Raw genomic sequence first — 144,179 nt, forward strand, 5'->3', positions numbered from 1 at the left:
AAATGCTGAGAACATGGATCTAAGTGTGTTAAGTATAAATGCAAGAATAGTATACATATATATAAATTAAATATGAATATTTCTTGAAATGAAAAGTAGAAATGCAGTGTTGCGCGGTTGAATCATTGTACAATTTTTGCACGGTTTAATTCATATTACTCAAAAAAAATAATCAGAATAAATAAGAATAAGAAAATGATGGTGTGAAGGGTTTATTTATATTCAGCATTAATACACTCATGAAGTTATAATCTTGCATATAGTTGCTTTTTAGATTAGAAATTGCACAATCTCTGCTACATCCCACCTGACTGACAACTAAAGAGTCCAAAGAGGACATAACCTGTAACAAATAGAGAAGATAATAGTTATAATATTCTGTCATGTACTCATTCCAGCTAGGAGTAATCCTTCAGGGTATAACTGCTCCCACTGTTTCACTTGGCAAAGACATTTTTATTATTCTACTGCCACCTCTTGACTGAGAGTTGTTACTGCTGTAGTGGAACTGATCGTTGCAGGTCAGGTTGGTGTTGGCTGTTTGTGTGCACATTTGTGCTTCTAACTTGTCTACTTTATACTCAGTAGGCTACTCAACTTACTGCAGAGGGACTTGAATCTGACAGAGTTGTTTTTTTATGACAAGTTTAATCTGATAGTTCAAGTTAACTAATAATGTGGCTGTAGTTTTTATCTTCATGCAGCTTTCTGGAGTAGATGACACAAACTGTTACACCTCTGTGTATTTATACATATTTACTGCTTCTCTATACATACTACATCCTGTTTACACCTCTGTGTACAAATATTACTTCTCATCATGCATTTACATACTACATCCTGTTTACACCTCTGTGTACAAATATTACTTCTCATCATGCATTTACATACTACATCCTGTTTACATTCAGTTTCCCCATCTGAGATACCGTCATCAACTAAAATTTACATTTACAATTTTATATTTATTTTAACTTCACTATTTTATGCCTTAGATTATCATTTTTGCTTTTACTTTTACTTGTGTGATTTCCCCTTTTCTATATACCTATATTATAAGCATTTTTGAAGGAACCTGAGACCAAAGATTTCCATTGCCAATGACTGATTTGCTGGAATTGACAAATGACGAATAAAGAACCTTGAACAAGTAGAAAATAATAATTTAAGTACAATTTTGAGATTTTGTGTAGAAGGTAGATCTTGTAGATTTCTCTCATTGTATTTAACTGGTGGCTGTATTTTTTCCTATGCTAATAAAGACTCCCATGCATAAATTACCCAGCAGTAGTCAGACTAAGCATCTGGACCAGCTACTATATTTAAACAGTTGTTTATCTCTCTGGACCGTTCTTTAAAATCACTATATGACTACTTTTAATCAAGGCTTTTTAGTGGTTGAAGTCCTATTGGCTGCATATATACTGGACTATATCAATCCACATAAAGCACAGTTATGTACACTAGCCGAGGGTACTCACCGGGTCCCAACCTGAGGTTCCTGACCCCCACTAGGGGTCACCAACGCTTCATGAGGGGACGTGAGGCCTTCTTGATTTTAAGGGGTGTAAGACAACTTTTTATAGAAATACACAGACTATATTTCAGCATTTCATTCATTTCTGTGACAAAAACTAAATTAATTGTTATTTTTAAAGTTTGGATTATTATTTAAGATATAAACAGGATAAAATCACGGTGAATACCTGAACACAAGTTATATTCACAGAGTCTTCCGTCTCTGTTAAACAGCCTCGTCCTGCATTAGAAAAGTTAAAACAACCAAAGAGCTGACAGAACAACGGCCAAGCGTCAGGGAGAAGAAAACAGTGATTCTGTCAAAAAAAAGAATTAAGTATGAATGATTGTTAAAAATTAAAACAATACAAACAATACAAATAAATAATTATATTAAAAGTTCCTTAAAATAATAGGAAAACTCATCTCTGATTCATTTTTTCACAGGTAATAATCTGTTCAGAATTCATCCAAATCACTCGTTTTACACAAACTTCCTGCAGTTATTGCGTTCACTACTTGGGTTAATTGTACAATTTATCATTTGTTATCAGTTGTGTGTAGAGTAGCCAAAAACTGTACTCAAATAAAAGTACTGTTTGCAAAAAAAAGTACTCAAGTAGAAGTAAATGTAGTCATCAATAATAATTACTTGTGTAAGAGTACAAAAGTATTTACGGTAAAAAAAAAAAGTTACTTGAGTAGCGAGTAACTTAAAAAAAATTAAAATATTTTTTTTAAAACACCGGAACACTACTGTCTTTTGCCCTCAAGTCTTTTATTTGATGTGGAAATAACTGGAATTAGGGTAAAGTTAAAGAAGTGAACATACACCTGTATTTATATGTTTATATACTTATGAAGTCATCATCTCCTGATTAGATAACCCGCCACATAAACACCAGACAATATTTCCAGTCTGTATCTCTCAAGTGTGATCACAAAATATTACATGAATATTAAACTTTATTAAGTACATCCATAAGTAAAGAATTTTATAAAATTACATTTGCTTGTTGTCTCCTATATTATATAATGATTTGGCAAATAAATCAGCAAATCTGAAAATATCTTAAATGATGACTAATTTGGGCTAATTAGGAGATATTGTTGTGATGTTACATCCATTGTTATACATTAAATATAATATGAAATATCCATAAAATATGTCACTTAGTCAGGGGTCGTCAGTTTACTCAATGATAGAAAAGGGATCCCTTAAGGAAAAAGGTTGGGAACCAACTTTCTCATTTCAATTAATTGTAGTTTTTGTACTTACTGTATACTCTGCTGTACTTATTTTATATAGCTTTAATTACATTTTTATTAATTATGTGGCTCTCCTGATATTTTATTTCCTTTGCTCTAATTTGCATCGTTGCCTGGTCTGTCTCTTGTGCTGCTGGAAAACTTATTTTTTCCTTTGGAATCAATAAATCTTATCTTAGCTAATTTTATATCTAGTACACTTATGCTATATAGTATATAGGTATAGGTGTAGTAGCCTAATTACAGTACATTAACTAAGCTATATCTTCTTTTTAAAACACATTATGACTTTTTGTTTTAATTTTAGAAAATATAAGTACAATAACAATATATACATACAAGAACTGCTTATTAATAAAGTAAAAAATAAAATACATAAATAAATAAATCTATATAAATAAAAATAAATACAAAAATCTGAATAGATTCTCATCAGCCCATAAGAAATTTATCACACACATAATTGCTATTAAATGGATTTGGGATTTTTTTTAATTATTATTTTATAATTTGTTTCCCCAAAATAGAACATAATTATGACCTGGAGACAGCTGCAGAAGAAGCATATATAGGCCTTCTTCTCACAGTTCACATGACAATAACTTTAGACTGCAGTTATTAGTCTAAAAAAAAGTAAAGTAAAGTTGTTCATTAAATTAAAGTCTAGTCTGCTTACAGTACTTACGTGTTCTGATACAGGCGACTTATTGGCTGTTTGCTCTTCTTAACAAGACATTAATTTAATCTTCGAAATACATGTTTCCATGAAGCCAGCAGCATCTGTTCATTCGGCTGAACTCGGGCACCACTCGGACACACTCGGAGACGGCGATGGGCTCCAGTCGGCTCCACTCGGGCTCCATTCGGACACACTCGGAGACGACGATGGGCGTGCACGGTTGTGGTGCGTCTCAACCGGCGGTACAATCGGATGATCCCTGGCGGGCGGAGCCAAGCAGGAGGAGGAAATGGTCCTGTTGAGAGCTGACTGACTGACTGACGGACTGCTCCCAAGAAAACCCGGCGACCAGAGCATCCAGAGCATCCAGACATACCATCCTCACCATCCAGACCCGGCACAGTCAGACCCGGTTACACTCCTGCGACCAGCCAGATAAACAAGACAACACCATTGATCTGCTTTAACGGACTCTTTGTATGCTGCCGGACCTCCGTCTGTGAAGGAGTCTGAGATTACCGGTTAACGGTTAACGGATAACGGTTAACGGTTAACGGCTGCAGCAGCAGGATGGAGACGCAGATCCATGTGCCCGTCGGCTCGCCGGTCATCAGGAAGATCCCGGTTACCGTGGATGAGCACAACGTGACGGAGGGAGCGATGAAGCTCATCAAAGAGCTGAGACCCGCCTGGGACCAGAACCTCGTCCAGACCAAGGTACCGGCTAGGCTAGGCTAATGGTACTGGCTAGGCTAGGCTAATGGTACCGGCTAGGCTAGGCTAATGGCACCGGCTAGGCTAGGCTAATGGCACCGGCTAGGCTAATGGTACCGGGACCACTGTCCACCTAGCTGATGCTAAGCTAACCTAGCACACACCTAGCCTAGCATACAGCTAGCATACAGCTAGCATACAGCTAGCATACACCTAGCATACAGATAGCATACTGTTAGCATACAGCTAGCATACTGTTAGCATACAGCTAGCATACTGTTAGCATACAGCTAGCATACACCTAGCATACAGATAGCATACACCTGGCATACTGTTAGCATACAGATAGCATACACCTAGCATACACCTAGCATACAGATAGCATACACCTAGCATACTGTTAGCATACAGATAGCATACACCTAGCATACTGTTAGCATACAGCTAGCATACTGTTAGCATACAGCTAGCATACAGCTTAATGAGAGTAAGCTAAGCTAGCTGAATGCTAGGCTAGCTGTATGCTAGCTGAATGCTAGGCTAGCTGTATGCTAGGCTAATGAGACTTTTTTTTTTTTAACATTCAGATTTCCAGCATGGCTCATAGATCATTGCATTAGAGTAAAAGGACAAGGTGCAAACAGAACAAGAACAAATAAAATATGTAAAATGATACATGAAAGTAATAATAAATGAAAGTAAGGGCTGTACCTGTAACTCTGTAACTCATATTATTATTATACTAAGAAGTTTCAAAGCATTTTTATTTTCATGACTTTAAGAAAGAAACTCAAACAAAGTGAGACCTGGTCTAATGTGTGCAGGTAGATAAAGGAGGAGAAGGGCCGTGGAAACATCATCTCTACTGGCTTTTTAACAAACCACCTTCTATTCCTAATTCATGAATGAAGACTGGTGGTTTAGATTCTGTTGTAGTCTTGTTAGCTAAGCCATCTAGACTTAAACTCTAAGTAAGCAATAAGAAGTTACCTTAAAGGACAGTAGGGGAATATTCCAGTTAGCTTTATATGTCTAAAGTAGAAAATATATAGCTCTAAATATCGCATGAAAGCCAAGTCATAGCCTATGTTATTAATCCAGTGTGACTGAATGTTAATAACACAGTTATAGAAACATTAATATGCAGCTGGGCTCTGAATGGGCAAAATCATGCAGAGAGACCTCTCCAATCCAGTGTACTGTAACTAGCTCACAACTAGTAGGGGTGTAACAGTCAATTTAATAGCTAGGGCTGTCAATTGATTAAAATATTTAATCACGATTAATCGCATGATTGTCCATAGTTATTTTGTATCTGTTCAAAATGTACCTTAAAGGGAGATTTGTCAAGTATTTAATACTCTTATCAACATGGGAGTGGACAAATATGCTGCTTTATGCAAATGTATGTGTATATTTATTATTGGAAATCAATTAACAACACAATGACAGATATTGTCCAGAAACCCTCACAGGTACTGCGTTTAGCATAAAACAATATGCTCAAATCATAACGTGGCAAACTGCAGCCCAACAGGCAACAACAGCTGTCAGTGTGTCGGTGTGCTGACTTGACTATGACTTGCCCCAAACTGCATGTGATTATCATAAAGTGGGCATGTTTGTAAAGGGGAGACTCGTGGGTACCCATAGAACCCATTTAATTTAACATATCTGGAGTCAGAGGTCAAGGGACCCCTTTGAAAAGGGCCATTACAGTTTTGCCTAGAGCTAGTATGACATGATTGGTACCAATGGATTCTTTATGTTTTCTAGTTTCATATGGTACACCTAACCGAGCCCGCTACAACCTAAAAATCACAAGTTGTGTTCATTTGTTAAACAAATTGGTGGCGTTAAAACAAATTTGCGTTTGACAGCCCTATAATTTATTCACAACCTAGTTAAGGTACAAGTACATCATCATCATAAGACATAATGGAGATATGTGTGATTGGACACCCTGATAAGCTATCTGAGGCTTGAAAATAGGGCCTCAGACACTAAGCAGATAGTAAACATATATGTCAAATACTAACACGTTGTCTAGCGTTTACAGTTCGATACACTCACAGTATTTGGAGAAAAAAAACCCGGCTAAACCAGTTTTATTATTTGCAGTCTTTTATATGCAAAGGTGGCATGAATAATAAAGTCAAAAAAAAGGATAGGAACACAGAAGGCAAGCTGACAAATATGCAGATCTGTGCCTGTTCTACAAATAAAAGGTGAAGGTGTGTCGGCTAAAGTTTGAAACTTAACTTGAGAATATTTCAAGTTGTATTATTCATGAGTTCTCAGTGACAGGAGCAGAAAGAAAGGAGGGGGGTGTAATCATTGAAAGTGGAGTTAATATCAGAAAATCAGCATTTCTCTGCTTGTTGGCACAGCAAAAGGTCCCTTTGGGGAACTTACTTGCTTGATTTTAAAGGACACAAATTAGTGCTTGCTGTCAAAGTGAGCCAGAAATTGACTTCACTTATTTTAAGTGAACAGCTCTGTGGGATGGAGCTTTATCTGGGTCTGAGTGTCTTGTTTTGTCCAACCAGAAGTCAAAAACCCAAACATATTTCATATAATGGTTAAACATGGAAAAGCAGCTAGTATTATTTATTTATTTATTTATTTATTTATTTATTTATTTATTTATTTATTTATTTATTTATTTAAAAGGATCCCTAATGCCAAGGGCACCACCAGCTGGTCTTCCTGGGGTCCACAATACAGTGCATCATATTTATCATATGCTTTATACTTTATACAACATCACACTTGTGTTACGATAAGTTCAACTCATATTCACTTTTAACTGCGTTACATTAAGAAAGCAGTCATTCAAAATTTCCCCAACATTCATTAATTTTACATTCATTTACCTCATTTATAATTAATTAGCCACATAACATTTGAGAGGAGGCAACCATACTGTATTTTCTGTGTGTATACCTGTATAAGTAACCGTATATAAGCAACTAAAATATATTGTTTTATTCTATTTTATTAGTATTTGTATAACTTACATTTCACAGTGTAACCCTCTGTTGTAAAATTAACCTTAAAATAAGTGAATGTTACATATACTTATTGCTCAATTGATAAATGAATGCAGCGCTACTTAATATAATAATAATAGGAAATATTTAAACTAATAAAAAGGTCATAAATACACACTAGACACTTTACTCTTATATAAAAAAAGAGTACATTAAAAAAAAGAAGAAAAAAATAAAGATTTATAAATGTATTTATTTGTTTTTGCATTTTTATACTTTTTTTAAATGTATTTATTTATTTTTGAATTTATTTTTTAAATAAATACATTAATAAATAAAAGAGGAAATTAAACAGAAGAGTAGATAAATAAGGGAATTAATACAAAGATAAATAAATAAAGCAAATTAAAACAGAAATATCAATTTGTGTCACATTTTATCATAAAAGCAACATTAAAACAGTGAGTAAAAGGGAATATACAGAAGTTGGATCCCCTGATCACTGGTGCAAAACTATTTCCTCTTCTTTCCAAAATACTTCTTATTCTTTCAAGTATTATATTAACCCGGGGTCGGCTTTCTGCCATCAGAAACCTTCACCACTTATGTTGAACATTTTACTCTGTCAGTTTAATATTAAAGGGCGTGATGAGTGTGTGTCCAAGAAGTGACACGGCACCAGTACAGCAAAAAGTACTGACAGCTTTATTCGTCTATTCAAGTCATTTTCGTCTGCTCTTACAGGATATAAATGGACTCACTACTCCTCATATGAGCAAAGTGTGTTTTGTACATTTATGGAAGATTGTTAATAATGAGAGACAAGCAGCAACAGAACACTATTTAATTCTATAATGACCAGTTTGTATTTGTAACTTTATGCAGGACCTGAGTGCTTGTTTTAAAACCTTTTGAGACCTACAAACAGATTTATGGGTTTGTGTTGGGCAATAATTCAATTATCCTACACTCGTATTTGAGTTTAATTAATTTGCCAAAAAAAGAGACGAAATGCACAATTAACAAAGTTAAAGGTGAATTTGACTAATTATTATTTTTTAATTTTCTATAGATATCGCAAATTATCGTTATCACGAATTATTTTGGCCATGATAATCGTGTTGTGAAAATTTGATAGCCCTAATAGGATCCAAAGAAATCTATTCAGATTTGATATTCTGATGTATAATGATATTCTCAGCACATGGAAAGAGTTTTGTTTATTGGCCTTTTTGCATTTATTTGATAGAGGACAGTGTAGAAACGGGGGATAGAGAGAGATGGATTATGATATGCAACAGAGGTACCGCGGCTGGAATCGAACCCGGGACGTTGCGGTTATGTGGCATGTAGCGCTGTAACCACTCAGCTACCAAGGCGCTCCCAAGTCATAAAGAGTTATAAATGGAAACAAAACTACGTTTCTCTTTTATTCTCAGTGCATGGCTGCATCCCCAATGTCCCTTTTAGCTATTTATTTTTTATTAAAGTAAAAGCATTGTACAAGAAGACGAGGAATACATTTAGTTTTTTAATGAACTCTGATAAACAATCGATTAAACAAAGTAACAATTGATAGGGCTGCACAGTTAATTGAAATGTTATTGAAATCACAATATGGCCTAGTGTAAATTGCAGGAGGTGCAATATTTGTTAAAGGTGAAATATTGTCAAAATACCATTTTAAATTTAATATTGTGTTGCTGCAGAGATGTCCAGAGGTCTGTACTACGAAGCCAGTTCAACATACCCAGGGTATCTTCTCGTTATCTGGCTTCACTAACCCTAACAAACGAGATCCTGCTAAGCGGTCCTACGACGGTGGTTATCAACTCGGTAAATCAACCCAGGGTTTCTCAGTCTGGCTGTGAGCACGTTCACATGAACGGGCCGGTGTTTGTAGCATATGACCAATCACAGACATGGACAAGTCCGCAGACTTGCAGACAGACAGGCAGAGCGGCACATTTTACAAAGAAAGGAAGAGTAAACTATATTAGACAAAAACGAAGAAGTTAAACACATAATCCAGACTAAAAGTAACACAGTTGAAGCTGCCAAATGCAGGAAGGACAGCTGGATAGGCAGCTATTAATTTAACGGAACACTCAAAAGTCCAATATAGTCGTCTAGATATAAATAGCTTTTAGTAGCGTAGTGGATGAATGGGTTACTCCCTCATTATGCCCATTATTAAGTATGGGGCGTGTATAACGATTTCAACCTTCTTTCAGCTGCGTCCCGTCTCCGGCGGTGTGAAACAGACTCAAGAGGAAGTAAAAGAATAAGTATAAAAATATAATTCAAAGGGGTAAACACCCACAGCATAAATCCAGCTGTCCTTCCTGCATCTGTCAGTTTAAACTGTGTTGTCTGGATTATGACTTAAACTTCTTCATATGTGTGTAATATTATCATACGATCCGCGCACCGAGCTCTGATTGGTCAGTAGGCGGTGCTTTTATACGAGTTGATCTCTTCTCTGGAACATAACCTGCTCCGGAGCAGGTTAGCTGTTCAGCATCAGTTACCATGGAGATCTACCCCTGTACAAAGTGATCCACCTTCGTAGGACGGAAAACCCTGAAGTTACCTCGCTAACGCCAGATACTGCTTCTTAGTACGGGCCTCTGGTCTACACATCATATTCTAAAGACTAAAGAAAACATCTTTGGTACAGATCCCCACAAAAAAACCCACACCATAATGTTTACTTTTTTGTATGTTTTTCAATGAAAATGAGAATATTGATGTAAAAATGGTCACTCCCTCATATTGCAATTGCAAAATCAGTCAAAAATAATGTCAATTAGATATTGTTTTCAAAATCATTCAGCCCTAATAATCGACAGATTATCAAAATAGTCGTTAGTTGCAGCCCTAGTGTGCAGTCAATATAACGTCAGTATAAACACTCACAACACATCAATGAATTAAAATGAAAACATTGAGTGGGCACACACTACAAGTAATCGATTAATCCATTACTGTGTCCGTCTCTTGTATACATTTTGAGTTCCAATCACTATGAAACTAACAGATGCGATGTTATGCAAATATTTTTGAGTGTGTTGTTGAGCAATCTATTTCGGAGACGCACCCTGTCGGGGAAATGAATATGCATAATTGATTCCTTGTAAAATGATCCAGTGACTGACGTGTCGTGGTCAGGTCAAAGTCTTTGGATGAGCTCTGATAGTGGCCACGTTAACACTGCTGCTACTCTGAGTGGCACGGGTTGAACACGGCTACGCCAACCGTGTGTTTACATCCTGCTGGCTAATCCCTCAGGATACGACATCCCACGCATCCACACACACACCTGCAGCTGAGGATGTGACGGTGTTTGCCTTGACCTCTACAGGCCAGACCAGCACAGCTTTTCTCAGTGACCACCACCACCCAAACAGGCTTTTCAATTTGGAGTTTTACAGCTGCACAACTGCCAGTGTATTTATAAATACAGCAGAAAATAGAGTGAGGCGAGTGTGAGATTAATGTTAGAAAAAATAGTGTTAGAGTTTGGGAGGATGTTCTGGAGCAGCGGGACTTGTTTTGATGGGAGCGGGAAGCGCTAAATGTAGCGGAGAGCAGTGGGGCAGCACTGTTGACAGAAACACCTGATTAGCCCCCGCCACCTGGACAGGAAGACTTTTACTGTAAATACACACCGTCCATTTCCAAACATCACACACACACACACACACACACACACACACACACAGAGCGCCGGAAAACAGCAGAGTGTGCGCCAAGAGCAACAAAGCAACCGTCTCCTCTTACAACTTTCTCATGCTGAAGACCGAATGGTTCACCTCTGATGCAGTCAGACCACGGAGCGTAGACTCATTCATGGAGAGGGAACAAAAATAAAGCGTCAGGCGGTATATGGCCGAATGTTTACCTCTGTCTGGGTCCAAGCTTATCGCTGTCTGTCGATGTATTGATCGCCGGTCTTAGCGGTGCATTGTGTGGCGGGTAGAAGGGATCAGTCATGTGGTAGCAAAGGCGTGTATGCTTGTGTATGTTGGGTCATAACAGGGATGCCTGCGCGCCCATCTTTGTGGTCAGCCACGTGCGGAATGCCAGATATGTGTGAGTGAGCGTCTGGGCCGGGGGAGATGCAGGCACACAGTGTGTATGTTGTTATTGTGTTTGGCCGCAGTGGGACGGACCGGCCGGCCCACTGGTTTCCACAGGAGTGATGTTGTCACTCAGATATTTACGGCCTGGCTTTAGACACAGAAGTCTTTTTGCTTACTCTTCATTTTAGAAGAGACTTAACTTGTTGATACAACACCAACACCACCCTGCATATGAGTCAAGTAGTCCTGGCTGTGACCCGCGGGAAGGTGTGGTTAGACGTCCACGTCCAGTACATCGACCGTGCTTCGTTTATGTATTAATTTGCTGAATTTACGACACCTGCTGACTGTAGGATTTTGTTATAGCGTGCATTTCCAAGGTCTGCATTGCCGTGATATATGGCTGTGTAACGACAAGAATCTGTCGATACGATACATATCATGATACAGGGGTTTTTAAAATTGCATTTTAGGAAAACTGTTCTAGTATAAAGAACACACCAGTTTTTTTGCCCACAAACTGCATGTGATGATCATAAAGTGGGCATGTCTGTAAAGGGGAGACTCGTGGGTACCCATAGAACCCATTTTCATTCACATATCTGGAGGTCAGAGGTCAAAGGGACCCCTTTGAAAATGTCCATGCCTGTTTTTTCTCGCCAAAGTTTAGCGCAAGTTCGCGACAAACTAGTATGATATGGTTGGTACCAATGGATTCTTTAGGTTTTTCTAGTTTCATATGATGCCAGTATCTTCACTCTAGCTTTAAAACTGAGTTCTCTACAACCTAAAAATCGCAAGTTGGATTAATGCGTTAAAGAAATTAGTGGCGTTAACGCGTTATTATTGCATTAAGTTTGACAGCCCTAAAATACGCATCCTAAGGACTAAAAAAAGTGCTTGGCATTGATGCAGCTCTCTGTGGTCTTGAAGGCACATGTGCCAGGGATTCAGTTAAGAATGCTGCTGTATGATAACATTTATCTCATGTAGGTCAGAGCTGCATGATGTCTGCACTGTTTGTGCTGAACTGAAGACAGCTGATAGCTTCAGAAAACACTCAAATTCAAGATGATGTTTGGGAACCGACATGGTGCTGTACAGTCGGAGGTCGGGGGGGATTCCTCTGTATCTGTGTGAGAGGTTATATCATTTCTTTTCTTCTTCTTCTTCTTCTTCCAGCTCTTCACTGATGGAACCACCAACAAGCTGGTGGGCTGCTACGTGGAGGACAGTCCAGAGGACGTGGTCCTGGTCCGAGTATACGGGAACAAGACAGAGCTGATTGTGGACAGAGACAATGAGCTCAAAAGCTTTCAGGTATTGTAAAGGGTTGTGCTCTCCTGTCCATCTGCCTTCTTTTCCGGGGGTTTTCTAATGGAAACGCCCGCTCAGCCGTTAAGAAAAATCAGTGACGTAGGCTACCAAAGTAAGCTAATCAATAAGGTTATGAACCATGTGAGCGCTAGCACTAGCTGAGTTAGCTGTGCTAAGTTTGGAGATAACTGAAAGGCTTAGTTTGGATATTTTGAAGTGGGGTTGCATGCATCTAAAATGATTGTTTTTGTGAATGTCAGAGAGCCCTTTCTGACAGGGAACTGAAGCCGTTATATTGCGGTCTTCAAAGCCACCAGACTCCATTCACAAAAACAGTCATTGTGCCATGCAGAATACGGGAGTTGTTGCTCTACCGCTGCATCGGTCGGTTAGTTTGTTTGTGCTATTGTGTGACTTTCAGATCCAAACTAAGGTGGCGTCCACAGCAGTACATTGTTTAGCTTCGGTGCCGGTACTACAAACTGGGAGCATGCCGACCGCCATCTAAGTTACTGTATGTAATACACTTACTATAAGGTTGTATATACAGTGTATATATATATACAGTATTTATACAGTATGTATCAGCGTCATCATGCTGAAACCTACATCAGGTCACGTGGGGGAAAGTTTTTAGAAAGGCTTGAAGGGAAAATAGCATTTTGAAGCTAAAACATACACACTTCAAACTAAATTTGAATGTTTTGATTTGAATATTTAAGGAACGCCACTGTGAAGCTACAGATGATATAAAAACCTCCCTTTAAATGCATTAACATGTTTTTTTCCAATCTAATTCTTACGTATTGTTGTGTATTTTTGTGCCCCTCCTCTAGGTGCTACATGCTAATGGTTGTGCTCCTCGCCTCTACTGCACCTTCCAGAACGGCATCTGCTATGAGTTCATGCAGGGCGACGCTCTCGGGGTGCAGGATGTCAGGGATCCTTCCTTGCTCAGGTCGGGACATTGTAGAGTCATAGGACATAGGGCACTTAGCTCAGACATGGTAGCATTATAGAAATGGTAGAAATAGAGGTAGAAATGCCTCGAACACCTCACGGGAAAGAGGCAAATGAAGCAAAAACATGTGAGTCACATGCAAATAATAGATGGCAGACGGGTTTGGAAGCCGAGGAGTTGCTTATGCCACTACTGCAATAATTGTAATGTGCCCAGAGGGATCATTATTAATACTTTATCTGGTAACACACATTGTCCCTGGCTTTTAAACGCTCAGCTCAGCTCAGTGTGTGTTTCAGGAACTTCTTTATAACCGGAGACTAATACATGACAGTCAATAATGTACTGGTTCATGTTGAAATCTCGTCACAATGGTAAACCTTATTTATCTTTTTGTGTGTCTTTGTCTCCTCTCAGACTGATAAGCAGGGAGATGGCTCGTATCCACGCCATCCACGCACACAACGGCTGCATCCCCAAACCCAACCTCTGGATCAAGATGAGAAAATACTTCTCCCTCGTGGCCACCGAGTTCACCGACCAAGCGTCCAACGTTAGGTGAGATCTGGCTTCTCGGTAGTTCTTGGTTGGCGCTCTTGCTCCTGGCTCAAAACACACACACACACACACACGCTGATAATGATGCAAATAGCTCCTGAAGCACAGCCTGATTTGCCTGTAACACAAGTTATGAGGACAGAGTCAATCTGCCCTGAGCCTGATATCTGAGAGAACTCGGTGAAGTAGTTTTATCAAACATTTTTGCTCCAGGATGTTACGAGTTACCCTGTTTAGGAGGTAAAAGTGAGGTGAAAGTGCCTTAAAACGTTTTATGTGAAAATGAGTCCACACTAGTGTTTTTGGGTTGTTTTAGTTGAGAACTCTGTCCACAGTGACACACCTGAACAATAGACAAATGGCTCAAACTTTTCTTTTTGTCCTGTTTTCAGTTTGCAAACAATCAAGTCACAAAAAGTTCTTGCACATCAAAAAAAAATCTTAGTTACAGGTTTTTAGCATCAAAAACAGAACAAAGAATCCCACTTTGTCCATCACTTGTTGTCACTTTATCAACACCATTCTGACAAGAAGCGTGACTGACCGCCTGGCGGATCAGATCATTATTTCATGATGTTATTTTCGTCCTGCGCTGCATCATTTGGTCATACTAAACAATCACAGAGAAAGTTAAAGACGACAGAAAGTTGTTAACTTTGCTGTCACTCAGTCGACTGTGACTGGGCAGCCGGTTACTTTGCATGTCATAAATCCAGGTTAATGACAACACCACCTACAGTATACTGTTTATGTAGTTATGGCCAAGCATAGAATATAATAGCTGATGTGATTTAAAAATCAGACTGCTTCTGACCAGAGATGCTGTAAAACCTGAGAGTTAATAACTCCTAGAACTTATCCAAACGGAAACTTTTGACTCCTGGACTGACACACATACAGTATAAGTCATAAATGCCTTTTATGAAATTGCATTTTCATCTCTGGGAAAGGGGAAGGATTTTCCAAGAGTTCAGGCTGAAGATGGTTCGGTTTGCATCTTGGCACCGGACCCGCGGAGCCGACAAAGGTAGAGCGTTTCATAACCTGGCCAGCTGCCCGGGCACAGCTGATATCTTTGTTGTGATGGCTATTAGATTAAGTCCAGCATGTGGCTTATATAACTGTAACAATAATAGCCGACTGGATTAGGGAGTCTGAGGCATGCAGTGGGCCAGCAGATGTTTGCTCAGCTCGGTGTATCGGGTCACTTTACTCTTACTTCCTTGGTTACACAGACAGCCAGAGTGTCCTGGTCCTGGACGGCAGACACTTGTTGCTCTGAAGCAGATGTTAACGGGCATTATCAAAGAACTGGCAGAGGTCTGTGTAATGTTCCAGTGTGATTAAGGATGTCACGCGAAGTCATACTTTGGTACCAAGTCGATGCCAAAATACTGAAAACATGACGGTACTCGTTTTTCTATAGTACCGCAAAAGTCGTCACAGGGACGGTAAAAATGTGTTTGCATTCAGGGGATGCACCCTATTTTTTCCTTGATGACGCTACATTGCGAACAACAAATTTGCGTTGATATCGGCAGGACGAGAGCTAGTTAACGTTAGCTGTTAGCTCCGTACAGGACTGTGCTGTTTACCAGCTAACGTTAACTAGCTGTCGTCCTGCCGACTTCAACAGATCGCACCGCATTTCTAGTTCAACACGGAAGGTGCCATTGATTGACATTATGATGTGCTCTATTCAGTACAAATAATAATAAAAAAGAGTAAACGAGTATTGGTCGAAGGTAAATTCTAGCGTTATATCATGATGTGTTCAAATTAGGGCTGTCAATCAATTAAAATATTTAATCACGATTAATCGCAAGTGAATCACATTTTTTTATCAGTTCACTCTTATCAACATGGGAGTGGACAAATATGCTGCTTTTTGCAAACGTATGTATATACTTATTATTGGAAGTCAATTAACAACACAAAACAATGAGAGATATTGATCCAGAAACCCTCACAGGTACTGCATTTAGCATAAAACAATATGCTCCAATCATAACATGGCAAACTGCAGCCCAACAGGCAACAACAGCTGTCAGTGTGTCAGTGTGCTGACTTGACTATGACTTGCCCCAAACTGCATGTGATTATCATAAAGTGGGCATGTCTGTAAAGGGGAGACTCGTGGGTACCCATAGAACCCATTTACATTCACTGATCTGGAGGTCAGAGGTCAAGGGACCCCTTTGAAAATGGCCATGACAGGTTTTACTCGCCAAAATTTAGAGTAAGTTTGGAGCGTTATTTAACCTCCTTCACGACAAGCCAGTATGACATGGTTGGTATCAATGGATTCATCAGGTTTTTCTAGTTTCATATGATGTCAGTATCTTCACTGTAGCTTTAAAAGATTGAGATTTGAGATTTATTACAAATTGTAAAGCCCTTACGCACCACTGCTCTTTGTATGCTCGGGTCGGATGTTCTGCCTGTTCCACCCGTAGACTGAACCACTGGAGTGTTCTTATTTATAAGGCTATTCTTGGTCTGCTTCCATCTTACCTACGGACCTACATCCTTCAAAAAAGTACGGGAAGTTACCGTCTTCACTCACAGGACTTCATCCTACTAACCGTCCCCAAAGTCCGTAGTGAACTGGGAAACAGGGCGTTCCAGTATGCTGCTCCCTCTTCTTGGAATCAGCTTCAAAATGACCTGGAACTTGGAGAGCTGGTCTCACTGAATGTCTTTGAAGTGCTTCTAAAAGATTTGGAAACAAGCACGTCTGGTTGTAGATGTTTTGAATGCTGATGAATGATTTTTGATACCTTATGATTCTGTAATTTGCTCTTTGTCTTTGTTTTCAATTGTTATGTTTGTTTTTTGTCTGCAACCATGTAACTGTGCTGCTGCCTATCTTGGCCAGGACACTCTTGGAAAAGAGATTTTTTAATCTCAATGAGTTTTTACTCCTGGTTAAATAAAGGTTAAAGAAAAAATTGAATTAAAAAAACTGAGCCAGCTACAACCTAAAAATCAAAAGTTGCGACGACTTTGCATTAACGCGTTATTATCGGGTTAACGTTGACCGCCTGAGTTCAAATGTAATCTGGTAAAAATTTAGTTTTTGTCTAGAAACTTTAATAAATCCAGCTGTATGAAGGAGATGTAGTCACAGCAATATAAAATAGGTAATAGAGAGGGACTTATGAGCTGTTTAACTTCCTAACAGAAAACAGTATGCAAACGGTAATAAAGGAGTGGATGTTGAAGTACATTTTTACCGTGGTATCGAGAATCGTGGAATTTCGCTGGCGGTTGTAACTAAATTTCTGGTATAGAGATATCCTAAGTGTGATACAGAATTATTTCAGTAGAGATGACATAACAAACTGTCCTCCTCTCATGGATGAACGGTGTGATATAGCTTTGCTATACACCAGGCAGGGACTGAACTGTTGAGTCTCAGGTAGAGATCTCCAATGAGAGGGTGTGTGTATGTGTGTTTGTGTATGTATGTGCGTGCCTCCGTCTCTCATCTCCTGCTATCAGGCTGACTGGATTAAGGCCCATAAGCCCATTACAGTTAGCGCAGGGGTCTCTGCTCAGCACAGCAGTCTGGTTGGCTGTGACGTTAACTCAGCGACTTAACCCTTTCTCCACTAGCCAATAATACCAGTTTCAGACTGACGCAGATTGAAGCTGTCAAGTGGTAAATGTGCATCATGTGACCGGGGCTGATCACGGGTTGGATGTGTGAATGCTCAGTCGGCCTGTGTCCGTGATGTATAAATCACAAATCAAATGTTTCTAATGAGATCTGAGGAGATAGTAGTGTAGCCATAGTGACTCTGCTGCACCACGAGTGTCCACTGAGAGCTTGTTTCTCTGTAACTGAGCTCCCAGGAGACAGCAGGCCAGAGCCCCGCTGAGCCTGTTTGTGCATGTTGGTCTCAGTTGTTTTCACATATGTTCCCACTTTGTGATGGTGATCACAAGACAAGGAAAAGCTGTTTGTTTTAGTTGATCTTTCTCCTTTTTCCTCTGTGCTCCCGGTCCAGAATCCAGCAGGAGGTTCCCAGCAAGGCAGTGCTGGAGCAGGAGATGGTGTGGATGAAGGAGCATCTCTCCACTCTGGGCTCCCCTGTGGTGCTCTGCCACAATGACCTGCTCTGCAAGAACATCATCCACAACACTAAAGAGGGTGAGCACCTGAGGCCCTGTTCAGACCTGGCGTTAACATACATCCTGAGTGGACAGCTCCAAGTACGTCAGTTCAGACCTGGCGTTAACATACATCCTGAGTGGACAGCTCTAAGTACGTCAGTTCAGACCTGGCGTTAACATACATCCTGAGTGGACAGCTCTAAGTACGTCAGTTCAGACCTGGCGTTAACATACATCCTGAGTGGACAGCTCTAAGTACGTCAGTTCAGACCTGGCGTTAACATGCATCCTGAGTGGACAGCTCCAAGTACGTCAGTTCAGACCTGGCGTTAACATACATCCTGAGTGGACAGCTCTAAGTACGTCAGTTCAGACCTGGCATTAGAATGCGTCTCCAGTGGCCGCTTGTGATCTGATCTCACTTCCCCGCTCTATATGCAAATAAACACGTATAAACACACGACTAGTACAGCAGACGTTGTGACGTAATACTACAGGAATGTCAGTAGTAATATTCTACATATTCATGAATTCAGGTTTATTTTATTAACATCAAAATAAAAGGTTATTGTACCGGTAGTCCCCAGGAACCTCCATGCCACCGCCGCAGCTGCTTTTGCCAGACAACAGCGGGATACAGAACTTCAGAGAGCCGGGGATGAGAGCGAGCGAGCGAGCAGGCGGGCGGACGGGTGTCAGCTCCGTGTAGAGCACAGGAACAAAAACACTGACACATCTACGACAGTACGATAATAATGCACTTTGCGTCCCTAGTCTGATAGTCTGTAGATATGTAGCCTATAAATAAGATATATTTTAATAAAATACAGTTGTACCAACAGGATCCAGTAGAGCACAGAAGCCGTTTCCATACTGCGAGGCAGACAAGCGCGGTCAGAGTGGCAACCATTTTTATGTGTAATGTTGCCATTGTTACCGTTGCAGCAGGCGTGTAAAATTTACGGCCCCACTGACGTGTGTTGTCACCATGACAACTAACAACAATCAATCAAACAATAGACCAGGAGTCTGCAACCTGCGTCTCTTCAGCTCCTCTCCAGTGGCTCCTTGTGGATTTTTAAAAATGGAAATGAATAACTATTTTTTGTTTACATTTTCTTTTTTATTTATCATTGTTGTAGGTCTATGGTACGACGGTACGACGGAGTATTAGGGCCACATTGAGGGAAAAAAATACATCTGAGATTTCGAGAATAAAGTCATAATATAACGATAATAAAGTCAAAAAGTCAAAAAAAAAGTTGTAATATTATGAGAATAAAGTCATAATATCATAACGTGTAATATGCGTTATGTTCTTTTTCTTTTTATTCTCATAACATTCTGACTTTATTCTGTAAATCTCAGATGTTTTTTTCCCTCAATGTGGCCCTAATACTCCGTAGTACATTGTCTCTTTGTTCCTCACTGCATTAGACTTATATACTATATACTTAGACTATAAACTGGGTTACCTTCATCACAGTGATCAAATGTTTTGCGGCTCCAGACAGATTTTTATTTTTTATTTATTTTTTGCCTAAAATGTCTCTTTTGACAGTAACGGTTACACTAGTCAAATGACCACGGCAAACACTTCAACGTTCGTTCTACTCCTATTCTATATCTATGGGCACGCCATTATACACTTAACGTTTTCCTCTCGTTGTCTCTCAGGTCACGTTCGCTTCATAGACTACGAATACTCCAGCTACAACTACCAGGCCTTCGACATCGGCAACCACTTCAATGAATTTGCAGGTTTGTCGAACCCCAGTGTGATTTGTACGTTAAGAGTTAATGTTAAATCCACACGGCGTTGCGGCTTATTAACACTAAGTGTGTGTGTTCAGGGATGGCGGAGCTGGACTACGGGCTGTACCCCAGTAGGGAGATGCAGATGGACTGGCTCAAAGTCTACCTGAAGGCTTACAAACTCTTCACCAAGAAAACGGAGGAGGTCAGCCCGCGAGAGCTGGAGACGCTCTATGTGCAGGTCAACAAGTTTGCTCTGGTGAGGAGGAATATGTTGGCAACCACAACAACACACACACACACACAAACACACACACACACACACAAACACAAACACTACCTCTTACACGCTGTCTCACGTTACTTTACTCCAACTGATATCTGATTTGTCTCTCTCAAGGCTTCTCACTTCTTTTGGGGCTTCTGGGCGCTCATCCAGGCCAAATACTCCTCCATCGACTTTGACTTCCTCGGGTAAGTCGCCGTGTGAGTGAAAGATTTAGAGCTGTGTGTGGCGACCCCCCTCCACCCCCCCCACCGTGTAGGTCAGACTGTGTGTCTGAAAGGAATCTGTCTGTGTGGGTCAAACGGAGCATTATGAAAGACTGAAACCCAAAACCTAAAAGACAAGTCTCTCATTTCTTTTGTGAGCATCCGTACCACTTAACACTTCCTACCCACACACCTGTAACACACTCCCCTAGTGCTACTGGTTCACAGAGAGGAAGTAGACATGAGGAAGAATATGGATGGCAACCCAATCACTCCCGCCTCACTGGGAGAAAGGCAGTAGAGTTATACTGTCAAAAAGGGCTTTATTTAAAATAGTTAAAGCTGAAGTAGATTGGCGCAAATATGATTAACAAAAAATATTTGTAAAAAAACGTCGCTATATCGTGACAGTAGTACATTAAACTTGTAACCTGAAAAAAATCATGTTCCCCCCGTGTCCTCCGGTGCTCCTAACAGCATCTGCAAGATTTCACAGACCGGAGGAAAACAAGCAGTCAGAGCTGATCTGAGGTCTGCTGTCCAGCTGCCGTCTATGAGAGCCGGCTGTCAATCACTCTAAACTCCGACCAAACGGTCAAACTAGGCAGCGCTGATCAAATATGAATCAATATTCTGTTACGTTAATGCCTATTTCTCTCCTCACATGTTCTCAGAATCATCTTGTAGTGCACGGTTTAGCTGTAAAATGAGAAAGTTTGTGACGCCGCCACCATTGTAGAAATCTGGTGAAGGAACGCCAACTGGTCACATGACCGGAGCACAGCCAAGCACTGCACTTTGTGATTTCACTCCATTTCAACAGCTACACACGGGGCCTCCCACATGTTGAAATGAACAAATGAACAAATAAATCAGGAACAATATGTTTTGTATTAACATTTTGTCGGCTGTACATTTTCCATATTTTGTCTTCTTTTAAAAACATGCCCAATAGCTGCCCGATCATTCTAGTTTATATTCCCTCACAGAAAAAGGGAGGAGAATTCAAACTTGAGGCTGGATTCCTCCTCCTCCGGCGACATCACCACCTTATTTTGCTCCTCTGTCCGGCAGGTACGCTGTGCTCCGTTTCAACCAGTACTTTGAGACCAAACCTGCAGTGATGGCCCTGCAGATCCCAGAATGAGAGGAGATGGAGAGAGAGACGGACAGACTGCGGAGAGAAGACAGGATGCTGGGACTTCCTGTAAGGGTTGGGAACTCTTCTCTGTGAGCCAGCTGTTGACGGACCGCTGCTTGGTCTACCCGGCATCCTTTTATCTGCAACAAGCCCAATTACACTTTCATTAGCTCTCCACGTCTGTCCCCAACTCTAGCTCCAGAATGCTAAAACTTCCATGGGTTCTGTGTGTGTGTATGTGTGTACGCTTGTGTTGTCTAGATAAACTCCACGTCTTGCTTTCCCTCTTCGGGCAACTGAACAAGGCGTAGTGAGCACAGCAGTCTGAAGTTTAGACTGAAAAACCTGCTTTGTGTCCGTCGCTGTGGCGCCGAGATGTTCCACAACGCTGGTAATGAAGGTCAGAAGAGGGACAAGACTGATCGTTTGTCCTGCACTGTATGTATGGCTCGTTGCCATGTGGCCTCATTAGAGTTAGAAACTGACTACTGAGGCATTTCACCTGGGATTCCTCAGATTTTTGCATGTGGTGTGTGTGGTGAGACCATTCCTCCTCCTGTCTGCAGATACTTTAAGTTCGGATTTGTGCGATTTTTTTCCCTCCATCTTTGATGCTAACTGCTCGTAGCCGTGGGCGGTACTGTGTCCTCTTTCCTCTCATTTTATTGTTTGAGCTTCTGTCAGTTCCTCCTTGTAGTTACTCCGCAAACTGCTGCTGCTAGAAATGTAAAACAAAGTGTGCTATAGCGGACCGACCAGACACCGAGTGTGTGTGGAACAGCGAATGGAGCTTTTCATGGACTGGCTGTAGGTGGCATCACTAATTGTGTTATAGCAATCAGTGATAGAGAGTAGCTAAATGTGCATTTATTTATTTATGTGAAGACATTGTGGATTATTTAACATCTCAGGTGAAACAACTCTTCAGCTTGGGTTGCTTTAGTAAAGTGTTGCTTTGTGAAGGAGGAGAGAGAGAGAGATGAGGGGACCTGTGTAGACGTCACTCTGTGTGTGTTTTCCACCTTCTTGACTTTTATGGTTACAGCGAATCGCTCCGCTAAACTTTCCATTTAAACTTTTCCAGACCTCTCGGAAAATCACAGCCTCCGTCACCCCCTCCTCCTCCTCCTCCTCCTCCTCATCCTCCTCCTGTGTCTGCTCCCTCCTCACGTTACTATCTTTGCTCTCCTCCACCCACAGTTTAGTTTCATATCTCCCTCCATCTGCTGAGATTGAGGCAGTAGTACCTGTTCCATCTTAACATTAGAGACGGCTCTCAGCCTGTAATCTATTCACACTCACGTCTCAGATTTGTCCAATTTTGTTCCATAATCACTCCTTGCATAAGTTATATCTGAGGTCAAATCACGTCTAGCTCTCAGAAAGAGGCAGGGGATGGGTTACCTTTAGCGTCGTTTCTTCACGTAGATGGTTCATGCGTGGTTAATGTTGTGAAGTGGTCTCGGTTAGGTTTAGGGAACTACTTAGTTAGGGTTTGAAAAAAAAAAAGATCATGGTTTGGGTTCAAATTGGGGCTGTCAGTCGATTAAAATAATTAATCGCCATTAATCTCACATTTTTTTATCTGTTCAAAATGTTCCTTAAAGGGAGATTTGTCAAGTATTTAATACTCTTATCAACATGGGATGAAAATGTATGTATATATTTATTATTGTAAATCAATTAACACAAAACAATGACAGATATTATCCAGAAACCCTCACAGGTACTGCATTTAGCATAAAACAATATGCTCACATCATAACATGGCAAACTGCAGCCCAACAGACAACAACAGCTCACTCAGAGGGGACAGTTTTTCCTCACCAAATTTTAGCCCAGGTTTGGAGCGTTATTTAGTCTCCTTCACAACAAGCTAGTATGACATTCATCAGGTTTTCTAGTTTCATATGATACTAGTATCTTCCCTGTAGCTTTCAAACTGAGCCCTCTACAACCTAAAATCGAAAGTTGCGTTAAAGAAATTAGTGGCGTTAAAAGGAATTTACGTTTAGACAGCCCTAGTTAAAATAAGTGCGTCTGTTACGTAACTTAAGCTACAGATATAACGTCGTGTGACATAACATTGTCAGTAAAAAAAAATAACTCCTCAACTTTTGGTTTCACGCGAGACCGAACGCCGGCCCCCTGAGTCAAAGTCCTGTGTTTGTTTGACCCGTCCACCACCATCCCTCCCGCCCTCCCGCTCTCCCGCCCTGAACAAACTCTCACGCCATTAATACTACGTCACTTGCTCCGACTGTCGAGTAGTAGAGTGGGAGACTTGTAAACTTTTCAATTCATAATGAACTTGAGCACATGAGTCACTCATTGATGCAATCACTGATCTGATGAGTCATGACTGATAAAACGCAACAGCTGAGCTTCAGATCTTCTTCTGAAGCTCAGCTTCATTCCCGCCGGGCGTCAGTAAAGGTGTTCTCTGTGTCACCCACCCACTCTTCAGGACACCCAGCAGGGGGAGACACCGAGCCCTGACCTTTGTCCTCCTCTTCAGGTCTCGTGTAACCGATCGGTTTAATAATTTACCAAGTGAGCAGCAGCCCTTCAGACCAGCACACAACACACACTAACTGATGTTTAATGGTTTCCAGTCAGGCCAGTTAACCTGAGGAATGTTTTCAAGAGGGACCACATCTATATTTGAGATGTGTCTGGTTCTTATCCTTTAGACTTGATGATCAGAGCCGTCTGAATGTGAATACAACTCATTTTAGGGTTTAAGAGTTATTAGTGAAAGAGGTACTAGATATATATTTGGGAGCAAAAAAGCAGCGAGATTGTCTTGAAGCTCAAATCTCTCACATCACTCGTGCATTTTTCATTTGAGGATAATCAAGAGGTCCTTATTTTAGGGGACTAATAGTGGAGTAATCTGCTTAGCACATTTGCAGACAAAGGCCAAATTAGTGAGCTTGCTGCTTGAACGCACAATCCTAAAACCCCCGGGAGGAATTCAGCCGGGATAAAAAAAAAAAAAAGGCCATTTGCACAGAATGACACCGACCCTCGTCTGTTGACACAGTCTGGGATTTTAGAGGAGAAAAGTTGATTTGAAATGAAATCTAACACTCCTAGCAGTCAGTGATGAAGCTAAACTGAAAAACACATTCCAACCTGAACTGAGGTTCTCCTTAGAACTTGCGTGTGCTAATATTAGCAGCTGTTTGGCCCGTTTGTCACCTTACCCACCGTGTCGTACGGCATCAAAAGGTTCGGCACCAAAATCTTCTCGGTGTTACTGAAATAGTTTAGTCCAGTGTGTTTTCTGGTTAAAGTTGATAACGCCGTCCCGACCGACCAACGGCGCTGTTGTGGAAGATTAGCACTGTTAGCTCTGTCAGCACTGTTGCTGCTGTTTCACTTTTAGTGCTGTTAGCTGCGAGCCACCAACTCAGCTGTTGCCATGTTGAGAGCCGTGTGGAGGCAACAGAAATCTGGCATTTAGCACCTTTTAAAGAGACCTATGACGTATCTTTCTTCCTACTCGTCTTAAGGCCTTCGCACACCAAGTCCGTATTTTTCGTTTGCATATTTTGAATCCGTCATCCAATAAAAATCGTATTGCGTTTAGAAGAGCACAATCACTACCGTCTAATCTTTCCTCCATCCTTTTGGTTTGCAACCATCCTGGATTCCAAGATGTTCTTCCACAATCTATCTTTAAATTACGCATCTCTGTTTTCTTGTATTTCTTTAACGTAAAGATCTTTGTGCCGGGAGACGAAGTGGATCAGTTCATCAGATGCCATTTTGGATGATGACGTTTGCACGCCAGACGGTGGCTCTGAGTGGTCAAATAACCCTCTTAGGGCGCGTGACGGATGTGAAAAAAACACAGAAATCGAACCTATTCCGAACACTTTGATGACGGACAAAAGTTTGACACAACTTGAGGTCATATTTATTTTTAAACGTGCAACACTTTTGGACAAAAAATACGGACTTTAGTTGTTACTGATTTTGTTTGCCAAAAAAAGTTGGGTAAAAGTTTTGCACAGTCGACTGCTCTTACAATCAAGTTTGACGTTTTTGTTGCAGAAGTTGTGGCTCTACAGACACGAGAAGTATAGATGCTAAAAGCATCATTTTCATGCTTTTGAGTCATTTACATTTCTTGTAAACATTACTCGTCACTACGAATAATTTGTTGACGATTCTCATGATATGACACACTGGGCAAGGTGAGAAATTACACGATGGGTAAGGTGACTATGAGCCAAACGAGAAGCTGAAAACGATCCCTGTTTAAAGACCAATACGTACATTTGATCTGTTTTTGTGGCGACCTCCCAGACGACTGTCTGAATTTCCCGCTCCGTGCTCGCCGTCAAAGACTTCCCTCTCTTTATGTTAGGCCAGTTTTAAACAGGGTTTATTTATTGAGTGAATCTAACATCACATTTCACAACCTTTTCCTGTTCTTCTAATCATACCAAAATGGTTGGCTTCAGAGGGTTTGCATTGCAGTTCATTTGAGATTAACTATTTTTGTGTGTTTGAATGTACTAACTTAATTTTAAGAAACACTGTACAGATAACTGACTATTATTTTTGTTTTTTCCTTTGTATGCTGATGAATTACTTTTTTGTAAATTTGCTTGTAAAGCGCTGCGTAAAGGGAGCCGGCGTTTTAGCTTTGCAGACGTGACTTTGTAAATGTACTCATCCACTGCTAAAGGAGGCGCTGCCAGCGTCAGCGGAGACGGAGGATGTAAATACTGTAAGAAATACTGTGAAAAGCTTACTGTACAGTGATCCTTCGCACCTCTGTAGGAGTGGCAAGAAGAATTATTTAACAGTTGTCAGTAAATATTTCCATTAAAATGTATAAAATAATAAAACAAAAATTGTCTGTGGTCTTTTGATTGGTCTCAAAACTTGTGGGAATCCATAAAACTACAAAAACACTTTTCTTGTTTTGACCTCCTGTTTGTGTCTGAGTGCCAGCTGACCGGCTGCCTTGACCTCAACAGGAGGAAAGAAGGAAGGAAGGAAGGAGGAAACATCCTGTATGGTGATGACTCCTAACATCCTCGGCATCTCCGACATCTGTCGTGTTCTACTCCCTCTCCCTCCCTCTCACACCACGTGTTATGTGACAAATAAATCAACTTTGTCTTGTGGTTTCACACATGACAAGAACACCGTTCTCCTGGGTGAAAGTCCTGTGTTTTTTGACCCACCCATCCATAAGTAAGTAAATCAAGTTTATTTGTATAGCACCTTTCACAGATACAAAATCACAAAGTGCTATACATTAATAAAAATAATACATCAAGTCAAAATTAAGAGTAGCGATGACGAGCGAAGGGCTGACGAGCTAAAATCACATCAAAACAAACAATTACAATAATCTAAACGGGAAGAAATAAAAGCATGAATAATCATCTCCATCTCAGCCTCGGTCATCACAGATCCTAATTTAGTTCCTCAGTTGGAAGAAACGAGAGCGAACAAATTTAAATTTTGTGGCAGCTGCCAATTCTCTGGTGCTTGCTGTTGTTTCCTTTTCCCTGGTGTTTTTTTGGTTGAGTTGCTGAGTGATTAGAGGGTTATTCAGTTCACCTGTTGCGCAGGGTGTGGGGACTGGCTCTTAAATGATAGTTGAGAGCAGCTTGGTGCATTCCCCTCTTGGCCAATCAGGGTGTAACGACGCCCTTTCTGTAGGGCTTAAAAGAGGAGGGAAACTGCACACCCAGTGTCATTCTGATCTCTCCTTCACTCAATGCAACATGTGTTATCAGCTTTATCAGAAACTCTGGTCTGTTTTGGGCCCTTTTGGGATTCTGTGATCTTTGTGTTTTGTTTGTTGAGAGTGTTGACTCTCCTAGTTGGGGAAACAAGTTAAGTGCCAACCAATTGGGTTACCTGCACTGGGACGTTTAGGTACTATTTGTGCAACGATCTGGCTTGCCTTACAATAGCCTAACGCCTGCAGGCTGTATTTTTGTATTCTATTCGTTTGTTGATTTTCAATGAAACCCTTTATACCCATTTCTTTTAGTGTATTTTATTTGGGAAAACTTTAAAGGAGGGTAAAAGGAAAAACACAAACCAATATTTCAGTTTCCTTAATTGTTTGTTAATATAGAGGCATTTGTTCATTATTGAAGAGGCATTTGTTCATTATTATTATTAAGAAGGCATTTTATTTTATATTATTATGTGGATGGGAACTGTTTTTCAGTCTTCTGACTGAACAACTAAAGTCTGGGGAACTCAGTACCGCCACATAATTGGCAACCACGAAGGGACCCGTAACACAAAGCATAATCTTTCAATAAAGAGATTTAGTTTTGTGTCCCATCTTCTGATATCTATTTAGCAAGTGTATTTGAGTGTATATTTCTGAAATGTGTATTTGGAGTGTGGCTTGACTATTAGTCCAAATAATTACTAGTGACTATCCATCATGTCTTGGGAAGATCCAGACATTACAATGACCGCATTTGAACCGTCGCTTGCGGAATTGGAATCCGAGCTTTCTCTAAATGTTAGCTTGGATATGCCTGTAGTTGGGCAGGAGGTGCACTTACGGGATGATGATGATGATGATGATGATGATGATGATGATGATGAAGAAGGATGGGTAGATGCTCCAGTAGAACCACAATTGTCTGTGGACACTCATCCTCTTTTGGCTTTAGAGGGCTTATTACTTCCGCCTTCATCCCCAGTTCCTGTAGCTCCTCCCACCCAGGAACACTCAGATTCGGATTTAGTCATTTTTGCTAATGCTGTAGAGTCGATGAAACTTGTGTTTAAAAATACAGTGGATTGGCAGCGTGAGTGGCTGTCAAACATTTCAAAGGGCATACCCATCGATAAAGCTCTAAAAATGTGTACTACTCTCATAACAAATGTGGTGGAGAAAGCAAGTAACCATTTGCTCGCAGAAGTAAGGGATTTTGGTTCAAAGTGCATAAATGCCATTCAGTGGAATGCACAACAAACACAGTCTGAGTTCCAAGAGTCCCTGATTACTGACCGTCAAAACTTGATGACCTCCATTACATCCGCGGTCACTGAAAACAAGGATGTACAACTTCTGGTGACCGAGGTGCGTACATTGCAACAGCAGATGGGTTCAGTGCAGGCTACCCTTGAGTCTCTTGTGCGTCAACAGTGTGCACTCAATTCTCAGGTCAATTCAATACATAAGCGAGAGGAATGGGTCCTTAAAGAAGCAGTCACACCTGTTGCAGTTTCGTCTCAAGCACACACATATCCTGTTTCTCCAGTTGTTAAAAATGTGGTTTTGTTGCCTACCTCTGCACCTGTGGGAGTTCCTTCAGATTGCTCAGGAGCTGCTGCTCCTAAGGGTGAAATTTTCCAGGATGATGGTTGTAGAGTGACTGATGGCAAACTTCCAATTAAGATGTTTTTCCCTTGCTATGGCGGGCCTCAGGATGAGAAAGATCCTTTGGTGTATTTGCAAAGATGCAGTGACTTCCTGTCTCTGAAACCACTTACCCATGGTGAGATCCTAGCGACCATGAGAAGTGTATTGCATGGTTCTGCACGTGATTGGTGGGAGACTGTTAGGGAGAAAATCCATTCATGGGAGGAATTTCAGAGAGCTTTCCTATCATCTTTTCTTCCCGAGGACTATGTTGATGTTCTGGAAGAACAGATTCGAACCAGGGTGCAAGGAAGAAATGAGTCACTACGAGACTTTGTTTTCTCCTTTCAAGCACTTATCAAACGTTGGCACTCTTCGGCCACAGATGATGAGATTTTAAAAAGAATATTGAAGGCTATGAATCCCTTTCTGGCATGTCAGCTCCGTGGTCGGGTTACCTCCATAGATGAGATGATCCGCACTGGGAGTCAAATAGAAGTAGATTATGAAAACCAGAAAAGGTACAGGAGAACTCTGAACGAATCTCACAAAGCTAATGGTACAACTGAAAAGAAGGTTATAAAGAGACCTGAAATGGTTTTGTGTTGGCGTTGCCATGGTGAGCATGCACCAGGGTTCTGCCCTCAGTTTCATGTCTTCCCAGGTAGCTCAAAATACAGTAGACAGCAAAAGTCAGTCAAAACAGACTTCAGCGTCCAGTAAAAAAGGTTCCATGGCTACTGTTGCTAGTCAGCCTGCAGCCAAGAACTGCCAGAAGCAAAAGTCTACTAGTGTGGTGGGATCTCCATCTCACCCGCCCACTAGTCTAAAACAGTTGGTTGTGCCCATCACGGTACGTCGGCGTCATGGGAAAGCGCTTGTGGACACAGGTGCTACTTACACTTTATTGCATGTGAGTCTGTGGAATAAGATCAAAGGCCCCAATGAGTCCCTTGTATCATGGCAGGGTGGACCAATGTATCTTGCGAATGGCCAGCAAGCAAATCCTATTGGATGTAAAGTGCTGGAGTTCAGCATGCATGGTAACAGTTGGTTCGTACCTACCGCAGTACTGGATGCAGATGTGTTGGTGTATCCATTAGTTCTTGGTTTAGATTTTATGAGCATGAGTGGGCTCCAGGTCAACGTCCGGGACAAGGTATACTCTTTTGCTGGTGATGACACCACCAGGGTTTTCCCTTTCCAGCCTGCCCTGTGCCCTAGCGATGGTTGGGGTGTTCTGAGTGTGAGCAGTGTTGCTTTGTATACTACCTTACCACCTACATTACCGCTCTTGCCTGCCGTTAGTGATGACTGGTGTAACCTAGCTTGTATTCCTAAAGGTGATGACTTACCCAGTCTGCTCCATACTGCTGTTGCAGACAGTGGTTTAACAGGGAGGGAGGCTGAGAAATTGTACCAACTCTTGCTAAACAACCCGCGGGTCTGCACCACCACTTTAGGCCGTACCTCTGTGCTGAAACATAAAATCAAATTAAACAGTGATGTTGTGGTTACCCAGCGCCCCTATCGATTACCCCTACAAAAGCGGAAGATGGTTAAGGAGCAGATCGAAGAGATGCTTCAACAGGGTATCATTGTACCTTCCCATTCACCATGGGCATCCCCGATTGTAGTGGTGCCTAGAAAAGATGGTGGAACACCCCGATTTTGTGTTGATCTCCGCCGTGTTAATGAACGTAGCGAGGGAGATGCCTATCCTCTACCAACGATTTCTGAGATACTTGAATCTCTGGCAAGTTCAGCTGTGTTCACCACCTTAGATCTCAACAGTGGTTATTGGCAGGTAGAAATGGACCCGGAAAGCCAGTACCTCACGGCATTCGTCACATGTTTTGGATTATTCCATTTTCGGGTTATGCCTTTCGGCTTGAAGGGAGCTCCAACTACCTTCCAAAGGCTAATGACTCAAGTGCTGAGGAGCTGCCTAGGAGAGTGCTGTATGGTGTACTTGGATGACATCATAATCTATTCCAAAGACGTCCAGAATCACTTTCATGACGTCCAGCGAGTGTTTGATTGCCTCCAGCAGGCTGGCCTTACACTCAATATTAAGAAATGCCACTTCTGTTGTCCCGAGCTTAAATTCCTGGGTCATGTAGTGAGCAAGGAGGGAGTGCAGGCAGATCCAGCAAAGACAGAAGCACTTTGTGACTACCCTGTGCCTAGAAACCTCAAGGAAGTTCAAAGGTTTTTGGGTCTGGCTGGATGGTACCACCGTTATGTCCCTAACTTTTCAATGATTGCGGAGCCCCTGAATGCGCTGAAAAAGAAAGGAGTCGTGTTTAAGTGGTCAGAGGAGTGTCAGAAGGCATTTCAATGTCTTAAAGACCATCTGACCTCTCCTCCTGTCCTTGGTCACCCTGATATGTGTAACACATTTGTCGTCTACACCGATGCAAGTTCTACGGGTCTAGGGGCAGTTTTGGCTCAGAGATCGAACACTTCCTCTAGAGAAGAGGTTATCGCTTATGGCAGCCGCTCTCTAACAAGGTCAGAGCAAAATTACTCCACGACAGAACGGGAATGTCTGGCTGTGGTGTGGAGTCTGGAGAAATGGAGACACTATCTGGAAGGGAAACCTTTCGTTGTTGTCACTGACCACTCTTCGTTGTTGTGGGTCTTTAACACCAATAAAGCTAGCTCCAGGCTTATACGCTGGGCACTGCGTCTGCAGGAATTTTCTTTTACGATTGAATATCGTAAGGGTAAGTTGAACAACGCACCGGATGCTCTGTCGCGGGCCACTGGTCCGGCCTCCCTTGCATTGTACGCTCGTTCCCTGGCACGGGATGAGAAGTTTGTACCTTTTCCTCTGACTGATGAAGATGTCTGGAAAGCCCAGAGGAGTGATCCAGACATCCAGAAAATATATCAGGCACTGCTCACTGATGACAAACCTGGCGGTGAAGCAGACTCCGGTTTTGTCATTTTGGAGGATACGGTTTACAGGAAAACCAAACATCTTGACCGTGGTGACCTATACCAGGTATATGTTCCACAGTCACTTCGTCCAGTCGTCTTGCATGCATACCACGATAACCCTTTGAGTGGTCATTTTGGACGATATAAGACCCAGCAAAGGATTCGTGAAGTTGCATACTGGCCGAAAATATGGACAGATGTCGCAGAATATGTAAGATCTTGTACTATTTGTCAGAAATATAAACCTGAGTCCAGGAAGCCTGCTGGCTTGCTCCAGCAGACAAAGGTAACGGAGCCATGGGAAATGCTTGGTTTGGACCTCATGGGCCCTCTGCCTCGTAGTTCCCTGGGAAACACCCAATTACTTGTTGTGGTAGATTATTATAGTCGTTGGGTTGAGTTGTTTCCTTTACGTAATGCTACTGCTTCCACAATCAGCAAATGTCTGCGGAAGGACATCTTTACATGTTGGGGTGTCCCAAAACATGTCTTATCAGATCGGGGACCTCAGTTCACATCAGAGGTTTTCAAAGAGTTGTGTGATAGCTGGGGGGTTGTCCATAAACTCACAACTGCCTATCATCCACAGACTAACATGACTGAGCGTATTAACCGCTCACTAAAAAGCATGATATCGTATGTTGGAGAGAAGCATAAGAGTTGGGATCGTTTCATACCGGAGTTGCGTTTTGCCCTGAACTCCGCAGTCAATGAAGCCACCGGCTTTTCCCCAGCTGAGTTGCTGCTTAGAGGATCTTTGAAGGGACCTTTTGCCAGAGCTTTTGAGCCCTCTTCTCAGGTCCCACGTGCGCTGAAAAATGTCCAAGCTCTGGTAGAGTCCAATCTGGCACAGGCAAAAAGGAAACAGGCTCATACCTACAACAAAAACAGGCGACATGTCACATATGAAATGAAGGATAGGGTCTGGATGAAAGCCCATCCCGTCTCCAAGGCTGCCAAAAATTACACAGCTAAACTGGCCCCACGATGGATTGGTCCGTACCGCATTGTTGAGCAGGTAGGCCCTGTGAATTACAGGATTGTGCGTGAGGACACCGGAAAGGATCTAAGGGTGGTTAATGTGTGTGATTTGAAGGAGTGTCGCCCAACCTCTGTTGAAGTGGAGGCTCAGGAGAGAGAGGCGGTCATGCGCATTTTTCTGGACAGTGACACTAGTGATGAGGATGAATTTATGTTTTTTTTGTGACATTGTATTAAAGGTAAATAACTGTCTAAAGGATGTGTGTAAAACACCTTGGAGGCGGTGTTTATTATATGGGGGAGGGAGTGTGGCAGCTGCCAATTCTCTGGTGCTTGCTGTTGTTTCCTTTTCCCTGGTGTTTTTTTGGTTGAGTTGCTGAGTGATTAGAGGGTTATTCAGTTCACCTGTTGCGCAGGGTGTGGGGACTGGCTCTTAAATGATAGTTGAGAGCAGCTTGGTGCATTCCCCTCTTGGCCAATCAGGGTGTAACGACGCCCTTTCTGTAGGGCTTAAAAGAGGAGGGAAACTGCACACCCAGTGTCATTCTGATCTCTCCTTCACTCAATGCAACATGTGTTATCAGCTTTATCAGAAACTCTGGTCTGTTTTGGGCCCTTTTGGGATTCTGTGATCTTTGTGTTTTGTTTGTTGAGAGTGTTGACTCTCCTAGTTGGGGGAAACAAGTTAAGTGCCAACCAATTGGGTTACCTGCACTGGGACGTTTAGGTACTATTTGTGCAACGATCTGGCTTGCCTTACAATAGCCTAACGCCTGCAGGCTGTATTTTTGTATTCTATTCATTTGTTGATTTTCAATGAAACCCTTTATACCCATTTCTTTTAGTGTATTTTATTTGGGAAAACTTTAAAGGAGGGTAAAAGGAAAAACACAAACCAATATTTCAGTTTCCTTAATTGTTTGTTAATATAGAGGCATTTGTTCATTATTGAAGAGGCATTTGTTCATTATTATTATTAAGAAGGCATTTTATTTTATATTATTATGTGGATGGGAACTGTTTTTCAGTCTTCTGACTGAACAACTAAAGTCTGGGGAACTCAGTACCGCCACAATTTGACCTGATGATTGCACTAGATGAAAAGTTCAAGCATCACCACAGGCAGACAGGTGTACCTGATCACACTCACCACAGCTGTGATCCATTACAGGTGAGTCAGATCCAGAGCCGTCATACTGGTGGAGTGAGAGCAGCTGTAATAGTGTCATGAGTTACAGCCGTGCTTGACAACACGTTTCAAAGTTAAAGAGTTAAGATAACAAATATTACATTTTGATTTACTGAGACTTTCCCCCCATGTGATTAATCAGTTTACATGAGATGTTAATTCACCAGCTGAGAGAAAAAGGGGGAAGAAAACGCTGTCGTGTTGATATAATGTGTGATGCAGGGATGAACTGAGGTGGTGTGTTACCGTGGGAACGACCTCTGGGAGACCTGAAGTAATTACTGAACCACCTGTTGGGGAGAGATCCACACAACCCCGTCTCCAACACACACACACATTGAAAAAAAAAACATACCAGACACAATTAGCACAACCAATTTATTGTCTTTCAAGAAAAAAAAACAACAACAACACAAAACTCTGAAAACATAAAGAAACGTACACCTTTAAATTACACAGGCTCTTATAAACAAAATAAAGTCTCTTTCTATATTTACATCAGCAGGGGTAACGACAGGTGACTCCTCCCTCAGCGTGTCTCCGCTAAAATAAGATAAACATTGTTTTCCTCTGATATCCGTCTCTGTGCACAAAAAGCCAGCATCTTTACTCTACACAGCCCTGATTGGAAAGGATGAGCCCCGACCCCCCGGACCCCCGACGCCTGAAATGTGTCTTTTCCCCACATTTTGATTTGTCATCCTTGCGGTTAGCTCCAAGTGGATTGACCCCGGTGTTTATTTAAGTTTGTGTTAAATTGTCCTGTTGGTCAGTGTGGTTATTGAGTGATGAGAACAAAGACGCCAAAACTATCCATGTGCTCACAAGTGCTAGCCAAAGGTAACAGGTTTGGCACTATTTTATTTAATGCAACCTCATATTCATCCGCTGACGGTGATTTTTGGGATGCACACAGCCTCCAAAACTTCACCTTCACTTGGTATAGAGAAGCTGAGCCCCGCTCCTTCCGGTGTACCACCATGAGACCTTTGGTGCCTTCAAATGAAACTCGTGAGTTTGTGTTTAGAACACGGGAAGTCGTGTACACAACATGCTTTTCCTCAGACATGTTATAAAATGATGAGGTAAAAAACAATATACGACTAAATGGATTATTACGGACTGAAAAATGCCGCAGATTTGCCGCAAATTTTGCGAGATGGTTGAGGTTATGCATCGAGTGCTCCAGGGATATTTTTGTTGGCCAACCAGGAAGATAGCATCGCCCTGGTTCCCTCGACAAAAAGCCAACGGGATTGTTCCATTGGGTTTGGGATTATTGCAGAAAAATAAGCTCTGTGGTAAACAAACGTTTATGATACTTTACACGTTTTGTTCAGCAAGATAATGTCCACTAATGAACACCACTATTATGATTTTTGATGCGTGAATGCTATTGCCAGAAGTAAAAAGCTAACGTTAGGCTATAAACAAACTATAACACAACGAGGCTGTAAAGGAGAACGAGTCGGCGTGATGACGTTCAGTAGTCTCATTTAGCCTCTTGTTAGCAACCGCCTTTTATAAGACACGTAAAGGTTTCAAAATTAATGAGTGGGCTATTTTGGGCCCGAGCACTGACCAAAGGTCGGCGAGGCCCTATTGTAATGCTTTGTTTATTATTATTATTATTATTATTATTTACGCAAAGTAATCACATTTTTGAGGAGCTAGAGGTGCTCGGACACTGAACAAATTTGGCACATGTATCAGGACTGGTGAAAAATGTGATATTTTCTGGGATCATTTCTTCGGATGTGACAAAATGGCTCGATAGCGCCCCCTAAAAAAAATTGATAAATTTGAGCCCCTCGTTGTGGTTTCACCTAGAAGTATGAAATTTGGCAGGTACATGTAACATGTTGAGACGTACAAAAAAGCCTCTTGGAGGTATACCGTAAACCCAACAGGAAGTCGGCCATTTTTAATTGAATTTTACCATTTCCAGGCACTATACTTTAACTAACTCCTCCTAGAAATTTAATTATTGATGTATTTTATGTTGTAGAACAAAACGTTAAAATCTCTTCAGCTTGTTTTAACCACAGACCTTATTTCAGGCATCTAACTAAAAACCCATTGACTTCCAAACGAGGGAACAGGAAGTGCTAAAATGCTAACTCATTTCCGGGTTTTAGGACTCAAGCAAGCTAAATTATTAGTGCGGAGCACCGTAGCCGTCGACGTACCGGATGATTTTGGTTTCTGTGTTCTCATGAAGTTGACCAGTGGTTCAGTCACCCAAACCTTTTGTTTTTCCATCTCTTTCACTTTGGGTAGCACCGTCAACACCTCATATAACCACTAACTGACCATTGTCTCCGTCTCTGTAGTAGCCACCACAGTATTAGAGAGAGGACATCCTGACAATAAAACAACAGCTTCTGCTCCCATGTGACATGTGATTGATTTGTTGGATGTCTGTCTATGGAACAGGGAAATAAAAGATGAAATAAGAAGACAACAGTTTAGTCAGATGGAGCTTCTAATAAACGGGCCAATTGATCTGTCACTGCAATAAAAAGAAATGGCATGTAGTTTTACTTTCAGCGTTTAAATATGAAACTAATTCCAGAAGAAAATGATGATTTCTGTATGTGGATGTTTGCGGGAGGCTGCGTCTCAAAAGCAGCAAAAAATAAAATAAAAAATAACAGCTGACATTTGGATACACAGAAAGGAGATGCTCAACACGACAATCAATTAACACTCAAAGAAGCAAACACAGAGGTATAAAAAAAACAACAGGTAAGGCTGAGGTCAACCCACCGTGCTACGGAGAGGATAGACACACGAATACAGCATAACACAGCACAGCTCAACTGAAACAGGGTGATGAGGGAGGACGACGAAGAGGAGGGTCGTTAATTTACTGTACATGATCTGGGATGCAGCTTCTTGAAGATGATGTCATTGGCTGATTGTAAACTTGTAAATTGGTAGAATACGACAATAGAATAGAAATACTTTTGTACGGCACTTTTTAGGTGGACGTTTTACTGGCGTCCGGTAGTCGCTTTCAGTCCAAAATGGCAGAAGCGTAGCTCTGCTGCTGGGCGCCGACGTTGCGATGGAACGAACAACTGACTCTCACTTCTTGGTGATATACGTTCTTTGATATAAAGCCAGAGTTGGAAAATGACGGTATGAAGTTTGAGACAATATTTACCAGGAAGGGGAGATTCTAATGTAACACTGTGTGAAGTTGCATTATGGGAAGTGTAGGATCCCGTATAGAAGCAAAGAGAGGAAACTCCGGTGTTTGTTTGACGACAACCGCCATTTAGGACTGAAAACGCTTATTATATTTATAATATTTTATTGTTCAACACAGGTTATTTTGGTAGAATATGACAATAAAATAGAAATTTTGTTTTACTTTTGTACGGCACTTATTAGGTGGACGTTTTACTGGCGTCCAGTGGTCGATTTCAGTCCAAAATGGCAGAGGAGTAGCTCTGCTGCTGGGCGCCGACGTTGCGATGGAACGAACAACTGACTTTCACTTCTTGCCGATACAAGTTTGAAACAACATTTAACAGGAAGGGAAGGTTTTAATGTAACATGGTGTGAAGTTGCATTATGGGAAGTGTAGGATCCAGTGAACCATACTGGGGACTAAAAGCAAAGAGAGGAAACTCCGGTGTTTGTTTGACGACAGCCGCTGCCACTATTTTGGACTGAAAACGCTTATTATATTTATAATATTTTATTGTTCAACACAGGTTATTTCGGTAGAATATGACAATAAAATAGAAATTTTGTTTTACTTTTGTACGGCATTTTTTAGGCGGACGTTTTACTGGCGTCCGGTAGTCGCTTTCAGTCCAAAATGGTGGAGGAGTAGCTGTGCTGCTGGGCGCCGACGTTGCAATGGAACGAACATCTGACTTTCACTTCTTGGCGATATACGTTCTTTGATATAAAGCCCGAGTTAGAAAATGGTGGTATGAAGTTTGAAATTTACCAGGAAGGGAAGGTTCTAATGTAACAGTTGCATTATGGGAAGTGTAGGATCCAGTGTTTTTGGAGCACACTGGGGACTAAAAGTCAGGACATCTCAGCCTCTGCTGCTCTGAATTTCAATAATAAACCTCCATTCTTTCTCCTTAATCTTTCCTCAAGATCAATTTTGAATTAGACTGTGTATCCAGACAATCTGACTTAAATTGGTTACATGTAATAAATTAGCAACAGCCTCTCAACTCCCCTCCTCCTTTCCATTGAGTTATAAGCAGCGTTTACCAGGAGGGGGCAGTACTGACATACTGATAACATGCAGCTCCATCACTGGCCTGTTGCTTCAACCACAGAGAGCCTTCCAACAGGTGAACACATGGATACTACTGAAGCTCTCCTCCAATGAGGTGGTCAACAAAAGTCAACATGGGAGGAAAACAAGAAGGGATTAAACGATAAACCTTCAGTATGAATTCTAAAACAAAGCAGCTGATGACGTGTCTATGAAGGAGCTCGGCTTCCCTCTCATCCCTCACCTCTATTTTCCTTTCCTTTCCTCCACCCCTCCCCGTTCAGTCCGTCAGCAGCACCAGTTCCCCCTCGCTCCTCTCTCCCCCGTCACTCTCCTCTCCCTCGCTGTACGGAGGAGGGCGCTCCCTCTCTCGTTCCCTCTCTCGTTCCCTCTCTCGTTCCCTCTCTCGTTCCCTCTCTCTCTCTCTGACGGGTACAGAGGTGGGCGTGGCCTGGTCCTCCACCCGACGCAGCGTGGGCGGGACCTGCGGCAGGTAGTGCTCCAGCAGCGCCGGGTGAAAGGGCATGGTCGCCACCGAGACCGAGCCGACGCCGCCGCCCGGGTACTGGCCGTCGCCGTGGGAGTAGTGGATCTGCTGCGGCTCCGTTTGACTGGAAAAAGACGGGAAGTGACGATGAGACCGGAGGACGAATCAACTTCAATCTGTTTTCTATTGAAGCATCAGTTATTGACATTGACCTTTCATATGATGGAGGTGATACAGGTGTACAGCACACACTGGTTATCAGGAAGTATTCAGAAGATTGTGGGTCAGAATAGCCAGAAAAGAATGCTGGATGTAGGAGGACATCCTGGTATTTTTGGCATGCTGCATTTGACATACTATGTATTGGGACATACTAAATAATTTTCTGGTATACTAAATAGTATAGTAGTATGGGTATTGGAATGCACAGAGTTTGCCGTCTTGGTTCGGACTACGGAGCCTCCATGTTTCATAAATATAGGCACAACGTGATTGGTTGATGGCTACACTGATCAGCCATAACATTAAGACCACTGACAGGTGAAGGGAATAACATTGATTATCTGGTTACCATGGCTCCTGGCAGTGGGGGGGATATATTAGACAGCAAGTGAACATTTTGAACTTTGTGTTGGAAGCAGAAAAAATGGGCCAGCGTAAGGATGTGAGCGACTTTGACTTTGAGGGCCAGATTGTGACGGCTAGACGACTGGGTCAGAGCATCTCCTGAACTGCAGCTCTTGTGGGATGTTCCCGGTCTGCAGTGGTCAGGAAGAAAACCGGTGAACCGGTGACAGGGTCAGACCCGAGGCTCATTGATGCACGTTGGGAGCGAAGGCTGGCCCGTGGTGTCCGATCCAATAGAAGAGCTACTGGAGCTCAAACTGCTGACAAAGTTAATGCTGGTTCTGATAGAAAGGTGTCAGAACACAATGAGGAGCAGTTTCGTAGCCGCAGACCGGTCAGGGTGCCCCCGCTGACCCGTGTCCACCGCCAAAAGCGCCTACAATGAGCACGTGAGCATCAGAACTGGACCACGGAGCAATGGAAGAAGGTGGCCCGGTCTGATGAGTCACGTTTTCTTTTACATCATGTGGATGGCAACGAGTTAAAGGTGTTGACTCGGCCTCCAAGTTCTCTAGATCTCGATCCAATGGAGCATCTGTGGGATGTGCTGGACAAACAAGTCCGATCCACGAAGGCCCCACCTCGCAACTTATACAGGACTTAAAGGATCTGCTACTGACGGCTTGGTGCCAGATACCACAGCACACCTTCAGAGGTCTACTGGCGTCCATGCCTCCACGGGTCAGGGCTGTTTTGGCGACAAAAGGGGGACCTACTCAATATTATGCAGGTGGTCATCATGTCATGGCTGATCGGTGTATGGTTGTGGTGCGAAAGTTCAGAAGAAAACAATCTCATTCCGAAATAAAAAAGTATGCCACTTTTTTGCAGGTAATATTCGTGTATTAAAAGTATTCATGACAAAAACAACAGTTGAAACAGTTGAAACAAAAGCTGCTGGTGGTAAAGACCTTAAACTCTGAAGAAATGTGGTTTGAATAAAGTGATCATAAAGTGTAAGGCCATCGTGATATTCTGATATTGACATTTTATCTCTGAAAAGAGACTCAAAGAGAAAAAGATGTGGCAAAGAAAAACAACAGCGAAACAGAAAAAACACTCAAGACCAACCGCTGTTAACAGCTCCAACCTCCAACTCCTCCAGCTTAACTAGTTGGAGGAGTTAGAGGGAACAATGGCGAGGGACGCTATTCATCGTCGAGGACAGACTGAAAAACAGCCCAGCTGCGGTATCAATACTCCACTTTTGTTTGTGTCTTCAAGAATAAAAGACGAGCTTTGAGAGCTGCAGGCATTGTCTGCAGTGTGTGGAGGTGCACAGAAAAACGCAATGGACTGAATTGTCTACCAGGGACAAACTCTGTCTCGCTCGCTATCACGCTGGTCTCTGCGTGCGAGTGCGTCGGGTTTCTACCTGTGCGTGTAGGTCGCTCGCTGCTCCTGCCGGCGGTTCTTCATCATGGCCTTGTACTCGCCCACCCTCAGCCTTCGTCCCTCCACAATGCAGGTCCGTTTGGGCCGCGGTTTGTACTTGTAGTCTGGGTAGCGCTCCAGATGCTGCCTGCTCAGCCTCGCCTGCTCTTCGTAGTATGGCTGCTTCTCCTGGTTGGACATGCCCTTCCACCTGGAGCCTGAAGACAAAGACACAACAGCACAATGGAAAGAGTTCAGTCACAGAAGTCGGGTTAGGAAGAGAGCGTCCTTAAAACGTTTATTTCGTTTTGACTGGGATTTTTGTGTTAGCTTTAGTCTTGAGGCTGGACCTCACTATACTAGATTTTTCAAATCCTAACAGATGTTGAAAATGTGGGAGACGCCACACATAACAACGTTATGTTAAATTTAACAGTCTTGCTCCTATAGAGCAAGAGATTCATTCATGAGTCCCGACAAAAAAAACAGCAAATCCCGCAAAATCTCTCGTGATCAAACGTGACTTTAGCGTAAACAAACATGGCAGATGGGGTGACCTCTACCTCACCCGGCTCTACCTGTTTGGCGTTGAGAGGAGGTTGTGTTGCTCTGGCTCTATCTATTTGGCGTGGAGAGGAAGTCATGTTGCTCTGGCGCTATCTATTTGGCGTGGAGAGGAAGTCATGTTGCTCTGGCGCTATCTATTTGGTGTGGAGAGGAGGTTGTGTTGCTCTGGCGCTATCTATTTGGTGTGGAGAGGAGGTTGTGCTGCTCTGGCTCTATCTGTTTGGCTTGGAGAGGAGGTCGTGTTGCTCTGACGCTATCTATTTGGCGTGGAGAGGAGGTTGTGTTGCTCTGTCTCTATATATTTGGCGTGGAGAGGAAGTAATGTTGCTCTGGCGCTATCTATTTGGCGTGGAAAGGAAGTCATGTTGCTCTGGCGCTTTCTATTTGGCGTGGAGAGGAGGTCGTGTTGCTCTGGCTCTATCTGTTTGGCGTGGAGAGGAGGTTGTGTTGCTCTGGCGCTATCTATTTGGCGGGGAGAGGAGGTCGTGTTGCTCTGGCTCTATCTGTTTGGCGTGGACAGGGCAGGCAGGAAGAATTAGCAATGTTAGTTTTTGCGCTCCTTTGTAATGAGAACCGCCTTTTATAAAGAAACATAACGGCTTCAAAATTCATTATTTATTATCATATTTTACGTCGTAGAACAAAACGTTGAAATTTCTTCAGCTTGTGTTAAACTACAGACCTTATTTCAGGCATCTAACTAAAAAAACTTCCAGATGAAGGAACCTGAAGTTCTAAAATGCAAACTCATTTCTGGGTTTTAGGACTCCTTCCTGTAGATTAAGGGTTTATATGACTGTGCATAATCCGCATGTTTGTAGTCACGTCCTCATGTCTGTCTGAAGGGTGGTTGCTCCCGACAACAAGCTCTCCACAATAGAAAGGAATGTAAATGTTTGGTCCAAGGAAAGGGATTCAGGCCAGTGTGTGTGTGTGTGTGTGTGTGCGTGCGTGCGTGCGTGCGTGCGTGCGTGCGTGCGTGCGCGCGTGTGCGTGTGCGTGTGTGTGGTGGGACCAGCAGGTGTCTCAGATGTAGAGGCACAGAGTGAAACCCACCCGACCCAGCGACCCAGCGCTAAAGGCTCACCCAAGATCTTGCTGATGGAGGAGTTGTGCATGTCGGGGAAGGCCTGCAGGATCCTGCGGCGCTCGTCTTTGGCCCACACCATGAAGGCGTTCATGGGTCTCTTGATGTGGCCCGAGGAGGGAGGGGGCCGGGTCTCAACGTAGCTGCCCGGGTTGGAGACGGGCAGGGCACCTACAGGAGAGAGGACTACAGTCAGAGAGGACCTCACTAAAGGTTTTACTCATATGTCTCTGTTTCTTCTTGTAGTGAACCCCTCTGCTACCTCACCTGGTTATTAACCTTTACTCATTGAAGGGAAAGTTTCTCTTCACCCACAAACCTCCTACTTCACATGCAGACATGATTCACTTTCCCCACCCACATTCTCCATCCTGTTCATTAAAGCTTCCACACTTCTAGAAGAAGATGACACATTCTGATACAGCTGATCGAGGAGGTGGTGGTGGACTTTTTTTCTATAACTAGTATAGTATACTGCCTTCAAAATAGACAGTTAGGTAACACTTTCGATGACGCCCATGTCTATAATGCATTATATACATAGTTATAAAGCAATATAATCAGTGTTGGGCAGTAACACGTTACTGTAATATTATTACTTTTCCCAGTAATGAAATGTGTAATGTGGATTACTAATTCCAAACCAGCAATTATATTACTTTAATCCAAGTAATGCTGCGTAACTGGATTATTATGGAGGAAGGAACCTGACAAAATAAAAAAAAAAATATGATACAAAATAAATAAATAAATGACTCAATAAGTAAATAATATATTATTAAATGTGGCAAAATAATATAAAAAATGAATGTAGTCATTAATTAACTGATAAAATGTGACAGTTCAGCTTCAGAAAAAGAAAAGAATATAGAAAAAAAAGGTTTGGGGAATAAATAAGGGGGGAAATGCAAATCGTGTAAAAATAAATGCATAAATAAATATAAGATAAATAACAGATAAATACAAAATTAAATAAATACATTTAAAAATTAATAAAAATAAATATATGAATAAATAAAAGGGAGAATTAAACAAAAGAGTAAATAAATAAGGGAATTAATACAAAGATAAATAAATAAATAAGCAAATTAAAACAGAAATATAAATTTGTGTCACATTTTATCAATTATCTAGTGGCTACATTTATTTTTAATATTATTTTTGCTATATTTAATCATGTATTTATTTATTTTTGCTCTGATTGGTCAGCTGGCCCACCGTCGTGATTGGTCAACCGAACCAAACTCTTCAGATTCCGCTCCAGCTCCGCTCTAACTAGCTTTGTTTGAAGGCGTGCCAAACTAGCCGTTATGCAAATGTGCTACCTTTGGCGTGAACTTTGGGCTTTGTAACTTTGCAGACCTTTTACATGCACAAAAAATGATATAACACACTGAAGGAAAGGGGAAAAGGTACAAAAGCATAATAGGTCCTCTTTAAACACATTATTATTCACCCATTTTGGCAAACATCAATGACGAAGGCCATTCATTATGAATAAGCAGGCTCCTCCGGGGACACCTACCCTCAGAGTCACTGCTGAGGTGGTCCTCGCCGCGCTCGGCATGAGAAATTCTCTCGCTGCGCGGAGAATCTTTATACTCCTGAAGACATAAAAATAAAAAGACAAAGAGGGATGAAGTCAGACATGCAGTTAAGTCACACAGATATTCACACTCCAGCACAAAGAGGCGATTTGAATTTCGCCTGCAGTAAAAAAGATGACCCGTGCGTCCACAGAGGGAGTGTTTCGAGGCACGCATGTGTTTCACAGAGCGCTATTTAAGGTAAAGGAACCGCACCGCTCGCCATATCAGCTGCTGTTTAAATGCAGAGCTGTAAATGCAAAGGAAGGAAGTGACAACGGAAGAATGGTGTTTATTGTCTGAGGGAGGAGAGGTGAAGGAGAAGAGGCATAATTGGGAATGTAAACTATCACACTATCGTCCATTCCCGTGCTGTGAAACGTTATTTATCCCCATTCGGTGGAGTGTAATACCAAAATAGGTCAGTGATCAGTATTAAAGCAGCGGCGGCAGCAGCAGCAGGGCGAGATGGAGCAGGATAATGGAGGAGAGGAGGAGGAGAGCAACAGAGTACAGTATTACTGTGGACAAAGAGAGAGGGCAGGTGGCTCAGTCAATGCCACACTGAGGCCTTTGTGGTATTGTGAGGCTGCAACAGCTGTTGCTCCAGGACGAGGCTGAGACCAAAGCTTCAGCCACCTCAAAGAATGAAAACCAGAAGACCAGAATAGAAGACAATTTTTACAAGAATCAAAACAAAAAATAACAGCCAGGGTTGAGCTGCTTTAACAGCACAAATCTACAAACACTGAAGTCATGTGTGCAATTAAAACATGTTTTCACTGTAGCACACGAGAACAGCAGTTGATAGCATCTTTGTCAGAGGACACTGAATGTTACGCAGCCTCTCTTTCAATTGCTAATAATAGAAACAACAGACGCATAACTTCTTTGTCTCTTCCACACGGTGTTTATGTTCCGGGAGGATAATACTGAGCTGTTACAATGTGCTCCTGTGTGTGGTTACACTACAGCTGGTTAAATCCTCAGGAGAAGCATGAATCCCTGTAACCCTAAACCTGACTCTGACCCCCCATAAGACCACCTCCAAAGACGGGCAGACTGTGAGCGTTTCCTAACAGTTTGAGGGTATTTGCATTAGACAAACTCCAGCTAATTACATTAAAGCTGCAGTAGGCAGTATACTTTTGGCATCATTGGGCAACAATCCCATAATAACCTTTCAGCATATTGTAATTCAAGTGTTCTGAGAGAAAACTAGACTTCTGCTCCTCCTCATGGCTCTGTTTTCAGGCTTTAGAACATCTAGCCCGTGACGGGAGACTTTGACCAATCACAGGTCATTTCAGAGAGAGCGTTCAGATTTCTACAATGGCAGCGGTGTCACAAACTTTCTCATTTTACAGCTAAACCGTGCACTACAAGATGATTCTGAGAACATGTGAGGAGAGAAATAGGCATTAACATAACAGAATATTGATTCATATTTGATCAGCGCTGCCTAGTTTGACCGTTTGGTCAGAGTTTGCGAGTGATTGACAGCCGGCTCTCATAAACGGCAGCTGGACAGCAGACCTCAGATCAGCTCTTACTGCATGTTCTCACACTTAGGCACATGATTTGTTTTCAGGTTACCTGTTTCATGTACTACTGTCACGATATAGCGACCGTTTTATTTTACTGTTCATATTTGCTCCAATCTCATCATCTGTGAAACAGGTAAGGAAAAAAAGTTTTGCCTGGATCATTTTTCTAATTTACTTTTTTCTGGCAAGTGTTTGTTGTTGTAATACTCCTTTTACCCACAAGAGGCTGCAGTGCACCACGACCTCCATGTTCTAAATAGGACTAAAAGCATTCATGTGTTCTTCCAGGTGAGTTTTAATTTACATAACACACAATATACAGTATGTATGTACTTTGTGTTTGGAGTGCATGGAGAAATTAAAAGTCACCTGCTGGGGTAGTGGTGCACTTCTGCCTCTAGTGGCCGAAATGAGTATTACAACAACAAACCCTCCTGACAAACAAACAAAAAATCACCTGCAAAAACTTTATTTTTCACCTGTTTCACAGATGAAAAAATAAATAAATAAATAAATGAATAAATAAATAAATAAATAAATGAACAAAATAAATAAATAAATGAATGAATGAATAAATGAATAAATAAATGAATGAATGAATGAATGAATAAATGAATAAATAAAATAAATAAGAAATATTATCCTAGCAAAAGCTTTTTTCACCTGTTTTTAAGTCATAAAAACAGGAGCTAAAACAATTTAGATCAGACTTAGAAAAAAAATTCTCACTTGCCTCTGAGCACTTCTATATACTGTATTTGCATCAAAGAGTAAAAAAAGAAATGGAAGATAGAAAAGATTTCTGGCGAAAACCACACAGAAAAAGAAGTGAAGAAGTCTGTGAGAAGGAAAAGAGAGGCTGCAATAACACAACATGCATTTACATTCCCCGTGTGCAGGTCTTATCTTGCTGCTGTAGCCTTTAAGATAATCGTACAGGACTGGACTCAGACTCGTACCGTGTTAGAGGCGTTACAGAAATGTTATGGTCGGACCTGGTGAGATTAACTTTGTGACTTTTATGTAAAAGTCATGTAAATATGTGCTATCATATTTACGTAACGAGGCGCATGTCTGAACAGAAACCAGATTGGACATCAGCTCACCATCTTCCTGCCGCCGTCTCTCTCTCTCTCCCGTTCCCTCTCTCGCCCTCCGGCGCCGTGGCCCCTCAGGAGCTGCTGGGCATCGTGGATGGCCTGGGTGACCACGTCGCCATCTCCGAGGAAACCTGGAGACAAAAACACGGGTCAAGGAAGGAGGACAACGAGGAACCTAGCACTCAAGACGCATCGAGATCCGATCGCTCAGATCACATTCAGAGGACCGCCTACTCAACTGATGTCGCGCTGGGATCCGCGGCGTCTCACTGAGCTCCTCATGTGAATAGACAGGCACAACGAGCCTCATGGCATGGAAACGGCTTCTGTGCTCTACTGTATTCTGTCGGTCTTATCTATAGGCTACATATCTACAGACTATCAGGCTAGGGACGCAAAGTGCTGTCGGAGATGTGTCGGTGTCTTTGTTCCGCTGCTCTGCACGGAGCTCACACCCGACTCTTTGAAGCTCCGTACGCCGCTGTTGCCTGGAAAAGGTGGCGGTGTCTGCGGCACGGAGGTCCCCGGGGACCGCCGGTACAATAATCTTATATTTTGATGTTAATAAAATATACCCAAATTCACAAATATGTAGGCTATTACTACTGACATTCATGTAATATCACGTCACAACGTCTGCTGTATTAGTCAAGTGTTTATACGTGGTTATTTGCATACAGAGCGGAGATGTGAGCGGACAAAAGGCAATTACTCTTTGTATTATAAGTTCTCTGAAAATGTATGTTTAAATATGCAAATGAGGCATTATGTTATTAAATATGTGCTAATTTGCATACATTTCCAGAACATAAATCTGAACATTGGATAAAGCCAGGTTCAAACTTTTTGTTTCCTTTTGTTGACATGTTAGAGCCAAAGTTTTTTGCAGAGAGAATTTTGGATATCTCTTTTTATCACTCCTTAAATCAGAAAATACTGTCAACAGACATAAAAAAGCCAATTTTCGCCATGTTTTAAGGAATAAAATGTTGCATAATTCAGGCTATGAATGATATATGAACAAACTGATAGGGATGAAACTGTGAAGTTTGGAGGATGTAAGTGTTACTGAAGTGGAGATTTCTGGCTCAGAGTCTGAGAAACAACTCATTTTGAGAAAACAGCCTTTAAAGATTAGATTGTAAATTTTCATACATTTTGGAAACACTACTTCTGAATAGGGTAAAAAAAAAAGAACTAAGAGATATCACAATGAAACTTCCCCAGTTTATTACTTACATTAAGGCAATTATTTTTTTGTATTATAAGTTTTCTGAAAATGTTTGTGTAAATATGCAAATTAATCATTATGTTATCAATAGTTTGCTAATTTGCATACATTTCCATAACAGAGTCAGAGGTTTTTACAGAAGGAATTTTAGATTACTCTTTTTAATCACTCTGTAAATCTGAAAATAATGACTAAACAAAACAAAAAATTCCCAAAAACAACAAAATGTAATGAAATGTAATGTTTAAATATGCAAATGAGGCGTTATCTAATGCTAACTTTTAGTGAATTTAGGAAAAATCTACAGACGCAAATAGACAAATAAACACATAAATGTGTATTCTGGATGTTTTCCTTCCACTAGTCTGAAAGAAGACGTGCCCAAAATCTCAAAACTGACCAGGTTATGCCTGGGGAGTCACCCTTTGAAATTTAAAGCCACTATGTTTAGATGCTTTTTTCACTTTTGATTTAAATAGATACACACAAAACGGGGACCTACTCTTAAAATCATTGCTCCATAGCGCTGCTAGTGGTAACAACCTCCACCTGTACCTTTAAAGAAGTTTTATAAGCACGAAGGAGACTCTGATACTGAGACAAATCAGACACACAGAGGGTGTCTAATACCACAACTTTGATTCCAGCACCTTAGAGGAGCTGTTGGGATGCAACAACTAACGTCAACTGTCAGCGTAACTCACTGAGGGCCGATCGTGGCGGGCTGTGGTTCACTTCTCTCTGGAGGTCTCTGGACCTGTACAGCGATCCCAGCTCCATGCTCTGCGGACTGGGTGTTTTCCCCAGCTCCAGCCCCTTTGGCTTGGAGGTCAGGTTCAAGGGCTGACTGGCTTCCTAAACACACACAGTGAAGAGAGTAGATGAGCAGGGGTGGGTGGGGCCCACTTTAGCACACATTCAGACGCAAACCGCAAAAGGGCGAGGGTGTGTGCATTTATTCCGGTTATGCACGGCAGATTTGGCATGTCGGAGCGCATCTGTCACACCTTTGTAGCGTCGCTGGTCTTTTGTCTTCGCGCTCACCTCGTCCTCTCTTCCCTTTTGTTTATCTAAGCTGTGTTGGTCTATCTCGAGCTTGAGAACGAGCCGTGCAAACACAGTTCAGACCACATACACACACACCTATACCACACACATTAACACTGGGAACAGAGGGTGTGGTGTGTTCCAAGAGCTTTTTCAGCCTCCCAAATACCACACACAAGTACATTGTCTGTTAAATCTGGAGGGAATCACTTTCTTTAACCGTATATAGTAGATACACGCACTCTGTACACTAAACAAACACGCTGCCTTAAGTCATTGTTGCACTTTGGATGTATAATATAGGCGTATGCATGTTTGTATTTAAAGGAAACAAGTTTGTTACATTGATAAGAACAGTTAAACGTCAGACTGACACAATAAATATACTACAGTGCAGTAATATCGTACCTGTCGGTAGGAGCTGCTCCTCTTGATGGGGGCGGGGTGAGGGTTCGGCAGCAGCTGCATGGGATAGTCCACGGCTGTGGAAGGTGGACAATTGTATGCATGAAAAACATGAACAATTGAATAACTCTTGATTTGCCAAGGAACACAACGTTTGGTGATTATTAGCACTCGCTAGCTAACTGAAATGTCAGTGACTCCCCTGCACACACACACACACACACACACACACCGTAGTTCCTTTATAGTATAATACACGGCTGTGTTAAATACTCGATTCTGATTGGTCAATCACGGCGTTCTGCGGTCTGTTATGTCTTTATAGAAGACCGTTGCTATGTATAACAGACCGTTGCTATGGGCGCAGTTCTGATGTCGGACTCAAGCGGGTCAATGTACAGCTAGCAGCTCATTGTTGTGTAATGTATACTTTTGTTTTTCATTTAGTCTATTTTAACCATCACAATAATAAAGCACATACAGTATATTAGAAAAAAGGAAACATATAAATGTCATGCCACATTGATCAACTTTCTGCTTTTTATAGTATAATGACAGGCGGCCATTAAACAGTGTCTCGTGTTCCTGTGTTATTTGCACGTATGTAAAGGAGGTAATGTGCAGACATTTGGTGCAAAATTGGTCCCTTTCTATGCAAATGAGCCTCATTGCAAAGATCAGTGCTGATAGCCACACAGTTTATGATTGGCTGTTGCTTTGGTCGGAGTGAATGGACAGCCAATCACATAACATGCCAATCACATCTGTCCTGTTGAAATGATATGAATGAATGAATGAATAAATACAAACAAAATATATTGAATATATATATATATATATATATATATATATATATATTAGGGCTGTCAATCGAATCACAAATTAATCTCATCAATCACATTTTTTATCTGTTCAAATTGTACCTTCAAGTGGCAGCAGGCAGTATATTTTTTGCAACCGTCCAAGACCGGCCGCAAATAATCAACACAACATTTAGCCGCAAAATTGATGCGACACAACAGATAAACATCGACCACTGCCATCAGCGAATGTCATCTAATATGCAGATGAGGCTGATGGCAGTCAACAAAGCGAATATCGGTGCATCGGCGCCAGACCTCACTTTCATTACGCCACTTTTGCTTGCACCCTCTGACTCGCGCATGCGTTAGACTCCTTGGTCCGTGATACAAGACGGGTCGACTGGGTTGCAGACATCGCCGCAGACCCCTGGCGCCTTTTACGTGGGCGAAGCCCCGCCCTGGGGGCACGACGTGGTTGGGGCGCTCTAAGGACAGTCCGCCCCGGTGACACGGCTCCGGGAAGCACCATCGCCCCGAGCCTTTCCAAGCCGACCTAGAGCCGGTCGCGGCGCAGCGCCTCGTATGCGGGACTCCCCAGCCTGCTGTGTGTCGCTCACACCCTCCAGCTGGCTGTTAACGAGGGTCTTTAGGCACAGAGAAGTACTCGTATCGGTACTCGAGTACCCAAATGTAAGTACTTGTAATTGTACTCGGTCTGAAAAAAAGTGGTATCGGTGCATCCCTAGTGATTTCAGAGAGAGAGCGCTCCTATTGGCTGTGTTTGGACTTCTGGGGTCAGATCCCCAAAATACAACGTCTAGGTGAAGTTATTATGCAAATAAAGAAACGAATAGAAGACACTACTGAAATGAAATCAAACAGTTCATCAGTACATTACTGCGTTCATTCCTTCATAGAAAACACAGCCTCACATTCCTGCTATAGCTGACCTCTTCCACACAACCCGACAGACCTTCAACAACTCTTTTTACATTCATCTGTCAAAACACTCTGAAGCTCACACACACACACACACACACACACACACACATTTCATGAAAGCAAATGAATGGCTATCCTTAAATTCCGCCTACAATGTTTTAAAGACTGGCCTTGTGTCTTTTAGGTTTGAAAAGATAGAGAAGACAAGGTCACCCACGAGCACAGCTTTTAAGACTTGTGAAAGCAAAAACTGCACAAAGCGGCTGCTTTCTAAGCTGTGCCCCTCTATAGCCTGCTAACTGTACAAACATAAGTGTGTACTATCAACCATATTGTTCAACTTGAAGTCTGCGTTTGTAGCTCACTGATGCCTTTCGTTTAAAGTACAGGCCTTGAGTTGAAGTGCATGAATATGTTTAAGTTTCTCTCCAAAAACAAGTGAGAAGGAAGACGTTGCACAGTGGACGGCGATGTGTGGACAACTTTACAGCACAGTGTTCACTCTGTCTTCACAACAGGGAGCGTGAGAATAGGCTCTGAAAGAACTGACAAAAAGGAAAGAAACATCACGATGATACAGAATGTAGATTTTAATACGGAACATTATTGAGCCCCATTTAATTTAACGTTGTTAATAAAGTTAAGTTGATGGAACGAATCTCGATCGCAAGCACCCAGATGGAGCGTAGAGGTATCTTATAGTTCATATTCGAAGCTTTGCCGGATGAAGGTGAAGACAACACTTCTCATTAGAGCTGTCAAAGTTAACAATAATAACACGTTAACGCAGCTTGTGATTTTTAGTAGTGGGCTCAGTTTTAAAGCTAGAGTGAAGATACTGGCATCATATGAAACTAGAAAACCTAAGTGATCCTTTAGTACCATGACTACAACCATGTCATACTAGCTTATCGACAAGAAGGCTGAATAACGCTCCAAACATACGCAAAATTTTGGAAAAAATGGGCACTGACAGCCGTTATGCTAAATATATATAAATACATTTGCATGAAGCAAGCATATTTGCCCACTCCCATGTTGATAAGAGTATTAAATACTTGACAAATCTCCCTTTAAGGTACATTTTGAACAGAAAAAAATGTGTGATTTATTTGCGAATAATAAAGAATAAATGTAATGTAATAAATGTAAAGTCAAATGTATATTTATTCAATTGACTTTAAGAGGAGACATATCAGGTGAATAGGGTAAACAAAAAAAATTACTTATAGATATCAGCATGAAACTTCCCCAGCTGATTACTTACTCTACTAAAATGTTATGTTTAAATATGCAAATGAGGTTTTACCTTATCAAATATGTGCTAATTTGCATGACTTTCCAGCACAGAAATCTGAATGTTTAAATATGCAAATGAGGCATTATCTAATGATGACTTTTGGTGAATTTAGGAGAAATCTACAAATAGACAAAGTAGTAAAATAAACACCTAAATGTGTATTTTGGATGTTTTCTTTCCACTAGTCTGAAACTAGTCTGATGTTATGGAAGCAAAATAGCCCAAAAACTCAAAATTGACCAGTTCATGAAGAACAATGTTTTTATCTGGGAGCCGGTGTGTCTTAAAGCCAACTCCTCCTAAGGCTGGAAGCTCTCTGCTAGCTTGGTGACTGACCTGGTTTGCAGGGTATCGGTTGTAGCGGTAAGGTCATCTGGGTCATCTGGGATTCAGAGGAGACCGAGAGGGACTGGGTGCTGGGGTGGAAAGCCGGGATCATCACGTAGGGCATGTTCACCTGCTGGGACGAGGCAGAGGACAAATGCATCCTTACAGAAAAGTTCAACGTCTCATTTGTAATCATTATGCTAGTAATGCTGCACGTGAAGCCGTCTGAAGGTCACGAGGGGGAGCTGACCTGGATCTGCTGCTGCAGCAGGTTGATCTTGTGCTGCTGCTGGATGAGCTGCTGCTGCTGCTTGGCGATCTGAGAACACAAGACATCATCGTATGTAGGAATGCACCGATTCCGATACGTGCTCATGTACTCGTACTCGCAAAACGGCTCCGATACAACAGCACCGATACCACTGTACGGCAGCGTGACGTTAAACTCTCTTCACCATCTTTCGGGGTCCTATCGCACACGCTCACGCCTCACCTCACCTCCCCGACGGTGCGAGCGAGATGGGCCGTTGGTGCGCCCGACCCCGCGAGGCCGGGATCCCACCTCAGCCGGCTTGCGTCGGCCCTCACTTTCATTGCGCCAAGGGGTTTTGCTTGCAGCCCTCTAACTCGCACGTGCGTTAGACTCCTTGGTCCGTGTTTCATGACGGGTCGGGTGGGTTGCCAACATCGCTGCAGACCCCTGGCGCCTTTTACGTGGGCCGAGCCCCGCACTCGGGGAACAACGCAGTTGGGGTGCACTAAGGACAGTCCGCCCCGGTTGACAGTCATACCGGGAGCAGGGGGCCCCATCCCTCCCCGGCGGGGAGAGAGGGCGCAGCGAGCACTTTGGCCACGGCCCCGGGAAGCATCTTCACCCCGAGCCTTTCTAAGCCGTCCTAGAACCGGTCGCGGCGCACCGCCTCGTATCCGGCTCCCCAGCCTGCCGTGTGTCACTCACACCCTCCAACTGGCTGTTAACGAGGGTCTTTTGGCAAAGAGAAGTCGTTTTTATCAGTACTCCATATCAGCGAGTACCCAAATGTAAGTACTTGTACTTGTACTCGGTCTGAAAAAGAGTGGTATCGGTGCATCCTTAATCGTAAGCATGTGGCCCAACAGACACGAGTGCACACAGTGGAGGTGACCATCATCAATCAGGGAACTCAATCTGAACCCCCAACAACTAACTGCGCTTCACTGCACACATGTGGATTGTGGTGTGGTTCTGCGATCGGTACCTGTTCCTGCTGTTGTCGGGCCAGCTCCATCTGCTGCTGCTGTTTCTCCAGCAGCAGGGCGGCCATGTTCCTCTGCTCGGAGTGAGCTCCCAGCAGCTGCTCCCTCAGACCGCTCAGCTGGTTGATCATCATCAGCAGCTGGAGCTCCTTCTCAGCCAGAGCCTCGGGGGTACCTGGAGGGGGGTCAGAGGGTCAGGTCTCTCCAAAAACTGCTTCAGCACTTATATATATACTTGAATACTTGATTCTGATTGGTTAATCACGGCGTTCTACGGTCTGATATTTCTTTATAACAGACCGTTGCTACGTATAGCAGACTGTTGCTATGTATAACAGACCGTTGCTATGGGCCAAGTTCTGATGTCGGACTCTGGTGGACTGTTTATGTATCAAATTATTGATTTATTAATTAAGTAGCTGTGTAATAAACTTTTACTTTTGGTACTTTAAGTATATTTTGAAGCTAATAGAAGCTACTTTTGTACTTTTACTTCAGTAAGATTTTGAATGCAGGACTTTTACTTGTAACAGAGTATTTTTTACACCGTAGTATTGCTACTTTTACTCAAGTAAAAGATCTGAATACTTCTTCCACCACTGTGTGCTGCCCGCCGGCTGCTAACACAGTGGTTTGACAACAAACTAAACAGAGATACTTAGATAACAGCAAACCCCACACTAAGTGTGTTTGCGACACTGGGGCGATCGCGGCCGCGTCCCTCCGAACATCTGAACGTCTGCCGCCTGGTGATAATACATATAATTTGGCTCGCCATGTCCTCCTGCTTCTGTCTCCTCCAGATGTGTCTTTTTGTTTGATTCTTTTGTCCCAACTTACTCTGATTTTAGAAGTAACACCAGAGGAAACCAACAATTTTGACAGCAAAATTATCCGAGCAGTGGTGTACCAAATTACTGCACACAGCCTGGTATCTTTTTGAAATGTGTTGTATAACATTTTTCCAGTTAACAAAGCAGATGAGGATCATGGCCGATGAAAGAAATATGGCAGATATTTGCACAATCACATAGTAATGTGTTGGAAATAATGGTGTATAAGTGGGATATAAATGGTATATAAATGTGTTGGTAGTGTTTGAAAGCTGACCTTTCAGTTGTCCTGCCCCCACTGTGCTTTTATCCAGAAGTTTCTCCTTCCAGTCAGCATTCAGCAGCTTCTCAATGGTAGGCATTACTGTTAACAGGACACAACAGGTACTCAGCAGAGCCGCACTGGGCTGCACTAGATGGCGTGAAAAAATATTTTCTGTCAAATAAACTCCATCTGACGCCAAACTACTTTCTCAGCCCTCTCCTTTGCCTTCCTAATGGCATTGATTGAAGAAGACATTTGAGGTGCCGGAGGGCAGAGGTTGTTTGTGTGTCTCCGGGAGAAGTTTTTGAGTGTTTGAGTGGATCGATATTTGGACAGAGAACAATCCAAGGTCAGCCGGTGGAGAGAATTTGAGAAAAAATGTAAGGCGAGGAGTGCAGGCTGGTGAAAGACTGGAGGGCAGGGAGAGTCTCGGGAGCAGCTCGGAGAGCAGCCTTTTTACTCCACATGTGAGGGATTGAACAAACTCAGACAAAAAAAAAAAAAACCGAACCCATTCAGGAACCAAAACAACACCCTCGCCTCGCCTCGCTAGACAAACTGTCACTTCTACGCATCGATCTCCAGCAGACTGCATTGTTTAATGCTGAATAGCAGCAGAACGTAGTGCACTTAAACACGTAAGATATGGAGTCGTCAAAGTCTGCTCGGTGAGAAAATTGTATAGATGTGAGTACATGTGTGCAGAGAGGAGACTGATACCGATGTTTCAAATACAATATTGAGGTGAATGGTGAGTACTTGTTGAGGTGAATCAAGTGCAGATCCAAATACAAGTCAGTTTACAGTCTCTCATGATAGCGAGCGCTTTACAAACAACCTCTTCTACAACATTAAAAAAGTGCATCAACTGCAGTTTTCATTGATTTGATCAAAGTTAAAGCCAGAGTTGGTGATTTTTTTCAAAAACTGTAACTTGCACTCTTGCCTAATGTATGTAGTATGTTATTGCACACTTGCTAATGTATATAGTATGTTATTGCACACTTTGTTAATGTATATAGTATGTTATTGCACACTTGCTAATGTATATAGTATGTTATTGCACACTTGCTAATGTATGTAGTATGTTATTGCACACTTGCTAATGTATATAGTATGTTACTGCACACTTGCTAATGTATATAGTATGTTATTGCACACTTGCTAATGTATATAGTATGTTATTGCGCACTTTGCTAATGTATATAGTATGTTATTGCACACTTGCTAATGTATATAGTATGTTATTGCACACTTGCTAATGTATGTAGTATGTTATTGCACACTTGCTAATGTATATAGTATGTTATTGCACACTTGCTAATGTATGTAGTATGTTATTGCACACTTGCTAATGTATATAGTATGTTATTGCACACTTGCTAATGTATATAGTATGTTATTGCGCACTTTGCTAATGTATATAGTATGTTATTGCACACTTGCTAATGTATATAGTATGTTATTGCACACTTGCTAATGTATGTAGTATGTTATTGCACACTTGCTAATGTATATAGTATGTTATTGCACACTTGCTAATGTATATAGTATGTTATTGCACACTTGCTAATGTATATAGTATGTTATTGCGCACTTTGCTAATGTATATAGTATGTTATTGCACACTTTGCTGATGTATATAGTGGGTTATTCTATGTTTATATTTTATAAGTTAGTTGTAGTAGTCTGGTATTTTTATAGTGTATTCTAACATATTCTTCATATTGTGTATACGACAGATATTTATCTCTAATGTTGATATGTTTATTTGTTGTGTATTTACTGTTCCTGTGTATCGCCTGGATAACCTACTGCTGTAACACAACAACATCATTTCCTAATTTGAGATCAATAAAGTACAACTATCTATCTATCTATCTATCTATCTGCTCTAAACGTCCCCACAATGATCAATAAATCAAATGCTCAGACCCGAATCACCTGATGATGATCCATCCAATAGTTACCGATACCAGTATCGGAAATGCGTCCAGCACTGCCCATAATTGGGGATCGGGTATCGCCGAGTACGCCTGTCTGTGCACCGATCCGATATCATAATTTATTAACCCAGAAAAAAGTCGATTTGTTTTACTGGAAATCAATTCTTCTTCTTTGCTGCTCCAAAACAGCAGCCTTCACTGGTCCGTCACCCTGGAGGTGTCATAGCTGACACTGGCAACTACTGTCCACTATCCATACAGGGTCAGTAGTAGACCATGAATGTCTGAACCAAATCTGATTGCAATTCATTCAATAGTTGTGAACATGGTAAACCCATAGACTGTATAGGAGTATAGAAGTGGACGTAGTCACCATGACATCACCCGTTGGTTTGTGGACTGCTGTTTTGAAGCCTTGAATTCGGCATTTTGGTCGTCGCCATCTTGTTTTTTTGCAACCAGACGTGACGTGAGAGGTTGGAGATAATTACAACCAAACGCTGAATAAGACATTTTATAGGCGACCGAAATGTTATATTAACTTTGATGAACTGAAAACACACTGTGAAAGGGTTAAAGTTGTAAGACGAAAACACGGACAACTCCCAGACCGGACAACGCCGTGGTAGCGACCTGTCAATCACAAGGTAGCCACGCCCTAAAGCAGTGGTTCCCAACGTGGGGTCCGGGCCCCCCTTAGGAGGGCGTCAAAGATCTCAGGGGGTGCGAGAGGATTTGTCTGCTCTGAGGTTGTCATGTATAACTAAAATTGTTGTAAAGTCCAAAAGTCAAAATGTATTGAAAAACGATAGTTGTAATCATTTCCAAAATTCACAACTGTTTTTATCTAACAAATTATTCTGCTTCAATGGATATTTGTTGGTGTTTAGCCTTTCAAAAACAACATATTCACTATGGTCAAAACACTCATTTAATACACTGAATCACTTTAATCAAATTGAGGACTTTGTTCGAGGATCAGTAATTTTTTTTAGGGTGATGACATCAGAAAATATTGGGGGGGAAGGGTCAGGAAAATAGGTTTGGAACCACTGCCCTAAAGCATCCCCTGCTTTATGGTCTATCTGACTCTAAATGGAACCATAACTTACTAAATGAACATCATGCTGTATTGAAGAAGACTTGAAACTAGCGATTGAGACCATAAACTCATGTTTACAATGTTTACTGAGGTAATAAATCAAAAGAGAAGTAGCCTCATTTTCTCATTGACTTCTATACAATCAGACTTCTTTTAGCAACCAGAGGAGTCGCCCCCTGCTGGCTGTTAGAGAGAATGACAGGTTAAGGCTCTTCAGCATTGGCTTCACTTTCAGGAAACCGGAGGTTGCCGCCCAGGTAAACCATAATTACCCTTAGTATTTATGAAAGCATTTATTTCTAATTATGAATCATTAATGAAAAGGCTAGACGAAAATTGTTTTTCACTTTGGCCCTTTCACTAATGGATGCTCGTAAACAGAATATTAAAAACAACTCTGGTAAAAAGCTCGTAAACCCCTGGGGGTTAAGATTATTCCGTCAAAATATTCAAAACAAGTTGACTGATGAAAACAGTGTGGAACAGATTTAACACTCAATCTGCACAGCTGTGCTTCTTCTTTTGAATAACAGGAGATATTTTTCAGTTTTATATTGCGCACAAAGTGCCGGTCATTAAACGATCGATACGAGGACAGCTTCTTTTGCCAGTCTGAGTGAGATTACTTGGCAGCTCTATCAACACTACTCTTGATACTGCAGAGCAGGAAGTGAATGACAGACTGTGTGAAGAGTTTAGACGGACCTTCTTTGAAGCTGGATTGTCCTTCCAGTCTGTCGTGTGTCCTGGCGTCCTTCAGGCCCATGGGGCTTTGCCTGTGAGACAGCTCCTTACCTGGAGAGCCCTCCTGTCAGGGAACAGAAAGAGACGAAGCATTGGAGCAGGGAAAGTCTGACATATCAATCTGTGACTGACAATTCCTAACACATCCGTCAACAACCGTTCTCACTCCGTCATGCTTTATTCTTACCGAAGGGGAGCGGGAGAGCGGTGGGGTCAACTGGCGAGCCTCCAGTGGATGATTCCCTGACCAATCGCGCGAGGGACACCTCTTGGAAGGCTCAGCGTTGGTAATGACTCCGGACTCTTCCTGCTCTACTTTGACACCAACGCACGCCATGCCGGCATCCCCGGCAGACAGGAGGTGCAGTGCTGGAGGGCTGGGCTCAACCATTCTGTCGGAAGACAAACAAGAACAACACAAAAGGTGTCATTTGGGTGTGGTGAGGTTTGGGCACTGGCCATGACAATCTTTGTTCGGTAGTGTTATAATTGCAGCAAAGAGCAGCGATCAATAGAACAACAGGAACACTTAATGATAATGCAGGCTCATTCCTGCAGTTGTTTGTCTTCGTATCGGTCTGTTTCACCGCTGCAAGGTCAACAAGTTAAAACAGCTTTTTGGAAACGAACCGGTTGACTCGGTGGACATGACTCGAGTCTACAGCTATGCTAAGCTAGCATGCTAACATGCTCACAATGACAATGTTAACATGCTGATGTTTAGCAGGTACAATGTTTACCATGTTCACCATCTTAGTTCGGCATATTAAGGTGCTAACATTTGATGATTGGCACAAAATATGAAAGTGCAGCTGAGGCGGATGGGAATGCCATTTGTGTCAAGAAATATTTTATTTATTTATCCTATTTCATTGCTTTTAGTTGCATTTTTCTTGCATAAATTGTCTTAACATTGTATTGTGATTGTTTTGTGTGAAACACCTTGAGATTTGGTGTATATTAAAGTGCGCTATATAAATGAAATGTATTATTATTGTTATTATTATTATTCATTTTGTAGGTATTTGGTCATTAACCGAAGCATTGGACAAACTTTTGTCCTGATAATGGCGTTGCGGACAGACCCAAAACCGGCTTCTGGCGGGAGGTGGAAAGCTCGGCGCCCGGCAGCAGTGGCTCCTCCTCCGGCCAGTAGCAGAGCTTCACCCCGCTGGGCACCGACACCACGCTGCTGGACACCCAGGCCGTATTGCTGGAGGTGAGGGAGGCACGGGAGAACCAGAACCAGGACTGAGCGGGGCAGACTGTCAGACCCTGCTGCAGGAAAATTAGAGGTTTTCTAAAGGGAGTCTGGTGCTCAGAAGCTCTACCACTTTTGTCTACAAGGAATGCCAAAATACACACAAAGCTAAAGTATCTCATGGGAACTCTAATATAAACTTGTTTCAAATAAAGACCTGGTTCTCTCTACAGTTAAATATTTAAGAATTTGCTGCAGTTAAATTTCATCTTTTTCTGTAATTTAGTGTTGCAAATCCTCCCAATTACAGAATGTGTGACACCTCTTCCAAACTGAACGTGATGCAAATGAGCGAACCTAACCTGCTCGGTGCGTCTCTGAATAGGCTAAGGGACGTGACGCTTGATTGAAAACACGCTCTCCTTGGCTCTATGCATGCAAAGTTTCACACACCTGCTCCACCTCCAACCTGTTTTAATTGTTCAAAATCGACGCTGACAGTGACTGACGTAAATCACTCTCTCTCTGTGTAATGGAAAGTGACATCGCTCGTGGTATGTCGGGACAATTTTTTCATTCACCAAAGTTGGCTCGGTCGCTGTATGTTAGGAAGAGCTATAAGACAGGTGATTCCAATGATTAGGGCTGGGCCGATACCGACTCATTTAACTGGATCGGATATCAGTGACAATGGGGCCGATAAATTCAACTTATATACTATATACATTATATACTTTTGACCAATTTGTTTCTGCATTAAAAAGGTTTACACCTGAATTGCAATTACTTTTAATTCTGAAGATTTTTTACCAAGTTACTGGTGCATGATTTATTATTTTAATGATAAATAACAATTCAGTAAATTTATATCTATGATTTTATTTGTTACATTTTGTTTTACAAATTTAGGAAAGCAATGTTTAAGTCCAGCCTGATGTTGCCTTACACATAAAACAATGATCCCAGTCCCTTCCACACAGTGAGGCATACAGCTTGTTAATTAAACACTGGTATCGGATATAGATGTTAATAATTAACCTTTTAACTGTTAACCGACATTAAGCGTTTTAACCGATTAACGCTATCTGTCAAACGGTTAAAAGAAATGTTAATAATTAATTAAAAGATGAGAAAAACTCATCACTTGAAGGAGAAAAGCTGGTCCGCCTTAAGAGAGTCTGAGCCGGCGTTACAGATACAGAAAGTTGGTTCCCGTCTAAAGCTCGCTTGAGTGGAGGAGTTGTAGCCTCGTGGCATTTATTCACCGACAAATAAAGTGTACACACACTGTCTGCTACACCTACGTTCACAGCTAGAACGCCACCGACAACACACACACGGTCTGGCGGGAACTCGCTGAAGTTATGCCGCACTGACAGACCGTATGTGTGAGACTACAGCAGGCACGGAGCCACCGGCAACGCTGCTAACGTAGCACAAACACACACACTGTTTGTTGGACAATCGCTATCGTTAATCTGGACAGAAAGAGTATCGTTACGCCGGGCAGACACACAGCTGATAACCTGCTAAACTAAACTAAATGTGCGGTGGAGACTTTTACTGGGAAAGTGGCTGCATGTCCGCGACACTACACGCAGCATCGTGGCTGCTAAGATAACGCTCCCAGACTAATTTTTCAAAATTAGCATCCCTAGTATCGGACAATACCCAAAGCCCAGGTATCACTATCTGGTATCGGTACTGGACAACTCGGATCGGTGCATCCAAATTTATGAAGATATGGCCCAAAACCTCTTCACATGGAGCGTCTCTGGTGTCTGATGTTTCCGTTTCAATGATTGAGAGCCGCTGCTTTAGGTCGCTGCTGAAGTCAAGGTCAAAGGTTAGCGGGTGGTTGTGTTGCCACCGGCTAAAGTCACTGCCGGGCTTATTGTCTAAGAGTGTGTGTGTGTAAGTGTGTAAGTGTGTAAGTGTGTGTGTGACAGTGAATAATAGGAGGCTGTAGAGGGAGGGAGACAGACAACGCCTCAGTGAGGGAGAAAGGAAGAGAAAGGAAGAGAGGACAGGTTGAGTGAGAGAGGTTTGAACCACAGTGAACTTGAACATATCAACTCAGGCTGGTGTGCGTGTGCGTGTGTGTGTGTGTGTGTGTGTGTGTGTGTGTGTGTGTGTGTGTGTGTGTGTGTGTGTGTGTGTGTGTGCGTGTGTGTGCGTGTGTGTGTGTGTGTGTGTGTGTGTGTGTGTGTGTGTTTTATTTCCCAGCTCTGCAGCAGCAGGAGGAAAGAAAAACACAGCAGACAGCAGAACAAAACAAACAGAACACACAAGGGCAAAAAGTGCACATATATATTAAGAGGCAGAAAAAAAAAAGCCATTGTTGGAGCCGGGGAACAAAGGAAGCCGGGACAATGGGGGAGAGGCTGACAAAAGCCGCCGGCCGCAGGAAACAGGCCGGATAACAATGCCAGCGGAATGTGCCGACCAACTCGGGAACACGGCAAAAAAATGCGGAGCGCCACCGTTCTGCGGAAAGCATAATAATGATTAGAGCCCCCCCTCCCCTCCACTTCACCCAGCTCTCCCAGCCTGCATACTGTGTTTCCGAACAAAGCCACCTGTCTGCCAGGGTCCAAGGCTCCAAACCTCACTGATGTATATGCATGTGTGTGTGTGTGTTTAAAGCTGCACCAATAAAACAGAGCCTAAATCACAAACAGTAAAGACCACCTCGTCTTCTATCAGCTGACACGCAGTGAATTCCACCTCTTTGTGGTCACTGCTGGAAATCTGCCTCCACGCAGGAAGTGATAAATCAAGTAGCGCAACAACAAAAAGTGTCTTCAAAAACAAGAGTGACGGGAGACAAACATTTTGGACTGAACCATCGGCGAGCGGCGCACACTCTGATTGACTGCGTCTGTGAGTGACAGCTCAACGCAAAATCAACCTTTTATTCTTCTGCAATGAAAACTTAGAATTAAAGTTTTATTGTGAGTAAACAGTTCTGTTTACTTTCGTTGTTTCCCACCAAACCACTATTGTGTGTGTGTGTGTTTGTGTGTCCTGGAGGCCGAACAAAAACGTGTTTATTGCATTTCCTTCCTCAAATGCAAAGCTTGTGGTTTACACCGACTGAGACTGTGTTTACATCCGTGTTTGTTACAGTAGCTAGCACTGATACCGGCGGCGACAACCTGTGAGTCATCACATCAAAAATGTGGTCTTGGAGACACCAAACAGTAGCAGGAACAACCACAGAGGAGGTTTCGAATACTTCACACGTCACAACGGTGTATAATGTGGTCACAAAACCTTATAGATGTGCGTCAATAAGATCTAAACAAAAGATGAGTTCAAGGAAGGCTGTGGTCCGTCACCAACTGTCAGTCAGTGAAACAGCATGAAACTGTCAGCAGGAATTATGCAAAGTGATGGTGTTATTCATGACATGAGACAAAAACCTCCAAACAATCTGACTTTCTAATTACATTTTACTCTGCACCATTAAGACAACAGATATTAGTAATGTCCCATTTATATTTATTCTCTTTAATCTGTAAACTCTTACTGTAAGCACTTTGACCACGGCCCCGGCGTGGCGCTGTAAAGCTCGTGGCTTGCGTGCCACCCGAGACCCGAGCCTTTCCAAGCCGACCGGAAGAAATGCGCAAGGGGATCCTCCCACACCGAGCGGCCGTCCCTAGCCCGCCGAATTGAATCCCCCGGGCAGACTGCGCGACGGGGGCCGTTACCGGCCTCACACCGTCCACGCGCTGAGCCTCAATCAGAAGGACTCAAGCCCCATTTCCCCAATCAGCCCGTCGGACGGCGATCCGGCGCTGGTCTGTTCCCTCATCGCTCGCCGCTACTGAGGGAATCCGGTCCTGCACCTTCCCCGGTGGTGGGTGTGGTTTCAGCCATGGATGTATTAAGAGAGGTTTCAGGTTCCGGCGCCTTCAGCGGACACGCCCCCCAGCGTCTCCGAGCAGAGAATACTGCTGATTTTTACATGATTGTGAAAGCTAATTTTACATACTTGGCGATTTTTTGAATCATTCAAGTTTGGCTGGGTGGTTAGTAACACATGTTTCTGTGGTGTGACAAACCCAGAATGCAGATTTATTATTGCTTGACACGGAGTTTAAAATAATCGCTGCGGTCCTGATGGGAACGAACCTCGCGTGTGCGTAATGTGTCACTAGAGGACTGTCAGTCCAACAAGAGGGGTGCCGTGCAGCAATCTGTCCCCCGTATCGGGATCCAGTCCCGGGTGAGCAGATTGAAGCAGCACGTCGAGGCCGCCGCATCGTAGTCCCGCTGCTCCGCCGAGGGACGAGGGACTGCACAGCATTTTTTATCCCTTAAACCCACGTCCCACATATTGAGACGATGTCCCACATTTTCATCGGCTCTAGTTTTCAAAAGTCACACCGCTGCAGGACAGATGCTTTATTCAACGGCTGTGAAGAAGGCCGGGAAGGCCGTCATCACGGTGCTGTGTGACACGCTGTTAACATTCCACCGTCTTTGCTACGCTACGCCCAACGGGGAAAATTGCGAATCACCGCAAAGTCAAAAGCTGTGCAGATTTAGCTGTAATATGATGGAAACTACCACAAAGAAAAGGAAGAGCAGCTGCAACAAAGACTGTGAAACTACTCATAAGTATTCATAAGCTGGTCGAAGGCGATGCTCAGAGTTTTTTAGTGAAATCTGCCGGTTAGTTTTCAATTTCACACGAAGGGAATACGACACGAAGCGACACAGTTCATGTGAGTCTCGAAACGAAGAAACGTGCGGCTCAAAAAGAGATGTGCCGATCTCTGGACGCATCCGGATATTAAAGCATAGAGATGTTACGAGGTAAGGGGCAGAATAGAAATGTTTATTATTTAAGTTAGATAGAGCTCTCAGCCTTGGTAACGTTGTCCAACATTGTCCCACACAAACATACTCTTTGTCCCACATTTGATTTGTTGGGATCCGGTCACCCTATTCTCCGTGGATCCGTCCAGCTACTAGTCCACTATTTGATCGCGGAAGGCATTGATCTCTCTGACAGATACAGAATAAAAAATGCTAAATTGGGTCACCAAATATATACATGGGCGGCCCGTCCAAGTAAAGTCTACGTGTGAGACACACTGCTGATGTTTCTAATAACTTTTACATTTAAATTATGTTTCACAAAACAAATATTTCCGTTGTGCTGTGTAAGTACTGAAACATTCTTCTCATTGAGTAAGTAGTTGTATAGCAGCTGAAAAGGCTTTTGAAGAAAATCTTTTTCACATGAAAGGTTATATTAAAGGTTGTTTCATAAATTTGTATGATTGAATTTGTGCTCATTCAAAGACAGCGTGATGAAATGCTGAAGAGAATACATACCAGCAAAAACAAAATAAAAAAAAAACATTGGTATCAGATCGGTTCATCAGTTTATCCCTACATTAAACTAAATTATCACCCAGTAAAAAAACAAACTAATTAACCATCAGGATGAAGATGATCCACTTTTAATTATTTTTAATCAACTTTCACACTGCTTGTTACTTCCTGCTCTGCGGTAGAAGAAACACGGTGTACAACCGTCACCAATAAGGAGAGCCACATTCATTTAACAGCTTCATGGAGTTTGGCACGGCGCTCTCCGACAACCAGGCAACATGAAGAAAAAAAAATGCCAGCGTTCTGCCAAACGCATAACACACTGTTGCTACTGCATTTCAACACAAAGCCACCTGTCTGCCAGAGCTCTAAAACCTGCACGGACTGTGTGTGAATGTGTGTGAATGTGTGTGTATGTGTGTGTATTCAAACTCTGAATCATAATAAAAGAACATTTCACACAGCTGATGGTAACTAAACAGCCGGGTGGCACATTAAATACAGCTGCAAGCAGGGGGGGGGGACAACAGCACTCAGACTCATTGGATGCCACCTGCTCGACTACTGTTGACTTTGAACACGATATCACACTCAGTTATTTGTGTGTGTGTGTGTGTGTGTGTGTGTGTGTTCGGGCCAAAATCTTGTTTTCAGGCCAAAATTGAAATTTCCTAAACAAAAAGAAAAACTCTCCCGTGATCTAAATGCTGTTTACAAAACACTGATAAAATAAAATATCAGCACACCCGAAAGGATCTGTAACAGGCGGCAACCTCCAGGTCTGAGAAGTGAAGCGCTTTAAACTGTCATTCTCTCTAACAGCCAGCAGGGGGCGACTCCTCTGGTTGCTAAAAGAAGTCTGGTTGTATAGAAGTCTATGAGAAAATGAGTCTACTTCTCACTTGATTTATTACCTCAGTAAACATTGTAAACATGAGTTTATAGTCCCAATCTCTAGTTTCAAGTCTTCTTCAATACAGCATGATGCTCATTTAGTAAATTATGGTCCCATTTAGAGTCAGATAGACCATAAAGCAGGGGATGCTTTAGGGCGGGGCTACCTTGTGACGTTGTCCGGTCTGGGAGTTGTTCGTGTTTTCGTCTTACAACTTTAACCCTTTCACAGTCTGTTTTCAGTTCATCAACATTTTTGGTCGCCTAAAAAAGACCGTAACACGGCGGGGGGTTTTTCTTTTTTTTTGTGTGATTACTTCGCATGTCATTATTTCTTTTTGGAACTGTTGTTTTTATCATGAATACTTTCACACACAATATTATGTGGTGGAAAAATGTACTTATTTTTTCGGAGCAGGTTTGATTTTCTGAGCTTTCACAACATGAATAAAGGCATCAATCAATCACGTTGTGCGGTACTTATTAAGTTGCACCTTTATTGATAAAACAACAACACAGAGGCTTCGTCGTCCGAATCAAAGAGTATAGAAGCAAAGAGACAAAACGCTTGTTTTGCTGCTGCCGCCATTTTGAATGCTTAGTATATTTATAATATTTGATTGTTCAACACAGGCCATTTCAGTAGAATATGACAACAGAATAGAAAAGACTTAGTTTTACTTTTGTACGTCACTTTTTAGGCAAAGGTTTTACTGGCGTTCGGTAGTCGCTCTCAGTCCAAAATGGCAGAAGCGTAGCTCTGCTGCTGGGCGCTGACGTTGCAACGGAACGAACAATTGACATTCACTTCTTGGCGATATACGACAGCAAACTTTATTACTCCTTTTACTACCTTTCACAACAAGGTGACCACGGCTCACATACCCCCCCCCCGCTCACTGCTTGACCCCTACTGAAGTAGGGCCAAAGGTTTTGCCCTATTTGGAACTAATGGAATCAGTCTATTGAGCACGGTCTAGCTTGTTATTAGCTCACCTTCCTCAGGAAAGAGTCAGTAGAAGACAAATATGGTCTGTCTTGTTGATGCTCTCCAGGTTTTAACCACTTCATTGAGGCCCGAACACCGACAACGTCGAGCCAGCGAAGGCCCTATTGAAACTGTAGAAATTATTGTTCTTTTTCTTTTTCATGCAAATGAATTGCCTTTTTGAGGCCTTTCCCATGCTCAAAAAGTTGTTAAACTTGGCACACTTATCAGACGCGGTGAAAAATTTGATATTTTAAGAGTCTCAAGCTTGGGTGTTGCAAAATGGTTCAATAGCGCCCTCTAGAAAACTGGAAAAATTGAGCCCCTTGCGCCGGTTTATACTAATAAAATTAAAACTTATGTCGAAAAAAATCACAGTTTTTGGGCAAAATGTCAAAACCTTTGGACACCCTGGACTTCTAACCCACAAAAGGCACAACTAAACCACACTGTCAACCATCACACCAACTTTGAAGCTCCTAAGTTAAATAGTTTCGGAGTTCTGCTCCGGAAACAAAAGTGTGAAACAGGAATGGACGGAAGGAGGGACATGCGGAACGCTATATATCCCCGACTAGGTTGTCGCGGGGGGTATAATAAAAGCCCATGACATATAATATTCGCAGGCGCATTTGCGTGCGGTTTATTCGTCACACCCCGGTGTTTAAAGGCCTTGATCCTGTCTGATGGCTATTTTCAGGTGTGAGAAAGGAATGAGGATGGAGATGGAGAGGTGAGAAACTGTTTAGCCAACACTGCAGCGGCCACCACCGGTATCAGCGAGGGGTTGATTATGTGACGGGCGGGGGGGGAGTTCTGTCCCACGGCGAGTTATTCCTGGGTCCCCTCTCTACGTTCCACAGAGGACTGGACTGTAGAGCTGCCACAGGTGGCTTTCACACGCACTGCACTGACTCTGTGTGTGTATGTGTCACCCAATGCAGAGGTATGCACTGAATCTCAGCGATGCTCAGAGCCGCTGACAGCCAGGAATGCTTCAAGGTGTGTGTGTGTGTTTTACAAGCACAATGGCTTTCTTTTTAAACAATGCTTCCAGCGTCTTAGCAAGAACAATAGGAACCAGTCAAGGTTATCGCTGCCTCCACATCAGTCTCATCTACTTAAACACACACTTAGCTTATGTGCAGCTGACTGCACCCGTGTGGAACCTGACCTTGTGTATGTATGCATGTAGTGCATGTAGTGTGTGTTGCATGATTTGCATAGCGTTGCCTTCGTTGGAGGTTATCTGATTGTGGCCTGTTTCTCCGACCACCTACAGTGTTGTTCAGCTTTTATAGGCGCTCACCGCACGCCGCTGAGAAATCACTATAAAACAAACAAGGCCTGAGAGCAGCTGTTGAGCGAAACAAAGTAGAACAAAGCGACCAAAAACTACTTATAGACTTGTGCAACAAGTTTTATCATATTAAAAATATATATATATATATACATATAACTGAGGGAATAACTGACTGTACTCGTGAGTTCAGCTGTGTGTTTGAGGAATCAAGCATTGTTTGTTTTTATAAAAGGAGTGTGATCTGCATCATTCAGACGTCAACATATTGACACCTGTTTCTAGGAAATAAAAAAGAAAAACAAGTAAAAGTGCACTGGAAACAAAGAAGATATGAGAATAAAGTCACAAGTTTACGAGAAAACAAATGTAATACCAAGAAAATAAAGTCAGAAGTTTACAAGAATTTTTTTTTAATATTATGAAAATAAAGTCAGAAGTTGACATGAAAAAAAAGTTGTAATATTATGAGAATAAAGTCAGAAATTAACAAGAATTTTTTTTAATATTACGAGAATAAAGTCAGAAGTTTACGATAAAAAATTGTAATATCATAATATAATATTAAGTCAGAAGTTTACATGACAAAAAACTTTATTCTCGTAATACTACGACTTTTTTCTCGTTAAGTTATGACTTTATTCTTGTAATATTAGGACTTTTTTTTCTTCAAATAGTATGAATTTATTCTCATTAAATAACAATTTTCTTTTCTCGTAATATTATGACGCTATTCTCGAAATCTCCGATTTTTGTTCCCCTCAATGTGGCCCTAATACTCCATCGTAGTCAATGAGACAAGAACTTTGTAGTAATTGTTATTTACGGGAACATATTACACAAAATACCCAACAAACGACTTTTAAATATGTGATTTGAGTGAAGTGACCCTTTAAAAAGAAGCCCGTTGTGGCTTGCTGCCAGTCAGACCCGGGTAATAGCTGTGCTGCTACAGAACTACACCCCCCCTGCTGTGAGGTGAACGCTCCTGTCGCAGAAGAGAGGGAGGCGATGGACGGTGGACGGAGGACGGAGGACGGAGGGAACATGCCTCTGACTTCACAGATAAAAATCAGCTCCTCTCCTTTGAGCGCTGACAACACCGAAACCTTACACTTCCCACGACACAAGAATCACTTCACACAAAACCTTCAGTTACCCAACAAGTTGTAACACGCAAAACCTAACATTTCCCCCCCGGGGGATTGGCAATGCAAATCCCTTCTGTTGTTCTCTCTTTCTTTTCTTCCTTTGTTTCCTTCTTCTGCCTCTCAGTGTTTTCTTTTCTTCCCACCCTCCCTCCTTCCCTCCCTCTCTCTCTCCCAACAGAAGCAGCTTGTTGGGTTTATGTCGTCCATGTCGCTTTCCAACTAGTGCCTGAGGCAGAATAGCTGAGAGAGAGAGAGAGAGAGAGAGAGTGCACAATAGACAGAGAGCGAGAGAGAGAGAGAGAGAGAGCGCCAGGAGCCGGTCTCAGCAGTTGAGAGCAGCAGGATAAAGTGTTCGACATCTAAAGAGGTTTACTTGGTGATAAACAAATAAAGACGTTCTCATTGTCAACGCTGAGACTGACAGCTGTAATGGCAGAAGGTTCCCTGCAGGAACGTATTAAAGGCAGAGAACCGCAACACGTTTCAGTCAGCTGGCTCGAGCACAGACGTCTATCAAACAGCAGCAACAAAAAAAAAAAAAGCAAATGTAGAAAACCTCACACCCTGATCTTTGCATATTCCCACAGCCGGTTCACGCACTCATTTTCTCACATTGTTCAACTGTCGGCTGCGTCTCGTGACAGAGCTCTGGCAGTAAGTTTCCAACCTTCCGTGCAGTCGTGTTAAGACAAGTGTGAACTAATGTATAAACAAATGTTTGGGGAAATGATTCGCAGTTAGCAATATTTAATTAGGGGTGATAAAACAATCCGGCTTATACCGCACCAGCAGTAGTGCCGGTCTGCCCACAGGGCCTGATCATGTCGAGAGCTTCACTGAAAGACTCTTATATCATCTCTAATCTGTTTTAGACTCATCCGGACTTGCTTAACCTGAGGAGTTGGAGCGATACACATCAGATTTTTAAGTATTGCGATTCGACTATTACGATTTATTGCGATTTTTGTTAACTTTTTTAACACTAGACCACGAGGAAAAGTTGAAGCATACACTTCTAGGGACTTTTAATTTGGAAAATATCTAAATTACTCCAGTAAAAAATTTTTATTTTCAGCATGTACTGTATGTAGTCAGAGATGTCCTGAAGTCACATATATCAGTCATTGGCAGGAATTATTTATAAAAAAAAAATTCCCCAGCAACCCAAAAATTGAGGATTAAAGACATTTCACTCACAGATTAGTGGTATTTCCTTTTTAATTTATAAGGGACATGTAATGTTTTATACTTCTGGTGAATATAATCAATCAATCTTATTTCCATAGATGTATTTTGTATATACAGTTCCCTTTGTTAACACCTTATTTTGAAAATAGTCACACGGGTATACTTCCTCTAACTTCTCCAAGGTCGTCAGCTCCGTTCTCTTTATCCATCCATGGTCAGCTCCATCGGGGCTGTTTGAATGCATTTAACATAATGTCAGTATATGGGTGCTCCACAGTTGTAGCGTCGGCCAATTTGACCACGGAGACAAGAGCGACGGCCGGCTCGACCGCACGTTACCGCGATACGATAACGTTTCCTGTCCGTGACGGAGTTTGCATGCAGCTTTAGCTGTAATGTCTAGCTCTGCTTTTCCTGTCAATGTGTGAAACCCAAAGTGTTTCCATCCTTTACTGGATGTGTAGTGTTTACCACGCTGGATTTACCATGTGAGGGTGCAGGTCATATCCACGCTGACCCTCCTACGCCGTTTTCTACTCTTTCGTTTCGGCTCGCTGTGGTTTGTTTTGGTTGACGGATACGGAACGGATCTGACGTCATGTTACTCAGACTACAACAATAAAAGCAGTAACAGTAACAGTAAAGCAATTCTAAAATAGAAAAAATGCATAGGTGCATCGACCCCTATTAACCTGCATCGTCTCCTTTGATTGACACTCAGTGAGGGATGTTCGATAGGATTCAGCTCATCAGAGAAAAGTAAGCAATGGAAGTTCTCATAAAACTCAAGAGTTAAACTTTGTGCAGAACCAGTTAAGGAAAAACACTAATTTTAAAAAAAGAAATTCATAGCAAACCATTTGAAAGTCTAAAACCTAAATTTAAAAGAGCATACATCCATGTAGTTCTCTGTACTGACCTGGTCGGGAGGAATGGATGCGAGGAGATCCAACAGCGCTCCCTCACTGGAACGGAGCTGCTGACACAAGTCATAGCGACTGACTCTCTCTCACCACTAACGCCTGCCTTTTCTACCCTTCTGTTACCTCTGACCCAGCCACCCCTCCTTCTCCTACCTCCATCTCTCCTCTCAAGAGGGGAAGTACAAAGAGCCTCTTCAAATCCCACCGTACAGGGCTTCATTTGCATAATTAGCATGCTGTTTCAGGTAACCGTCGCCGCAGCCCAGACGAGCGCGATACCGATCGAACATCAGGCCACTAACAGGTGTGATAGCGGTGTGATAAGAGCATTCATCGGGCTTCGGACTCTTTCTAAACAAAGTCGGCTTTATCCTCTGTTATGATTTCCTGGAAATGTGGTTGAAACTGGAGAACGAGCGGTCAGAATAATGACAAAGCCGTGGAGTGTAAAGGCCAGGAAATAAGCAACATGTAGACAACAGAGCGAGATAGAATCACACTATTCATTGTTACTGCTCTTTAATATCATTTTTAATTGAGAACGTGTCAAATTTTCAATCTACTTGTAGACACAATAGCCTGATTATTAAATCACTAGTGCACTAAAAAGTCTTTATTAATGCTTTTTTCTGGTCCTTATTAAAATCAGAAAAGAAACAGTTTGAAGCTGAATGAGTTCATTAAAAACTGTAATTTGTGATACTTGACTCATGTTGTGATTCGTTTTGGTTTAAAAAATAAAAATAAAAGATTTCCTGCCGTGCACATTGACTGATATTTGATTTGTGGACACAAATTTCCCTTTTTTTGTGACTTTCAACAACGTATTTTTAATGCTTTTTCCTACAAATGTCCAGCATCACGTGACGCACGTGTCAATTTCTGCTGCAGTCTTTTCAAAACAAAACTACTTAGTTAAGTTTAGATATAGATCGTCTTGGTCAGGATTAGGCACTACAAACTACTAGGTTTAGGAAAAGATGGTGGTTTGGGTTAAAACAACACGGGAAGTGGCGTTACTTAAGTACAGAAGTTACATGACAAATATATCAACGTTGATTTCTAGTCACTGTGACGTCAACAATTGTTTTGTGGACTTTTGAAGCCTTTGGCATTTTGTCCGTTGTCATATTGTTTTGTTATTGTTGTTTTTGACACGAGAGGGTGGAGCTAAGTACAACCGAATGCTAAATAAAACATTTTAAGGCGACCAAAATGTTACAATTAACTTTCATGAACTGAAAACACACTATGAAAGTAAGGTAAAAAAAAAAAGTCATAGTTAGATGCCTCATAATACAGCAATATCTGAAAACATTATCTGAACACACACTGTTCACAGAGTCTATTAAGACTGTCTAAAATACCTGATTCTTCCGGCTTCATGATGTAAACAAAAAAGAGAAAACGAAAATGCTGTATGGGTGAAAGCTGTAAATGTCCAATTACGATTTCCGCGTCCGCATAGCAGCAAGGGTCAGCATGACTGAAATGCCATCATGTGCATGTCAGCGAGGGCATCGAGGGGGACTGTAAACGAGAACCATCCTGCCAGACTGCATATGTGTGAACACTCAATATAGTATAAACAGTCTGCGGTCTGAGTCTGGTGTCCGTTTTGGGCCTTTAGTTGGCAATCGACTCTATTATTGTCGAGTCAAGTTTATCTGTATAGTATGTTTAAAAACAACTGGAGTTGACCAAAATGTTATATATACATATCTATATATATCATCAACAGCAACAACACTTTGGAAACACTTTGGTTTCACACATTGATTCACAATTTAATAAATACTTCCTGACAATGACTGATATATTAGACTTCAGGACATCTCTGACTACATACATGCTGAAAATCAAACATTTTTACTGTATTAATTTAGATATTTTCCAAAGTAAAAGTCTCTAGTAGTGTATGATTCTACTTTTTCCCTCCATGGTCTAGTGTTAAAGAAGTTAACAAAATTTGCAATGTCGTGATCGTATGGAACAGGGAGATCGGTGTATCGTCTCAGCCCTACTGCACAGACAGTCTAGTTTTATGAAAAGACCATCTTTCCAAGATCACACAGACAGATGAAGACTCGAAGGATTGTGTCTTGGGGTCTTGAATTATTCTTTTATCAGAGAGGTCGGTAAGATGTCCACACTCACACACACACACACACACAGTCGTGGAACAAAGCTCGGTTGCGTTGCTGACTGGGCCTCATTAGAGAATGAGCTCTCAGGACCGGAGACACAAAGAGCCTTGCCCTCTTCTCCTTTCCTTCCCCTCTCCTCCTCTGTTCTCCTGGCCTTTTGATGTCAAGGGTACTGAACTGGTATAGTGCAGAGTCCAAAGAATAAGCTCATCACGAATACACACTCATTTTTAGTTGTTGTTTTTTTACCTTGCACCGTGTGTGTGTGTGTGTGTGTGTGTGTGTGTGTGTGTGTGTGTGTGTGTGCTGAGAGATGAGCCCTGATAAGGTGCTGTTGTTCTGTGGTCAGTTCATCACACAAAGAGCAGCGATTGAGTGATAGACACATCACAAAGACTACATTTTACTCCCTTTTCCTCTTGGAGTTCAGGGGCTGCCCCATATACTGTACGAGGCCCGCCCACTGCAACCAACCCACGCACAACAACACAGCTCACACACACTTTCGATCCCCCCGCCCCCTTTAACCAAGAGGATTCCATGAATATTATTACATCTATACCAGGAAAAGCAGAAGTTACGTAAAAGAAATGACCCAACGAGGGGATGAAGAAACAAAGCGTGATGCAGATTCACTCACTTTTTATCCGTCGGTGGCCAATGAATTGATATGGAGGCGGAACATTATTTGCCATATGATCACAGAGTTTTCTGTTCCCGATGAAAAGATCACTTGTGTCGGTAAAATGGCAGCTGTAGTAAATTTGAGCTTAAAAAAAAAGAAAAGAAAAAGTCATACACTATCATCCGCCAGCATCAGCATGCACTCAGCGCCCCCCGTGTGAATGCATGACCTGTGGCAAAACAAGCAAACAAAACAGTTTTATGTTATCGGACTAGAAAGAGGATGGCGATTTGAGGTCCTGTAAATAATTTGAGTTTTGGAAAAGTCTTGTGGAAGCTTTCGTATATTTCTAATAACACAAAATGTTCTGTGGTTCGCTCTGTGTGTCGAGATAAGAATATTGTTGGCATCACTGGGCAAAAATTCCATAATAACCTTTCAGCATATTGTAATTCAAGTGTTCTGAGAGAAAACTAGACTTCTGCTCCTCCTCATGGCTCTGTTTTCAGGATTTAGAACATCTAGCCCGTGACGGGAGACTTTGACCAATCACAGGTCATTTCAGAGAGAGAGCGTTCCTATTGGCTGTGCTCCGGAACTTGGCGTTCCTTCACCAGATTTCACAATGGCGGCGGCGTCACAAACTTTCTCATTTTCCAGCTAAACCGTGCACTACAAGATGATTCTGAGAACATCTGAGGAGAGAAATAGGCATTAACGTAACAGAATATTGATTCATGTTTGATCAGCGCTGCCTAGTTTGACCGTTTGGTCGGAGTTCAGAGTGATTGACAGCCGGCTCTCATAGACGGCAGCTGGACAGCAGACCTCAGATCAGCTCTTACTGCTTGTTTTCCTCCGGTCTGTGAAATCTTGCAGATGCCGTTAGGAGCACCGGAGGACACAGAGGAAGATGATTTGTTTTCAGGTTACCTGTTTCATGTACTACTGTCACGATGTAGCGACCGTTTTATAAAAAATAACTTATTTTAATCATATTTGCTCTCACCTACTTCAGCTTTAATCTGCCCTCAACTTCCCGACGTTGGACCTTCCGAAAATGACAATCCCACAAACACTTTCAAAACTTAGGGCCTGCGTCCATATAGCGTTTTTTTTCTGAGCGCCAGCGTCTTTCTTCAATTGTTCCCGATGAGGAGAGAGCGTATGCGGCGGATCTACAGTATGAATCTTTATTCATAGAAAATATTCATGTAATGTTGAATGCAAAATTAGGGGATGCACCGATTGTGAAATTGTGGGCCGATGTTTAAAATAACAATCTGGCTGATAGCTGATGTTTTTCTTTATTTTGTTTTTGCTGTTATTTATTCCCTTTTGTTCCAGGGAAACAAAGACCTCTTCATTATAAAAGAAAAAGTGAGCTGTTTTAAAGTCATTCAGCGTTTCATTATACTGTCTTTGAATGAGCACAAATTCAATCATACAAATTTATGAAACATCTTTAATACAACCGTCTTTCACATAAAAAATCGTCTTCTTTTTTTTAGAATAACTGCTTTAAAAGCCGTTTCAGCTGCTATACAACTACCTACTCAATGAGAAGAATGGTTCAGAACAGCAGCTCTCATGGGAAGGCGTATAAATAGCAATAATAACATTTCCGCTTGTCATGTCAACACATTTTAGGCTTTTCCGTGTGTCGTTTAACGCCACGTCATTACTGTGAAACGGTTGTAGTTGTGTTTAGGCAATAAAACCACTCAGGAAAAACATCGCAAACTTTACTAACGTAACTTCAAAATAACTCAACAACACTTTGGGACACCGGTCTCCTGGTTGAAAGTCTCGCCCACCATAAGCAGTCTCTTCTCACAGCGATGTGGCGCCGCGTCACTAGCTCGGAGCGTAGCATATTCACGTGGATGCGTTTGTTTTCATTGCAGCCAGTACAGACTACATGGCGTGAAATGGCACATCAAAATCAACAAAGGCGTTGTTATTTCACGCGGAATTACTTACAAATTAGCGTGTCATTCATTCGCCATTTGTTGCGAGCGGACTGTATCAACACTGACGAGGACTTACAATGAACAGACTGCATATGACTCACCCCTGACCACGTAGAAAGGCTGATTTTCCTAAACGAAAGCACAAAGACTTTCGTCTGTTGTCAGGAGATCAGGGCTGACTATTTTACTTAAAGTAGATAAAGTTATTTTTAGGCTGCAGCCCTTTTTATTGAAACATGAATGAATGAGGCTTTGTCTGAAGCTCTCATCAAAGACCTCTTTTAGTCAAATAACTTTAAGTTGTTAAAAAGCAAAATCATCACAAGGAAATACTTTTATGATGAAATGATTACTGATTATTAACATCATTTGCATCCTGTTTGTTTCTGTCATCTGTTTGTGAGTTGTTGTTGAGTTTCTACAGAACTGCGTCAGCTTTAACATTAACCTAGCCGTATGTAACCGTGCACCTCTTAGCACTAAAGAGCACACAGTCCAGGTCAAATGCTGCAAAACAAGAGATATTTTTATCGCTTTGTTACGGCCCACAGTTTAAGCTAAGTATCCACTACATATATATAACTATTGGACATGTATTTACACCAACCCCGTCTGAAAGGAAGGCGTTAAAATACCACGACATTACGCATGCTATGAGCGTTTTTGCGTCATTTGTACGCCACGCAAACGTCTGTTAGTAACCACTCAGTTAGGATAAGGGAAAACGCCATGGTTGGGCTTAAAATAAGTAAGTAAACTCAGTAAGTAAACTCAGTAAGTAAAGTAAGTACAGTAAAGTAAAACAGGTAGAGAAACAACTATGGAAAACAGGTCACAAACGTCAACAAAAAACCAAACACCGGTCAACAACGGTCTTGAACACGGGACTTTTTGTTTAAAAGGACCGGTGTTTTGTTTTGTAAGTTGCATTACTGATATTTGTCAAGTGCCGATTGTCCGATGTTTTTTTTGTTGACGTTTGTGACCGGTCTTGAACACAGGTCTCCTGGTGTTTGTTGGGCCCATCCACTAGGGATGTGACGGTGAAGACATTTTCCCACCGGTTAATAAACTTGTGACAACACCGGTGTTACCGATTACACCGGACGTTTTACAAGAAAGAATGACGGTCAACATGTGTAGCGCGCTTACTTCGATCTTTACCGTCGGCTGGCTGTGTGTCTGGCTTCTCCTGTAGAGCTTTCCCTGCGGGGCCGCAGGCGTCTACCTGGCGCCGCTGTGCCGCACACACCGGCTGTGACTGCTCCGTCCTCCTCGGGGCGATTACCTCATTAACGTTATGGTTCCCTTACAGCACCGGGTTTAAATCTGAAATACTGCCAAATAGGTGCTTTTGCTTTTTGCTTCGACAACAAATCCTCCGACATCTCTCGGTCTGTCAACTCTCTCGTCAACGTGTGTGAAATATGACACCTGCTGCTCTGAGCTGAGACACCTTAAGATGCGTTCACTTTCAGATTGTAGCGTCCGTCGTCTGACTATCTATTGATTACACAGCGCTGATACGCCAAAATGAACTAAATGGGTTTTATTTCTTTAAAAAAAAAAAAACGACGGTGGGGGGTGTAATGTAATCGCAGTGTGCCCGACCACCATGTAACACCGGTAACACCGGTAACACCAGTAACACCGGTAACAACGACTACCGCGATAAGCCTACCATCCACCTCCGCCCCCACCCATAAGTGATCTTCATCTCTTTTTATACTCCATCACTAACTCTTACCATCACATTTATACGCAGCTACGTTTACCTTGCAGTCAGTACAGGATACATGGCGAACAAAAGACGTACTTTCACGCCCCGCGCATTATCGTGGCATTTATACGGCTTTTCGTGCGAACGGGCTTATTTACAGAGAAGCAGTAGATTTCTGATCTGTTCACCTAAAAATATAAAACGGTTTTATTTGCTATTCTTTATCTAAAAGCACAAGGAGATGATTTGGAGATGTGCAGCCCTGTCAGATGGAGCAGCATGTGCAAAGCAGAAGGATGGACTCAGAGAAGGTCACCGTCTTTGTGTTTTTATATGCTTGTCCAATACGAACAACTATTTGTGAGGGTGAGAGACAGAAGCACAGAAAACAACAACGACTTTCTAAGTGATATCTAAAAGACTCTGCAGTAATCTTGCCAGTCAACAGGTGTCTGAGACTGAATGTAAGTGCACAGGTCGAAGTTCACAGCCTCTCCAGACAGCAGCTGCTGAGCTGCTTTCAAGCTCAGACTGTTTGTGATTTTCAGTCGAATTAGTGTTTCAGTGTCAACGAGACGAGAAACAAATACGGCGGGACAAGTCTTCATAGTTACATGACTCACTTTTTCATTCTGGATGTGTCTATCTGTATAGCTGTGTAGCTGAGATGGTCACGATCATGACAAATGATCAAGGTCACATGATCATTTGTCCTATTGATTGGTTGCCGAACGTCTAATCTGATATGAGCCTATCAGAGATCAGTGAGATAACGAGAGAGGAAGGAAATACAAACGCAAGGAAGCTGGCGTGTCACAGATTAGCGAGGAGCTCTGTTGAGACCGTGATGGACAATGAATGATAACCCTACAATACAAACCAAACTACAACCCATTCACAGCGCTCCAGACCACTAATAGTGGCATTTTATACCGATTGTTTTCTACTTCATTACATTTCAGATGCAAATATTGCACTTTTTGACAGCTATAGATTTCTTTCATTCAAAAAACATGGTCATATTGTAAAATGGAATCCATGGCTATAGATTAAACTACTCAGTATATTCACATTTAAACTTGGGTCCACATTGACAGATAAATACACCATTAAAACACAGGTTAATGCATTAATTCAACGTATCCTCATACAACCGCTCGTATCATATCTTACGAAAAAGAAATTCCTCTTTTTTCATTCATTTTCCTACGAATGTCCAGCAACACGTGTCAATTTCTGCTCATTACATGCATACAGTCATTTCAAAATAAACAACTTCCTTAGGTTTAGGCAAGAAAGCTACTTAGATACATTGAGGGAAAGATCGATTTGTTTAGGATTAGACAACAAAAATAGTTAGGTTTAGGCAACAAAACTACTTAATTAGGTTTAGGAAAAGATCGTGGCTTGTCTGAACTTACAGGACAAATAAATCAACATTGACTTCTGTCTTCACACCGGACACGAACGCCGGTCTCCTGGGTGAAAGTACTTTTTGACCCACCCATCCACCCCGACCTCCTCCCCACGCAGCATTTGCTGCTCTTTGTACTTCCTGGTTCACGATTACGTGAATTACACACAAATTGATTTTGTGGGATAGACATGAATTACAGTGCATTACTTTATGGAGGTATAGCTACAAACAGCGTATGACACAAGCCTAATTAACTACAAGTAAGTAATAAGTTATAATTAATATGTAACATTTTGTTAACGGACCATTCTGCATCATGAGTACTTCTGATAGTTTTGATTCAGTACATTTTAATACAACACCGTCTCACGGCAGTTCGTGAAATAGTCACGAAATTTGATCTATTTGATTTGTTTACATGCACGACTTTCAGCAACATTTTCTTTTTACTTTTTCCTACGAATGTCAAGCAACACGTGACGCACATGTCAATTTCCGCTCCAGTCTTTTCAAAATAAAACCATTTAGTTAGGTTTAGGAATAGATCAACTTGGCAACAAAACTACTTAGTTAGCTTTTGGAAAATATCACAGTTCGGGTTAAAATAACTCTGGAAGTAAAGTAATTTCATTAAATGATGTGACAAATAAATCAACGTTGACTTCTGCTTTCACACGAGACCCAAACACCGGTCTCCTGGGCGAATGTCCGGTGTTTTTTGACCCACCTATCCACCTCGACCACCTCCCTACGCGGCGCTCACCGCTCTTTATACTTCCTTACATACAAATTGATTTTGTGCCAACCATCACAAAAGAAATGGGAAATTTGTGTCTGTTCACGAATCAATACATTACATTTCGTGACTGTTGTGTGACTTGGCTGTTTAATAACACTTCTGCACTTTGACTGAAGTAAAACTGACTGGTAATGGATTATTATATGCTACTTTGACTGAATTAAATGATCTGAATACATCTTCCACTGACGTCATCCTCTATGAAAATGTTCTAACAACACAAAGCACAAGATAGTTAACTGATAGTTGAGAATTATTCATCACATTCAGGGTTCAGAAATAAAGTTCTGACTTCATGTGACTGAATGTCTTCAATCACAATAACATGTCAAACATGTCTGCTGTGTTTCCATCCAGCTCCAGTACACTTCATAAGCCTCCCTCTCTCTCTTTGACCACTCTCTCTCTCTCTCTCTCTCTCTCTCTCTCTCAAAGGCTTTCTAAATAAGACGTATAAATAGGCCGATGACACAACTGTGCCCTTCACAAAGACACCGAGGAGGGAGAAAAGAGAGGAGGACAGGACTCTGGCTTTAGTCACGGCCGCTTTATTCTTCTGCTTTTCAGAAGCACAGGTTAAAAAGCAGCCATTTTTCTTTTCATGCCTCCCTCCCTCTCATCTCTCTCTCATCTCTCTCTCTCTCTCTCTCTCTCTCTCTCTCTCTCTCTCTCTCTCTCTCTCTCTCTCTCTCTCTCTCTCTCTCTCTCTCTCTCTCTCTCTCTCTCTCTCTCTCTCTCTCTCTCTCTCTCTCTCTCTCTCTCTCTCTCTCTCTCTCTGAAACAGGTCGTCTATTGTGGCGGCTAGCGAAAGGCTACTGTGGCATTTATCAGAGAGGAGGAGGAGGAAGACAAAACACACTCCCAATAAAGAGATAGAACAAGAGAAAAGGGAAGAAAGGATGTGTATGAAGGCCACTTTTTTTTTTCTCTTCCTTCACAAAGCCCCCACTCCCTTTCCACCCCCTACTCCTTCAGGCTAGCTCAGACAAAGGAGGCCCGACTCTCACAATGTGCTCTCTCCTTCAGCCCGGCACACTTTATATCCTCACTCCATTCACCGCCGCTTTCTTGAGAGCACCCACGTGTGCTCAACGTATGTGTGTGTGTGTGTGTGTGTGTTTTATGGAGTTTGTAACGGCGGTAGTGGGGGTCTATGTTTGCAGAGGGTCTTAAAGACCAAGGGGCCACGGCTATGAGGTGTTACTATGGAAACGCCTTTGAGCAGTAAGGAGCACAACAGGTGATTCTGCTGAGGGCCTGTTCGTCTCAGCATTGAGAAACCGCAGGAGGTCTTCGGTGTGTGTGTGTGTGTGTGTGTGTGTGTGTGTGTGTGTGTGTGTGTGTGTGTGTGTGTGTGTGTGTGTGTGTGTGTGTGTGTGTGTGTGTGTGTGTGTGTGCGTGCGTGCGTGTGTTTCACAAGTATAGCTGCGCTTATGCCACAAACAACTTAGTGCCATAGGTCTTAACCAGCTCCAATAAGCTGGAGATCATGTCTGAAGTTGGCTGGCTGACCGCAGTAATGACACGCCGCCTGGCTTCGCACACACAGAGCCCGGCCCGGCCCACAGACGGACAGACACGACTACACGGCAGCAGATATATATATGTATGTGTGTGTGTGTGTGTGCGTCTCCGGATGGATGGAGTCTGAAATAGGAAAAACACAGTTTTTTTTTTTTTTTAATCGATTGAATCTTTTGTCGGTGCTTATAAAGCGCTAACAAAAGAGTCAATGTCAAAGGCCAGTCAATTCAAGAAGCAGAAAGGAAGATGAAAGCATGGGCCGTGAACATACTGTATATGCTCGCCACTCTCATAGCGGCGTTTTCGGCCGTGGCGAAAAAGCTCTAAAAACCTTCTAAACAGCAGACAGATATTTCACTCAGGAGCTAAAAGAGAGTGAATACTGGACTAACACACGGGTAGGAAAAAAATCGATTCAACTATGAAATTATTTTGAAATAGATTTTTTTTAATGCCAGAATCTATATATTTGCTTCATTTGAGTCTCTGTGGAGGTAGACGGAAGTTACCGCTTTTATTGTTGTAGTCTGAGTAACGTGACGTCATATCCGTTCCGTATCCGTCAACCAAAACAAACCTCAGAAAGCATAAAACGTTGGAGGTTCCGCGTGGATACGACCTGCACCCTCACATGTTAAATCCAACGTGGTAAACACTACACATCCAGTAAAGGATGGAAACACTTTGGGTTTCATACATTGACAGGAAAAGCAGAGCTAGACATCGCGGCTAAAGCTGCATGCTAACTCTGTCACGGACAGGAAACGTTATCGTATCGCGGTAACGTTTACGGTCGAGCCGGCCGTCACTCTCTACTGACATTTATGTTAAATGCATTGAAACGGCCCCGATGGAGCTGACCATGGATGGATAAAGAGAACGGAGCTGACGGGAGAGCTAGAGACCGCCTTGGAGAAGTTAGAGGAAGTAGACACGTGGGACTACGTCCGGTTTTCAAAATAAGATGTTAACAAAGGGAACTGTATCTACAAAATACATCTATGGAAATAAGATTGATGGATTATATTCACCAGAAGTATAAAACATTACATGTCCCTTATAAATTAAAAAGAAAATACCACTAATCTGTGAAGGAAATGTCTTTATTCTTTGATTTTTGGGTTGCTGGGAACAAAAATGTAATAAATAATTCCTGACAATGATCCTGATATATTTGACTTCAAGACATCGCCCCTCTACGTACATGCTGAAAATCAAACATTTTTACTGGATTAATTTAGATATGAGTACAATTTTTCCCCATGGTCTAATGTTAAAAAAGTTAACAAAAAAAATCACAATAAATCGTAATATTGAATCGCGCTTCTTGTAGAATCGGGTAAATTTGCTCCATAACAACTGGATGTGTAAATAAAATACTGTTTGCTAACAAGTGCATCGTGTCAACTTAAAAAAGGTGATGATATGTCAATGTTGTGTTTCACCAAAGGATAAAGCTGGGGATTTTTCTAGATTTCGACATCTTGTGAAAACACCAAAACCAACAATGAATTGATCTGACTCACCGGGGGATGTACCAGTGTTTCTGTTTATTTGCTTTTATTTATTCCCCTTTTGTTCCAGGGAAACAAAGACCTCTTCATTATTAAAAAATAAAATAACTGAGCTGTTTTAAAGTCATTCATCATTTTTCATCACACTGTCTTTGAAAGAACAAAAATTCAATCATTCAAATTTATGAAACAACCTTTAATACAACCATCTTTCACATGAAAAAGAGCAACATTGATGCAACACAACAGATGAAAATGTCGGCCACTGCCATCGGCAAATGTTCATCTTATTTACCGATCAACGAGGCGAATATCAGCCGATACCGATGAATCGGTTCACATGTATTATGGGATATATCTTACTCCTCTGTATAGAGCTCCAAACACTTTTAAAAACACATCAATGAACACACAGTGTCCTGCTGTCACTAGAACAGAGTTTCACAATCTTCAGGCAAGGACTTCCTCACAAGATGAGAATATAACGGGAACACTTCATGTACGTCCCTTTGGAATAATTTGCCTATTTTTTACACTTTTATATTCTTAGTTATGTGAACGAACAACACAGGATACATGTATTAGAAAGACATTAAGACATGTATTAAATATATTTGCAGATTCTAATATAGATTTGTTAGATTAGAAATTTATAAATTAAAAAATATTATTTGTTTAACTGAAGTCTTTTGTAAAAGAAAAACATATTTTATATCATGATAATTTAAATTAAATGAATCAGAAAACTTTTCCCAGAGTGCCACAGACCCCACTTTCACAGAATCACTGCACTAGAGCTCCATGTGGATTAATCCGCAGCTGAAAATAGTCCCCAACAAATGCACCGTCTCCTCCTGTTTGAGTAAAGTTTGCTAAAAACTACAGAGCCCAGCGGCTTCAGGAAGTGACTTGGTGTGTTTTTTAAAACAGAAACTATTTATTTGTGACCTGTTTTGAAAGGATTGGGGTTGAATGCTGCAGACAAGGTGGAAATGTAAACGGTAAATCGACCTATACGGCGCTTTTCTGGTCTTCTGACCACTCAAAGCGCTTTACGCGTACATGTCAGCATCCACCCATTTATCCACTAATGGCAGAGGCTGCCATGAAAGGTGCCAACTTTGCCCACTAGGATCTAAATACTCATTCACACACACACTTTTGGAGTTCTTGCATACTTCGACATGTGGACTGGAGGAGCCGGGGATCAAACCACCGACCTTCAGATTGGTGGATGACCCGCTCTACCTCTCTGCCACAGCCACCCCATGATGTACGATACCTGCTCGGCTTAGCCGTTCATGTAAAAACAAAGCAACTCTCAATCTGGAGATTGCACTTTAACAACAGGAGTCATTGGAGGTAATGATGAAACAATGTCAATTTAATGAGCGACACCAGGGGTTAGCAACCTTTACTATCAAAGGTAACACATGATAGGTGACACAGTTTATAGTCTAGGTATATAGTATATAAGTCTAATGCAGTGAGGACCCAAGTGCAAATATACTACGGAGTATTAGGGCCACAATGAGGGGGAAAAAAAATCTGAGATTTCCAGAATAAAGTCATAACCCGTAAAATTACTACTTTCTAATATTATGACTTTATTCTCGAAATCTCAGATTATCTTTTTTTCCTCAATGTGGCCCTAATACTCCGTTGTACTGTCGTACCATAGACCTACAACGATGATAAATAAAAATGGAAATGTAAACAAAAAAAACAGTTATTCATTTCCACTAATTTTTTAAAAAATCCCCAGGGAGCCACTGGAGAGGAGCTAAAGAGCTGCATGTGGCTCTGGAGCTGCAGGTTGCAGACCCCTGGCCTACACCGACACCACGCTGCTGGTGGTTCTGTCCGTATTGCTGGGAAGGGGATGCCACGGGAGAACCAGAACCAGGACTGCAGACCGTCAGACCCTGCTGAAGTACACTTTTCTACACGACTAAAAGGTAGATATTGTTTTATAATTTGTGGAGAAAGTTCTCCATTCTTCACACAGTCTGCAGGGGTCTTTGTGTTTAGAGGTGACAGGCTGATAAAGTAGTTAAATGCCACATAGTGAAATTTATCTGGGTGGTTTCTCCTTCAATTGTGTAACACTTCAGCTAATGACAAAACCAAGACATAAAAAAAAGCATTAAAACATGGGGGGGGGATGATCCTTATCTGACTGCAGAGGAACAACAGCGAGTATAATAACACCAGTTCAGGGTTTGTAACTGTTGCTACGAAACCATCTACCATCAATCTCTTTTCTTCCCTCTTTCTGACACACTGAGATATACCATACATCATGTATTTTCATGTTTTATTTCCCTGCTGACTTTGTAGGTTTGATCCGGCATTATTTAAATTGAGATGTTGAGAATGGTGGGGGGGATACGCGATGGAGACGGAGATATCCCACCGTCTCGCTGCACGGGACCGAAAAAGTGAGCACGCGATTTTTCGAAGAAGTTATCATCATGCAGATGTGGTGAGCGGGAGATAAAAAAAAATGCAGAAAAGCTGCAGCTACATCCTCCGTCAGAAACATCAGAGAAGATTTTAAAGAGGCTTCAATGCAGAGGAAGTAGTTTCTTTCATTTATTAGGGACTAAAAGATATGAATCGCACCATGAATGAGAGTCATATCAGAGCTCAAAGAAGTGTCAGAGCGGATCTGTTTTTGTATGTTGCACAATAACCACAAATGTCAGAGTCAAACAAGCAACCAACCTCTAACAAAGCGGACACATAACGGCCTGCTGGCGCTTTAGTTTTCACTGATTTTGAATGAAAATGCAAATCGTGTCACTGGACTGCTGTGGAGCAAACAAACGGTCATTTGCAAATGACCACACGCACAAACAGGTGAAGAGTGGGAGTCTTGTGTTTTTAAAAAAATCAACTTAAGGTTTCATTAGAGAACAAGGCGGCGTTGTTTGAGGGGGGGAAAGTCATGTAAATGAACCAGGAAGCTGGTATGTTTTTTATTTGTGCGTGCAGAGCTCGCGTATCAATAGCCGGTTTGTGAATTCTCATGATCGGCACAGAAATAAACAAATCGGATGGAAAAAAAAAAAGGAGCTTCAGTCACGGCGAACACAAAAAAACGTCTGTTTGTTTCGCCCTTCTCTGATGGCAATGCAAATCTGTTGGTTAACGCTGAAAAAAAAGTCGTAAAAAAGAAGCTGAAACTATTATAAAAAATACTGAAAAGGCGAGCTGAGCCTTCGGGCAGTGAGGTCGTTGTAAAATGTCAAATTCTTCCATATCTCTGCAGCTAACTTTCATCACACTTTGTTCATTTAAAGCTCCACATCAGGATCAGAGCAACAACTAAATCCTCTCATGAGATTTTTTTATTCTTTTTTCTCTCTTTAAGGTTTTTTATTTGTCATTTGTCAAACCCAGCAATGAAAATCTTCTTCTCACATTGCTTCAACAATGCTCATAAGACATGTAAATATAAAAGAGGAAAGCACACAAGTAAATGTAAAAGCAAAATGATAATCTAAGGCGTAAAATAGTGCAGTTAAAATGAATATGAACATAAGTAAATATAAGATAGTAATGTAAATGTTACTAATTACTAAAAATTAGGGCTGTCAAAGTTAATGCGATAATAACTCATTAAAGCAAATTCATTTTAACGCATTAATGCAATTTCTAGGTTGTAGCGGGCTCAGTTTTAAAGCTAGAGTGAAGATACTGGCATCATATGAAACTAGAAAACCTGAAGAATCCATCGGTACCAATCATGTCATACCAGCTTGTCATGAAGGAGGTTAAATAACACTCCAAACTTACGCTAAATTTTGGCGAGGAAAAACTGGCAAGGCCATTTTCAAAGGGGTCCCTTGACCTCTGACCTCCAGATATGTGAATGTAAATGGGTTCTATGGGTACCCACGAGTCTCCCCTTTACAGACATGCCCACTTTATGATAATCACATGCAGTTTGGGGCAAGTCAGAGTCAAGTCAGCACACTGACACACTGACAGCTGTTGTTGCCTGTTGGGCTTCAGTTTGCCATGTTATGATTGGAGCATATTGTTTTATGCTAAATGCAGTACCTGTGAGGGTTTCTGGACAATATCTGTCATTGTTTTGTGTTGTTAATTGATTTCCAATAATAAATATATACATACATTTGCATAAAGCAGCATATTTGCCCACTCCCATGTTGATAAGAGGATTAAATACTCCAAATCTCCCTTTAAGATACATTTTGAACAGATAAAAAATGTATCGCGATTAATTATTTTAACTGACTGACAGCCCGAGTTAACAGGAATGCAGTATGTACGGAGAAGTAATAAATATGTTCGTATATAAACAGAGGTGTAACTAACAGTTTGTAAAACAGTATGTAAAGTACGCACGCTTCATGCTCATTCATGTCTCGTACGCTGAACAATACAAGGCCGTTATGTGACGAGCATTATGGGAACGGAGAGACAAAAGGAACCTGTAGCTACGGACAACACATCAGAATTTAAAAAAAATAACCCACATACTTCCCAACAAAAGCTTCCCTCTCAACACTATATTTAATGAAACACACCTTAGTCCTGTAGGAGCTTGCATTTTGACATTGCGTGTGATGAATGAACACACGTGCATCATCCAAACACAGGCGTGCACACACACACACACACACACACAGTGAGGAAAAGTTCAGAAATGCTTTCCTTCTTTCTTAAAGGGATTAGAAAGTGTTCATGAGAAATGCAGGGCAGCGTTCAAGAATGCTTCCGTTCTTTCTTCTTCAAAAACTTGATTTACAGCTGTTGATAAATAGCCTGCCGTGGCTGAGAGCACGGGGTTAAAACCTCCTGCAGTATTAGCGCGTTATTATGAGCTTATGACAGCGTTCGTGGACGAGTGAGTGCACGAATCCAGAGAGCACAGCTGGCGGAACGTAAAAAGAGTCAAATATCATTTACAATCCCTGTTTTTAATCTGCAGCTTTACAGAACATAAAACTACCTCACACACACGCCTCACAAACAAACATACGAAAGAAGAAGATATTTAACCTTGCGAGCATCTCACTCATATGACTGAGGTTTTGCTGCAGGAGTCTTACCTTGAAGCTGTGTGTGTAGACGTTTGCAGGGTTGTGTGTGTCTCTAGGTGTCTCTTGAGAGTGGCCCATCACCAGTTTAAGACTTGTAATTTATCACCCGCCCAGCATGAACCACGGGGTGTGTGTGTGTGTGTGTGTGTGTGTGTGTGTTTCCTATGAAGTTCAGTCATCTTTTTCTTTTCTTCCTCTATCAAGGCAACAGGTGGAAAGTGTCTTTATAAAAAAAAAGTCCCAAAGATGAGGCAGCGAGAACCTTTCCACCTTTGTGTTTCCGTTCACAAAGAGATGAATTGCTTCTTTAAACATCTCCGCTTTATAATTACTGCTCTTTCTCGCCCTGTTAGCCTCAAAGATATAAAAAAAAGTGCGTCTCGGCACTTAAAGGGTGACCGAGAAGCTCTCACATCAGGCAGCTCTTATAAAAAAAAAGAAAGAAGCGATTCTCAGCACTTACACTAAATGTACTGGATTTTTTGTCTTTGTGATATTGATGTACAGAATCATTAACGCGAGGAGAGCGGGCTGTTGCATAATGCAAAAGAGGACATTGTGAAGCATAGAAACCCGACCGTGATAACGCGCTCTTATCAAAGGATGTAGTGAAGAATTAACCTGGATAATCTCATTTTATCCGCTTTTTAAGTCGCAGAGCGAGAAGAGAGAAACACTTTGCCTGAATAGAAACATGAATATTTAGACTATGAAATTCATAATTGACACCACAAAAAGTTGCGTCAAGCTGATGTCACCACCTCCAACAACATCGCTACGCTTTTTTAAAGTACAGCTGACGGTTATTTTCTGGATTTCTGATTAATTGTGTCAGTTAACTATCAGAGGAGAATCACAATGTCCCAAAGGTAACATATTATATATATTATATAGCACATTTCATATGACAGGCGTAGACTCAATGTGCTTTAAATAAAAAAACAGGCAAAGACCATATACGACAATAACATATAAAATAAGAACATATAAGAAGTATTACATATATAAAACAACAAAAATAAGATAAAAAGGTATAAGATGAGAAGGTATTACAGCAAAAAGGGAATAAGATATTATTAAAAATGGAATTATAACAGTAATAATACTGATTCTAAAATAAAAGATGTCAACCACACGCTACACACGACTAAAAGATTGCAAAAAAAGTGAAAAAAACAAACAAAAAAAATAGATTTTTTTCCATTTTTGCTGAAAAACTAACTGAAACATACAACTGATTGTTAAAATAGCAGCAGATTAGTTTTCTGTTGATGGATTAATCATCAATCGACACAATTAGCAGCTACTCAAAAGGATTGTTTCTGTTGTGTGTTAGTACACACTGCAGGTCATAATTTAAACACCTTTTTCATTTTTAGGGCTGCAGCTAACAATTACTTTCATCGTCGATTAATCTGTCGATTATTTTTCTCTATTAAGCGATTCGTTGTTTGGTCTATAAAATGTCAGAAAATGGTGAAAAATGTCGATCAGTGTTTCCCCAAAGCCCAAGATGACGTCCTCAAATGTCTTGTTTTGTCCACAACTCAAAGATATTCAGTTTACTGTCATAGAGGAGGAAAGAAACCAGAAAAAAACTCACATTTAAAGGTCCCATATCATGCTCATTTTCTCTATGTATAACAGACCGTTGCTATGTATAACAGACCGTTGCTATGTAAAGCAGACCGTTGCTATGTATAACAGACCGTTGCTATGGGCGCAGTTCTGATGTCGGACTCTGGCGGACCGTTTTTGTGTCAAAATATTGATTTCTTCAGTAAGTATCTGTGTGATAAGCGGGATAATGTACAGCTAGCGGATCATTGTTGTGAAAGAATCAACCTTCAGGGCGATGAGAGGATTCTTTCACAACAATGACCGGCTCGCTGTACATTATCCCTTACTTATATCTATGTTCTTATTGGTTACATTTTGTTTTACAAAGCAAGTAAAGCAGTGTTTAAGTCAAGCCTGATGTCACCTTACACATAAAAGAATGATCCCAGTCTCTTCCACACAGCGAGGCAAAGTCCAGGTATCGCTATCGGGACTGAAAAAGTTTGATTGGTGCATCCTTATCTAAACATTTTAAAAAATGATATAATTCATTACTTATGCCGGGATCAGACTACACAATATTTATGACGGTTACGATGGTCACTATATCAGATTAGACGATTGAGAGTCATAAATTCTTATCGTGACACACGTCGGATTCTACGTCGGTCCCCTGTTCCGACAAAACACACTCTCCCGGCACCGCTGTCTTAATATATACGGGCTCACCGGGGCTCAATCCCCTGGACCCGACCATGTGAAGGGGCCCACGAGGCTCTGGGGGAAAACAATAAAAATCAAATTCGCAGGGAGAAGGGAAAGTGTGCGCGCAACTGGATGCTCCATGCGCAAAGACGCAACGGCGGTGGTGTTTTTTTACTCCGACACAACCTAAATTGAATATCCTACAGCGAGGTCCGGCAGCAGTTGAAGGTCCGATGACATAATTCTGCATAATAAGTAGCCTTCTGTTTACAGCTGTGCGTCCGTACTCAGCTGGTCAATTTCACGGCCGTGACGGAACATGTCGTGGAAACAAAAAAAAAAAAATCAAACATGCTAGACTTTCTGACTACTTTCTGCGTCGGTTGTCGTGTATTATGACACACTGCACGAGATAAAACGATCGATTGTCGCACACGACACTCATTTATCGTTCCCGATCCGAGTCGACACCCTACGACGGCCGTGTCGGGCTATAATTGGGCTGATATCGTGTAGTCTGAACCGGGCAATAGTCATTCATTTGGACGGCTAAAATGTGTAGAAGGGTGTCATGATGTGATCGTATTAAAGAGCCTATTAAACGAGCAGCGAAAAGACTCAGATGAAAAGTTTCTGTTGTCACATGAGGATGAAACTGTCGGCTGTCGGCTGTCGGCTGTCGGCTGTCAGCTGTCGGTGTGTTCATCAGTCAGTCAACCAGCCGAGTGTTTTAACGTTCACACTTCTTGTGATTCTTCCAGAAGGAGACAATGAGAGGGTTTTTATTTAAAGAGATCAGAAGGCTTCCCCGAACCCAGCATTGTTCTGTGTGATTGGCTTGGCCTCACACTGCGCTAAAGGAGAGGCTCAGGAGTACACACACACACACACACACACACACACACACAGACACACACAGACACACCATTATATTCTCCATTGTGGTGTTTCTCTGTGGACTCCTGGTTCAATAGGAATCAGAGAACAATGTGGAGAGGATATAGGAGGTCAGGAGGAGAGAGGGGAAAAAACCTTTGTCTGCTCTGAGACGTCCGATGTATAGGAAACGGTGCACACACACACACACACACACACACACACACACACACACACACATACACACACACATGCACAAATTCTCACCTCAACACTCACATCAAATAATCATTTAGAACAACAAATTCAAAAGTCTAACGCAAGTATGACGAATATGTTAAAAAATAATGCCTGCTAGGTGTCCTGATATAAAGACTGTACTTAACAGGTAAGGTGGAGTCCATTATTTTCTACATTGGAACGCTGTGGAGTGCATTATAGCGATAACAACACGGCTGGAGAAGCTCTACAAAACATTGTCATCCTTTGTTATAAACCTACAGTCGGGTTAGTTTGGTATATTTTTGAGGCCGACACTGAAATCCAATAATGATATATAGACAGATGGATTATTTTCTTTTACATAAATAACATAAACAAGCCATCTCGATATGGATCTTTTACATTTGTTTTTTTAATTGTGAGCAATAGCGATTGATTTCCAATAACAAATTAACATTTGCATACATGAAGCACACTCCCGAGTTGACAAGAGCACCAAATACTCAACAAACTCCCCCCGAAGCACACTTTGAACAGACACAAAAATGTGCAATCAACCTGTAATTAATCGAGACCAACCGTGGACAACCATGTGACCAAACGAGACTGAATACCTCAATTGATTGACAGCCCTAAATGGTCCTCGACCAAAAACACTCTTGGTCAACTATCATATGATTTTATCGACTAATCGATTTAAGCGACAGATCTGCAAAACTAAATTTCTCCACAAAGAATCACACAACAGCCCTTTAAATCTCATTTACCAGAGATGTTTCTTAGAAAATAACAGCGACAGTTTTATAAAAATAACTTTTTTTAATCATATTTGCTCCAATCTCACCTACTTCAGCTTTAAGAAATCTTAGTCGACTAAGACCAAAATGAGGATTAGTTGACTAATCGACTAAGAGGGGGCAGCCTTCGTGTCCAATATACATACAAATCAGGACAATGTACAGTGTTAACACATACCGATAGCAATATCTCTGCAGTGAGCTGATATCGGACGATTAATGAGCCTGGTTGATTTATCGGTCTAGCTCTAAGTACCTCCGCCAAGGAGGTCATGTTTTCGGTTCGGTTTGTTTGTCAAAAAGAAGAGAAAGGGTGAAGCATGGGCCAAAGAACCCATTACATTATGGAGCAGATCTGAATCACGGGGGCGGATACATTCATTATTTTTCACTTATAGAAGCGGCCTTGGTGGAGGTCTGCGCTCTCCGAGTGCCCTCATAGTTGCCATTACTCACAGCGCTAACCATCCGATCTTCCAAAAAAAATAAACACCCAGAGAAAAAAAAGCCAGAGGGTTGTTTAATGACACTTACTGCTGTTCTGGAGGTATTTCCACAATCCTTAAATACTCTCCTTAGAAAGTCAGCTTTAGACTGGTATATTTAAATATCTGGATTTATTAGAACTACACTTCTTGTCACTTCATTTTCTGAAAGCTTTTAAGATGAATAACTTGAAATGTGTAGGCTATACATGCTGTCAGGTTGAGTCCATATGTAAGTTGAATAAAATCCCCCTCCATTTAAAAGGTATGTAAGTGATAACATTCAATAACATTGCAAATTTCGCCGCTGTGGGACGTCTGGGACTGAAAAGATGTATTGTAAAACTCCAACGTTTGGCAAGACAAATGCAAGGTGAATAAGGTACAAACATTTATCACCACAAAATGTGCAAATGAGGCATTATCTAATGCTAACTTTTGGTGAATTTGGGAGAAATCTACATACCTAAATGGAAAAAAGGTAGTAAAATAAACACTTAAATGTTTATTCTGGATGTTTTCTTTCCATTAGTCTGAATGAAGACATCTTATGGAAGCAAAATAGCCCAAAATTGATCAGTGCCTTGAAAAACTCTGTTTTTGCCAGGAGTGTCTCCAATTAACACCTTGAAAACGACCTCCTGGGTTTTATTTTTTAGAAATATCAGATGCATAGTTGTGTGACTTGAATGTAAATGGTAACACAAGTTTGTTGGTGAGTTAACTGGTGGCTGTAGCGTGGAGCATAAGTACTGTTGCCACGGTTACCTGGAGTTTCATACAACTTCTCCCTGATTTAAATCGTGTCCTGACCTGATGTATGATTTTAACAGACACCTGCCGGCCAAACATGATGTAAGAGACATGACAGCACTCAACCTGATCGACAGACAGACAGAGAGAGAGAGAGAGAGAGAAAGAGTGAGCGCCTGGTTCACCTTTCGTCCTACATGAACCCATTCACCTGAGAAGACAAAGCTCCCAAAGACAAAGAGATGGGGGGTGCAGAGGTGAAGGGTGAAATGCCAAACCACTCCTTGAGATTATCCTGTCTGTGTGTCAGAGAGAGATAGAAGCTGTATATCCAGCCCAGTCGCACAGCAGCTCGTGAAATAGTCAAGTAATTTAACGTATTAATTCATGTACATAGACAGCAAGAAATCCATTCTTATGTAATCCACGTAATTGTGAACCGAGAAGTATAAAGAACGCCGAGTAGGGAGGCCGTCAGGGTGGATGGATGAGTCAAAAAACACAAGACTTTGTCCAGAAGACCGATGTTTGTATCCCGTGTGAAACCAGAAGTCAACATTGCTTTATTTGTCACGTAACTTCCGTACTTAAGTTACGCCATTTATGGAGTTGTTTTAACCCAAAGCACCATCTTCTCTTAAAGCTATCTATGTAGTTTGTTGCCTAATCCTAACCAAGTCAATCTATTCCTAAGTAGTTTGATTTTGAAAAGACTGGAGCGTAAATTGACACGTGCGTCACGTGATGCTGAACATTTGTAGGAAAAAGCACGAAAAGTACGTTGTTGAAAGTCGTGCCGAGCGTCGAGGAAAAAAAGGGAAATTTGTGTCTATGTAAATGAATCAAACAGATTAAATTTTGTGACTATTTCACAAACTGCCGTGAGACTGTGTTGATATAGTACGCAGCATACCGTGTGCTGACAGCAAAGCTCTTTAATTGCTTTACCTATGTACTGCTCCGTCCGATTCTCACTGTGTGGAGACCAAAGAGCATAATGGGAGCGTGTGCATGCAAGTTGCAGGATGTGGAGATGCAGCGTTACTGTCCTTATAAAAATGAAAAGAAAGAAAGAAAGAAAAGAGGAGGAGTGGTGGCAGCAGTAGGGGGGCGTGAAGACGGGAGCGAAGAGCGAACGAGGAAAGAAAGAAGATTGACGGAAATAAAGGTCAGGGACTCCCCACTGACGGACAGCTTTGTATGCAGCCAGCCACTGTAAAGACGAGCGCACACAGACACACACACACACACACCAGACAACTTCACTGTTCAGTACCAGCCCCACTGAGCTTTTACATACTTTGTGCTCTACGCTGAGACCGAGACGTCCTCTCTGAGCTGGTCCCAGACCTGCTGTCTGTCCGTCCACACTTCACTCAGACGGTATCCTGAACTGTTTCACACCGAGACAACCTCACCGTTGATCAACAGTAGACCACAGAGCCTTATTCCTGACTCTTTCCACATGCCCGGGACCCCGGAACGATTTCAAAGGACGATCAGTGCTTCAAATACTGTATGTAGACTATCCTGCACAGCATCGTTTCACCCTGAGCCTCATAATGCGCCCGATTCTACTGTTATCAGGCCGTTCTAACACGTTGTAAAACTGAATGAAACGTCACGTTTTGAGCACAGTTAGGTTTAGGCAAAACAACTACAACTTCTTTAGGTTTAGGCAACAAAATATAGTTAGGTTTAAGCAATAAAACTATGACTTATTTAGGTTTAGGCAACAAAACTACAACTTCACTTCTTTAGGTTTAGGCAACAAAACTACAACTTCTTTAGGTTTACGTAACAAAACTACAACTTCTTTAGGTTCAGGCAACAGAAACACTTTGTTAAGTTCAGGGAAAAATGTATTTTGGGTTAAAATAACTACGAACGCAAAGACAACTACACATTGTTGGTTTCACACGGTGGGGTGTTGGTGTAGTAGGCCCCTATTGACCCACATCTATGGCGACTGACAATGGCTATTTAATAGCCTGACAACAGTCTAATCGTCTATATATATATAAACAACTGACAACATATTTAAGTGTCCCCTTGGTGTCACAACTTCACAACATGTCACTCTGAAACTTGATAAATTCTTCCTAAACTTTCAGCTGAACAAAACCAAAAAAAAAAAAGGTGTTGATGCTCAGCCACCTATTCTCAGTGAACCTGCTGATATCTGCTCATTTGCATCTGCTAACAGAACTGACATCACCATCATCATCCTCATCATCACCACCACCATCATCATCATCATCATCATCTGCAGGCTGCCACAGTAGTCAGCCTCTCATTTGTGGCACATTCAGAGGAAAATCAAGATGTCACAAGAGAGAGAGTGAAAGAGTTGCTGGAGGAGGAGGAGGACAGTGGAGAGTTAGAATAAACTGTTTGAATTATTATGGGAGGGAAGCAAAAGTGGAAGTGTTTGGAAGTTGGAAATTCAATGTTCCCCTTTAAACTGCTAGTTTGATCACATACAACAACATCACAGGACATTTGAAGAGAGGTTGGTGGGAGGTCCTTTGTGGCTTCTTGACCTCTCCTGACACATTTCTTGTTTTGTTTTTTCATTGACTGGATTTTGTGCAGTTTTATATATATGTGCAAATAAATAAATAAATAAGAGATGTTTGGAAGTTGTGAAAGACTTCCAGTGAGTTGTTGCATCTGAAGGATTAATGACAATGTGTTTTTTTTTTACATATGAGATGAAGAGTTCACTCACCAGTTCTCTGTGATCACTGAGCTCTCCACGAGACAGAAAGAGAAAAAAAACAACACAAAACTTCCTCCTTCGTCCTCCTCCTCTTCCTCTCCCGCTTTAATTCCTCACCGCATTCACAGCTCGGTGGTTTGGCTGCTCGGTGCGTGTCTCTGCTCGGTGCTTCAGAGCCGGTGGTCGGTGGATGTTGGTGGTTAAGATGACGGAGAGACAGAAAGAGGCGGAATGCTGCTGAGCTGCGCTGCGTAAATGTTTTGGAGACGTGGAGCGCAGCGTCGCTCTCACTGGTGACTTTCTATCTGCTCTCTGGGTTTCCAACACTCACTGCCGCTCACCTCCCACTTAAAGGGAGAGGGACTGATTTCCAGGTGGTTGGTGGTGGGGACACACAGAGAGAAAATAAACCCAAACGATTTTATTTGCATTATCTGTTTATATCATGTTTATTTTTGTTTATAGCTTATTTTGTATATCTGTAGAAATTAAAGGGACTGTTTGTAACTTTCAGAAATGCTTGTTAACAGCGACACCTGTGGCCGTTAAGTCAACGAAAGTCAGCGTCCTGTTGCTCGCGCTTGTGCTCGCTCTACATAGACATGAACGAGCATCGCTCAAAACAGTGAGGCGACACACGTCAGCTAAAAGCACAATATCACTCTATATTTCAGCTGCTTGGCAGTAATGTTAGCTGACCAGACGAAGGTCTCTCCATGAATCAATGCTGATCCCAGTGTTGGCTTTTCCTGCTTCGCCCTCCGGGGCTGAAGCAGGAAGAGAAACGTTATCGTTTCCGACTGCGCCGACACCGGCACCTGGTCGGAGACAATAACGTTTCTCGATGCGGATCTCCGTCAAGACATGAAAAACCTCTGTTTGTCTGGAGGAGCTGCAGCATTTATTTCTGCACAAACGTCCACTGTACATTCACTAGATATTCTCAGAGCTAAACTAACTCTTCTGCAGTGTGGAGTGTGCGTGCAGGCACGTGTAGAGGTGGAGCGAGACAGCGAGAACGCGCGTTGTGTGAGTGAAGACAAGCAGGCAGAGGAGCAGAGACTCCAGCAACACGCGAGCGCGCATGGGATCCCAACCCGGTAGATTTATACGTGTAAAAAGTTACAAACAGCCTTTTAAATCGTTTTATTCTTATTTTATTCTAACGTTTGTATCTATTCTTTTTGTTATTATACTGTTTACTTGCACCAACAAAACCAAAGCAAATTCCTAGTGTATACCTCTTACACCTGGCAATAAACACCATTCTGATTCTGATTCTGATTCTGATTGTCTGTCATTGGCTTCTTGTCACATTTATTGGACTATTGATCTGCTATTGATGAGTTGGTCCCCAGCTGACAACCTCTTCTCCTCCTTTAGATATCCAATCCAATATCTATTTAGAGAAATGTTTAGTTTAGTTTAGTTCAATTCACTCTTCTACCAGCATGGATAATGTTACACAACTTTCTATGCAAATTAAAGGCCCAGTGTGCAGCATTTAGGGAGAATGCAATATAATGTAATATTATTAAAGCTGCAGTAGGCAGAATATTTTTGGCATCATTGGGCAAAAATCCCATAATAACCTTTCAGCATATTGTAATTCAAGTGTTCTGAGAGAAAACTAGACTTCTGCTCCTCCTCATGGCTCTGTTTTCAGGCTGTAGAACATCTAGCCCATGACGGGAGACTTTGACCAATCACAGGTCATTTCATCGAGAGAGACAGAGCGTTCCTATTGGCTGTGCTCCGACTGGTGGGTGGTGCTTGGTATTTCCTCAACTTGATCTCAACATGGCTGCCGGGTCACAAACTTTCTCATTTTACAGCTAAACCGTGCACTACAAGACGTTTCTGAAAACATCTGAGGAGAGAAATAGGCAGAATATTGATTCATATTTGATCAGCGCTGCCTAGTTTGACCGTTTGATCGGAGTTTGTGAGTGATTGACAGCTGCTCGGCTCTGATTGGTTGTTTTCCTCCGGTCTGTGAAATCTTGCAAAAAAAAATGCTAGTGGGCGCCTTTGCCTATTTTCTGCATTGAGGTAACAAATAAACAAAGAAATACACTTTTCATTCCTGTAACTTGTTCTTGTTGTAGTGAAACACTTTTAAGCCAAAATATCAGGGACCAGATGTTTATTAATATTATAATAAATACAGTTATTTATGAAAATAGAAATCTTAATTTTTGGCTTAAAACCACTGTGATGTCTGACATGTGTTGCGGTTTATGGGGTTAGCAGTAGAGCACGGGTCGGGTCCAAATAAGAATTTCGCCTCGGGCATCAAAAGGGCTAGAGCATGCCGTGAGTCTGTGTGTGTGAGTCATCATGACAAAATGTGGTTCAGGAGACACCTACTGTAGCGGGAATTACCACAGAGGAGGACTTTGCCAGGTGTTTACTGGATATGTCTGTCTGTCTGTCTGTTTGTGGACAGCTTTTGTCACCACTATAACGTTACAACCGTGCAAGATGCAGTCACAAAACACCCTTCACTTGTGAGATGTATTGTGAAAAAGAAACTAAAATATACTGGAAAAACAAAGTTCGGAAACTTGTGTTTGGTGGATTATTTCTCTGTTGTTACAATGCTAATTGGCATTGTATTTTACATCGTTGGAAAGCCTGTTTATTTACCTTCACAATGATGTCCAACTTGTAAGATGTAAAATACAATGCCAATTAGCATTGTAACAACAGAGAAATAATCGACCAAACACAAGTTTCCGAACTTTGTTTTTCCAGTTTAGTTGCATCAAAAAGATATATTTATATCGTGTGCAGCGCAGGTCATAAAGGTGCATTTTGCCATATGCAGAGGACAACAATCACCTTTCTGAACCAGGGTTTATTTCCCCATAACAATCAAATAAGTAGCCAATAAGACCAATATTTCTGTTAAGATAAAAACAATACATGCAGGTCAAATCAGTAATTGGATCTTTAGCAAAGAGGTCATTTTTTCACATTCGCTCTTTTGTTCTGCATCATAACAGAGAGCAGAATTGCTGAAAAAATTAAATGTTTCATATAAAATGTATATCACACGCTGCCAGTTGTTCTACTAGTTGGTCTAGTGAAATGAAACATGTTGACTGTGTAATAAGAATGAGGTTTATTGCCAGGTAGATTATTCATATACAAGGAATTAGCCTTGGTGTTACAGTAAGTCATTAATATGATCAGTTCTGCTCACATGTTTTCAGTCCATAGGTGATTTAACATTACACATGTTATTATCCGTTTCTTCCACGGTTAACCAAACTGATAACTAAGACACCTAGAGGTTTGTTTATACATATATACAGTATATATAGGTATATGCATGTGAACATTCCCTTACGTGTATACAACGAGAGGGTTTAGCTCTCGTTTCAAATCATCTTAAGTTGTTTACGCTTTTCTGTTGTTTTTTTTTCTTAATTCAGGGCTAGGGTCCAAAGAAAATAGGATTAAAGTTGCAAAGGGTCTTATTTAAAGAAAGAAAAGAAAAACATAAAGTTCAGCCGCACTGTCCAGAAACTTTCATACAGTAATATACATACTTTAAATTATGAATTATTAACAATCAAAATAGGTAGCAATTAGTTGTCTAATGGATTAATCAACTAATTAGTTCATCTCATGTAACTAATCAATCTCTTGATTGTTCTGTTCTGCTAACATACAAAAAAAAGTTTTCAAATTTGCTCGTTGTGTAGTTGATATTCTCTACAGACAGTTTGGGTTTTATCCGTTATAAGTTTTGAGATTTGAGATTAAGATAACTTCATTTGTGCTGCTTAAAGCAACAAAATAAAATACATTTGACAAACTCAGCAGCAATGTCTCTTTCCATAATCCACTGACTTCAAATTGTTTTGTGATCTTGTATACAAAAATACTCTTTTCCGAACAAAAACATTTAAAAGAATTTGAATTTAAAGCTGAAGCAGGTGAGCTTGGAGTGACAGTAGTACATGAAACAGGTAACCTGAAGAAAATGTTCCTCTGTGAATGAACCTTTAATCTCCCCTTATATTTCTAGGGAATTTAAGGGGGAAATAAATGAACTAATCATGTATTCTGCATTTCTTTTACAGATTTATTCATGGTGAAAAAGCTCAGACAAATCTACCTTGTTCCAAAAGATAATATATTGTAATATTCACATTCTGTGTGAAAGAATTCATGACAAAAACAACAGTTTGAAAGAATATATTGACGTGTGCACAAACAAATTGGTCCCCGTGTGTCACGGCCTTTAAGAGTGTTAAAAGAGTTAACCCGTTCAGATCCCCCAACCGTTCCAATGGACATAACTCTTCTAGGATGTCTAGCTCTATGATTATTGTCACCTGACTCCACCCAAATGCACAAACGTATTTGATTGGACGTCTATAAGCCAATCAGAGTTCCACATCTAAAGTGGACTGCAGGTAAAGCCACGCCCCCTTTTTCAGGACTGTGAGGCCAAGGAGGAAGAGTAAGACACATTTTAATCTATTAACCATGCTGTTAAAGTACAGAATTTGTGTTTAAACTGTGCTTAAAGTAAACATGAGATGTTATATGACTTATACGGGTCAAAATATCATGCATCTGAATGTCACCGGAAGGGGAAATGAAAAGGGGAAATACTGTACTGATGTATTCAAATAATTTTCTAATGATACAATCAGCGTATATAGTGCAGCCTGTTGATTATGTCCATAAAACATTCCACTCAGGAGGCTTTGAACACGCTGTTGTCTGGAGATATTCTGAGTGGTGATGATGAGGCTGACACTAAATATATATGCAGTGAGTTTTAAAGCTGCAGTGGGAAGAAATGGAGCCAATATGATTTAAAAAAAAGTTATTTTTATAAAACGGTCAGTATATCCTGACAGTAGTGCACGAGACAGGTAATCTGAAAAAAATCATGTTCCTCTGTGTCCTCCGGTGCTCCTAACGGCATCTGCAGGATTTCACAGACCAGAGGAAAACAACCAATCAGAGCCGAGCTGGAGCCTTGCCATCTCTGAGCAGCTGTCAATCACTCACAAACTCCGATCAAACGGTCAAACTAGGCAGCGCTGATCAAATATGAATCAATATTATATTACGTTAATGCCTATTTCTCTCCTCAAATGTTTTCAGAAACATCTTGTAGTGTACTGTTTAGCTGTGAAATGAGAAAGTTTGTGACCCAGCAGCCATGTTGAGATCAAGTTGAGGAAATACTAAGCACCGCCCACCAGCCGGAGCTCAGCCAATAGGAACGCTCTCTCTCTCTGAAATGACCTGTGATTGGTCAAAGTCTCCCGTCACGGGCTAGATGTTCTACAGCCTGAAAACAGAGCCATGAGGAGGAGCAGAAGTCTAGTTTTCTCTCACAACACTTGAATTACAATATGCTGAAAGATTATTATGGCATTTTTGCCCAATTATGACAAAAATATACTGCCTGCTGCAGCTTTATTCATTGATATGACTTGTGGAGTTTTTTTGCTAATGATTAATGAGTCATTTAGAGCAGAAATCCATCATTTCAATGTTTTTTTTGTGTTTGGAACATAATTGGACAGAACAGGTTATGTCCACTGTGCATCAGCGTTTCTATTGGATAGACCGGTACTTCTACGTTTTCCTCTTTGGCGCACCGTGACTTTGTCATGCGCACTGGAGCTTCTCACATGTTGCCGGTACTCTCCTCTCTGCCTTCTCCATATCAGGTTCTCTGGGAGATTCATAATGTCGATTCATAACTGCGTATGAACAGAAAAACTATGTGTTGAGCATCTGGACGAGCCGACGCATGGCACGGGGGAGGTCAGGGCTGAGAATGACGCTGCTGTAATTTATCAAAACAATGTTCACGTCCTTTTTAAAAAAAATAATTAGTGAACTGTTCGGCATAACTTTTTTTTATTTGTGATCAAATATAATTAATGAAACATTATCTAAAAGTTTTTGGAATCTGATCTTTTAGGGCAAACATTTCCAGAAGAATTACATCAATCAATCAATCAATCAATCAACCAATCAACATGTATTTGTATAGCCCTTTACAATAATCAAAAGGTACCCAAAGTGCTTTACATTAACATCAAGAAATAACAGGAATAAAAACACAACATATCATAAAATCATAAAAAGGTACATAAAAAGCACAAGGGAAATGTCACAGTGCTACGAGGTATTAAAAGCCAATCTAAATAAAAAAGTCTTGAGCTTAGATTTAAAGAGTAGTAGGTCAGTGACAGTGCGTATATCAGGGGGGAACTTGTTCCATAGTTTAGGAGCAGCGACAGCAAAAGCACGATCACCCCACAACCTTCACCTCAACCTCGGGGCTAAAAAAAGTTGACCAGATGACCACAAAGCCCCGTTATGCTCGCGGAGGGTTAAAATCTCTGACAAATAAGTTGGGAAGAGCCCGTTAATGGCTTTAAAAACCAACATCAAGAGCTTAAAATCGATTCTAAAGCGAACTGGAAGCCAACGGAGTGAGTAAAGTACGGGGGTGATGTGTTCATGTCTGGAAAAAGCGAGCAGCAGCATATAATGCATTACAATAATCAAGTCTCGAGCTAATAAAGGCGTGAATTGCCGTCTCAAGATCATATCGATTGAGGAAGGGCTTTACTTTAACCAGAAGATGTTCAGACGAAGGCTGTGAGATGTGTAACTATTAAAATAATCACTTAACTAGTAATAATAATGGTCCAAAATGATGTAAAAATGCATAGTTTTAAGTCAAAAACCATATTCACTGTATGAATTCAGAATGTGTCTGTATAATATGTAGAAGCATCCTGACTGGGACGCTGCTCCTACAACCTGAATGATGCTTAAAGAAATGATAAATAAATAGGAATAAGTCACAAAAGGTTGTTGATACCGGCCGACACACACGGCAACATGTGAATAAGAGGAGCACTGGCACTTGTTTTTCCACTTCAAGCTCTGATTGTAGGGATAGGTTTCGCTAGAAAACAAGTTCAGACATCATTGAGAGGGGTGAGATGCAAAATCTATTCAATATGGGGATAACACATTTCCAGACAGCCTCTCCTGAAAGGCATTCATAGTGTTGCACTCAGTTGTTCACACGAAAAGTCACAGAAATAGTGGTGTGGTGTGGCGAATGGAAAAAAAAGAGAGAGCTTCAGGTTCAAATGCTGCTCACTTTCTCACCTCAGCGCACCTGGCCAATCGCTGTGTGAAGTAGGCGTGAATGTCAGAGAGTCGCTTTTGGAAAGTAACAGAAATGCAGATGCAGCCGCTCCGATTCTGACGTTGGATAGTACTGGGTGGGGGGGGGGGGTTCAGATGAAGCTGTTTCACTATCTGACAAGCAGATGTGATCAGGCAGCAACATCTGGTTCTGAGAAGTGAAGCCAATGCTGAAGTGCCTTAAACTTGCATTCTTTCTAACAAACTTCTCTTTTGATTTATGACCTCAGTAAACATTGTAAACATGACTTTATGGTCTCAATCGCTAGTTTCAAGTCTTCTTCAATACAGCATGATGATTATTTAGTAAAAAAGAATTGCACTCAGAGAGCGCAGACCTCCGCCAACGTATTAACACGCTGTGTTTCCGTGTATTGATCGGCGGATGCCTCTCTCATTCAGCAGCCTTGTCATGTCTGTGTAACGTTACAATACGTTGTCTCTCATCCCGTCAGCTACCGCTTTGTTCTTTCTCACCGCAGACGGACACACACATTCACACACGTATCTATCTGCTCTCAGAAGGAGGCGGAGTCATCAACGCGTCATCAGCCACACATGTGTTACACCCTGTGGTTTTAATGCTCAGGCTGATCGGAATCTTTAAAAATATTACTAGTCCGGATCATGATCCGGATCGCCACCAAATGGATTGTTCGTTGTTCTACACCCCTCCAAAATATTTCATTCAAATCCATCACAAATTTTAGTAATTATAATATGGGAGGTAATTATGCTCCCATTTAGAGTCAATAATGCTTTAGGGCGTCGCTACCTTGTGATTGACAGGTCGCTTCCACGGCGTTGTCCAGTCTGGGAGTTGTCTGTGTTTTCGTCTTAGTGCTTTAACCCTTTCACAGTGTGTTTTCAGTTCATGAAATTTAGTTGTAACATTTTGGTCGCCTAAGGGGCCGCACACACATGCCGCGTCTTTCCATTGTAAAATTCGTTGTAGACGCAAGCGTTCCCAAGCGCCTGTTTTTTGGGCCACATTTTCAACATCTGTCAAAATTTGAAAAATCTTTTAATGAAGGCCGGCCTTTACTGATGAAAGACAAAAAGATTTTAGTTTTTATATAATGTATCTGCATTAATCTGCACTAGTGTGGGCACGTTGTACAGTAAGCTTATCTGTGTGAATAACGCCGGCAGTGAAGGAGGAAAAACACGAACGTCACCAAAAATGTGACTGAAGGAGTGAAGACCCCATATCAAGACGGAAAGAAAGGGAAAGAAAGAATCGGCGAGGTCATGGGAGTGCACACGGTGAGGAGAAGATAAAAGGAGGCGCGGCTCTATGGGGACGGAGAGAGATAGAGAAAAGAAAGAGGGACAAAGAGAGGAGGAGAGAGAATGAAAGAGAGGGAGAGAACGAGGTAGAGAGAGCTTGGCTGTGCATGGGGGGAGCTGATGTGCCATTTCTAATCCCTCCTGTTCGTGGCTTTGTGCCGTGGCCCAGCAGGAAGTGGGAGCTGGGCAGACAACAATTAACAAAAGAGCTGTGAAGAATACAATTAGCCATCAATGGCCAACCACGGGCCTTTGTGCCTGTCGCCATGGAGACGGCACAACACCACTATACCGAGATTACAAAACCCTTTTCTACACTTCTCCTTTTTTTTCTCTCCATCTACCCTTTTCTCTTTTACCCTTTCCCTTTCTCTCTTTTCTTCCGCTTTCAAACTAATGTCCCTTTTTTTCTCTCTTCAGTTCATCTTTTCAGTCTTTTTTTCTCTCCGACACACACACACACACACAGACACACTTATATGTACTGTTATACATTTGAACACTTGGTTCATGCTGTCAGTGAAGCAACATGATGTCTCTGTGTTGTGATGTTCTGGCTCCTCGGGGCGCTTTCACGAGCCAAAGTCATAGTTTGGCTAATCCGAATCAGAGTTGAATTTATACTTTTGGTTTTGTTTTCTATTTAGTCTGGTTCAGTTTCACGATGCACAAATTAAAGCGCACCAAATAAAAAGAATAATCTACTGAGGGACGTGTACGAAGGAGCAGATTTATCTTTTTCGTCTCTAGAGCTGCCACTTCTATGCAGGAAATCACAGACTTTGAAATATTGCTGTCAAAGTTTTTCCACTTTGACCAGGCGCTGATCTACGGTGTGCACGAATCCCTTCTCCTCCAGTTTATGACAGTTTATGACTTTATAAACATCACTATTTTTGTGGACTTTATTTAGCATGTATGTTCTCTAAATGTCAAACAAATCGGGCTTCTGCAGAAGTCCAGGTCAGTCTGGAGAGTCCAGCACTAAATGAACCTCTCTACACCCTCCAATAAGATCAACTTTACCCCTCAGCATCAGCCATGAACTCTAGTTGTGTTCAGGCCGTCCTAGACAGTGATGTTACATCTAAATCTGTGTGACAGCTGTGCTAATTCAACCCGACTGCACCCTTAACCGTAAAACTGCAGTTTGGCAACACCTGTAGCTGTATAGACGTACCTGCCTCCGCCGGCAGAAGTTCGTAAAGACCTGTTGGATGTCCTTTGGTTTACCCGGAGTCTGTACAATCATGCCGTGCACAGTGGACTCTACACTCAGAGGCGAATTTGCAAAAAGATTGCGCAGCTTTTGCGACTGTTAAACCTGCAAAATAAGACCAAAATAAAACTGTGCAATTTAAAAAAAAAAGCACCCGCAAAGGTTGAAATGCACCTCTAAGGCTGCATTCACACCAGATCAGGCATTGTGGCGAAAACGCAGGTTATCCCATTCATTTTGAATTAGGGTAGTGCTTTTGGGCTGAGGCTGAGGCTGAGGCTGAGGCTGAGGCTGAGGCTGAGGTTGAGGCTGAGGCTGAGGCTGAGGCTGAGGCTGAGGCTGAGGCTGCGACTGAGTCTGAGGTTGCGGCTGAGTCTGAGGTTGCGGCTGAGGCTGAGGCTGCGACCGAGACTGAGGCTGCGACTGAGTCTGAGGCTGTGACTGAGTCTGAGGCTGAGGCTGCAACTGAGTCTGTGGCTGAGTCTGAGGCTGCAACTGAGTCTAAGGCTGTGGCTGCGACTGAGGCTGAGTCTGAGACTGTGACTGAGGCGGCCGCGGGGGTGCTGGAAAAAAAAACAGTGGCCTTCAGCAAAAAAGTAAAAACAGAATCGACTTGGAGAAATGCAACCCAACGTCACGCTGCGGTGGCTAACCAACCCAGCCATGAGGGAACAAAAGACGTTAATCGTCGTGCAGTTAATGGGCTAATAAAGTGAGACACCGCTGCAAAGCTCTACAGCGAATCGCCGCAACGCCTGATCTGGTGTGAATGCAGCCTAACTGCGCTGCCAAGCAAACAGCATCTCAGTGCTTTTGTGCTATTTGCACACATTTAATTTAGGTAATATGCAGACATTTGGTCTTAAAGTGGAATTATTAGCGTCTACAGAGAGTTGGTGGTAACTGAAGTGCATTTATAAGGAATGTCCACTCAAACTCATTTATTTTGGGACGCAGTGACAGTTGTGTCATGAAAAGTAAATGAATAAAGCGCCCCTACATGTCATTTATGAAAATACATGAGAAAAAAATGAATGAAAAATAAACATAAATGAATAAACAAATTATTTCTTCCCTCTCCATCCTTCCCTAAATCCTGGGATTACATGTTCCCCTCTCCTCTCTCTTAATTGCCTTCAGGAGGTTTGGATGTGTGGCTTCCTGACCAGACCTCTGACTGACTGACTCAACCGACACGTTGGCCTCAAGCACGTTTATACTTTGCCTCATGGATAACTGCAATCTGACGCAAAAAAAAAGGGCAAATTGCAACCAGCTGCAAAACTTTATGGCCGTGTTTGTGCTGTAATATCATTAACACAATATCTGACCTTGAGACGGGGCAGATAGCGGTTTCAAGTGAATTCGCCCCCCAGTTACCAGATTATTAGGTACCCCCAGCTAAAAGTAATGCAGTCTAATACAACAATGCTGTAATAATGTAATGTTCTGTTTAGTTAAAACTGTTTTAGAGAGGTGATGATTCATCATTATGGTCATTGTAGAGACTGTAGCTTGAGTCATATTGAGAGTCTAGCCTCACTGATATAAATGTGGTATGATATTACCGTCAGTAATATATGCAGTGTTCATTTTGGCACCTGATTTTGATTTATTGACGATTGATTTATAGTCTTGTCTTTGTCAGTAAGTTTTAGTCATTAATTTGTATGCCTTCAAGTGCCCTAATCATTAGGCATAAGCCCTAAACATTTTGAGGCCTCAGCAGTCGCTGAATATTTTCCGACGGGGAACTGAACTGAAAGTGAATCTTATCTTGAATTTCCCCTTTTTTCCGTGACGCTCAGCACGACTTTTGACCACGTATTTTTTAAGTGCTTTTTCCTACGAATGTCCAGCAACACGAGACATACGTCAATTTACGCTCCATTCTTTTCAAAATAAAATTACTTAGTTAGGTTTAGGAATAGATCGACTTGTTTAGGCTTAGGTAACAGACTACTTAGTTAGGCTTAGGAAAAGATCGTGGTTTGACTTAAAATAACTCCAGAAGTGCTGTAAGTTAAGTACGGAAGTTACGTGACAAATAAATCAACATTGACTTCTGGTTTCACACGGGACACAAATAACGGTCTCCTGGGTGAAAATCCTGTGATTTCAACCTCATCCCTACCCGGCGTTTCCTGCTCTTTAAACTTCCATAGGTTTTTTTTTTTAACCCAAATCACAATCTTTTCCGAAACCTAACCAAGTGGTTTTATTGCCTAAACCTAACCAAGTTGATTCTTGTGAAGACAAAAGTTTATTTTGAAAAGACTGTATGCACGTAACAAGTAGAAATTGACACATTTTGCCGGACATTTGCGGATAAATGAGGAATAACTTTTCGTAAGATATCAAACGAACCGTTGTATGAGGATACGTTGACTGATTGTAAGAGGAATTTGAAGCATATATTTGCTGCTTTGCAAACTGAAACACAGTCTTCTTGTTTCTGTCACCTTTCCTCAAAACTGGGCTTTTTGTTTCCGATAATGGGTCTGAACAATGGAGACAAAATTTAGTATGTCAAATTATGGAAGTGGAGGGAGTAGGAGGCTGTGAGACACAAGGATGCACTGGAGGAGGCCTTTAAAGAATAGAAAAACTGTCATTTGATCTATGGATATGGAATAGTAAACAATCTTTAAACTGTCTTTCTATCAGCTTCCTCAACCACTTATGATGTTCAAGGCTGGTGAGCAGGTTCAAACCCAGAGCCACGCTGTGAGTCTATAAACTGCCTAAAATATAAATATAAACATATGTGTGTCACCACTACATGATTACAGGTGTGAGCTGTTTTTTTTTGTTAAATAGGTTTGTTTTTCTTTTCTGGTCTTCAGTGGGTTTTTTTTTATTGTAGCATTTGCTTTTCACACACCATTATGTGATGTTTATTAATGGTACGAAGAGTTTCAGAACACAATGACGTTTCGAGCGAGCATTTACTGAAACATAGTTGTGTTGTGTTGTGTCACCTAATCTAAAAAAGCATGCACTATTGTTTCTGACAATGCATCTGAACAATGGAGGGAAACAGCCCAGCAGTGACGACGCATTGTTTTTTTTATTGTGTTTGAAAAACATAGGCTTAAGTTCCATCTGCCATTTCTATGGCACCGGCATTGTGTTCAGCTGTGTAATAACTTGAGAGGCTTTCTTCTTGTTTAATGCTCTTACTGTAAATGTGATGACTTTTTCACAGCACAATATGAACTAAAGCTTAACTTAGAGAAAACTCTACGGTCCCCATTCTGTGCAAAAATGCATTGTAAAGTTCACAGGCGTTAAATTAGTCAAATCAAGTGGGCATCTTCAAAAGTTTGTGTTTTTAGTATGAAATGTGTCTGGTGCCATGACATTGTTCCAACAGCCCATTATTCCGAAACCCTAATTGTCCGAAAAATGTCTAAAACTAAGTAGTTTTATTTTGAACAGACTGGAGCGCATCTTCATGAACTGCCGTGAGACTGTACTGCCAGTTGTTCATGTTCAAACTTCATACTGCAGAAAACAAAACCTGTGGAGCTTCTATATGCCCTCATGTTGTGTCCATACAAACCACACAGTTTTTATTTCAGTAGAAAGCACAGCGCCAGCTTCACAGTCTCACAGCTTTATTCTCCCTCCTGCCTTTCAGGTCGTGTACCTTTGTCAATGCCGTTGAAGCCGGCCAAGCCTGGCCGAGCCGTGCCAGCCTGCTCTGTTTGTTCTGCCTGGCTGGGCCAGGCTGGGCCGTGCTACAGCACCTTCAGCCACTGTTAGCTGTAGGTTAGCGTAGCCTTGTGTCACTATGCTCTGTACTATACAGTCTCAACCTCTAGTTGTACTCTTGGAGCTCCAGAGTTTCCATATTAGTGTGCCAGGTTGTTTAGAAGATGAGACTTTAATTATTCCCATGAGGATATGGAGCCGTTGCAACAGCAGAGAAAAGGAGAATATAAATAGGTACAGAGTAAATGGGTATTAAACATACAGCAACCTGTAACACCAGCTTTCAGTGAAAAATCTCTCGGACATGTCCAGTAAAAGACAAAGTTAGCACCTTGCAGATATTTTTCTAAAGATTTGTGGAAACCAAAACAAGTTTATAAGATGATAATATACATTAAAGCAGGTGTTCTAGAAACAACAGGAAGTTATTTACTGTAGTTTGGCCACTGATTTGGCCCGCTTACCAATACAGTCAGCAGTAAAAGATACTTAAAAACCCTTAGTGCCCAGTTGCTCCAATTTGCATTAAAATTAGTATTCCTTCTCGGAGTCATAACTCAGTCAAATCTAAACTCACAGACATGGTACACATTTTTTTTTTTTTACATTCAGTGTGACTTGCACATCCAGAGGATATCATTATATCCGATGTCCATTGTGAATACATTTTCATAAAACAGCTTCGAAATTATAGAATAAAAGATGCTCCAGAACTTGCTTAAGAATGATCACATTTTGAAGTAAATAAAATAGGCTTAAATACGGGGCTCCAGTTGCTGACTGGTGGCAACATTATATTTTTCCTATAAAAAAAAGTCCAAATCTTTAAAAATAGGTTAAAAGGGGCACCCTGGAAGAGATCTGAAAAAATGTCCCTCAGGAAATTAAATAATAATCGAATAAATTAGATAAATCAAATAAAGCTCTATCTTATCTTATATCTAATCTTGTAGCATGTCATTCCCCCTCTCTCCTTCATTTTCTGTCTTGCTATCTAATAAAAAAAAAAAGTCTGAAAAATTCGAATGAAATTGTAGGTCACAATAAAATATAGTTTTAGTAAAAACAGCAAAAATCTGAGATTTCCAGAATAAAGTCATAACTTTACAAGAAAAAACAAAATTACAGGTAAAATTACTACTTTATAATATTATGACTTTATTTTCATAATACTACGACTTTTTTTCTCGTAAACCTATGATGTTATTCTCGTTATATTATGACTTTATTCTCAAAATCTCAGATTTATTTATTTCCCTCAATGTGTTCCTAATACTCCGTCGTGCCGTCGTACCATAGACCTACAACAATAATAAATAAAAATGAAAATATAAACAAAAAAACAGTTATTCATTTCCACTATTTAACACATTTGTTGTTCCATAGAGAGGTTAAAGGACTTGATGTTGTCCTCATCTCCTCCTGTTGTTGTTGTGGCCTATCAGACATTATTCAGCCCATCCTACTGTTCTCTTCCACCTGCTTCTATAACATGTTATCTCTCACTAACTGAGCCAAACTCGCCACATAACCGACGACGCTGCCAGGTTAATTGTTCTCCGAGTCCTCACACCCAACCTCGCCGCAGAGCTGAACAATAACGTCATGGCACGCACTGCACTCTCAATAGAACAGGACGTCACACACCCTCTCAACCAACACCTCACCCTGCGCTGCCCTCCGGGCGCAGGTATGAACTGAATGTGTTGTCTGTCATTGTGTGTTGTTACTGATGTATTGTCTGACGTGCACGGTGCTGTGGAGAGGAATTTTCCCTTGGCGACAATAGTTTAGAGATATGTAACAAATTACACCTGTCACTGTTTTGTTTTTTTCAGTTTGATGGGTTTAAATTAAAACAACACAAACAGATTTAATATATGTTTTCTGTTTCCCTTTTAATATTGTTACTCATTTTTTACTGTAAAGTTTTATTCATAAAGTGCATCTCCCATCCATCTCTTATCTGTAACCACTTATCCTGTTCAGGGTCGTGGGGGGGCTGGAGCCGATTGCAGCTGACATCGGGCGAAGGCGGAGTACACCTTGAACAGGTCACCAGACTGTCACAGGGCTGACACATAGAGACAGACAACCATTCACGCTCACATTCACACCTACTGGACATTTAGAGTCAACAACTAACCTGCAGGAATGTCATACCAGCTTGTTGCAAAAGAAGTTATATAACGTCCAAACTTACACTAAATTTTAACGAGGAAAACCTGTCATGTCCATTTTCAAAGGGGTCCCTTGACCTCTGACCTCCAGATCAGTGAATGTAAATGGGTTCTATGGGTACCCACGAGTGTCCCCTTTACAGACATGCCCACTTTATGATAATCACATGCAGTTTGGGGCAAGTCATAGTCAAGTCAGCACACTGACACACTGACAGCTGTTGTTGCCTGTTGGGCTGCAGTTTGCCATGTTATGATTGGAGCATATTGTTTTATCCGCTCGCTGTACATTATCCTGCTTATTACACAGCTACTTACTGAAGAAATCAATAATTTGACATCCACCTCCTCAACCGAACACCATAAGTGTTTTTTCTCGCTTTTTAATACTACATCATTAACTCTTACCGTAGCATTTATACGTGGATGCGTTCACATTGCAGTCAGTACAGGGTACATGGCGTACAAAAGACACACGGAAATCAAGAAAGGCGTATTTATTGTATGCACCTTGCGCATTATTGTGTCATTCATATGCCTTTTTGTGAGAATAGGCTGCTTATTCAGATGTTATGAAATGTCTGTCATCATAATCATAGTACAGCAATCCTCTGATTTTAATAAATGTGTTTATTTGGACAGAGAACCACAGACTGAAATACAAAAAAGCTCATTCTACATTAGCGTACAAGACATCATAATACATAATGCATACATATCCGTAACGTTAGTGGCGTTGTGTTACATTGAAAATGTGTTTTCTTAATTTAACGGTTTAAAAGTGTATTTATTCTTATAATAATCTGTTTGTAATGTCAGTGACAATTCACCAGAACTGTACCTGAGGTAAATGACAAATAACAGAAAATATGTTATGAGGGCAAATATGTGTTTTTTTTGGATGCACACACACCAACACATGCCCCGCAGGCCGCAGTGGCAGTTGCTGGAGGCTTGTTGTGTACCAGCAGCCCAACGTAATCTAGGTGCAACATGCCATAACAACCCCGACCTCAACTGAAGTCAATCAGCCACGCTGTCTTCCTGTGTCTCAGTTTGCCCCTCTTCTCTGGGGTTGTCAGATCCTGATGGTAGAGATTGGAATCAGGTCACTCGACTGTTATCTCCTCTCAGCCATTAGATAGATATCTGCTCTATCTGAGGGCTGCTGACTGGCACAGCCTGTATACCTGACGCTTCGCTGTGCTCCTCTCACACACACACACACACACACATACGCACACACACACGCACACACTCAACAACTCAAACCATGCACGTCCCGGATGATACCCACCAGATTTTTAAAGGTTTTTCTGCAAATACGGTCACTTTTGACTCTCCAAAATGAACCTTAAAGAGAGATTTATCAAGTATTTAATACTCTTATCAACATGGGAGTGGACAAATATGCTGCTTTATGCAAATATATGTATATATTTATTATTGGAAATCAATTAACAACACAAAACAATGACAGATATTGTCCAGAAACCCTCACAGGTACTGCATTTAGCATAAAACAATATGCTCAAATCATAACATGGCAAACTGCAGCCCAACAGTAAAGGGGAGACTCGTGGGTACCCATAGAACCCATTTTCATTCTCATATCTGGAGGTCAGAGGTCAAGGGACCCCTTTGGAAATGGCCATGCTAGTCTTTCCAGTTTGGAGTGTTATTTAACCTCCTTCGCACACAAGTTAATATGACGTGGTTGGTGCAACCTAAAATCACAAGTTGCGTTAATGCGTTTAAGAAATTAGTGGCGTTGACACGAATTAGTGTTAACACGTTTGACAGCTCTAGTTCCCATACAGCACAAAACTGCATTCCTAGTTACGTTTCGAGGGAAAAGTATTCTCTCCCAGATTACTGTCGCAGTTTGAAACACGTGGTTAAAGTTGTAAATTGAAACAAAAACTGCAACAAAACTATCTCGTTAGATTTAGTAAAACATCGTGGTTTGGCTTAAAATGTCCTCATTTGTTATGTTAATTAAGTTGCAGACATGAATTAAAATAAGTCAACGTTGACTTTTGATTTTACGTGGGACACCAACAGCGGTCTCCTGGGTGAAAGTCCTGTGTTTGTTTGACCCGTCCATTCACCCCAACCTCCTCCCTACACAGACTACCGCAGACTGTCATTAGATTAGTATTACTTGATACGTCAAAAACAAACGTAATCCTCAACAAAATACGTAATTACCTCGTACTGGGGCAGCTTGGTGGAGGTCTGCGCTCTCTGACTGCCCTTTTAGTTCACAATCCAGTTTAGTTGTATAGGAACTAGGACTGTCAAAGATAATGTGATGATAACACATTAACCCAAATTCATTTTAATGCCACTAATTTCTTTAATGCATTAGTGCAACTTGCAATTTTTAGGTTGTAGCAGGCTCAGTTTTAAAGCTAGAGTGAAGATACTGGTATCATATAAAACTAGAAAACCGAAAGAATCATGACATACTAGCATGTAGAGAAGGAGGTTAAATAATGCTCCAAACCTGCTGTTGTTGCCTGTTGGGCTGCAGTTTGCCATGTTATGATTTGAGCATATTGTTTTATGCTAAATGCAGTACCTGTGAGGGTTTCTGGACAATATCTGTCATTGTTTTGTGTTGTTAATTGATTTGCAATAATAAATATATACATATATTTGCAAAAAGCAGCATATTTGCCCACTCCCATGTTGATAAGAGTATTAGATACTTGACAAATCTCCCTTTAAGATACATTTTGAACAGATAAAAAATTTGTGATTAATTGAGATTAAATATCTTAATCGATTGACAGCCCTAATGGGAATGTAATTTATAGGAGAAGTGATTGTCTTTCATGTAAAGTGTCACCTTCAGCATGTTGTATACGTAATACAACAGACAAATAGACAAAAAGCTCATTTGGCTGGTTAACATTGATTAAACCGGAGTACAGGAGATAATCAATGAGCTGCAGTTGAAGTGAAAACCTACAAGCTCTTCATGATGACTGGAAACCACTGAGACTCACAGAATGACCCTCACAGAGGGACACGGAGATTGTTGGGTCACAGAACTGGTTCAGAGCACGGAAATAAACTGTAAAGAGTCGGCCTACAGCCGTCGCTGTGGGGAGGTTTTGGGTCGGTGTTTCCAGCAACTGTGGTCACTCAAAGAGCTCATAATAATAACTAGTATATAACTTCTGTCAGATCAATATCGGAAGATAGAATATGTTGATGGTATTTTCCTTTGCCGCCTCTCTTCTCACTGTAGCCGTGATACAGGATAATTTATGGTATTTTATTTTGTAAAATCTGTAATAATCATATTTATGTTGCTGTTTTCCTGTTTTATTGTTGTCCGAATTTATTAAGATGATCGTAGTTAGTCTTTTGTCAGCATATATATATGTATATGTATATGTATATATATATATATATATATATATATTTATATATATATTTATATATATATAAATATATATATATATATATATATATATATATATATATATAAATATATATTTATAGATAAATATATATTTATATATATATAAATATATATATATATATATAAATATATATTTATAGATAAATATTTATATATATATATATGTATAATTAATGCACATATAAAATACTGCAGAATACAAATGCAACATATGTTTTGACTTTTCCACATTTTTTTTATGTATTTAAACTTATTTTTGTCCGTCAAAATTCTTTGCTGTTTATACATGTTTATAATAAAGTAATTTTTGATGAATTTTGAGGTAAATATTGGGGTAATTTGGCAGTAATTCCAAAGAAATTTCAAACAGGTTACTTGCTAATTATCACCTAATTATAATGAAATTTGCAGACTTGTAAAATTAAGTAAATTTACACTACACATGTGTTCATATCTTTGATATTCAACTTGTTATTAGTCCATGTATAGTTCATGTGATCTAATAAATTCTAAAGTTTTACTGTTAGATATTTGCCCAAAGTATGTCGGTACCAAATTTCAAGACTTTTTACATATCAGAACAAATGTTGTGGCATTTTTAACAGACTTTGTATCACTCAGAGTTTATCTGTCATTTACTTCCTTTTGTGGTTTTTCAATAATAACACAAATCATCACTTTTAAAATGTGTGAAATGTAGAATTTGCCAGTTCAGTAACTTTTTAACTGTCAGATTTCTCACCTGATACCACAGTTAAGTTACCGCCTTCTCTCTCGTCACATGTACAAAAAAGTGGCATACTTCAAGTTTATTTTATGAAGTTTACTTAAGTAAAGTTCAAGTGTGTTACCCAAAAATATACTTTGTGTAGTAAGTATACTAATATCAATGTAGTAGTATACTTGTAAGTGTATTACTTATACTTCTTGGGACTAAATTGGCCCATTTTATAGTTTATGAAAGTACACTTTAAAGTATACTCTCAGTAAACTACTAGTTTAATAGTAGTATATTTGTAAGTGTACTACTTCCATACTTCTTGGGACTAAATTGGCCCATTTTTTATGTTTATAAAAGTATACTTTTAAGTTTTATGTATTACATGAAGAGACTTGCTCCTTTTGCTACTTGACTGGATGTTTTGTGATGATAAAAAAAAGAAAGTAATAAAAAAAATGTCATACATGCATCCACGGAGGACGGAGATTCCAAAAACAGTTGAAGTAAATTCATATCAAAACATCCGTTTACAAACTCCCGCACTTTAAAGGGACTGTTTGTAACTTCTTACACGTATAAATCATTGCAGGTCGGTGTCCCATGCGCGCTCGCGTGTGGCTACGCTGTTCAGACTCAGACTCCAACACAAACTACACGGAAGCATTAAAACCTCTTGGTTGTATCTAGTGAAGCCCGTCTGTTAAACAGTGTTGGCCGCGGTCGGAGGACGCGGAGGAGACCGTAGCTTTGGTCTCCAGGACCGGAGTCTCTGCTGTACTCTGCTCCGCTGCCTGCTTGCCTTCACTCACACACCGCGCTCATTCTCACTTACTCAGCTCGCTCCACCTTTCACGTGCATGCTGCTCACTCCACACTGCAGAAGAGTTAGTTTAGCTCTGAGAATATCTAGTGAATGTTCAGTGGACGTTTGTGCAGAAATAACTGCTGCAGCTCCTCCAGACCAACAGAGGTTTCCCGTGTCTTGTGAAGTGACGGGGCTCCGCAGAGAGAAACGTTATCGTCTCCGACCAAAACTCCGGCGTCTCCCCTGTTCCCTCCGGCCGCGGTTGGGAGGCTGAGGCGGGAAAAGCCAACACTAGTATCAGCATTGATTCATAGAGAGACCTTCGTCTGGTCAGCTAACATTACTGCCAAGCAGCTGAAATATAGAGTGATATTGTGCTTTTAGCTGACGTGTGTCTCCTCACTGTTTTGACAGATGCTCGCTCACATTCACGTAGCGCGTGCATACGGGCAACAGGACGCTGAAGTATATACAAGTATACTTGTAGTATAAAAACTATTAAACTAGTAGTTTACTGAGAGTATACTCTAAAGTGTACTTTCATAAAACTTAAAAAGTGTGTACACTTCCAAGTATAGTGCTAGTACATTGATATTAGTATACTTACTTCATAAAGTAAAAATATGGGGAATATATACTTGAACTTTACTTAAGTATACTTCATAAAATAAACTTGAAGTATACTACTTTTTTCGTAAGGGAAGACTTCTCTATACTTGTCAGTATAGGCCAAGTAAACTTAAAGGATTTAGCTAAGTATATCTCTGATAAGTACATACAACTGAAAGTATACTAAATTTAATAGAAGTATTTTAATAGCACACTTGAATAAACTTATTTTTGATAAGAGAGCTAATTCTTTTAGTTTGGGAACTTCCCTTTTACGAGTGAGAACCATCACATGTGTGAATATAGTGACCAGGAGCAATAACGGTGGACTTGTTACCAAGCAAGACGGTACGAATGCACAAATTACAAGAAGTTTGAAGTCCTTCAGTACGATCCAAACACTAGAGCGATGAAGCTTGAAGGCGAATGGTGGCATCGATCGGTGACTTTGTAAAGTTTCTGTGTTGAATACCAGCAGATAATAATACCCACTTACATCTGTTCTCTTCAAGTGTTCTTCTACTTCATCGTGAGCTTCAGGTCGGAGGTTGTTGAGGGATTTATTTATTAGAAGAAAAAAAAAGCTCCATGAATGCACTTTAAAGTGTGTGAATATATAGACATCTTTGCTTTGATTCAACCTTTTACCTGCAAGCTGTTAGTATACTTTTATAGCAACCTCCTGTACCTGCAGCAGTGTGACCCGTGAGGGAGGGAGGGAGTGAAGGAGGGAGGGAGGGAGGCCCCTCTGAGATAAACACCATCAGTGGAAAAACCTCAAAAGATTATTCTGCTTAGTTGACACAATATCACAGCGATAGCTCCGGTCTGCTTATGTGTGCATTTAGACAGAACAAGGTGTCTTAACCAACATGCAAAAAAGTCACACACATAGCAAACCGCACAGAGGAGTGGCTGAATGAGAACTATCGAAAAAACAACCGTTTATTCATGAGCGTGTCAACAAGTCACAGATGCTCCCGTCCGATAAGCAGAGTTCGCATTTATTTCTGAGAAGCGAGCACACCGCAACACCCTCTTTTTCCGACCCCTTCATCCGCTGAACGCGGCAAACACAACACAGCGGAAGCACGTTGAAGACGAGAGCTGCTTTTTCGTAAACGTTACCCTATAGAAGATACGGAGACCGCAATGACCTGATTGAGGCGATAGCGATGTGCACAATGTTCTACAGAAAGAAGTCTCCCGGAGGGTGGGCGCACCGGTCGGCAAATATGACTCCAACGGTGAGACCTGAACATCGCAGGTCAGCCTGACGGGGTCGGACGCTTCCCGCTAAACCATCAACTTCCGCCTTTTTTCCCCTCCGTCTCTCTGCAGCTCGGGCCCGTGTAGCAGGCTACACTTTGCCCTCCGCTGATGGAAAGCAAACAACAAGCCACATAAAAGGCCTGCTCTGTGTCTACGGACACACATGCACAAATGCACACAGTCGCACACAAGATAACAGGGCCTCTGCGGGGGCGAGGGTGCGCGTAGGGGGGGGGGATTCAGGGAGTTGAGGGTCGAGGAGGGGTGGGGGAATATGGCACTGCCCCACACAAAGGCAGCCCTGAAATAGCCCCCGTGCACAATGAGACCTGCCACTCTGTCTATGAGATAATGTCTAATTGAAAACACTGCAGCCATTGTGCTCCTGTCACCGGCTCTATTGTCCAGATAGCCCTCTCCCCCCCCCCTCACCCCCCACCTCTCTTTTTCCATTGACGCGGCGCGATTGTTCCTCACCATTGTGGCAACCCTACTCTCTTTCTCTGTCTCTCTCTATCTCCCCCCTCTCTCTGTATTGTTATAATTTCATTACTTATTTGTTTTTTGTTCCGCTTCTCCTTTCACTCCCCTGCAGACCTTTTGTTCACCATATTTAGGCACTTCATTGGGATCTGCTGCCAATGTGTGTGTGTGTGTGTGTGTTAGTGTTAGTGTGTGTGTGTGTGTGAGTGTGTGTGTGTGTGTGTGAGCAGGTGTCAGTTTCACGAGGAGATAAAAACAGGAAGCAAGATAAAATAGTTCTCTGAGATGAAATAAAGCCCTCACAGGCATCACAGAGGAGGAGATTGGCTTTATCCATGTGCAGCTCTTGATTCTGGTTGTATGAAACATGGCCCCTCGTCGTCCTCGGAGACAAGTGGTTATGAGGACAACAGGCATTGTCCTGAGTGGATTACTTGTCTGTGTTGACATTGTGGCAGTACGACGGAGTATTATTAGGCCCACAATGAGGGAAAAAAAATCGGGGATTAAAAGAATAAAGTCGTAATATTACGAGAAAAAAGTCATAACTTTACAAGAAGAAAAGTTGTAATTTAATGAGATTAAAGTCATAACTTTATTAGAAAATAATATAAAAAATATAATAAAATTATTTTACTATTTTTTTCCCTTAAACTTCTGACTTTATTCTCATGATATTATGATTTTTTTCTCGTAAACCTATGACTTTTTCTCGAAATTTCCGATTTATTTTTTTTCCTCAATGTGGCCCTAATACTCCGTCGTATAGCAGCCGGCTCGTGTCCAGAAACTACAGACAACCTATCACCTAATGACACAGATATCTGGCAGAGACGAGGCAGACGTGGATCGTGAATAGTGGTGCTGACAGGGACAGTCGACTTGAGGGGAAGTAATGCACCAGAGGCCTGTGAGACTTCTTCTCCTCATCTTACAGCTGCTATTTATATGGTTCTTCTTAAAAGTAAATTTGTTCGCTCAGTTTTCACATAAAAAGGTACAAAAGGTTGTCTGCATTAAGGGCTGTAAGGATGAAAAAAACACCTAAACCATCGTCTTTACTCTTTTCGACAATCACCAAGTGTGCTTTGGTCGAACTAGACTTTAATTTCACTGAGTTTAATGTGAAAAAACGCCGAATCATGCGTCATCAACGCATCGTCAGCTACACTGCGCATGTGTTATACCCTGTGGTTTTAATGCTCAGGCTGATCGGAATTCTTATAAATATTCCTGAATCCGGATCATGGTCCAGATCACCACCAAAACCTAATGGATTGTTCAGTGTGCCAGAAGATTTCATTCAAATCCATCGCAGACTTTTGTAGTAATCCTGCTAAAACAGACAAACCAAGAAACCAACAAAGAAACCAACCAACAAACCAACGCCGGTGAAAACATAACCTCCTTCCTAGGCCTTCAGCCTTGGCGGAGGTAATGAAGAGCTGAATCGATAAGGAGTATCGACGAGAGCAGGAGTATCGATAAAATCTTAAAGATACCCATCCCTACAAATAACCAAGATGGCGACGGCCAAAATGTCAAACTCGTGACGTCACGGTGACTATGTTCACTTCTTATATACGGTCTACGATGGCCCTTTCCCACCTCTGTTTGGTGACGTTTAGAGAAATAGTGGAGTGGAGCGAGATGGACAGACAAAAAGCGAAAAGCTGAGAGAGAGAAGAGGTTGAAGTCCCTTGAGGCTGATGCAGCCAATTTAAAAAAAAAGAAAAAAAGAAAAAGCAGATTATTCATTTGGCGCCGTTACCAGTCAATCATCTCAGCCTAGTGAGCCTGAAGGCACTGGCAGCAGAGAGCAGAGAGAGCAGCAGCAATACCAGTTCAACTGTTAGTGGAGGTTTTGAAGCTGAAGCGGTGACACAGAAGACAACAGAGACATGATAAACAAAGTTTGGGTTCGGCTAGATGACTATTAAAGTGTTGGGTTCCTTTTGTTGAAACGTGTTTAATTGAAATGGGCGGGACGTTAAAAAAAAGTTTGCTGTGCTGCAGCAAACTTGTGAACTCATTGTTATGCATGAACGTTTATGATTATTGATAAATTAGTACTAAGCCACCAAAATGTAGACTATTTTTCTTGCACACAGATTTAATGAAGGAACAAAACCTATACAAACTGTAAATGTTGGTTATGTATTGCTGCTGTATTACCCAATTTAATTTAATATTATGCTATGGTGGTGTTATTTCATATAATTACATTAAATTTAGGGATGTCAATCGATTAAAATATTTAATCGCAAATTAATCACTCACTTTTTAATCTGTTCAAAATGAACCTTAAAGGTATTTAATACTCTTATCAATGTGGGAGTGGGCAAATATGCTGCTTTATGTAAATGCATGTATTATATTTATTATTGTAAATCAATTAACAACACAAAACAATGACAGATATTGATCCAGAAACCCTCACAGGTACAGCATTTAGCATAAAACAATATGCTCCAATCATAACATGGCAAACTGCAGCCCAACAGGCAACAACAGCTGTCAGTGTGTCAGTGTGCTGATTTGACTATGACTTGCCCCAAACTGCATGTGATTATCATAAAGTGGGCATGTCTGTAAAGGGGAGACTCGTGGGTACCCATAGAACCCATTTACATTCACATATCTGGAGGTCAAAGGTCAAGGGACCCCTTTTGAAAATGGCCATGCCAGTTTTCCTCGCCAAAATGTAGCATAATTTAGGAGTGATATATTTCCTCATTCGCGACAAGCTAGATTGACATGGTTGTTACCGATGGATTCATTAGGTTTTCTAGTTTCACATGATACCAGGATCTTCGCTCTAGCTTTACAACTGAGCCCGCTACAACCTATAACTCACAAGTTGCATTAAAGAAATGAGTGGCGTTAAATATATATATTATATTATATATTATTTGTATATATATATATATCAATATTATACTAACATTACACCATTTTATTACACGGCTTCGATTCTGATTGGTCAATCATGGCATTCTAAGGTCTGATATTTCTATATAACAGACCGTTACTATGGACGCAGTTCTGATGTCGGACTCTGGCGGACCGTTTTTGTGTCAAATTTATTGATTTCTTCAGTAAGTAAGCGGGATGTGATAAGCGGGATAATGTCACTGTTGTGAAATAAGAAGACTGTCTGCTTTCAGAAGACAGTAATTAATTAATTATAATAATTATTCTTCTGAAGAACAAGCCCCGGCACTTCCAAGTGAAGGTATGTGAGCTGCCAGCTGGGCTACAAACGAACAGTCTATTATAAAGAGGTACTGCTCTCTTATCTTTTCCTCATTCGCTTTGGCTCAGTTCTCGAATGAGATTTGTATTTTTTTTTTTCAAAACAATAAGTAATTAGTCTGTTGTTCACAACAGATTAGAATTTCTCATTCATTCAAGCAAATTGCACACGTCTTGCTGATTAAAAACTGATGAGTTGACTCAGTGAAACTGTCGTCCTCTTCACAACTTCTAAATATTCTTTCATCGTTTGAGTCATCACATGCAAAATACTACGTTAAATTATCAAAATCTGTCCAACATGCATGTATATTCCATAAATATCTATGACACAATTTGTTGTTTTTTAACTGAACTACGGCAGTTTTTGTTTATTGTTGCAGGGTTGTTTTTGTTTTTAGCATAGATGTCATTTTGTGGCAAAATTTTCGTTAACTGTATATGAGAATAAAGTCGTAATATTACAAGAATAAAGTCATAATTTTACGAGAAAAAAAGTCAGAATATTACGAGAATAAATTCATAACTTCATGAGAAAAAAACTTGTAATATTACAAGAATACTAGACTGTGTTCATGTAATAGAGTTTACATGAAAGATAAAAAGAGATGTTTCTGTTTATAATACATGTAACACATTGCTACACAAATACATTTACAATAACAAGGTTTTGTGTAATTCACTTTTTATTGTTTTTTCCAAAACAAGTTACATCACACAGAACAAAGACATCAGAAACAAAAACTGATAAGACCACAAGAAAAAAATAAAAATAAAAATAAAAATAAAAATAAATAATAAATAACTAGAATGGCACTCGGAGAGCGCAGACCTCCACCAAGGTGCGTGACTTTAAAAACAGATCACAGCTCACAGCTGGCAGTACCGTGAGGTGGTCGGCGTGTGTTTCCGTGTAACGTATCGGCGGCTGTTATTATATTTTCCCATAAGTTCCAAGTCGTTTGGCAAATAACTCGGTTTTGAAGCATGAATGCAGTGTTTTTGGGTGAGTTACTACCTTTTGCAGACATGCAATAGAGTTGTGATGTTCCATCAAACAGTTGTGACGTTTGCACTTTACAGTTTAGAAAAAAAAATGAGCCAAAGCGATCGAGAAAACCCGTAATACGCCCGGCATGTTTGGGAGAGTGAGACGTGTGGGGTTGACAGACGATGAATCATTGTGTCTGCGTCTCTCTTGCAAAGTGGAATGTAAGTACGGCAATTTATTTAGCCGCCGTTTGTGCACTAACAAGTCAGGCCACAAATGTCACAATGATTGAGAAGAATAGTTTGGAACAATGCTAATTATCTCTCCTCCTTTGAACTTCTTTACTGTATGGAAATCAATCAGCTCACTTCAGAAGCCACCGTGGAGACGAGAGCGTCTCATCCTGCAGAGTCACTGAAACATGATGATCGTTACTATGACTGAATTTAGACACAAACCTGTAACAGCGAAAGGAGGATTCATCGTAGACATGACACTTAACATGACTCCTGATTTCTCTTCTGACTCACACTGTGTTTTATAATTAATTATGACATGCGGGAATCTTTCCTGCTATTTCAATGTTTTGTGTTTTTGTTACTCACATGGAGCTTTTTGAATAAGTTTGGCATTTAATAATAAAACATATTTGCTGAATTATAATACAGGCTTGTAGGTTGATTATACGTACTCAACAGCCCACCAATTACTGCGTATGGTGGGTACCTATATGTTAACGACGTTAAGGGCTATTTTCTTTTAATTACTGACTGCCTATTTAATAATTACAGCAAACAGAAATATTATTAGTAGTAATAATTTACTTATTATTATTATTATTATTATTATTATTATTAGGTTACTGGGTAACAATGAACAATGGGGCTATAGTGCTGATATTCAAATTAAATTATTTATATAATCATCTATTTTAAAATTGCTATTTGTGGTGAGACGTAAGTAGGTGAGATATGATTAAAATAAGTTATTTATATAAAACGGTCGCTATATCGTGACAGTAGTGCATGAAACAGGTAACCTGAAAAACATCATGTTCCTCTGTGTCCTCCGGTGTCCTCCGGTGCTCCTGACGACATCTGCAAGATTTCACAGACCGGAGGAAAACAAGCAATAAGAGCTGATCTGAGGTCTGCTGTCCAGCTGCCGTCTATGAGAGCCGGCTGTCAATCACTCTGAACTCCGACCAAACGGTCAAACTAGGCCGCGCTGATCAAATATGAATCAATATTCTGTTACGTTAATGTCTATATCTCTCCTCAGATGTTCTCAGAATCATCTTGTAGTGCACGGTTTAGCGTTTTAGAACGTTTGTGACGCCGCTGCCATTGTAGAAATCTGGTGCAAGAACGCCAAGACAGAGCCATGAGGAGGAGCAGAAGTCTAGTTTTCTCTCAGAACACTTGAATTACAACATGCTGAAAGGTTATTATGGGATTTTTGCCCAATGATGCCAAAAATATATACTGCCTACTGCCACTTTAAAGTTTGGGAACCCCTGACGTAGACATTACTCCACTATGTCTTTACATAGCAAATAGTTGTTTGCTGCTATATTAATGCTCTGGATAATACATTTTAGCACCTTTTAGTATTGTTTTTATGCAGGCTAAGCATGAGAGGAAGGGTGTGCCTAATGATTATTACATAATAAGCTCACATTGTTCACCCCTTTGTGACAGTAATTATAGAGTAGTTACAGAGTATTACAGAGGCACACGTGGCTCAGCTCCTCTTCCTGACATAGCTGCAATGAAAGGGACATATAGGCTATAAATCTACTTGTGTAATCTATGTACCTTGCAATTATTCTATATATACTGGGTAATTACACTTACAGTTTCCCTTAAATGCAAATGTCTGATAACCTTGTTTCATGTTCACATGTACCTAAAGTTTAGGTAGCCAATATGTATTAGTATTTCCTCGGTACCCCACATTACAAAATATTTACACTTGCAGGCTGTAATCTAAAACGGTACCTTTAGTTTAGGATGGGAGGTGAAGACAAGTTAATGACTACTAATGTTGTTAGTTACTGGCAGCACTAATGCTTGCAGGAATTTGACATTTGATATGATCATTAAATCTTCTCTAAGACAAGACAATCTGGTCTGAACTACGGCTGTCAATCAATTAAATTAGTTAATGACAATTAATCGCATGATTGACTGATTGTCCATAGTTGAGATGCTGAGGCAGTGCAGGTAATCCTGTGTTCTTGCATAATAATATATACAGTAATATATAAAATATGTATATGCAATGTAAATATACTTAGAATAAGTAAAATATATGTACCAGAGAAGTCCAGACATATTTCAGTAACAGGAGTTCTCAGTAGTTTCTTAAGTTCAACCCAGATATCTTACCAGTACTTACATTAAAAATTAGCTTCATTTCCTGATTATGATTTTATAGAAAGTAAAAATTGATAAATAAATAAATGTCATTAAATGTAGCAAAAAAGATATTAAAAATAAATGTACCCATTAATTAATTGATAAAATGTGACATAAATTGATATTTATGTTTTAATTCGCTTCTTTATTTATTTATCTTTGTATTAATTCCCTTATTTATTTACTCTTCTGTTTAATTTTCACTTTTATTTATGTATTTATTTTCATAATATTTTTACATGTATTTATTATTTTTTGCATTTATTTTTTTTTTTTGCATACATTTTTATTTATTTTACATTTATTTTTAAATATATGTATTTATTTATGTATTTATGCATTTGAGCGTTAATAAATGGAGGACTAATGAAAATCTACTTAAAACACAAATAACATTATTTGATAAAATAAGATAATAAAATAAGATAAGATAAGATATGCGTTTATTGACGGAGAAAATTCGGCTGTAGCAGCACAAACACAGAAAAGTAAGTACCGATAAATAGAAAGTAAGAAATAAGTAGGATACGATAAGAATAAAAACTTAAGAATTAAAATGATGGAGCTTCCGTAGTGATGACATCATCTTGAGACAAATCCTGTTGGCGCTCTCAGTGAATAATAAAACAACTGGTAGCACACTCCGACCACAGCCACGGTGATTAGACTATAGTATTTAACAGATGGGGGTAGCTAAGAGGCCGTTCTCCCATAATGCAATCTGCTTTGAGGACAGACTTGCAGAGAATAAAAATGCAGCAAAATAATGCAATACATGACCAAAGTTCCCTCCCCCCTGTGAAAACACAGAAACCTTTACTATTTAAAGTACTTTGTTTTTTAAACTGTGATGTGGACCTCTTTGCATTTCCCTGAGGATTTGGACCAAGTTTATTCAGTCTATTTCTTTTTTACTCCCCCAGTAAAATCACCACTCGCTGGGATGTGGAGACTCTGAGCTGTACAAAGGTTTTAAACGAGACTATAATGCCTAAAGGGGTGTCTAAAAATTGCTTTATTTTTTTTTCTTTGGTTTGTAAAGTGTGTTGAGACAGCTGAGACTATGAGCTTTAAATGATCTTATATGTGCTTTGGCCAAAATGAGTAAAACATAGTATAGCGCAGTGTAACTGAAGTTGCGGTCGTGCGTTGCGATTGGCTCAATTTCGGCGAGTGCAGGCGAGATTTTATTGCGCATGTGTTGTACCCCCGGAGATATGACGCGTGACCCAGCCTCCTTTCTATAGTCCTTGCAAGCCCCCAGGAAGTGCGCCGGTTGTTGATTCCAATTTTTCTAGTGGTCAAAAGGCGGTACTACAACTTCTGTGTCCGTCACGTGATGCCATTGGGCCCAAAAATACTTTTTTCCCATAGACTTACATTGGGAAAGAGACGTCTGTAACTCAGCAGATCATTTTTTAGTTGAATCAACTAAATAGCACTAATAGTTTAATCCAGAGTTATTTTCCTTCCTCCGTTCATGTGAATGAGACCCAGACCGAGGCTGGAGCGAGGGCTGGGAGGCGGAGTTAGCAAGCCGACAAGACGTCAGCGTGACGGCTGTGACCCTGTGACCGAGCGGACGCTACCGCGCCTGCTCCATGGGTCCAATTGATGCACGCCGGAAGATCCGGGTACTTTTCCAGACTGAAGTCGAGCCATTTTGGCTTCATGCACCACTGAGCAACTTTCATAGGAATGAACGGGGCCCAGCCTCCAACGCTGTATCCAGCTCTCTTAATACATCCATGGTCACAAACCTTCTCATTTTACAGCTAAACCGTGCACTACAAGATGTTTCTGAAAACATTTGAGGAGAGAAATAGGCGTTAACGTAACAGAATATTGATTCATATTTGATCAGCGCTGCCTAGTTTGACCGTTTGATCGGAGTTTGCGAGTGATTGACAGCTGCTCAGAGACAGCATGCTCCAGCTCGGCTCTGATTGGTTGTTTTCCTCCGGTCTGTGACACCGGAGGACACAGAGGAACAGGATTTTTTTCATGTTACCTGTTTCATGTACTACTGTCAGGATATAGTGACCATTTTATAAAAATAACTTTTTAAAATCATACTTGCTCCATTTCTACGCACTGCAGCTTTAAATAAAAAATATATCTGAGAGCAGTGAGATGGTCAGTGAGATATTGATGAAGCTCTCCACCTCCTCCTCCTCCTCTTCCTCCTCTTCCTCCTCCACCGGTGCCTCTGCTCACTGACCCCTGCCACTTCTGGAGCAGCTTTGGCCGACATGTTCATCAGATCCGCAGCGTTACAGCCAAACAACCTCACAATGAAAAATGCCTCCACATTTCCTCGGTTTCACAAACACTGTTTGGAACAAAAAGGCCCTTATCGGACCTGCATATTATTCACCGTGTTAATTGGAGGGAAAATAAATGTATTGTGCATCTCGACGGTGCTGTTAAAACAAGATAAGAACCGCATGAGTAAGTCCGAGGCAGCGGCTATTGAATGAATTGTTTAACAGAGAAAGTGTGAACAAGTTGGAAACTTTTTTTTTTTCCCTCTTTCTGCTTTGCTGAGAGGCCCGGCGTGGCTCATGTGACCAATCTGGCAATCCCCTGGTAGATGTCATTTTTTGATTGTCACCGATTCTGGCATTACCATTCAAGAAAAAAGGGTCAGAGGTCAAGCATGTACAGGCACGTTGAAGTTATAAACAGACACATTCACCGCCCAAGACAAGCTAATAGTAGTGTTTGGATCTACAGTGAACATTACAGTGAGCTACTGCAGATATGGAGACAAGCGTGCTGGTTAGATGAATTTGAATTAGTGGGAGAATGACACAGAGATTTTTTGTTATATTCTCAGCAGCTGTCAGGCTTTTCTCCACCTCGGGCCACACAGGACCTCACACCTCTCTGTTCGCTTTTGTTCCCGACAAGTACAGCCACCTTACACGGAGAAAGTGACAGCTTTGCATGAATTAACAAAAACAAAAAAAGCAGCTTCACTTGATGACCGTGCAGTTAGAGCAATTTCTTCTTCTTGTTTTCCCCCTTAGTAGGTTTCAGAATGAGCTCAAGGATCAAGTAAAACTTTCATAAATCATATAAAAATAAAATGTGAAAATCCACAAAATTGTGATTTCGAGGTCATTGGAGGATATAATGAGTGTAAACCAGACTGTATAAAACATGGACGTAGTCTCTCAGGTTTCTGAAGAGCCGTTGTGAAGCTCAAAGTGGGTGGCTCCGGCCGCAGCCATCTTGGCAGCTACGACCATAGACTGTATAAGACGAGGACATATGGTGCCTTCAAATGAAACTCCTGAGCTCGTGTTTACAACACGGGAAGTCGTGTACAGGATATGCTTGGCGTTCAAGTGGTTAAGTCGTGAGGAACACCGCTGCTAAGCAACGGCAATATTAACGTTACTGTCGGCGTCTAGAAGCAACAGAGGCTAACAGTTTAGCAAGCTAGCAAGCGGGTAACATAATGCAGGAAATGCATAATGACAGAGGAGAAAGATGAGGCTGTTGGGAATATCAACATTTTCCTCAGACATATTATATGATTACTAAGGAAAAACAATATACGACTAAAATTTCAATATATTCACTTATTATGCACCGAAACATTAACTTCCTTGGCCTCCGCCACGTCACATGTGAACTCTGAGCTTTCAGAAACTTTACACTTACGAGGTCGTGAATACGACAAGAGGGGGGCGTTTATATGGACTCTTCTCGTGAACACGGTAAACACGGTAAACACGACCCCATTTGAAGGCACTAATAGTCACCATGACGTCACCCACACTGGTTTGTGGACAATGGTTTTGAAGCCTCGAGTTCGGCATAATGGTCATCACCATCTTGTTTTTTTGCAACCAGAAGTGACTCGAGAGGGTGGAGTTAAGTAAAACTGAACGCTGAATAAGACATTTTTAGTCGACCAAAATGGTTATAATTAACTTTCATGATCTGAAAGCACTCTGTAAAAGGGTTAAAGTTCTAAGACGAAAACACAGACCACTAGCGACCTGTCAATCACATGGTGTCCCGTTACAATCAGCTGTTAGTTCGTGTCCCGTGTTCACAACGTTCTGTGTCATTTTCACTGTACTAACGTAGTAGTTTTAAGCCCAGACATGTAGTTCTTTCCGAAACCTAACTATAGTGGTTTTGTTGCAGAAAATTAAGTGACGCCAAGGGGCGTGACAAAGCAACATGTTTTCATCCCAACTCAGTATAATCTGACGCTTTGTCAGACCCCTCGGAGTCACTTTTCGGTCACTGTAAACACGGGGTTAATGTTGTGGATTAAACAAAAACACTTGCTGAGTATGAGGCAACAAAACCCCTATAGTCTGGGCTTAAAACTACTACGTTTGTACAGTGAAAATGTGACTTGACGTTGTGAACACGGGACATGAATGAACAGCTGATTGTAAAGTGGAATGTGACGCACGGGACACGAACATCGGTCTCCAGGATGAAAGCCCTGTGTTTGTTGGACCCATCCACCTCCTCTCCAACCCGCCATTAGTGTGTCTCTTTCACTCTTTAAACCACGCCACCTCAGTCATTCCTGGCGCTCTTTCTCTGAGCGTTTACTGTTGACGCGGATCGGTTGACATTGTAGTTAACTGAAAGCCCGTTGCGTCTCATACCGACACTAAAGGGTCGCCGACGGCCGTGACAAATCGTTGGTATTTGACGCCTTGGGAATGAAAACAGACTGGCTTTGTAACGATACAAATAAAGTTAAAGGATTTTTTTTAGAATATAAGAATTGCAAAAATGTAGATGAATAATACAAAATAAATATCATAAGAGTAATACCACATGAGTTAAAATATTATACATATTAATCAGATATAAAATTATTGTTTCTCTCTGCTCTTTATAATTCGTCACCACAGCACTTTCTCTGAGCGTTTACTGTTGCTGCGGATTGGTTTACATTGTAGATTATGGTTAAAAATGCAGGTGTGTTTCATACTGGAGCTAAAGTGTGCCATGTGCGGTGGTATCGAACACCGGTGGGTGCGACAAAGCATCGGTATCTAACGCCCTGGAAATGAGAACGGGCTGTGTAAACAGAGTAAATATAGTACATATATAAATACGGCCGTATGCTGGGAGGCGACACGCCACAAACCATAACCTGGTTTTGCAGTATCTACTGATTGCAGTAAATTGAAGTGGAACAGTAAAGAGATAATTAGATCATGACTCACTTTAGTGAAACTCCATATTTGGTAAAAGTTCAGACCCCGAAAATAAAAACACGATTTTCTATAATTGTTTCCTCCATCACAGAGTAGAGCAACGACTCCACCTCCAACCTGCACTGAAGCGAACTTGATTGTCTGCTTTGAATAAAGGGAATAAACATGTCAGTAATCATGCTTGTTTGGTATAGGGCCTTCCTGACTGCTATCACCTCCGTGAGCGATAACCATCGACCGGAGAGAAAACGGCACCACAGACGCCGACCTGTGAGTCACACTGAGCATGAATAGGTAGAGGGTTCACATGCAGGTTGAAACAACTCGCCATCACAACACTCACAAAACCACTTCTCTACGATCTACAATCTGTGGTGGCACTCAAGTGATATACAGATAAACTATGTTAAAGCTGCTGCTCTTTGATTCAAGCAGCCTATAGATATAAACATTCAATATCTTTAAAGTGAAACTATAAGTGTTTCTGCAACTACGGTCACTTTTAACTCTCCCAAATTACAAAAAAATCAACCTTAATTTTAACCATCAGAGTATTGATACATATAAACAGGTAGACAAATTATATATGCATACAAAATAAATGTAACATGTTTATTTTTAATGCTATTCATCACTTGTTCTTACTAAATGTCCAAATGTCCATAATGTTCATTTTATACATTTTCCTTTTTTTTTTAAATTTCTATAATATTTTTAAAACATTGAAATTAATTTCCATCAAGCTTTGTGCATCATTGTAAATATTGATATAAAAACAATTTTTTTTATATTTAACATTTAACATTTTTCATGATTTTCTCTACACATGTAGACAAAATGTAAATGTAAAAATGTAGCCATAGATGTCTGTCTTCATACCTAAAAAAATATAAAATATGTTGTTTTTTATGACAAATATTGCAATTTTAATGACATTTTTGCTAATATTGCAGATAAAATTCATTAGTATTACTATTATTATTATTATTATTATTGTTGAATTAATCTATACTACACCTATATTATTATTATTATTTTATATCTTATTATTATATCTTCTCATAGCATTTCTTACATCTTCTTGTATTATCATATTATACAGCTATATTACTATTATACTATTACTTTACACTACTGTCATCATATCATATCATACACTATGATATACACTACTATATTCAGTACTCTTGCACTATTTGCACTACCATTGGCACACTGTCACTTAACTGCTCTACTTATGTTATGTTATCTTTATTTATTTTACTTTATTCTATTTGATTTTATCTCTTTTTAAGGTGCTACTGGATGCGTACATTTCCTTCAGGATTAATAAAGTATCTATCTTTCTAAAAGGCAGTTAACAAGGTCTGCTACGTTAAACTTTGACTCTTAGCATCATATGTACATGAATTCAACAGTAAACATTAAATTATTATTTTAATGTTGTTCAAAATACACACTTACTAAGCTGTATGGTGAGGACCCACAATAAATACTAGAGAAGAAAAGGTGATGTTCACCTTGTTTTTCTCGATCTTGAGGGTCACCTGTGTGGGTGGCCCGACCTGTCATCCATGTGCTCACCTGCTAACGTCTGTTTCCATAGAAACTAGATTTGTTTGGCTTTGAATAAAACTTTTACTTTGGCGTTTGTTCAGTGTTCACGGTAAGGACTGGACTCGAAGACTCTAGGAAGATAAATACATCATATAAATGATTTGTAAACAAAAAAAATCATTTTAATATGCTGAAAAACCTCCGACACGGTCAGAAAAACTAGGCCGACGGACCCAAACTGTCAAACAGCCGACCGCCGGCTTGGTGTGTCAGAGACTTTAAATATATAAATATTGAACTAATGTTTCCCCCAGAATTTTATTCTTGTATCTAATAATAAGTTACTTAAAAAATAAGCAATTAAACTGACGGTCAACGTTGGCTCAGACTGGCAGTCTGACTCGAACTGTGCTCTGAGCTCGCCGTGAATATCCGGTCAGTCGGCGAGGCAGGAAACAGACAGCCAGCGGGTCGTCTGGCTGGCTCTGCCAGGCCCGCGGGGGTCAAGCCTGTCAGGTGGGGGGGTCAGGCAGGTGAAGCAGATAGTGAAACAAAGAACCCCCCTCCACCCCCATCCCGTCTGCGCTCGCTTCCCCTCAGAACAATCGCCACTAACAGGAACAGGAAGTGATGTAGAGAGGAGGTTGATCTAACCAGGGCAATTCCTTTGGCCGGGTCAGACGGGGAAAGAGCTGGTCGGAAAGACAGGCGTGGAAATGAGAAAAGATTAGACGGAGTAGTGGCAGGGTATCCTGTTTGGGTCTCTGTGTGTGTAACTTTTCCTATTTATAGAATATTCCAGAGAGTCTTGTTGTCAGTAGTGACTCACAGTATGAGGTGTATTTTAACTAGGGCTGTCAATCGATTCAAATATTTAATCACGATTAATCGCAAATTAATCACACATTTTTTATCTGTTTAAAATGAACCTTAAAGGGAGATTTGGCAAGTATTTAATTCTCTTATCAACAAGGGAGTGGGCAAATATGCTGCTTTATGCAAATATATGTTTATATTTATTATTTGAAATCAATTAATAACATAAGGTTCATACTTGTATTTTGTGTTTCTACTAGAACATGTTTACATGCTGTAATATTAAAAAAATCCTTTATTTTCCTCGTACTGTCTGCCTGAATATACCTGTCTTCACCCTCTGTCTGAAACGCTCTGTTTTAGTGCATTTCAACGGAATTGCAATGGATTTGCGTTGAAAAACATACTTATTATTATATTATATTCCATTTCTGCCTTTAGATCCCCCTGATTGTTACACACTGGTCCTTTAACAGCAGCCTCCTCATTGTTATTTTGACTCCAGGGGGCCTCCATGGCGGCCGGCCGACCGCAGTGTCTCCCTTCTCTCGGTCTTCCTTGAGAATGTGAGCAGGCGTGTGGCATTGAGAGTCAGCAGCCCATTCCTGTTCCCATAGCACAAAGACAAGCATGTGGCACTTGACAGCGATGCCCGTTGAGCTGCCTTTTTTAAGATGCGGCCGAGGGGTCCCTGCCCTGAAAGGTGACACCTCGGCCTGCGAACACCGAGGCTCCTTGCGTCTTTTCTTTCCCCCCACACTTGCGGACTCTTGTCTGTCCTCGGCTGCTAATTTCCGTGACACTTTCTCTTCTGAGCAGGGGGGGGGCCTGTGTTGTAAGTTATTAATACTATTGTTAACTGCACACTCAAGGCTGCGCCCCCCCCCCCCACCTCCCTCCCCTGACGCAGCTCATCATGTTACAGGTGTATTGTGCACAACAGAGAAATTGCCAATCGTGCTTTATATAAAAAGCATCTATAAATATCAGAGGGGATGCCTTGGCCAATTATGGTGAGATGCAGGCTGATTGTCATGATGTATCTGGCAACAGACTACAACGCTTTTCTTCTTGGCACGAGAGCAGCGAGCCGGGAGTGTTTGGACTCTGGTGTTTTCTCAGATTAAAGAGGGAGAGGTTGTTTTTTCTAGAATCTTAAAATTAATATGTAAGAGACAAGATCAGGAGTGACATTTATCTTCCCATGGTCCAGAGAAACTGCAGTTTAACTTCACCAAACAGTTCACAAATCCTCCCTGAATGCTGCTGTAACGTTTGGTGTGACACAGCACCCTCTAGAGGCCAACATCTGGGGACTGTTTTGGACCAGCTGTGTTGTATTATTTACAGGTTCTTTGTATTTGATCCTCATTGCAAAGAGTACATTGTGTTATGCCACTGAAAATGTGTGATATGCATTAGAATTAAGGTAATTAGTCATGTTTTAGAACGGGCTTTGGTGCATTTTGACTCTTTGATATGTGTTTTAACGTATTAAAGCTTCAGTAGGCAGAATATTTTTCGGCATCATTGGGCAAAAATTCCATAATAACCTTTCAGCATATTGTAATTCAAGTGTTCTGAGAGAAAAGTAGACTTCTGCTCCTCCTCATGGCTCTGTTTTCAGGCTCTAAAAAATCTATTTGACCAATCACAGGTCATTTCAGAGAGAGAGAGAGAGAGCGTTCCTATTGGCTGTTCATTCAACGGAGGCAGCTGTCAATCAACTATTCAAATGTATTGAGATGTCTATAAAGTCAAATTGTTATGGCAGCTCTTTTCTTTCATACAGGAGGACTTGAAACCAGCTGGTCCAGCTGAAGGACAGAGTACCTGCTCATCACAGCTCATTAGAGGTTCATAAAAATCATATACGAAAGGCAATGTCCACATATTAAAGCGATATGTGTGATTATTATTATTACAAAACCACGGGCATTAATATGCCACTATAACAGCCTCCTCTCTTCTGGTTTCAGAACAATGTCTATTTTCTTTTAGATTATATATAATTTTAATATCAATATAATATGTACACAAGAAGTATGCTCAAATAAACACATTTATAGGTTAATTAAATCAGGACAGACTACAACTTTGTTATGATAAAACTATCTTGTAAAGAGGGGTATCTTGCCTTACGTGTCATTTTGATCAATAGCCTACAAACTTATGCATTACATTCACTTTATTTTCAATTAGAGTGCGTCAGGGATGATGTATTTTTGTAGGCCAACCAGGAAATTAGCATCGCTCTGGTTCCCTCGACAAAAAGCCAACGGGATTGTTCCATTGGGTTTTAGATTATTGCAGAAAATAAACTCTGTGGCAAACACGCGTTTATGATACTTTACACATTTTGTTCAGCAAGATAATCTCCACAAATGAAAACCACTTTATGATTTCTGAAGCGTGAATGCAGTCGGAAGAAGTAAAAAGCTGACGTTAGGCCACAAACGAACATCACGGTCACATGAGCACGAGTATACACAACGAGGCTGTCAAGGAGGACGAGTTTTTAAAGACACGTAAGACACACGTAAAGACACAAAATGTTAAAATGTCTTCAGCTGGTGTTAAGCACAGACCTTATTTCATCTCAATAAAAACCCATTGACTTCCAGACGAGGGAACAGGACGTGCTAAAATGCACAAAACTCATTTCTGTCTTTTGGGACTCATTCCTGTATTCACTCTATTATCATAACAAAGTCAGCTAGTTAGATTATAAAATATATATTTGTATTGTTGGTTAGCTATTATGTTATTGTGTTAGATGATGGTGTACATACTTTCTCATAAATCTAACATTATAGCATTGATTTACATCCCCATATTGGGGATATGAGTAATGAGTAATCCTACTTACACAAAATAATTATCTTTTTGTTCAAACTAATGGACCACCCTTGCATATGTAAATCCTTGTATAACAAAAACACAGAAGGTTATTTTGTACTATCAAAATATTAAAATATAATATTGATTTTTTTTTTTCACTATTCAAAGATTAGCAAGGCCTCTGCCATCAAAGAAAAGAGCTGAAATGAAAATTTGCTAAAGGGCCCTGAAAGCCACACGTCTTATTTTACTCCGAATATCAGCAGATACAGATTATATGAAAAGTTTAAAAGTTGTGCACAAAATACTGAGTGAACAACGCTGTTCATTGGTGGATGAGAGGGAGCCATGATATGTTTGTTTTCTTTCTATCCCGTGGGGCCACCTGCTGGGTTGATCTGGCCACGGCTGCCAAAACACAATATATATTTATAGTATGTACATATTAAGAGCTGATTAATAAACTCAATGCATATATAGCATAAGTAATAATAAGACGAACTGAACAGTTTTTGCCAGGGCCTTCATTCATTAACATAGCCAATAGTGGTATATGTATTGGTAAGTGAAGGAACAAGACTACCGCTGCAATATCTCAAGTCTCAAGAAACACACACACGAATGCAATGAAGTCCACACATGACAAGTTCATAAATGCAGGTTCAACAGTTTGCATATAAATGTAACAACACCCCAATATGTTTATGATGAAAAAATGCTTTTAAAAACATATATTTGTGCATTTCTATTACATTTATTTAAAACAAGAAAGATGTAACAGATAGCTGCTGTCTTCAGATGGCGGTAAAGAGAGTCACCAGAGTAAAGGAAAGGCCTTCAGTACTATTGTCATGACAGACAGAGCGTTCTTCTGTCTAGCTGGCATTAATGTCATAATCGCTGGTTGAGAAATCAGCATTATCATGATGTAGAACAAATTAACTAAATTACATATTCTACCAAATAGGCGAGAAATGATCGAAAAGCATCATAAACCACCAAACAGAATACGGTAAGTTAGTGATTTCAGTTTTTTAAGTGAACTCAGGCTGATTAATCATCATTTTAGACTATGATTTCTGAAGGTTGGCAAACATGCTGATCAACCATACTTATTTATCATTGACCATGATTGATTATTGACTTGACCTTTCATCTATAAATGCGTCAAAATTGAGAATTTGACTTCTGAACTTTTGAGAAATAAAAAAAAGATCCTTGGGGGTTGAGGAGTGATGACCTCTGACCCCTACGGCGGGTAACGTCACAGAAGGCCTACTCATAAAATGCACTGACTTCACTGATACCAAATCTCCATCCAAACTAAACTGAAAAGCTGACGGCCCCTCAATATGATCTGATCAATACAATACAATCAAACTTTATTGTCCACCAGAGAGGAAATTTGTCTTTGGCTCACCAAACAGGAAACAACAGACATTAAAAACCAGACAGCAGTTAGTAAAGAACAGAGACAGGTTATGTTACACATTAAAACAGTTCATGTCAGTGTCTGTGGCTCAGATCTGCTCAGTCACTGTGTTGAGGTAAGAATATTGATGGCATTTGGGATGAGAGAGTTAGTTGCCAGCGGGGCTCTACAGCGCCTCCCGGAGCTCACGAGCTCAAACTGGCTGAAGAGAGGATGGGAGCTGTCTGTTAAAATGCTCTTCGCTTTCTTCCTCGTCCTTTCTGTAAAAAGTTGAGTCTGCCATTGACACAATCCCAGACAGTTTATTCTTATATCCACAGTTTAGGTGACCGTACCAGGCAGGAAGGTGAAAGGTTAAAACACTCTCAACAATAGTTTTGTACACTAATTCTAAAATCTGGGGGTCAGCAACCTTTACCATCAAAATAGCCATTTCAGCAAAAAAACAACAACAACAATATCTGTCTGGAGCCGCAAAACATTTGAGCATTGTGATGAAGGTAACACAGTTTATAGTCTAAGTATATAGTATATAAGTCTAATGCAGTGAGGGCCAAAGAGACAATGTACTACAGAGTATTAGGGCCACATTAATGGGAAAAAATCTGAGATTTTGAGAATAAAGTCGTAATATTACGAGAAAAAAGTCATAATGTTACGAGAATAAAGTCATAACTTTACTAGAAAAAGTCATAATATTACGAGAACAAATTCATAACTTTACGAGAAAAAAAATTGTAATATAATGACAATAAAGTCATAACTTTACTAGAAAAAAATTGTAATATAACAACAATAAAGTCATAACTTTACGAGAAAAAAGTCATAATATTATGAGAATAAAGTCATAACTTTACGAGAAAATAACACGTAACATTATTACTTATATATATGCTCCAGACAGGAGTATAGTTAGAGTCAGATACATACTTGATCTAGCTCTCAAAAGACATATATATGTATATAGATAGATCTATAGATATATAGATATAGAGCTAGATCAAGTATGCATCTGACTGTAACTGGACTCCTGTCTGAAGCATGGGAGCATGAACTAGTCTACTGGTCGTATGGTGCACTATACTGGGTGAAAACAGAACTACAACTACCAGACTACAGCCTTCCTTGAGGAGTGCAAGAGGTCAGGTGGAAGTGTCAGGTGTGTTGAAAGGAGCAGCCACATAGTGCTTCTCACCTGCAGACATAAAGAAACAGCCCATAGTAAGAGTGTGAGAGAGAAAAGTGTCAATTACATGAATCTGTAGACCCTTCCTGTAATTTATCACACACTTTTCTTTTTGGATAAAAGACATTTGTGTGTTAATGAAAAGAACAAAACAAAAAAATATGTATTTATGTAGCTATGTATGTATTTATTTGTGTATTTATTTAACCGATCCTGTGCTTAAATAATGATACAGTTTTATAGAATGACAAACCTATCTTCTTGGCTTTTATTTTGACATGTTTGCTTTTTCCGGGTCACGTGACTGCCATTCTTAGAAAAAAGAATGCTGTGATTAATTTAATTGCAATAAACGGATCAAAATGATGCCGATATAACGACAAAATGATGTCGATTTGTAAAAATATCTAATTCGTGCTTTGTCAGGTCTGTTACCATGACGACAAGCAAACAACCTTTAAAATGCTTGTTTTCTGAATGGAGTTCTGATCGATCAGTGCCAGACTATGCAGCTGCTCCATTAACACTCCATCTAGGAATAAACACTGCAGCAACAACATCAGTGATGACATCAGGAATATCTCAACGCTGATAAACTTATACTTAAAATAAAAGTATATATTGTTACACACCACTTATATGATGAATGCTTTTGATACACATGCTTTAAGAATAAACTGAAATACTTTTAACCTTGCAGACTGTATGTCATGCTGACACCTTTCCACCTTAAAACCTATAAAATGTATAATATACTGACTATTAAATGTTACTATTACTGAATGTTATTTGCTTCATTATAAGTTTCAATCAAACATTAAGATATAAGTGGAAAAAACTGTTCACAAAACATGATAGACATGACCACTGACTATTTGGCAGAAGTTTTTATTTAAATGGATTTTTGTTGTTAGTTTTTTCTTCTTCCTGTTCCTGTACAGTATCTGGTCCTACCCCTTCTCCATAACTCCAACAATTAACTCCTATATATCATATATTCCTGTTTATTTCTATTCCCACCTTGGTAATGAAGTGATCTTCTTCCACGTTAGGTCAGATGGTCTTTATGATCTGTTGATAGAGTGTTCCAGCAGCAGTATCTCTCTTTCACACACCGCAGGTGAAGCAGTCTGTCACTGAAACACCTGTTTAATAACGCACGGGGAGAAGCTGCGCCTTTTGTAGTCCATCCTCACAACATTGTAGTTTCACCACAGCAGACTGACGTCACTAACATCCACCTCCGTCGCATCATAATGACGGAGTCTAGTGGAAGAGCAGTCTGATTCTCCTAACACCTCTGTTGTCTTTTCCTCCTTCTGAATGCTCCTTCTCATCTTTCCTTGACCTCATGACGTTTTCCACTGAGGTCAAGGAGAAGACGTTAGGACGTCATTATTTGACTATTCGAACGCAACATTCACATTCACAGACACAGAGGTCAGCTGACTTCCTGTAAACTGAGAGGAGGAGGGAAACTGACCATGTGACCCAGACTGATGAGAACAGAGGGAGGGAAAATGAAAGTGAAAGTAAAGTGCGCAGTTCAGTTAGTCCAGAATCCATTTTGAGAAAACGAGGCAGAGAGGTGAAGACTGAAGACTGAAGACTGTAGACTGAAGACTGAAGCAGGGTGAGTGTTAATACTACATTTTATTACTTTACTGTCAAAGTGTCTGAGTCAGTTTCCTCCCTGTGGATTGTAGAGGAGAGAAATGTTAGAATGATCTCAACAGTTTGATTCATCTGTGAACACAAAGTTATGACTGGCTGAATAATCCTCATTAAAGCTGCTGTAACCCAAGAAAACAAGAAAACAAGAAAACAAGAAAACAAGAAAACAAGAAAACAAGCAGAGATTAAAGAGAAGTGACCAGGTGGAGTGCTGGGTGGTTTTATTCTACTGTATACTGTGTGTGTGTGTGTGTAATAGAGAGGGTGTGTTACTTCCTCTTCTCTTGTACTAACTTGTTTCCTCTTCATGCTCATAGTCAGTGTTCCTGTTTGACCTCTCAGACTGACTTCAGATCAGAAGATGAGTGATTGTGTGGAGGAAGAGGAGGACGGAGCAGAGTCTCTAGTCTTTGGCTGTCTGTCTATGAAGAGGAACTGGTCTAAAGATACTCTTCTGACCTTCAGTAATGAACCTGGACCCTCAGAGTCAAAGTAAGAGAGCTGCTACTAACTCATTTATAGGACTCATTTTCACTTTCCTCTACCAATACTGTTTTCTGTTGATTTTATGTTTCTGTTTTAAAATTTCTACTAAAATGTATTTTCTAACTGAAGTTGAACACACTTTTCGTGACACAAAGAGAATTAATTTGTGCATTCTTCCTCTTCGTATCTGTGACAGCTGTCAGTCACCCAGAAAAGCTGTAATCTAAGAGGACTAATACAAACTTTAAACCACATTATTGACAGTAGCAGGAGTTTGTGTGTTTTTCAAGGATTCATGTGATCTGAATAAAATCATCTTGGTGTTTGCAGAGTTCAGTCCAGACGGAGAGCAGAGTCTCCAGCACCCAGCTGTCTGTCTATGAAGAGTGACGGGTCCATGTGGATTCCTATGAACTTCAGTAATGAACCTGGACCCTCAGAGTCAAAGTAAGAGACTGTTTTTACTGTGCGCTGACCTGGTGGATGATGATGCATTGAGGATGAAGACTAAATGTTCTGCTAAAAGATTTCTATTCCTGATGCAGAACTATTAGTGCAGATACTGTTTCAAACTAAGATGGATCTTAGTCTGGGTTTTATAGCCACAAAGTACTGCTTGTATTTCTGTAACAAAACACCTGAGAACCTCCATTTCACAATTTACACTTCATGAAAATATTCATATTTCTGCCCGAACGTTGAAGTCGCTGTAAAGATTTACAACTATTCAAAATCTGAAAGAATGTGCTTCAAATGTGTAATTCATTTCCTCACATTTGTCCTCAAAATACTGTGTTGGTTTGACTTCTCCTAAAATCAGCTGTTATGGCAGCTTCTTTGAAGTGGGGTTGTACGTATACTCCCGTGTTCTGGGTAGTCAAATTACTGCTTTTGTGAATGGAGTCTGGTGGCTTTGAAGAGAGTGATATAACGGCTTCAGTTCCCCGTCAGGAAGGGCTGTCTGACGGCGAGGTAAAGGGCTGTCTGACGGCGAGGTAAAGGGCTGTCTGACGGCGAGGTAAAGGGCTGTCTGACGGCGAGGTAAAGGGCTGTCTGATGGCGAGGTAAAGGGCTGTCTGACGGCGAGGTAAAGGGCTGACTGACGGCGAGGTAAAGGGCTGTCTGACGGCGAGGTAAAGGGCTGACTGACGGCGAGGTAAAGGGCTGTCTGACGGCGAGGTAAAGGGCTGACTGACGGCGAGGTAAAGGGCTGACTGACGGCGAGGTAAAGGGCTGTCTGACGGCGAGGTAAAGGGCTGACTGACGGCGAGGTAAAGGGCTGTCTGACGGCGAGGTAAAGCAGCTGTTGACGGGAGCAGCAGAAAAACGTATTTTAGCCACCTAAAAAAATAAATCAATTTAAGTGTACACTATATTTAGAATATTTTCTCCACTTTACCTCGCCATCAGACAGCCCTTTACCTCGCCATCAGACAGCCCTTTACATCGCCGTCAGACAGCCCTTTACCTCGCCGTCAGACAGCCCTTTACCTCGCCATCAGACAGCCCTTTCTGACGGAGAACTGAAGCCGTTATATCACTGTCTTCAAAGCCACCAGACTCCATTCACAAAAACAGTAATTTAACCTCTCAGAACAGGAGAGTAGCTGGTCTACCGCTGCATCCATCGGTTAGTTAGTTTGTGTTATTGTGTGACTTTCTGATCTGAACTAACGTGGCGTCCACAGCAGTACATCGCTTAGCTTCCTGCCGGTGCTCCTGTATGCTTCTCCTGATTGGGAGCACGCCGACCGCCATCTAAGTTACTGTATTAATACACCGACTATAAGGATGTGTATATACTGTATTAATACACTGACTATAAGGATGTATATATACTGTATTAATACACCGACTATAAGGATGTATATATACTGTATTAATACACCGACTATAAGGATGTATATATACTGTATTAATACACTGACTATAAGGATGTATATATACTGTATTAATACACCGACTATAAGGATGTATATATACTGTACATGTAGCAGTGTCATCATGTAGAAACCTACGTCAGGTCACGTGGGAGAAAGTTTTTAGACGGTCTTGAAGGGAAAACAGCATTTTGATGATAAAACATTTGTAGGTAGAGTTCAGATTTGAATACATAAGGAACACCACTGGGAAGATACAGAATGATATAAAAACTAAGTTTTGCCATGATTTTGTTGATTGTGTGTTTGTGTATTAAATTTCTACTAAAATGTATTTTCTAACTGAAGTTGAACACACTTTTCGTGACACAAAGAGAATTAATCTGTGCATTCTTCCTCTTCGTATCTGTGACAGCTGTCAGTCACCCAGAAAAGCTGTAATCTAAGAGGACTAATACAAACTTTAAACCACATTATTGACAGTAGCAGTAGTTTGTGTGTTTTTCAAGGATTCATGTGATCTGAATAAAATCATCTTGGTGTTTGCAGAGTTCAGTCCAGACCGAGAGCAGAGTCTCCAGTACCCAGCTGTCTGTCTATGAAGAGTGACGGGTCCATGTGGATTCCTATGAACTTCAGTACTGAACCTGGACCCTCAGAGTCAAAGTAAGAGACTGTTTTCACTGTGCAC

General features: G+C 41.0%; 3 protein-coding genes across 8 annotated transcripts in view; 2 read left to right on the forward strand and 1 right to left on the reverse strand.

Moving 5' to 3' along the window:
- Positions 1-3,463: 3,463 nt before the first annotated feature.
- Positions 3,464-23,110, forward strand: etnk2 (ethanolamine kinase 2). Of its 2 annotated transcripts, none has more exons than XM_037768494.1 (9): positions 3,464-4,183; positions 12,441-12,578; positions 13,412-13,533; positions 13,954-14,094; positions 18,108-18,250; positions 19,891-19,974; positions 20,067-20,227; positions 20,369-20,442; positions 21,535-23,110. In XM_037768494.1, the coding sequence occupies exons 1-9, from the start codon at positions 4,037-4,039 to the stop codon at positions 21,605-21,607; spliced, it is 1,083 nt and encodes a 360-aa protein (XP_037624422.1). In that variant the 5' UTR covers positions 3,464-4,036; the 3' UTR covers positions 21,608-23,110. The 2 variants fall into 2 exon arrangements, with proteins under 2 accessions (XP_037624422.1, XP_037624430.1); XM_037768502.1 differs by lacking the exon at positions 3,464-4,183 and adding an exon at positions 12,997-13,089.
- An 11,337-nt stretch (positions 23,111-34,447) lies between these two features.
- On the reverse strand, positions 34,448-88,751 carry LOC119487504 (transcription factor SOX-13-like). 5 transcript variants are annotated; one of them, XM_037768481.1, is made up of 15 exons: positions 88,692-88,751; positions 59,079-59,283; positions 58,853-58,955; positions 55,112-55,198; positions 54,004-54,176; positions 53,016-53,084; positions 52,775-52,895; positions 49,397-49,470; positions 48,646-48,796; positions 46,717-46,841; positions 44,003-44,081; positions 42,478-42,648; positions 40,825-41,041; positions 38,749-38,946; positions 34,448-38,712 (listed from the first exon to the last, which is right to left on the reverse strand). In XM_037768481.1, exons 2-15 carry the CDS (start codon positions 59,280-59,282, stop codon positions 38,616-38,618), a joined length of 1,869 nt encoding a protein of 622 aa, XP_037624409.1. In that variant the 5' UTR covers position 59,283; positions 88,692-88,751; the 3' UTR covers positions 34,448-38,615. The 5 variants fall into 5 exon arrangements, with proteins under 5 accessions (XP_037624409.1, XP_037624384.1, XP_037624375.1 ...); XM_037768456.1 differs by having other exon boundaries at positions 43,934-44,081; XM_037768447.1 differs by having other exon boundaries at positions 43,934-44,081; positions 52,775-52,898.
- A 52,202-nt stretch (positions 88,752-140,953) lies between these two features.
- Positions 140,954-144,179, forward strand: part of LOC119496304 (NLR family CARD domain-containing protein 3-like) — a 37,863-nt gene continuing 34,637 nt past the window's right edge. The window contains exons 1-4 of the mRNA XM_037783497.1: positions 140,954-141,081; positions 141,440-141,614; positions 141,939-142,055; positions 144,038-144,154. Of these exons, the coding sequence (XP_037639425.1) occupies positions 141,484-141,614; positions 141,939-142,055; positions 144,038-144,154 (365 nt within the window). The 5' untranslated portion in view covers positions 140,954-141,081; positions 141,440-141,483. The remainder of the gene's footprint in view (positions 141,082-141,439; positions 141,615-141,938; positions 142,056-144,037; positions 144,155-144,179) is intronic.

The sequence above is a fragment of the Sebastes umbrosus genome, chromosome 1 (assembly GCF_015220745.1).
Source record: "Sebastes umbrosus isolate fSebUmb1 chromosome 1, fSebUmb1.pri, whole genome shotgun sequence".
Classification (NCBI taxonomy): domain Eukaryota; kingdom Metazoa; phylum Chordata; class Actinopteri; order Perciformes; family Sebastidae; genus Sebastes; species Sebastes umbrosus.

Excerpts from the sequence above, each read along its gene's own strand:
- etnk2 (XM_037768494.1), top strand. The coding sequence starts at position 4,037 with ATGGAGACGCAGATCCATGTGCCCGTCGGCTCGCCGGTCATCAGGAAG. Across the intron at positions 4,184-12,440 it reads AGAACCTCGTCCAGACCAAG|CTCTTCACTGATGGAACCAC; the intron begins GTACCGGCTAGG and ends TTCTTCTTCCAG. Across the intron at positions 20,443-21,534 it reads ATCGACTTTGACTTCCTCGG|GTACGCTGTGCTCCGTTTCA; the intron begins GTAAGTCGCCGT and ends TCTGTCCGGCAG.
- LOC119487504 (XM_037768447.1), bottom strand. The coding sequence starts at position 59,282 with ATGGTTGAGCCCAGCCCTCCAGCACTGCACCTCCTGTCTGCCGGGGAT. Across the intron at positions 54,177-55,111 it reads GGGGGCAGGACAACTGAAAG|GTACCCCCGAGGCTCTGGCT; the intron begins GTCAGCTTTCAA and ends ACCCCCCTCCAG. Across the intron at positions 41,042-42,477 it reads CTCCATCAGCAAGATCTTGG|GCTCCAGGTGGAAGGGCATG; the intron begins GTGAGCCTTTAG and ends CTTTGTCTTCAG.